This window comes from Artibeus jamaicensis, unplaced genomic scaffold, assembly GCF_021234435.1.
Source record: "Artibeus jamaicensis isolate MK-2021 breed Jamaican fruit bat unplaced genomic scaffold, CSHL_Jam_final scaffold_369, whole genome shotgun sequence".
NCBI lineage: Eukaryota > Metazoa > Chordata > Mammalia > Chiroptera > Phyllostomidae > Artibeus > Artibeus jamaicensis.
Genome location: NW_026522042.1, coordinates 44,693,514 through 44,837,692, shown reverse-complemented (window position 1 = coordinate 44,837,692; position 144,179 = coordinate 44,693,514). Strand labels below are relative to the sequence as shown.

At 45.9% G+C, this 144,179-nt stretch overlaps 1 protein-coding gene and 2 long non-coding RNA genes across 4 annotated transcripts; 2 read left to right on the top strand and 1 right to left on the bottom strand.

The window, feature by feature from the left end:
• Positions 1 to 57,694: 57,694 nt before the first annotated feature.
• LOC119058085 (uncharacterized) lies at positions 57,695 to 124,676 on the top strand. 2 transcript variants are annotated; one of them, XR_005084196.2, is made up of 4 exons: positions 57,695 to 57,923; positions 101,688 to 101,986; positions 107,253 to 107,379; positions 124,540 to 124,676. It is a non-coding gene; the product is annotated as an uncharacterized LOC119058085 (long non-coding RNA). The 2 variants fall into 2 exon arrangements; XR_005084195.2 differs by lacking the exon at positions 124,540 to 124,676 and having other exon boundaries at positions 107,253 to 108,030.
• Positions 124,677 to 130,915: 6,239 nt separating this feature from the next.
• Positions 130,916 to 133,619, top strand: LOC119058086 (uncharacterized). Its single transcript, XR_005084197.2, has 3 exons — positions 130,916 to 130,990; positions 131,105 to 131,332; positions 133,203 to 133,619. It is a non-coding gene; the product is annotated as an uncharacterized LOC119058086 (long non-coding RNA).
• TMEM174 (transmembrane protein 174) lies at positions 133,587 to 137,604 on the bottom strand. The gene is made up of 2 exons (XM_037157037.2): positions 136,911 to 137,604; positions 133,587 to 136,719 (listed from the first exon to the last, which is right to left on the bottom strand). The coding sequence occupies exons 1-2, from the start codon at positions 137,531 to 137,533 to the stop codon at positions 136,614 to 136,616; spliced, it is 729 nt and encodes a 242-aa protein (XP_037012932.2). The 5' UTR covers positions 137,534 to 137,604; the 3' UTR covers positions 133,587 to 136,613.
• Positions 137,605 to 144,179: the final 6,575 nt, after the last annotated feature.

Here is a 144,179-nt window from a genome sequence, read left to right as displayed (position 1 = left end):
CATGGCTTCAGGTGGAGGTACACAGGATCCAGGGATCCCAGTGGCAGATCCAAGGAGGCACAAATTATAGTCCCCAAATGGGCTGCATTTCTTGTCCTAAGTCATTCGTGCACATGTGTGTGTTTCACAAGTCTGCGAGTCAGCCAGGATCTGTCTCCAGGGTGTTTTCTTTCCCTTAGTAATGCTTTCTAGTGCTTATTTTCTTCTGCTTGGGAGCATTTCTGGGTGGATGCAGATCCTGTCCCTGAGGAATGGCAGGAATGAGGCTGGGGTGGGGGAGGTACAGTGGCCAGTGATGACTAAGTTAGGGCTTTTGCATGAGTTATATCATTTAATTTGCTTAGAAATTCCTTCACACAATTGCTCTTTTTTCCATTTTAAAAACCAGAAAATGAGGGTGATGGAGGCTAAGTAATTTACCCGAGGAATTCATCCAAGGCTAAATAATGAAAAGTCCAAGTCTCTTGGACTCTGAAGCAGTCTTCTCTCCTCTGAGTCAGTGGAGGGTCAGGTACATCAAGGGTAGGTAGACAGCTGCCAGCAACTTCCAAGGCACTCATGGTCTAGCACCTGTTCAGAGGTTCCAGGCAATTCTGACTGTGATGCTTCGAACATTAAACCCCTGCCCAGTCATGGTTGGCTGGGATCCGCACCTAGCCGGGGGCAGATCTGTTATTCCACAGGTGTTGGGCTCTGCCTCGACCATTACAAGCCAGAGCAAGAGAACCAGGAATAATCTGGTTCCTACTTAGGAGGAGCCTGGTTTGGAAAAATGGGCCACATGCAGATGCGACAGCTAAATACACACATGACACTTTTTATGTGAGCTACTTCTGGGAGGGAGTAGGGAATGGGGAGTGGCTGGGTTGGTTGGTGGGAATTCCAAGCCCCTTTCTGTACACTCCTGACTAACACCCAGCTCGGGATCCCACAGCTGGAACAAGATGGGGAAAATTGGAAAGGAGCCAAAAATAAATATGCAATATCAATTGCTCTGTGACACTCAAATGATAAGAAATGTCACCTTTATCTACTAAATCAAAGTAAATCTGGAAGACATATCTGCTCCCAGATGCGGAGAACCTCAAGACCCGTTGTTGGGGTTTGTATCCCCGCTTATAAGGACCCTGGGCTTGCAGGGCAGCAGGAGTGGTCCTCATCTGCCAGTTGCCGTGTGAGTCACCGCGTCCGTCCTTCTGAAGGAGGGTGGCTCCCCGGCATCACCTTCCCTCCACACCAGGCTTGGCCTCAGGAGCCACCATGGAGGGTCTCAGAGTCACAGGGGTCAGTGTCCATCTCCACCAGCACTGGGCATCCTGATTTTGCTACCTGGGTTGCAAGCTCGTGGTTGCCAGGTGGTGGCCTTCAGCAGATTCTTACAGGAAAGGGGAAAGAGGAGTCCTGGTTACTAAGCTTTTGCTCAAACTTGAGCAACGGAGAAAATATTCCGGAGGTGGATATTGACTGGATGTGTTTTTGTTCTCACGGGTGAGAGAAAACAGCAGTACTGAGAGGTCATGTGACTCACAGGAGCACAGGTTCCTAGGCAAGGAGGCGGGGCAGGGGCGGAGGTAGGCAGGGCTGCAGGAGAATACCTTGTGCAGGGCCTTAGGGGGCAGAGAGCCAGGTCTCCAGGACCCTGCGGGCTCACGTGCCTCTTCTGCAGCTTGGAGCCGGTGCCCGGGGGAGCAGAAATCGCCAGCTGGCATCCTAGGAATGTGGGCTGCTTTGGAAAGTTAATTCCTATTTGTCAGTGGTGGGGACCAACTGTGGCAGTGACAAAGGCGGAACTAAACGTGTAACAAAATGAACACAGGCTGTTAATTCATAAATTTTTTAACAGGTCACTTTCGTTTCATGGGGTTGGAAGCTATTGGAAAGGACAGTAGCTTCATGAAGTAAAGAGAGGAAATATTGAGACAATTGCTGATGGGCAAGCATTCTGTTAAGGAGGGAGTTTTGGAAGCAGGGAGATTTTCTAATTGGTGTTTTGGCACATGAGGCAAAGGCTGCAAGGGGCCAGTGAGCAGTGTGGGGACATTTCAAATGAAGATCTTGCTTCATGTTAGGGCTGGAGGGTTTTTTTAGGCTACCCACTTCCTGAAACAAGTTAGAGGATCGATGGGGTGCTTTTTGTGGTCCGACTGTTATCATGGCCCCTACGGGGCAGTAGCGGCTGCCCTTAAGGTTGTTTCTCAGCAGAGATCCAGATCAGAAAACCCCTGGCCAGGGAGCCAGGATTCTTGGCCTGCTACATGGATGGTCTACCTGGGTCTATTTATCAACTGGACATCGAAGGGGCGGGATCATACAAAGAATGTCAAATCACTGACCCTTGGGCCAAATCCAACCTGCAATTGTGTTTTCTTTTGCCTAAAAATTATTATTAGGATTTGTATTTAGTGTGCCAGGAGGAGGGATGTGCTTCCTCCAGCGTATAGCCCCCTGCTCCATGCTGTGCAGTGCCTGCCAAGTTCCTGCCTCTCGGTGACCTGCTGTGTCCCTGTAGGTGTCTGGGTCTGCAGCCACCAAACTGGGTGACTTCTAGTGCCTTCCTGGTGCTGGTCTTCATTGTTCTTCAATTTTCAATGCCATCTTTTCACTTCCACTGCCTCCCGCAGTCACCGTATACCACCCTCCACAAATATTTCAGGCTCCCACTTCTTGAGTCAATTATTTCTTTCAGAAAAGTGGAGAGAGAAATGATATAATTAACCACTTGAAAGAAAATGAACAGAACAACCTATACATGCCAAGATCCTCAATGGAGGCTGAACCAGGGGCCCCACTTGACCTGACCCAGCTAAGAGTGGTCTGACGCCTCCCTGGTTGGAAAGGACCAGTCAGGCCAAAACATTCGGTGCTTAGAGCCCTGTATAGGGTCACACAGCAGGGCAAGAAGCAGCCTCGGCCGGCCCCCAGCCCTCCCAGCCAGCGTCCCCAGAAACGACACCCTCCTCCACCGAGTAGCCAGGATCAGAGTTGACACTCCAGGAGAGTTGATCCTCTGCACACTCACTGTGCCTGGGAATCAGATGCTCTGTGCCTACCTGGGGGCCCGGACACTGTTGTGTCGCCGACTCTTCCACCCCATCCTCAAACCACAGACCAGATAAATCAAGTTGAACTTCAAAGCAAACCCTTAGCAGAACCATCTGTAATTCATTCTCTTTTCTAGTTATGTAACCAGAGAGATCCAGACAGAAAGACACAGATTGGAGGAATTTTTTTTAAACCCCAAATCTTTACAGTATTGGGATAATTATGGCTTTCATACTGTTGATTACTTTAAGCTGTCAGTAATCTGAGTCTTTTTCAGAGCCAGTGACCAACTTTTTGTAATTACATCCTATCTCCCTGCTTCCATGTCTAAGTAAAGGGCACGGAACCCTGAGTTCCCAGGGCTCCCTTCAGAGCACCTCACCCCGGCACTTTGTAGTCGCATCTCGAACGCTACAGCAGACACAGCTCCTTCCTGATGCCTACTTCCCGATCCACAGTCTGCTTAAAGAATGTCCAGTGGTCCCCTGTACCCGAACGGAGTATGAAGCTTATGTGGTCAGGGTGTCAGCCAGTCACGAATCACCCAAAATAGTGTGTCCATGGTTAAGGGGCGATACAAATGCTGGATACTTTAAGAAATAATATTTCCCACACATTTGTAATTTTTAAACATTTTGTTTTCTGATTATAAAACTAATACCTATCAAGGTAAATATTGAGAAATATAAAGAATATAATTATCCCAAATCCTTGCCTGGGAGAATTATTCAAACAATAAGTGCTGCTAGTATTTTAGCACATTTCTCCCCAGTCTTTGATTCATATATGCTTATATTTCTAGAGTTAAAATTATACTGCATTTAGAATTTTGTATCTTGCATTTCTATTTAATCATTTGCCCACCTGATAAAAAACTTTATAGCCTTAGCTTTCAACACAATTCCAAGTAAAACAGATATACCACAATTTCTTTCAAAACAAGTCCCCTATTATAAGACAAAGGCTGTGTCCAGTGTTTTGCTACTATAAATATAAATGCTACGCTGAACATCTTTAGCTGTACGTTTCTGTATTTGTGATTGCTTTCATGGGAGCTTTTCCTAGAAGTGTAATCAACTCTGCATCAAAGAGTGAAAAAAATGTAATGTTCTTAATGCATTTCAGAAACACTGAGCTATCACTAAATACAAATATTTTTAAAACCTGATTCGTTTTTTAGTGGCTCGAAGAAGACAAATTTATTTTGTTAGTTCTTTTTAAAGACCTGACTGTTTTGATAAGTAAAAAGGTAGAATGTCATGTTTGCATTTACTCATCTTTAGTTGCCAATTGAACTAGTTATTTTTTCAAATCTTTATTAGCAATTTGCATTTTATCCTTTCTTAAAGTATACACTGCCCAAGGCCATGGACTGAGGTTAAAAAACTATCGTGAGATTCCTGGGGCAAAGATGCTGCCGCCTCAATGCTGGCCGCCCTAGGGCAGGAGCAGCTTGGGTCTGCAAAGATTAGTGAAGCTGGGACACCCAGAGGAAGAACTTTAAGTGGGGTGATCCCCTCCCTGCTTATGTTACTTTTCTATGGCTGTGTAACAAATTTCCCTCAAAATTTAGTGGCTTAAAATAATGACGTTATTTCTCTAGGTCAGAAATTGGAGATCATTCTCTAGGTGTGGGGGCTCCGTGGTAAATAAATCAGGCAAGATTCTCTGATCTCACAGAGCTTCATCCTACAGGTACCGGACCTCTGAGTCTGGCCCAGGAATGGTAAGCTGTACCCTGTTACTGGGGCATCTGTTAAAACCAAGGGACAAACTCCCTTGGAGAGCGTGCTGCTGTTGGCTGTGGGTCTTGGAGTGTTACGGAGTAACATCACAGAAAATGGTGAGAAGTAGCAAGGAGATAACTAGGCATGTGTGGTAGGTTGCATAATGACCCCCTAAAGCTGCCCATGCCCTAAACCCCAGAACCTGTGACGATGTTACCTTATGTGGCAAAAAGAACTTTGCAGGTATGATTAAGGACTCGAGATGGCGATGTTATCCTACAGTATCTGGGGGCTGTATGTAATCACAATGTTCCCCATAAAAAGGAGGCCAGCTCTAAGGCCATTGAAGGAGAAGGGATGATGGAAGCAGCAGTTGGAGGATGCACTTAGAGTGGGAAAAAGGGGCCACGAGGTGGGGAAGGCATGAACTAGAAAGGACAGGGAATAGATTCCCTTCTGGAGCTCTCAGAGAGAACACAGGCCGGCTGACCCCTTTCTTTTAGCCCCATAAGATTATTTGGGACTTCTGATCTCTAGTTCTGTAAGAGAATAAGTTAGTGTCTTTTAAGCCACTGTGTTTGTGGTTGTTTATTCCAGCAGCAATAGGAAACAATTACAACAAGCAAATAGGTTGGCTTGCCACGACTCCACAGGTCCTACAAGTAGACAGGGAGACTCAAGTCAGCTGTTATTCGTAGCAGCCAACATCCAGGAGCATCCACACAGAGCTGTCTTTATGGGGTGGATCCCCGCCCCTAAGTCCCATGGAGAGTTGGGATGGGCCCCATGATAGCCGCTCTGCACTCAGGAGGTTGTGCTGCAGCTAAGGGACCCAGGCTAGTGGGTCGAAGCTTGTCATCTTTTACATCAAGTGGTAAACAAGCCACTCCCCTCCACCAGTGAGCAATTGGACAGCAGAGTAGTCAGGCTATGGTCACCTTGACCTGCTCATTGTCTCCATGACTAGTTAGAGCTACAGAAACAGCTCAGGGTCAGTGGACTAGCCTTGCAGTTCGGCATGCTCAGCAAGGACATGCAGGGATACATGGGCCCATGCTGGGCTGCCTCTTCTAACTTGGAGTCCCCTCCCTGTCCCCACAGGCTGCTTCCCCGACCTCAGCCCAGCCCTAGAAGAACTGAGAAATCGGCCTCAGACACCTAGGAGGCAGGCATTCATTTACAGGCCCCAGCAAATGCCTCTCTGTTCTCTAGGCATTCATTTCAGCTGCTAGGGCTCAGAAAATTCTTGTCCAAGGTTGAGAATTGGGCAGAGGTGTTCCCAGGAGGGCCCACACAAATGCCCGCACAGTCTACAGAGGGCCAAGCAAGGTCAATGGGCAGTTATAAATGTCACCTTGGCAAGATCAGCAAGCTAGCCAGAACTGAGCCTCAATTGGACCTCTGTGTAGGGCAACTGGCTGATCCTGGGTGCCCGAGAGACACCTGGAGGACGGGTGAACCCCCAGGGAGGAACAGTCTCGGCCTCTTTTCATCACCAATCAGGGGCGTGGGAGAGGGAGAGCATTAAGAAATGGCCTCTCAGATATTTTCCACACCACAGGGTTTGCCTCTCCCCCTGAGAGGCAGCTATAGAGGCCTGGGGCAGTGAATAACTGTGCTGAGTCCAGGGTCCCAGAGGTTCGACTCTTGACAATCAAGGGTTGAAGTGCATGTGCACATGTGTGCACACGGGCACACGAGCTACTATCCCTAGTCACGGAAACACATGGAACAAGAACATATTTTTTTTAAAGATTTTATTTATCTTTAGAGAGAAAGGGAAGGAGAGAGGGAGAGAAATATCAATGTATGGTTGCCTCTCCTGTGTCCTGTACTGGGAACTGGCCTACAACCCAGGCATGGTTCTGACTGGGAATTAAACCATGATTCTCTGGTTCACAGGCCCCTGCTTTACCAGCCAGAGCTTGGAACAAGAAAATCTTGAAGGCACTTGTCCTTTTTCTCTAAAACTTTATGCTTAAATATTCCCATTCCAGAACAGAATCTAAGCCACCACAGCAGAGTCCTTGCAGGGTATGAGGACAGGCTTGCTTCCTCCCAAGGAGTATTTTTCCTTGTGGCTGTTGGTGTGATTTAGGCATGACTTGGTGGTACAAGGGAGATTCTTACCACCCCCCCACTAGACATGCTAGACTAATTAGAGAACTGCAACTTTAGAGAACATCTTATTACGTGCCAGGGTCCCCAAACGTAACAACGGGAAACAAAATATATTCTAGTCTGACCTCAAAGATAAAAATATTTTTTGGTTGCAGTGAAATGTACATAATAAAGTCCTATTAACTAACGTATTTAGTTTAATTAAAATTTGTAATTTATTGCATGCTACCCCCATGAAAGGTTTGCAATCAGATGATTCTTCTACTCTTACAGTATGTGTTCCCAAAGTTTCGAGAGGTAGGTGACATTCACAGGGAGATGCTGAGTACCAACCCAGGGGGTCAGCCACAGGGCAGGGACCCCTTGCCGTGTGCCCCATGCCCAGAGCAGTGCCAGACACAGCGTGAAGGCTTGGGAAATGTTTGTTGAGTGGATTCGTGAATGGGTGAAAGAGATTGCTTTATTTGAAGGCTGGTATGGAACCTGGTCTATCACAGGAGCCTAAGAAAAAAGCAAACTGAAAAGCAGTGTATATAACATGATACATTTTTTTTTTTGCTTCAAAAATTTTAAACACCTCTATGCATTTAAAAGAACATAGAAAAAACTACTGACAGATTACACCCTCACCTGCTGATGATGGTTACCTCTGAGGACTGAGGCTGATTTTCAGGGAGAGGACGACCATATTTGGCATAGTTTATGCATTTCTGCATTTAACTTAGTGAGGCAAGTTTGTATTGCTTTTTTTGGTTAAAAAATAATAATTTTATAGACCTCAAAATGTTCAGAGCACTCTGATATGTGATTTAATAGGGAAAAAGGCTCATTTTAAAACTGAGGTTTCATCATGTCTAAATATCATGATAATTTCCTAACATTTTTTTAAAATATATTTTACTGATTATGCTATTACAGTTGTTCTATTTCCCCCTTCATTCCCCTCCACCCTGCACACCCCTCCCCCACCATTCCCCTCCTTTAGTTTATGACCACGTGTCTCAAGTTCTTTAGGTTCTATATTTCCCATACTATTCTTGCCCTCCCCCATCTATTTTCTATCTACTGTCTATGCTACTTATTTTCTGTACCTTCTCCCCCCTTCTTCTCCCACTCCCCTGTTGCTAACCCTCCATGTGATCTTCATTTCTATGGTTCTGCTACTGATCTAGCTGTCCTCTTAGTTTGCTTTTGTTTTAGGTGTGGTTGTTAATAACTGTGAGTTTGCTGTCCTTTCACTGTTCATCTTTTTTATCTTCTTTTTCTTAGATAAGTCCCTTTAAGATTTCATATGATAAGGGCTTGGTGATGATCAACTCCTTGAATTTGATCTTATCTGAGAAGCCCTTTATCTGCCCTTCCACTCTAAATGAAAGCTTTGCTGGATAGAGCAAATCTTGGATGTAGGTCTTTGGATTTCATGACTTGGAATACTTCTTTCCAGCCCCTTCTTGCCTGTAAGGTCTCTTTTGAGAAATCAGCTGACAGTCTGATGGGAACTCCTTTGTAGGTGACTGTTCCCTCATCTCTTGCTGCTTCTAGGATTCTCTCCTTCATTTTAATCGTGTCTAATGTAATGATGATGTGCCTTGGTGTGTTCCTTCTTGGGTCCAACTTCTTTGGGACTCTCTGAGCTTCCTGGATTTCCTGGAAGTCTATTTCCTTCGCCAGATTGGGGAAGTTCTCCTTTATTATTTGTTCAAATAAGTTTTCCACTTGTGGCTATTCCTCTTCTCCTTCTGATACCCCTATAATTCCGATATTGGAACGTTTAAAGATGTCCTGAAGGTTCCTAAGCCTCTCCTCATATTTTTGAATTCTTGTTTCTTCATCCTTTTCTGTTTGGTCATTTTCCCTGTTTCTGGTCCATGCCTTTGATTTGAGTCCTAGTTTCCTTTCCATTACTATTGGTTTCCTGTGCATTTCCATTCATTTTAATTAGTTTAGCCTTCATATGTTCCTCTAATTTGTGACTAAAATTAACCAGTTCTGTGAGCATCCTGATCACCAGTGTTTTGAACTGTGCATCTGAAAGTTTGGCTATTTCTTCATCGCTTAGATTTATTGGCTCTGGGGCTTTGAGTTGTTCTTGAGCCATGTTTTGATCTGTTCATGCCTGTTATGTATGAGGAGCAGAGCCTTAGTTATTCACCAGGGCGGGGCCACCAGGGCGAGGTTGCTGGTTTATGACACTGTATGTGGGGGCGGGGTCAGAGAGGGACAAATGCAATCCCCTCTGCCCCTTCCCGCCACTGGGGTCTGCATGGTCTGTCTCACTGCTCACTCCTTCACCGGTTTATCTGTGCACAAATGTGTGACCGTGGTCAGCCCTCAGTGAGACCCAGCTGCCTCAGTGGGTCTGCCCTCTATTCCACACCTGGGATCTGTCCACGGCTACCGGCTGGCCTGGGTTGCACGCCTGGGTTGGTCTGGTGGATCTTTCCTGCCCGACCCTGCTCTGCTGCTGGCTCTGCCCCTCTTCCCAGTTTGACTGAAGGGTTTGTTGTTGTCAGACTTCCGTGTAGTTCAATTTTCTGTGGTTTGGCTGCATTTTTGTTGGTAAAACTTTGTTGTTTTTAAACTTGGTTGTGCGGGAAGGCACAGTGCTTCCAGCTACGCCTCCATCTTGGCAGAAGTCCCCATTTATTCTTAATTTCCTAACTTTTTATCAGATGATCTCTAACCACCAAGCCTGTGGTAAGTTTTTTTTTTAAGAGTGCTATAAAAATGTTAGTAGAACATTAAGAACTACAGTAGGTTCGGTATTTATTATTCAACAGGTATTTATTCAACATGTGTGGTAAGCTGTGCTTACTCTACAAGCTTGTAGGTACAATAGGAAGTAATATGATATGATAAGGTATACCATGAAGGTAAGAGAGTGGAAAGAAGTTAGGGTTGTAGGTAGGTTTTGTAAAGTCACCTCAAGTTTCTGCCAGAATTGGAATCTCAGACTGTGGGATTCCAATCAAGGTTGGTTATTACAGTCTATTCTTCATCTTAATGCCTCATTTCTATTCCTTATCATGTGTAGATTGCCCATTTAACATGATGTGGTCATGTGATGTTTTTCCTGTAAATTTATCATAATTGCAATTGTAGATATATAACAATCTCTACACTCAAAGAAAATAAACCTTCTAATGAGGACTCAAGCTAACCACCTTAGGGAATTGTTCTTCTTGATTATATTTTAGGGCCATTAAAATATTTGTTTAGTGATTTATGCATCCTGTAGACAGATGTAGGGATCGGTCTATTTTTCACATTATAGTGGAGTTTTCTTTTTAAATATTCTCCTTGGCTTTGTGGTGAAATGTACATTACGATACTTCCTCATAGTGACACATGCAAAAGCATTATTCATCAAACGGTATTTTCAAGCATACTTCTCATTATTCTTTCAAGTATATAAACATAGGGGAGCCCTATACTCTTTCCACAATATAAAAAGAATTAAAGATGTGGTACAGTTCTTGACCTGTGTGGATTTGGAGTTTAAGGACGGGGTCACCATATTTCACATAAAATTCTCTCTTGTTCTTTTCCCTTCTCCTTTCTCCCCCACACCAAATACATAACTGTACTTGGTCTGATGCTAAATCAAGGTAAATGAGACGTGACCTATTAAAAAGGAAATGAATAATTTGAAAGAGGGGAAAATTGCATTCCTGGCTAGAGGCATGGATGTCATGGTTCGAATGTGTAGGTTTATTCTACCACTTCACTAGATGGTTTGCCTTTTAGGTGGCATGTCTTCCATCATCCAAATTACCTCACGAAGTCAGCAGAGTAACTCAAACCATGTTGCGGTGCTATCTACTTTATTATTTTTTTCAAGGTGCTTTTTAATGGGTTCTTTTAAATTAATAGATGTATATATAGCAGAGCCATGTTTGAGGGGTCCCTGGAAGTAATTCTTATTAAATTCCCTAAAACTTGATCTAAATCAGGAATTAAATGATCTGTGTAAGCAGGCACACAGGTCAGTGTTTCATGGGCAGAACTATTAGTAGGGTCCCTCAAGTCTTCTAAGTGCCAGTGGAGTCGGCCTGTGCCTCCTTGTGGCCTCTGGAGGAGGAGGCAAGTCTGGGGAGCCATGCCCAGGAAGTCACCCCAGGCAGTTCCTTCAGGTCCTTGGGGCCGGCCTGAGTGGCAAAGGGCTCAGCCAAGGAGGCCAGGTGTCTGCAAGGAGAGCAGAGTCAGAGAACAGAGATACTTTGGCTGCCAGACCAATAGAACATTGTCTATGGTACAGTCTATTGAATGTCAGTGACCAACATGGCTGTGATCAGGCAACTCATATAGAAACTGAAGAGAATTTACTAGCTTACTGAGACAGACAGTTCCTCGGTCTCTGTGTCCTTTGTCACTGTCTTGCAAATTGCTACATCCTAGTCATTGCACAGCTTTTTGCTTCATTTTCTCTCTTTTCACTTATGAAGAGTCTGATGCATTATAATCATCAATATTGTCTCCATACGGAATGAATAGTTCCTATTCTTTCTAGCCAATCAAGAGTGGTGTTGAGAGTAGTTATGAGTACATCTTCTTTACTATGATGGAAGCAAGCATTAGAAAGCAGGCTTTGACCATGGAATTTGACCAATGCTGCTGCTTGCAGGCGTCACACAGAGGGGATCCATGAGTGCAGCGATGTGGTGAGCACGCTTTTCAATAAAGGAGTCCTAAGGGTTCCTACTTCTATGTTACTTAAAGAGTTAATGTATGAAATCTGGAAAGAAAATGTATTTTCAGGCATCTTACAAAACTTGCAGTTGAGAAGCAGGTATTGAGTTGCCTGTGATAGGCGAAAGCAAGGAACAAGGGAGCCTCTGACTCTGCCATTTCTCAACTCTAGACCATTGTGGTATAAAGGTTGGTAGAAGCCAATTCTCTTAGAAAAAGGACGTAATTAGTAAAGTATTGTGAAACAGCGATACTTTATCCTTGATATATAGATGTCCCTAAATTTTCCGGAAGTTGAGAAAGAACTTATTAAGAGCCTGGCATTGACAGAATTTCTAAATAGTACAAATCACTGCCAGTGATCACATCTAAAATCATGTTGCAAATGGGAAGTGTAATATGAGCATTTAATGTTAACGATTCCCATCATTACAACCATGATTAAAATGGCTCATCTGTACTTTTGCTCAGAGAGAGATGTTTGCCTTGGAAAAATGCCTGCTGATTACTAAGTTTTTAAATATATAGGCCCGAGCTAGATGGGAATGTGTTCTCTCTCTCCCTCTTTTCATGATTAAAAACAACAATAGAACAGCTTTGGGGGCCATTTGTAATAGTTCAAAACTGGAAACTACTCAAATGTCCAGCAGCAGATGAGTGGATGAGGAAATCATGATCCAGGCATGTAATGAGATCTTACTCAGCAACAGAAAAGGACAGACTGCTGATACACAGGAACATGAACGAGTCTCAAAAACATTCTACTGCAAAAAGACAAAGAAAAAAGAAATAGACACCAGAGAATATGTGAAGTTGTAGAAAAGGCTAACCTAATCTGGAATGAGAGAGGGCAGATCTGTGGGGGCCTGGCACTGGGGTGGGAAATTGCCGGCAAAGGAGCACAGGGGAGCTCACTGGTGACGGAAAGCGTCGTCACTGCGATCGTGGTTATGAAGAGGTGTGTATTCAACATCAACAGGATGTATCAAACCATACATTTAAAACGAGTGTGTTTTTTATTGTCTGCAAATTTCTCTTAGTAATGTTTTAAAATAAGAGCTGAACACAACACCAAAAACAAAAACTCAGCCCTGGAGTACTTGTCTGGGCCATCGAAGGAGTCTGTGGTCTGATATGACCTTCACCAAAGGTTGGTCATGGTCAGTTCCAGGAGCACGATCTGGGGGAAAGGGATGAGGGTGATGTACTTTTTTTGTTTTGTTTTGTTAACTTTGTATCCTTCCTATAAATAGGTATTACTTTTGTACTAATGAGAAGAAAAAAGGGGAAATAAAGATAAACTCCTAGATAAAATAATGGTACACTGAGAGGAACCGCCTCTTATTCTTAATGTGCTTGCTCTTACGGTCTGGGCGTAGCTATGTGTGTGGCTGCAGTGCGGTCAAATTAACACCAGCCTGCGAGCTGGCAAGGGGGCAAGCTTCTCTAAGACCCCGCTGTGTGAAGGCCGGAGTCTCATCATCTGAGTTGGGGGGGTTTATGGGGTAGGGCTTCCCCAAGTGGGACATAAAGTGGGGACAGGAATGGCTGGGGGGAGGGTGTGTCAGCCCTGCAGGGACAGGGCCCTAGAGGCCTTGGACTTCCTACAGAGCTTTACCGGTTCAACAGACATTCTGTGTTTCCAGCCTCTGCTCCCCAGGGGTTTTAGTGCTTCTTTCTTAAAAAGTGCTACCCCATCCCAGTGGGGTTAAAAGGAACCAAAAAATAATAATAAAGAAACCCACTTTTTCTGTTGTTTTGTTTTTTCATCAAGTTCAGAGAAAAGGAGATCTGGGTGTCCCGGACGGCCAGATGTTGTGGTGACTGAACTTATGAAAATGGGGAGCAAAGAGCCACGGCTGCTGAGACACCTCACCCCAACCCCTGGCACATTCTTTTTCCAGGATTTTCTGTGAAAATGTTGCGGTGGGGGGGGGGGCTGTGCTTGGTTATGATAACATATACCAAATAGAAAACAATAATTTAAAGATTAGCTTGCATTGCAGTGTGCCTCTCCACAGGGCAAGAAGCGAGTTCGGTTGGCCAGCATTCGCTGGGGTGATTTACAGAGGCCTTTGAGCAGCAGTGCTTGTGGTCCAGCAGGGGCCTGTGACTAACTGACCTGTCTGTGTGCAGTCCACTTCGGAAACAGAAACTTCCCTGGTGGCATGGGAAAGAAAACACTGGCCTAATCCTGAAAGGGTAACTTTAAACCAAAGCCCAACCAAGACAGCGAGTGGGAGAGAGACTGCCAGCTGAGCCAGGCCAGAAATAAAAGTCCCATTGTCCTAGCTGAGGCTGGCTCACAGGCACCCGCTCCCGCCTCTCCTGGCTTGCCCTGCACACTGACACCTCAAGCACCCGAGAGAGCACATTCCAGAGGCAGGCCGTCTTCACCCGAGATGTAGCTGGAGAAGACATCGCACGGGAAGCATGGGGGTGCTGGCCCATGGGGTGGGGGGTGTAACATGGAAAATCATTAAACACAAATGGAGCCAACCTCAAACCTGCCAGAACACAGGAATGACACATCTGGGAGTTCTGGGTCCGTGGGAGGAGAGTAAGGGGTAGACTAAGAATAAGGAAGCAGAGCAGGCGGAGCTGTCCCAGCTCAGCTAGAGCTGAGGACAGAGAGTATGCCTCCGGGAGTCAGCTCGGGTCCGAGAAGATTTTAGTGGCCTTCAGGGCTTGCTGGGACAGCTGTCCACTAGCCGAGCATTAGCAGCAGCTCACCCTTGAGGGCAGGGGTTACGGCGGCTTGGGCATAAGGGGCCCTTGCTTCAGAAAGATACATTGGGAAAAGCTCCGAGATAAAGATTTTAAAGTGAGAGAGTGGAGAGGCCATTGACAGAAGGGCAAAATGGGAAGAGGCTGGGATGGAAATAAGGAGCCATGACTTTTAGCCTGTCGGCAAGTCGCCTGCCAGCTTCGGGTTGAACATCAGGGAGAGTGAAGCCACTGGCCCTGCACGTGCCATTTGCACTTGGTCTGGAATTCTGGGTTCGCTGAGCATGTGCCTTCAGAGTCCAAAGAAGGTTTTTGTTTGAAAAAAGTTTTTATTTTTCAATTACAGTTGTCCCCATTCCCCCCCCCCCATTACTCTCCCCTGCCCTACCCACCCCCACCCCTCATGCAGTCCTTCTCCCCACCCCCTGCATTGTCTTTGTCCTTGGGTCCTTTATACATGTACCTTGACTTGACCCTTCTCCTTCTTTCCCCAGTTATCCTTTCCCCCTTCCCTTCTTGTCACTGTCAGTTTGGTCTTTATTTCCATGTCTCTGGTTCTATTTTGCTCACTTGTTTTGTTGATTAGGTTTCACTTATAGGTGATATCATACGGTATTTGTCTTTAACCACCTGGCTTATTTCACTTAGCATAATTCTCCTTCCCTTTTCTCAACCCATTCTCGGGACCACCCTCTACAGATCTCCAAGGACCCCCAAGTCCCCTAGCTGGGAAATCACTCTATTCTATTCATGTTAAATGAGTGTTTGCTTTATGAATGTACATCTCCAAGTAATCACATTTTCCTACAAAAAAATAACACATTTAATAAAGGTGGATGAATGTATATCTAGCTATGTAAAAATGCCATGGATTAGTAGAATTTGGAACAACAAAAACCCCTTGACCACTATCTAGTCCAGTCCTCTCATTTAACAGATTAGAAAACTGAGTCTCAAAGAGGCTAAGTTATCTGAGGTCACGAAGCTAATCTGTGCCAGAACCTAGCTCCTCTAACATCTAGGTGAAGGGAATTTTTCCACTAACCCACCCTGCCTTGAGAATCAGGAAGCATAAATAAAGCACCTTCGCTGTTTACTCACTGCTTATATATAGTCTTCCTAACCCTTCATTATGGAGGAAAACTCAACTGTTTTAATTGCCACCTGCAAAAGAACTTCACAGTCCACTACAGTTGTTTTTTGGCAAGCCCCTATGAAAGACAAATTGAGATCTAAGGCCAAATGGGAAGGAAGGAAGAGCTAATAAAAGCCCGTTATTTGTAGATTGGAATTAAGTGTTCTGTGCCCAAGCTGTTGGCTTTCTCCTGACTTTGGTGTTGTCCCCGTAACACTTCAGTGAGCAGAAAATTGGAGAGTAGGAGCGCCAGTCGCTCGGTCCTGCCACGTGACACCCCCTCAAACCCAAAGGAAAGGTAACATTTTGCTTGCTCAGAACAACTCCAAAACTACCTCAGTTCCATTCACACCATGGGTTTTGAGAAGAGTGTGACAGTTATTTTGTGTCACCAAAGCGTTTACTCCTTTGCGTGATTCCTTACAGGTGAATTTCTGAAAAGGAGCACCCTGGGCACAGGTGGCCAGTCAGATGGCCCCCTAGTCCCCCAAGAGCAAACAGCTGGGCAGAACTGACATCAGATCTCTGCTTTCAGGGAGGGCGGAGAAGTGACCAGACAGCATTAAGGCTTAGCCAGAAATTAGTGAGGTGCAAATTGCATGGTGGTGGCTGTGGGGCAAGAGGAAAATTGCAGGCCACTGCCTGGAGAGAGAGAGAGAAATAGCAGAGTGGTATTTTGGGGCCTGGAGACAGTGAGCCACTGAGCATGCTCATCCTTGCCTGAAACCACATACACACAACAACAACAACAATAATAACAACAACTTTGTATGAAAGGACAATATACAAACGGAAAAGTGTACAAATCGTAAAGCTCAATGAACTTTCATAACCCTAATCACTAACCTGCAACCAGATCAGAAAGCAAACACACCCTCAAGTCCTCTTCCAGGCACCCCTGCCCCCAGGGGAACTGCTATTCTTATTTGGCCTCGTCTTTTAAAAGTAAGCCAAGTGGCAACTGAGGAGGAGACAGCGTGGTGGACTTTGTCCAGATTCTTCCCACAACTCCATAGCTGCAGACCCAGCCTGGCAGCCTGCTGGGCCCTCGCAAGCCCAGCAGCACCTTTGGATCACAGCAGGGTCAGATCAGGAGAGGAGGATGGGCCGGGCATCCAGGAAAGGGGGCCTGAACACAAGAACCCAAAGGTGACAAGACCAGAGCCCCGCCTGAGGCCCCTCCTGCCCAGCTGAAGGGCTGGTCTCTGCCCTGCCCGAGGGGGGCGAAGGTGAGACTCCAGTCTCCTCTCAGCATGAGGTTCTTGGTCATACTTGACAGCGTTGGGCTGTTCACATAGGGCCTCTCCTGTTTCTTTTTTGGTGTTTTTGTGGGTTTTCTCTCATTGTAGGCTCTCCGACTTGCCTTATAGTGGTCAACCATTCTGGGAGAGGAGGACAGGCTGCTTTGCTCTGCCGGCTTCCTGTCAGACAGCAAAGTCAGGCCTCCGCGGCTTGGCAGCTTCCACACTAATTCTTGTGGCCTGGAGTCACGGCTGGTTTTGCTTAGTTTGCCACCTGGCTCCAGTAGACTATTCTGCCTCAAGCTGGACACTGTTTCTGAGGAGAATCAAGCATGTTTTAAATAGGTTTTATGGTCTGGTTCCGCGTTCTGGCTTGGCTTCCTTCTGGCATACAACACTCTGAGTGCTTGAGTTCACGTTTGTGCCTGTGAGGGAGAGCCCATTTCGACCTGGGCATCAGAAATAGCAGCCAGATTTTTTCTATACTTTCAGTGGAGTGGTGAAGAGAGGCTTCCATTCTCAGGGGAGGATATCTGTCCCAATCGTAATTGCATCCTTGGCTTGGGGAAAGAAGTGTCCTTGTCTCTCTTGGCCCACTTCAACTCACTGCCCTTCAGCTGCCTCAGCCTCACCATGTTTCTCTTCTTGCTGAGTCCACCCAAGATCTCTCAGATGTCAAGTCCAATGAAGACTTTTTAGTCCTAATCTTAAATTAGCCTGTGGCAGCAGTGGCAGGGTTGACCTCTCTGTCCACAATGACATTTTCTTCCTCCTCGGCTGCCAGGAAGCCATGCCTTCGTGTTACTCTCCTGTATCTCAAGTTCCTCCAGTTCGGTTCCTCCTTCTCCCACTTCTCTTAGTGTGTGCTTTCCTAAGGTTCTGTCCCTGGCTCTCTCAGACTCTGCACCCTTCTCCTGAGTAACCACGTGCCTCCACGTGGCTTCTACCTGAGATCTAGATCTGTTTCCTCACAGTGCCAGGCAGACCACTGTAGAGTCTACGGCAACTGCTCGCGACTCTAGCTGCACACAAGAATCATGGCCACTTTAAAAAGGAAAACATCCATGTCTGGGCTTGACCACCTGAGCTACTGACTTATTTATATGGATTTCATTGATCAGAATGAGTCCTAAACATAACTATTTTTCATTGTCTCCAGGAATTTCTAATAAGCAGCATCAGGAACTAGGACACTGAGGTACAAGGCTCGTGTATGTTGAGAGCTGAAGTGCTTTTGAGAGGACTCCCTTTGCATCTTCATCCTAGGCCCTCCTCCAGGAGAATAAAATCACAGGGCTGACCCTCAGACTTTCAAACCCATATTTAGGCATTAACTGAGGAATCTGTAGCCCCACTGGAGATCAGACGGGATCCTTGGGCTAGAGACAAAAAACAGGCTGAGAGAAAAGGCGTTGAGAAGATCAGTTCTCCGCCCCTCCACCCCTCCCCAAACAAAAAAACCCTGACCCTGCCTGAAATTTGGAGCTGCCGTTAGGGTGTTTTTTAAGACCTTGAGCTCTGTTTTGCATTCTTTTTTTTTTTTAATATTAAATTTTATTTAGTTACTTTTCAAGTACATTTTTTTTAATCTATTTCTCCCATCCCACCCCCCCCCGTCTCCCCCGCCCGGTCCCATCCCCCCCCCTCCCCTCCCCCCCCTCCCCCCAGTCCTCATCTCTGTGTCTTTCATACTTGTTCCTCAAAATCCCTCCCCCTTTTTCCCCTTAAGTTCCCTTCCCTCTCCCCTCTGGTCGCTGCCCACTTGTTCTCTATTTCAGTGTCTTTGTTTTTATTCTGTTTGCTTGTTTGTTTTATTCTTTAGCTTCCTGTCAAAGGTGAGATCATATGGTATTTGTCCTTCAGTGCCTGGCCTATTTCACTCAGCATAATGCTTTCCAGTTCCATCCATGTTGTTGCAAAAGGTAGTAGCTCCTTCTTTCTCTCTGCTGCATAGAATTCCATTGTGTATATGTACCACAATTTTTTGATCCATTCGTTTACTGATGGGCACCTAGGTTGCTTCCAACTCTTGGCTATTGTAAATTGTGCTGCTATGAACATTGTGGTGCATAGGTTCTTTGAAATTGATGTTTTAGGATTCTTGGGGTATAATCCTCTGTTTTGCATTCTGTCAAGTGCTTCTGACTTCTCTCAATGCCCTGAGATTCTCCAGCTGTAGAGTGACCAACAAGCCATGAGCAGAGGGGCTAACGGGAGATGTGTTTCTAAGTGTCCCACCAGAAACTACTAGAGGAGTCAGAATAACCCTGAGCCTCACTCAGTTTCCCTAACTCTCAAAACAGGGGCAGCAATTCCTATTTTTAGAGAAGGCATGAAAAGCAAGTGAAAGATCATGAAAATGATAAACTATTGTTATTTGTGTTCTAATTTAATCCAGAATTGAGTTTATTCACACAGGAGTCTTAAATAACCATAAAATTTGTGCGTAGGAAGCAAATTAAGAGAGAATCCTGTCCAACCACTTTGTTTTACAAGAAGGAGGAGCAAGGCCTGGAGGCTGAGAGCCTTTGCCTGAGATAACACTGCCAGCCAGGTGTCAGGTTTCCTAGTTTAGAGCTCATTTCACTCCACACTTCCCCAGGGTCCATACCACACACCCTTGCAGCTGGGCTGGACCCTCCTGCATCACCTTTCCAAACAGGGCCCAGTGTCTTTTGGTGTCCTGTCTTTTCCAAAGGAAATCAAAGCTGTTCTTGTCCCCTTCTCCCCTTTCTGCTTCCTTCTCTACCCTATAGGTGGTCTGAGGTCCTCCGCCTGTGGCTGCCAAACGTCCATGGCCTTCCTACCTCTGCCTGCTATCACCTTAGGGGGTCTCTCCAGTGGGATAAAATTTGGGGAGTATGGGGAGAAGTATTAAAGTTAGAAGGGACTCGACCCGGAGAAGCCAGATACTTGTTCTCTGGCACCAGAGAACCCTATTTCTGTCACTGGGATAACCTTGAACTAAATATAGATCCTTTTTAAGCCTCAGCTTTCTTGCCTGGGAAATGGGCATCATAATGGTACCTACCTTGTGTGGTTGTTGAGAATTAAATGAGAAATGTCTCTAAACAGTGGTTCTCAAGCATGATTGCACATCAGAATGACCTGGGGAGCTTAAACACACACATACACACATACTTATGGCTGGGTCCTACCCCTGGAAATTGTGACTTAATTGCCCAAGTTATCTGGATTTTAAAAATTCCCCCAAGCAAGAAAGGGAAGAAACGCCCACCCCCTCCTACAGGCTCCCGGGCACCACCCTCAGTGGGAGACGGCTTGGGTCAGTCCTGCCAACTCCCTGATATTTTGCCCTGCTGGGCTAAGTTCTATGGGGGAAAGGGAAGGTGGCTCAGAGCTGGGCCATTCAGAGTATGAGTCCCCTGAAGGCTATTGTCCAGGACCTGGACAAAGTACTTATTACCCCAAAGTGTGGGCTGGGTAGCATTAGCCCCAATGGGAGACTCTTTTGCTCTGTCTCCCTGAGCCTAGGGCAGCTGAGCTTGCTCCTAGACAGGGGATGGGTGGCAGCACCCAACCTGAACCCTCAGCGAGCCCCTCTAAGGGGAACTAGAGTTGCAGACTCTGGCAGAGACTCAGTGGTTTGGCTCTAAAGTAGGGGCCACTTCCCCCCCATTGAGTTCTTTTTTTTTTTAAAGATTTTTATTTATTTATTTATTTTTAGAGAGAAGGATCAATGTGTGGCTGACTCTCATGTGCCCCCCACTGGGGATCTGGCCTGCAAGTGCCCAGGCATGTGCCCTGATTGGGAATTGAACCGGTGACCCTTTGGTTCCCAGCCCACGCTCAATCAACTGAGTCACACTAGCCAGGCACCCCCTCCCCCCCTGCCTTGAGTTCTTGACTGCATGATCCCCAAGTAGGGGATCTGCTTGCACTGTCCTCGTGGCCCATGTTGCCATGCCCTACCCATGGAAGGGGCTGTGGTTTATGGCCAGCTTGGGCCCACTCTACAGTCTTTCTTCAGAAGGCTTTGAAGAAAGACAGGGCAACATCAGGAGGTGGTAGAGTAGCTGACAGGTGGAGGTGGACCTCAGGAAGCCTCTGTGCTTTTATGCTCATCATTGTACCACCAAAATGCCTCTGTCCTTTTATAGATCTGCCATCAGCTCTAACCTGGAGGAAGCCAACCCCTATACACAGATTGACCCCTCCCATGCATACCTAGGTCCAGCAGCCACAAACAGTGAACAGTGTTGTAGCTCCAGAAAGGTAGCCCTAGGCCAGTTATACACACTGACTAGTACCTGAACCCCACCTAAGAGGAACCAGAGCCAACAAAACCAATAGTGGGCTTTAGGCCACACGAGAGCTCAACCCAACTAGACACACAAGCAGTACACCCAAAGGAGGATTCCAGCAGACACCAGACCCTGCTGGAAATAACTGTGTCTTGGAGGCAGCCCCTGCATAGCATCCCATACATGGTGATTGAGGTTTACCCTTATAGTCAACTAGTCTGAAGGATTAACCCCACCTACCAAGGACCAACAGCATTCAAGACTCAACTAAAATAGGAGGGTGCACATAACCCATAAGAAACATTCCATGAGCAAGGAGGTCAGGTGACCTGGAAGACTGTGTTACTGAGCCCAACAAGATACCTACATCATAAAGCCACCGTAACAAGCTTGGGAGTCATATCAGATCTACCTAATACACAGAAACAAAATGGGGAGACAAAGAAATATGCCCCAAATGAAAGAACAAGGGAAATTGTAGAAAAAGAGTTAAATGAAATGGAAGCAACCAAAATACCAGATGCAGAGTTTAAAACAATGGTGATAAGGATGTTTAGGGACCTTAGGGAAAGAATGTATGATCTCAGTAAGAATGTAAACAAAGACATGGTAAGCATTAAAAAAAAACATAGAAACAATAAAAAAGAACCAGTCAGAAATGAAGAATACAATATCTGAAATGAAGAATACACTAGAAGGAATCTGTAACATCAGGTTAGATGAAGCAGAGGATCAAATCAGCAATTTAGAAAACAAGATATCATAAGCACTCATGCAGGGCATCAAAAAGAAAAGAGAATTTTAAAAATGAGGAAAGTTTGAGGGACCTCTGGGACAACATAAAGTGTAACAACATCAGAATCATAGTGGTACCAGAAGCAGAAGAGAATGAGCTGGGGATAGAGAACCTATTTGAAGAAATAATGGCTGAAAACTTTCCTAACCTGTGAAAGAAAAAGTCACAGAAGTTCAGGAAGCACAGAGAGTCCCAATCAAGATGAACCCAAAGAGACATACACTAAGATACATCATAATTAAAATGACAAAGGCTAAAGACAAAGAGAGAAACTTAAAGGCAGCAAAGGAGAGGCTGTTAGTTACCTACAAGGGAATTCCCATAAGGCTTTTAGCTGATTTCTCAACAGAAACACTTCAGGCCAGAAGGAATTGGAATGAAATATTCAAAATGATGAAAAGCAAGTACCTGTAACCAAGACTACTCTATCTGGAAAAACTACCACATATAATTGAAGGTGAAATAAAAAACTTCCCAGGCCAAAAAAAAAAAAAAAAGGCTGAAAGACTTAATTACCCCTGAACCAGTATTGCAAAAAATGTTAAAGGATCTACTTTAGGAAGAAGAAGAAATGGGGAGGAGAACATAGGTATAAAGTAAAAAATGGCAATAAATAAATACCTAGCAATAATAACCTTAAATGTAAATGGATTAAATGCTCCAATTAAAAGACATAGGGTAGCTGACCTGATAAGAAGTCATGACCCATATTTGTGCTGTCTACTGGAGACCTACCTCAGAACAAAAGATACACACAGACTGATAGTGAAGTGATGGAAAAAAATATTCCATGCAAATGGAAAAAAAACCAAAAACCCAAGCTGGGGTAGCAGTACTTATATTCAACAAATAGACTTCAAAACAAAGGCCATAACAAGAGACAAAGATGATTGCTACATAATACTAAAGGGATTGATGCAACAAGAGGTTATAAGCCTTATAAACATACATGCACCCGAAATAGGAGCACCTAAATATGTAAAACAAATCTTGGTGGACATTAAGTGAGAGACCAACAGCAATACAGGCATAGTAGGGGATTTTGACACCACTATTATCAGTGGATATATCTTCCAGATAAAGAATCAACAAGGCAACAGTGACCTTGAATGACACACTGATTGGATGGATTTAATTGGTATTTACAGAACATTTCATCCCAAAGCAGCAGAATATACATTCTTCTTAAGTGCACATGGAACATTCTTAAAGATAGACCACATCTTAGGACACAAAATAAGTCTTAACAAATTCAAGAAGATTGAAATCATATCAAGTATCTTCTCTAAATATAATGGTATGAAACTAGAAATCAACTACAATAAAAAAAAGCTGAAAAAATTCAAATACATGGAGGCTAAATCACATGTTATTAAACAATGAATGGATTAACAGTGAGATCATGGAAGAAATCAACAATTACCTGGAAACAAATGAAAACGAACACACGGCAATCCAAAAATCTATGGGACACAGTGAAATCAGTCCTGAGAGAGAAATTCATAGTATTACAGAGCCTACCTTAAGCAACAAGAATAATTTCAAATAAACAATCTAAGACTACACCTTAAAGAACTAGGAAACAAAAGCAAGCAAAGCCCAGAGTACATAGAAGGAAGGAAATAAAAAAATCACAGTGAAAAATAAATGACATAGAGACAGAAAAAAAAAAGCCCCACAAAAGATCAGTGAAGCCAAGAGCTGGTTCTTTGAAATGATAAACAAGATTGACAAGCCTTTAACCAGACTCATCAAGAAAAAAAGAGAGAGGAGTTCTAGCCAAGATGGAGGTGTAGGTAGAAATCCTTCACTTCCTCGCACAACCAAAAGGATAACAACCAATCTAAAGTCAATAAACAACAAAAAGTGCCAGAAAATCAAACTGCATGGAACTCTGACAACCAAGGAATTAAAGAAAAAATCAACCAGAACAACCAGACTGGTAAGGCAGACCACATGGGCCAACTCAGAAAAACCGAGGTGAGTCGGTTGAGGGACGGGGTTGACTGCCAAGCTCGGCAGAGCTGTGTGAGAGGGACTGACTTAAGGGGAAAACAGACTCAGAGCTGACTGTGGGCTAAGACCGGGGTTGCTGCGGTGGGAGATGCTTCCAGTCTGACACAAGAGTCTTTTGGAAAGTGCGCTAGAGACAAGCAGGCAAGCTGCATTGTTCCCTCTCTGGTGCCTCCCCCATAGGCAGCACAGCAAAGAGGGTTGCCCTGCCCGGGTGATTACCTAAGGCCCCACTCCTTACAACTTATCAGGTGTGCCAAGACAAAGAAATATGGCCCAAATGAAAGAACACAGCAAAACCTCAGAACTAAGCAATGAGGAGCTTGCCAACCTATCTGATGGAGAATTTAAAGCCCTGGTAATCAAAATGCTCACAGAGCTGATTGAGCTTGGTCGAAAAATGAAAGAACAAATGAAAGATACCCAAAATGAAATACAGCAAAATATTTAGGGAACCAATAGGATCAAGAAGGAAACCAAGATTCAAAGCAACAATTTGGAAGAAAAGGAAGTGATAAACATCCAACCGGATCAGAATGAAGAAACAAGAATCGAAAAAAATGAAGAGAGGCTGAGGGTTCTCTGGGACAACCTGAAACATTCCAATATCTGAATTAGAGGGATGCCAGAAGGAGAAGAACAACAGCAAGAAATTGAAAACTTATTTGAACAAATAATGAAGGAAAACTTCTCCAATCTGGCAAAGGAAATAGACTCCCAGGATGTCCAGGACACTGGAGAGTCCCAAAGAAGTTGAACCCAATGAGGAACACACCAAGGCATATAATCATTAAGTTGCCCAAGATTAAAGACAAAGAGAAAATCCTAAAAGCAGCAAGAGAAAAGGAGACAGTTACCTACAAAGGAGTTCCCATAAGACTGTTAGCTGATTTCTCAAAAGAAACCTTGCAGGCAAGAAGGGGCTGGAAAAAAGTATTCTGAGTCATGAAAGGCAAGGACCTACATCCAAGATGACTATCCAGCAAAGCTATTATTTAGAATGGAAGGGCAGATAAAGTGCTTCCCAGATAAGGTCAAGTTAAAGGAGTTCATCATCCCCAAGCCCTTATTATATGAAATGTTAAAGGGATTTATCTAAGAAAAAGATGATAAAAAATATAAGCAATAAAATGACAACAACATCACAACCATAAACAAAGGAACCTAAAAGAAAAAATAACAACAAAAACAAAAATTAAGCAAACAACTAGAATAGGAACAGTATCAGAGAAATGGACATCACACAGAGAGAGTTCAGTGGGGAGGGGGAAAGGAGGAATAGGGGGAAAGGTACAGGGAAGAAAAAGCATAATTAGTAGGCATAAAATAGATGGGGAAAGATAAAAATGGTATAGGAAACAGAGGACTCAAAGAACTTATACGTACAATCCATGGACATGAACTAAGGGGAGTGGAATACTGGAGGGTTGGAGGGGCAAGGTAGAGGGGCAAGGTGGAGGGGGGATAAAGGGAAAAAAATTGGAAAAACTGTAATAGCATAATTAATAAAAAATTAATTATGCTATTAGAGAGAGAGAGAACCCAAATAAATCAGAAATGAGAGAGGAAAAGTAACGACTGATATCACAGGAACACAAAGGGTTGTAAGAAAATGCTATGAACAACTATATACCAACAAATTGGAAAATCTGGGTGAAATGAATAAATTCCTAGAAACATATAATCTCCTAAAACTGAATCAGGAAGAATCAGAAAACTAGACTAGACCAATTACAACTAATACAATTTAAGTAGTAAAAACAAAACAAAACCTACCAGCAAAAAAAAATCCTGGATCAGAGGGCTTCACAGGCAATTTTATCAAATATTCAAATAACTAACACCTATCTTTCTCAAACTATATCAAAAAAAAATTCAAAAGAAGGAAAGACTTCCAAACTCTCTTTATGAAGCTACCATTATTCTAATTTTAAAATCAGATAAAGACACTACAAAGAAAGAAAATTATAGGTCAATAACTTTGATGAACAAAAATTCTCAACAAAATATTAGCAAATCAGATCCAGCAATGCATTAAACAGGTCATACACCATGATCAAGTGGGATTTATTCCTGGGTGTGCAAGTTTGATATGCAAATCAATAAATGTGATACATCAAATAAACAAAATGAAGGATAAAAATCATAATAATATCAATAGATGCAGAAAAAGTCTTTGATAAAGTCCAGCACCCATTTATGATAAAAAATTCAGCAAAGTTGGAATAGAGGGATTATGTCTCAACATATTAAAGGCCACATGTGACAAACCTGCAGCCAACATCATACTCAATAGGCAAAAAATAAAAGTGTTTTCTTTAAGATCAGGAACAAGACAGGGATGTCCACTTTCACTACTTGTCTTCAGCATACTACTGGAAGTCCTAGCCACAGCAATTAGACAAGAAGAAGAAATAAAAGGCATCCAAATTGGAAAGGAGAAGCTAAAACTTAGTATTCACAGGTGACATGATATTGTACATAGAGAACTCTAAAAACTCCACCAAAAAACTAGACCTAATAAGTGAATTTGGTAAAGTAGCAGGATACAAAGTTAATATTCAGAAATTGGTGGCATTTTTATGTACCAATAATGAACTATGAAAAAGAGAAATTAAGAAAACAATTGCAATTTACTGTTGCAACAAAAATGACAAAAAGGTACATAGAAATAAATTAAACCAAGCAAGTAAATGACTTACACTTGAAACACTACTGTAGGACATGAAGAAAAAAAATGAGGAAGATACAAGTAAGTGGAACCATATACCAAGTTCACAGATCGGAAGAATTAAATGTCCATACTACCCAAAGCAGTCTATGGATTTGACACAAATTTCTATTAAAATATCAATGACATATTTTACAGATCTAGAATAAATATTCCAAAAATGTATATAGAACCAAAAAAGACCCTGAATAGCCTCAGCAATTTTGAGAAAGAGAAAAAAACTTGGAGATATCACAATACCTGATGTCAAACTATACTACAAGCCCATTGTAATCAGAACAGCCCACACTGGCTGGTGTGGCTTAGTCAGTTGGGTGTCATCCTGCAAACTGAAAGGTCACTGGTTCAGTTCCTGGTCCTGGCACATGCCTGAGGTGTGAGTTCAGCCCCCGGTTGGGGCACATGCAAGACACAACTGATCAAAGTTTCTCCCTCACACATCCATGTTCCTGTCCCTCTTTCTCTCCCTTCCTCTTACTCTGGAATCAATTTATAAAAATAAAAAAAATTAAACAGCCTGGTACTGGCAATAGAGCAGAAGAGATAACCCAGAAATAAACCCATGCCTTTATGATCAATTAATATTTGATGAAGGAGGTAAGAGCATACAATAGAGTAAAGGCAATCTCTTCAATAAATGGGGTTGGGAAAATTGGACAGGTTCATGCAAAAAAATAAAACTAAACCACTACATTACATCGTACACAAGAGTAAACTCACAATGGATAAAAGACTTAAACGTAAATTGCAAAACAATAAAAACCCTAGAGGAAAACAGTAAAATATGAGACATCTCCTGTAGCAATATTTTTGCCAATATACCTCCTAGGGCAAGGAAAACAAAAAAATAAACAAATGGGACATTAAAAATCTTTTTGTGCAGCAAAAGAAACCATCAACAAAATGAAAAAGGGACCCACTGCACAGGAGAACATATCTGCCAATGATATATCTGTTAAGATCTTAATCTCCAAAATATATAAAGAATTTACACAACTCAACACCAGGAAGACAAAGAAAACAATCCAATTAAAAAATGGGCAGGCAACTTCCGCCAAGATGGAGGCGTAGGTGGAAGCACTGTGCCTTCTCGCACAACTAAGTTTAAAAACAACAAAGTTTTAGCAACAAAAACGCAGCCAAACCACAGAAAATTGAACTACACGGAAGTCTGACAACAATAAACCCTTCAGCCAAACTGGTAAGAGGGGCAGAGCCAGCAGCAGAGCGGGGTTGGACAGGAAAGATCCACCGGACCAACCCGGGTGGGTGACCCAGGTGCACCAGCAGCCGTGGGCTGATCCCAGGTGTGGAGTAGCAGCGGGCGGACCCACTGAGGGCTGATCGCAGTCACACGTTCGTGCGCAGATAAACCAGGGAAGGAGCTAGCAGTGACACGGACCGCGCAGGCCCTAGCGGCAGGAAGCAGCAGAGGGAACCGCCATTGTCCCTCTCTGACCCCACCCCCACATACAGTGTCACAAACCAGTGACCTGGGTGGCCCCACCCTGGTGAATAACTAAGGCTCTGCTCCTCGTACATAACAGGCACAAACAGATCAAAACATGGCTCAAGAACAACTCAGAGCCCCAGAGCCAATAAATCTAAGCAATGAAGAAATAGCCAAACTTTCAGATGCACAGTTCAAAACACTGGTGATCGGGATGCTCACAGAACTAGTTGATTTTAGCCACAAATTAGAGGAACATATGAAGGCTAAACTAATTGCAGTGAATGGAAATGCACAGAAAACCAATAGTAATCAAAAGGAAACTGGGACTCAAATCAAAGGAGTGGACCAGAAGGAGGAAAAAAATGATCAAACAAAAGAATAAAGAAACAAGAATTCAAAAATATGAGGAGAGGCTTAGGAACCTCCAGGACATCTTTAAATGTTCCAATATCCGAATTATAGGGGTATCAGAAAGAGAAGAGGAACACCCATGAGTGGAAAACTTATTTGAACAAATAATAAAGGAGAACTTCCCCAGTCTGGAAAAGGAAATAGACTTCCAGGAAGTCCAGGAAGCTCAGAGAGTCCCAAAGAAGTTGGTCCCAAGAAGGAACACACCAAGGCACATCATCATTACATTATCCACGATTAAAATGAAGGAGAGAATCCTAGAAGCAGCAAGAGATGAGGGAACAGTCACCTACAAAGGAGTTCCTATCAGTCTGTCAGCTGATTTCTCAAAAGAGACCTTACAGTCAAGAAGGGGCTGGAAAGAAGTATTCCAAGTCATGAAATCCAAAGACCTACATCCAAGATTGCTCTATCCAGCAAAGCTTTCATTTAGAGTGGAAGGGCAGATAAAGGGCTTCTCAGATAAGATCAAATTCAAGGAGTTGATCATCACCAAGCCCTTATCATATGAAATCTTAAAGGGACTTACTTACCTAAGAAAAAGAAGATAAAAAAAGATGAACAGTGAAAGGACAGCAAACTCACAGTTATTAGCAACCACACCTAAAACAAAAGCAAACTAAGAGGACAGCTAGATCAGGAGCAGAACCATAGAAATGAAGATCACATGGAGGGTTAGCAACAGGGGAGTGGGAGAAGGAGAAGGGGGGAGAAGGTACAGAAAATAAGTAGCATAGATGGTAGGTAGAAAATAGATAGGGGGAGGGCAAGAATAGTATGGGAAATATAGAATCTGAAGAACTTGAGACACAGTCATAAACTAAAAGGGGGAATGGTAGGGGAGGGGTGCGCAGGGTGGAGGGAGGAAATAGAACAACTGTAATGGCATAATTAATAAAATATATTTTTTAAAAATGGGCAAAGGACCTGAATATACCCTTCTCTAAGGAGGACATACAAATGGCCCATAGACATATAGGAAAATGGCTTGACATGACTAATCATCAGAGAAATGCAAATTAAAACCACAATGAGGTATCACCTCACACCTGTCAGAATGGCCATCATCAATAAATCAGCAAACAGCAAGTGCTGGTGAGGATGTGCAGAAAGGAGGGAACCCTTTTGCACTGTTGCTGGTAATGCAGACTGGTGTAGCCACTATGGGAAATAGTATGAAGTTTCCTCAAAAAATTAAAAATGGAACTGCCTTTTGACCCAGTGATCACACTTCTGGGAATATATCCTAAGAATTCTGAAAAACTAATTCAAAAAAATATATGCACCCCTGTGTTCACTGTAGCATTATTCACAATTGCCAAGATCTGGAAAAAAGCTCAAGTGTCCATCAGTAGTAGTGATAGGTTTATACAACGGAATACTACTCAGATGTTAAATAGAAGGGAATCTTACCTTTTGTGACAGCATGGATGGACCTGGAGAGTATTATGCTAAATGAAACAAGCCAATCAGAGAAAGACGAATACTATATGAGTTCACTTATGTGTAGAATCTAATGAACAAGATAAAATGACAAAACAGAGTCATGGACACATGGGACAGACTGACAGCTGTCAGGGTGGGAAAGGGGGAACTGGATGACAGAACCTGAAGGGATTAGCCAAAAAACACAGATAAATCACCCACAGACATGGACAGCAGTGTGGTGATGGCCAGAGGGAAGGGGGTGGGGGTAGGTAGAGGCGGGCAGAGGGGAGAAAGTTGGGACAGAAAGAGACACTGGGCCCATGACGCAGTGTGCAGACGATGTTTCATTGAGTTGCACACTTGAAACCTGCATGGTTTTGTGAACAATGTCACACCAATAAATTCAATTTAATTTTTTTAAATAAATAAATATAAAAATTTCCCCAAGCGATCTCAACTGCACAGCCAAGATGAAAAACGCAGCCATGAAAGGGTTCAGCACAGCACCAGGCAAGCGATCAGCACCAAAGCAACGCTTTAGCTTCTCACAGGCGTGGAAAAGCGATGATGATTCCAAGCTTCCTTGCTCGCTAGAAGCTCACAGCTCTACTGGGGGTCCTTCTTTGTTTTGGATTTTCTGTCAAGGATCTTTCTCCCTATCCCCAGTTCTGCTCAGAAATTTTATCCCGAGTTTTTCTGAAACAGTGGGCTGGTGACTTCCTGCTCTGAGAGGTCAGCTGGAGGTGAAGATGTCCTGACATCAGACAACTGTCCACAGATCTGCCCCAGGCATCTCCTGCCTGTCTATCTAACAAGAAAGGTTGTTCAATCTCTCAGCACCTACCTCCTAAAAATGGGAGGGAATTGACATATATTTTGCCCCCGGAGGGACTGGGCATTGTGCTAAGCAGTAGGTACAGAGAGCCTTCTCTGAGTGGGATGAAAGCTTCTGCCTTGAAAGTTATTAGCTGCCAGAAGGAGAAGACGAAGCCCGCGAGCTCTTTAGCCTGGAGACAGGCGAGGCCGCAGGCTGGCCCATAAATGGAGGGAGTGGTTCCTCGTCTACACTGTTCAGATCTGCAGGTCCCTGCTGATAACGCTACAGAGATGCCGAGAGCTCGGGAAGGCAGAGGTGACTCCGTTAGCTGGTTTTACCAACCTGCCGCAGACACAATCTCTAAACTGCCCCCTCCTGGCCAATTTCTGAGTCCTTTCTCCACTCCGGCCCACCTCTCAGTTGCGCTCTGACTTGAGTTCGAATCCACAGCACGGGGATGGGGACATCAGTGAGTGTTACAGGCGCTGAGGAGCATGGGATGCTATGCACTTCCCTGGGTGTGTGCAGCATGTCCCCAAAAGGCTCACTCCGGAGTCAGCCAGGTTGCGTTCTGTGGGCTGAACGAGGCCCTGGTCGGGAGGGAAGGGCCCGCTGAGCCCCTCAAATGCAGAGCGCGCCCGACCAGCCTCCTAGCCAGGCCCCCGGCACCCGGCACCCTTCTCTCAGTCTGCCTGGATCTCCGAGCCCCCACGCGTCTAGTTATCTGGAGCGTTGCGCCAGGATTCCAAGCAGACTGCCCCTCCTTCAGGTGCCTCGGGGGCGCCTCAGAAAACAAAATGCTGCGCTGACCGCGGCGGATCAGCAGAGGAAATGGTTCCAGGTGGGTCACACCACCCTCGCCCCGGCTCCCGCTGCAACTCCTGGTGCACACCTACGGCTCTTTGCCGCAGGCCGTGCGGTGGGCCCCCAAGGCAATTCACCGCCCTGGATGCATCTCTGGTGGCTCCCTGGATGGGGCGACATGCCACAGTCCTGGCTGTCTATGACCTGGCTTCCATTCTCGGCTTCTAGGTGTCTTCGCTGGAACCTCAGATAAACCTCAGTTTCTCTCGGCGGGATAGTGCCCAGGCCGAGTTCTGACAATCTGGCCGTCGATGGCCCTGTGACCCGGGACAGATGACGGGATCTCAGCGTGCCTCAATTCCTCATCTGTAAAATGAGGGTGATAATATTTCTACTCCCATGGGGTTGTTGAGAGGAATAAATTAATGTACAACACTATAGTGCTGGGCACATAATAAACACTATTTAAGTATTTGATATCATTAATAAAGGAGGGATTATACTATTCACCCTGTAGCGCTGCCATATTAAATGAGATAAGGTAAGTAAATTGCTTGTATTAAATAAGCAGCAGGTAAATAATATTTATTAGTGTTTCTGTTACTCCCCGGGAATCGGATTTTTCTTTTTTAATCTTGGCTTCCCCACGTGTTCATCTGGGGAAAGAACTGTGGGAATTGGCGCCGCAGGCTCCACGTAAAACGGCCCCCGAATTCATGCCAGGTGGTAATATCCTCCAGGGTTTTCAAAGCGGCTCTTCCACGTTGCCAGGCAAGTGCTGCGCTTTTGTTTGCAGGAGGGCAGTGAGTGAATTATGTCCTGGGTAGAGCAGAGCAAGAAATAAACACGTTCGCTGTAGGACTCTTCGAGTGAACTATTTTATTTCTCTTTTGCTTTTGTTCTTGGTCGTTGATGGTCCGCTGCAGACTAATGTGATACTGATGTATCTTCCTATTAATGGTTCGTAGCTGAAGACAGCGGCTCTCCTCACTCCTCACGCTGTCCTGAGAGGGATGGACACCGCCGTGAGGCCCACGCTTGGGCACTGAAAGATTCTTTGTCACTTTCTCCCCTTCCCGTCCAGTACTAATGTCTGACTTCCGGGAAAACATCTTCTGGATTGAGAGTGAATTTAAACATCGCTGCTTATTGGATCATAATTTTCTGCTTGAGCAAAAATCAGGAGTGCCCTCCTGCGCCAGGGTGCCCCTCTCTGCCACGGTTGGGAGCACTTAACCCTTTATACGTGAGAACTGGCTGAACCAGCACCCGCATTCCAAGCTGCCCTAACCCAGGGCACCTGCTGTAAAGTATTAAAGACAGCATGGGCTGTCCTTGGCCTCAAAGTTGGTGATGCCAGTCTCATTTAAAAAAAAAATTCCTTGGTGGCTGCTGAGGTTCAGATTAGAGGCTGCACTTCTCCCCCCATGGCTGCTGGCCTGGTAGGTGCCACTGAAAAACGACAATCTCCAGCCTCTACCTGTGCAGCTCAGTCTGGCATTTCCTTCCCCAGGGTGCTTCCAAATGCATTCAAGACGATGTGCCTAGGCCTAGAACTCCCCCTCCGCCCCCCACCCCGAGGTCCAGTGCAGCAGCCCACACCAGGATAGGAGGAGGAGAAGGACCAGCGTGCAGGGCTGAGTCCCTGCGCCCTGGGTTGTGTAGTTCTGGAGACCAGGGAAGCCGAGCAGAGGGCGATGCACAGGGATGGGATCTGGACGGAGCCAAGGTTCTGCCTTATAGAGAATGAAATGTGCCCTTGCCTTCAGCCTCACGGGAAGACAAACGCAAAAAGAAAATTAAGCGGCCGGGCAGCTCTCAGGAAAGGGGGAGCCCAGACGAGAAAGCGGGTGCAAGGTCGAGTGTGCGCCCCGGGAAGCAGGCGTGCTGGACTGCCGGTGCCACAGACGCACTGTTGTTTATAAACTCCTTGCATCGGGGCAGCAGGGCCACGCGGTTCGTGCTGGACGCCTTTCATCCTGGAGGGGAAGGGCACGTAAACCAATCTTTGGCAACGCTCAACCTCCCGGTGGCTTTCCGAAGCGTGATCGTTTTCAATGTACATAAACGTATTTCGAAAACGCCAAAACAAGGACTCTGTTTATTTGTTTTGGTGTAGGGAGGTTAGCAAAACCTTCCTTGCTTCTCTTTGATTGTGTCTCAGATTTACTGGTTTCTACTCGGCTGCACCGCCCGGGCCACCCGCCTGCGCTCCCGGCAACCCCAGGTCCGGTCTCCGCCGCAGCTCAGAGGACGGCGAAGGCGGGACTCATCAACCCCTCCCCAGGACCTCGGGTTTCATCTCTTTCTTTTTCCCCTGTATGTTCAGTTTGTTTTCTCAAGACCTAAGCAATTTTTAATGTACTCTATACTTCCCGCTTAATCCTCATCGTTTATTGTATAATTATAGTTTCAAAGTGATTATGTAATTAAAATCATGTTTCGTTGCAGCAGGACTTCAAAAGGGCGGCAGACCCCCGCTCTGGCATTATTTTCTGGTGATGTAATAATTTCCCTGTGATATTTAAAATAAACACATTAGTGCAAGAATTCTAAACATGTCTGAAAGTATATAGTAGGCTTGATTGGCACGAGGCTGGGTTGTAAAGAAATGGTAAAACCTATCACTAGTTTAATATATTTCTATGCTCCCATGCAGGGTAAATTATAGGATAATGGGGCGCAGGCGATGGTAAGCTCTGTTTATATAATCCATTTCTTCACACGAGTTCCCATTGCTTTCCCTTCCCTTTGCTGTGTGTGGTGGTTCTCTGATCCCCTGACCTCGGCCATGTGTTTTCACTTTTTCTTCTGATCTCAATTCCATGACCAGCGGGGAATAAAATACAAATTGAATAGTAACCATTCACAGGCCGCTCTTTTCAAACTGTTGTTAAAACCTCTTTGTCTTGTCTAGCGGTTGATAGATAAATGTGTTGTATTTCTTCTGACTTTTTTTTTCTTCTTTCTCGTTTTTCTCCTCCTGGTCAAGGGAAAAATAATAACCCTCCTCAGCCCAATTACGCTCTTTAAAAATTAAAACCCACACCTCTGTTCAGACCTCTCGGGCGCTGCGTCCCGTTCTCCCGGGTTGGCCCATTGGCTGGGCGGCCGCAGAAAGCGCGGAGGATTCACCACGTGGGATGAAGAAGTGGCGGGAGCCGAACTCCGCTGGGGGAGGGGGCAGCGCCTCGGGTGTGGGGTCCACGCCATTGTCCTGCGGCCTGAAGGTTCATTTAGCTTCGAACCTGTGTCGCCTTAGATCTCCTAGCAGAACGCGCCGAAATGGGCTCCGAGGGCTGGGAGCCGCCCATCCTAGAATCCGGGCGGGGCAGAGGGTGACGGACCCTGGAAGAGAGAAGTTAGAGTGGACTGAAAAGTAAACCTCCTCCTTCGCCCGCCTTTTTCTTTTCATGGTCAGACCTGCTTTGGGCGCGAGGTGGACAACGGGCCAAGCTATCTTACGGCCTTTCCCACAAATGAGAAATACACTGGTTTCTGATTGCTGGGTCTTGCCTTTCCCAGATCTCTCTCCCCTTTACCCCTTGGTTTCTCTTCGGGAACGTAAAGGCAAAAGAAAATAATTGTAGAAATTTCTATCCTGCGGCCTGCCCTCCTTTTCATCAGCGTTTCTTCGGGGTCAACGCTCGACAGCGTCTTTGTTACTGCATTGCCAGCACCCGGCAGCCGGCGGGCGGGGTGAGGGGGGGAGGCTGTGGGGCGAGAGACCCACTCACTAGCTCCGAGTCTCCAAATTGCAAAGTGCTCCCCACCTGGGGCTGTTTTGAAGCACCCTACAGCTGCCCTTCCCCGGAGGCAAGAGCGCTCCCGCAGCCCGGCTCGCCGCGCCCTGCCGAGGCGCACGGCTGCAGCGGCCTGTGCGCTCCCAGCGCGCCCGGCCCGCGGGGGCGCCTAGCGGCGGAGTGGGGAGCTCGCAGCCACCCGCGCCCGCGCCGCCGGGCCTCTCGCGGCGCCCCGCTGGGGTTTCCAGGGAGGCGCAAACCCGTCGGAAATCCTGGAGGCCGCTCCACAGCGCTCTTCGCCGCCAGCCCGCGTACCTGTAAGCTGAGCCCCGCTCACATGCTTCACATTAAACCTCCGTGCCCGATGCCTTTTCTCTTTTTTTCCTCCGAAAGGGTTCTTATAAACTTCCCTTCGTTTATTTAGCCTGGTTTTCATTGCTCCAGTTTTGCATGGGTTGTCTTTGTTTAGTTTATTAACCCACGGGGTTACTTTAACTAAACATTTGGGCTGAATACTTCAGGGTTGAATTTCAACGTTTTCTAACGAAATTACCGAGTTTTTTGAAGCCGCACAGAGAATGCTGTGTTGAGTTTATTAGTCAATTTAACAGAGTATAGGGGAGGGGGAAAGAATTTAGGACAGTCCGGGTTCGTACCCGTTGGGGGCAGGCAGCTCGCGAACCCTCGGGGTTGGGGCTCCAATAGTTCGAAGGGCGCGCGGGGACGGTCGTGGATGCTCCTGTAAAGCGCGTGCCCGGAGCCCCGGTCCTACTGCGCCGCCAGGTTCGGCTCCCCCTAAAGTGCGCCAGTGTCCGCTGCATCGGGCCTCGCTCAGGGCTCTGCGGGAGCCACCGGTGCGTGCGGAACTGGGGCACCTGAGAAGACGTGGGCCCCGAGACCGAGTGTGCGTCCCCGCGGGACCTCTGGGCGCTTTCCCCTGGTTCTCACCCGCCAGTTCCTGCAGCTCAAGAGCTCTGCGCCACACCCCCACCCCACCCCCGCCCCCTGACGGAACTGTCAAGGAAAATGGGGTTGTGAGGAAATCTGTCAAAAAGATTGGGGATGAGTTGGTAACCGTCCGCGGTGGGCGAGGCGCAAGACAGCAGCTTCATCCCAGGGCTGGGGTGCGCTCCCAGCCCACCTGGATACCCTGGGACTTTGTCCCAAGCCCAGGGAAGGCCCAGGGGAACCCAAGGAGTTGGACACCCTGGGAGGTGCGACCCATTCTCTGTGAAGCGGCTACTGGGACGAAACTGTGCTGCCCCACCGCCAGCATGGCTTTAAGGAGGAAGCAGGAATGACGAGGAGGATCCTAAAGCTGCCTCCCGGGTCCCCTCGAACCCTGAGTAAGGGCCGGGCGGGGGGCTCTCCCCGCAGCTTCTTTTCCCAACCTGTCACGCCCTCTCTCATCCTGCGCCAGATTTTGGCACAGTGACGCCCAGCTTAGAGGTAGCCTAACTAAAACGCCCTTGACTCCTAGACTACTCAGAGGAAACTGAGAACTTTGTTATGTTTCTTGGGTGGAGGTAATGAAATGGAAGCCCCCAAGCTGAAAAGACTTTCACTCTCTCGGGGAGGCGAGATGAGGGGTGGAAGGGGTTGAAACACTGAGCTTCCCTCACGCTTCCCAGGCTGGGGACGCGTCGGTGAGAAACAGCTGGCCCTTCCCGGTGCTGTGGATCCCAGTATTTGCAAATTTAATTCTGATAGAGAGTGCGTACAAAAAATTCAACATTCAAAAGATACAAATGGGTGTAATAGGAAACGTCATCTCTCTCAGCCTCCCAATTCACCTCCTTAGAGGCAACCACTGTTAGCAGATTCTCTCAAATTGTTCTGGAAAAAAATTACAAGCTTTTGCCAAAGGCCTGCCCACTCCTTCCTTGCCCTGCTTCCGTCATCTGGCAGTCCTGCGCAATTGCCGACTGTCCCAGGTCTCTAGGAGAGCCCCCCCCCAGAAGTTCTTACTTGTCACATCCCTTATCCCTAGTCCTGCCCAGCATGTCCATCCACCTTGCCTTCTGCTAGCCTGTCAAACTCAGGGCTTACTTGTCCTCCTTCCTTCACACCAAGAACCCCAGTCCCCTCTCTCCCTGTTCCCCAAGTCCATCCTTTTCCTCTCCCACAGAATGACTTTCACCTGTTCTTTCCCTTTCCTCTGCGGCCACTCCAGGTCAGCCCCATCATCCTCCTCACTTGCACCACTGGGACAGCATGCCAGACGGCCTAGTCCTCCCATTCCTTGCCTCCAGCCCACCCAGCACTGCCACCACATCAGTCATCTAAGGCCGACTTCGACCCAGGGCCTCCATGGCTTTCCGCAGCCACTGAGTCACACGGCAGCAGATTGCTGCTGGAGCAAGAGCCCAGCAGACCCACTGGAGGGCCGTGTCTCAGCCTGGCTGGCGAGACTTCTTTGGGATGACCTCAGCCCCCCTCCCTGCCCTCCTGCCAGCCCTCTCCTGTGAGCACTTGTCTGACCTTCTTCTCTAGAACCCTAATTCCTTCAGCTCTCCTGTCTTCAGACCTTTTTGTCAAATCTTCTAAATATTTGGCAGACCCTTGTCCCATCTCCACTGGTCAGAATCCTTCAAGGCCTTGCTCAAACCCGACTCACTCTCCAGTGGTTTGAAATTATTCCTTTCTCTGTCTCTCACAGTAATTTGTTTTCCTGCCACACAGATATGTTACATAGATATGTTTAATAGTCACTGGAGTGTTTGTCCTAGTTTCTCTTCTAGATTATAGACTGTTAATTCTTAGCATATACACAGCAAGCAATAATTTTCCCAGTTAATAATACTCTCTCACTACTCCCCTTTTCCCTCCCTTCTCCCTCAAAGAAGAAGAAAGAAAACTCCAATAAATAGTAAAATACCTTTTGCTTTCCTTATATTACCTGTTAGCTTATTGAAGTAAATCTCACTGAAGTCTAAGTGATTTACAGGACTAACCCTTCTAGAATACTATGCATCTACTGCAGAGGACTAGTGAATGTCCCCTTCAGGCCCGGAGGAGGGTTGGGCACTCGGGGCCATTCTTTGCAGCAGCAGAGCAGTGAATGGGAACTTAGGTTTCTGAAAGGTTTTTGGAAGCCCAGTGAAGATGCTCTCACTTAAGAATGTGTAAATATTATAACTGAATTTCTAGAGTAGGATGACCGGCCAGATTAAATTTCACAGATGTTCCTCCTCATGCTCTCTGCTCTGAAGGGGCAGAAATGCACACTCCTGGGAGCAGAAGGAACATCTCTTCCAAGTCCCCTGATTCTTTTTGGTCACTTGAACCCAGATTCCTGTTAAAACGGGTTCATACCTCATGTCTGGCCTGAGCCAGTTGAGGTGCCAGAAAGTGGGGTAAGAAGTTTGAGCCCCCCTTTTCTCCTCCCCCTTAGACTTCATGAGGAACCCTAAAATAAAATGCAATAGAAGTAAAACTGCATTGGCTCTGCCCAAACATCCTTAAGCCCAACACCTTCCTTTGTCAGCCGGATTGCTGTTCTTAAGCCCCTTCTACATCCATCGCTGCTATGACCGGTTTTAGTTCCTGATGGTCCTGTCTCCTATACGGGTTCTATAATGAAGTATGCCCTTCCTCCACCCCACCCCCAACACCGTAGGGGCATGGCAAAGGGTAATTCAATATTCAAAAAAGTGTTTGCACCATACGTTACCATGCCAGCCATGCCCATGCTGGGACTACAATGGTAAACAAGACAAAGACCCTGCTCTGGGGCTTACCTTTTCTATTAGATGGACGACAGCCCATGTATTTGGGACTGAGCCCCATGCTACCCAGCCTCAGCTGGTGGAGAGAAGGCTGAGCTGGATCTCACACTTGGGCTCTCGAGTCCATCTGTGCTCCTTATGTCTCTAGAGTGATTTGCTCATCCTCATGGATCAGTTTCTCACCTCCAGACTTGGAAGGTTTTGTCAGACTGGCCAAATCAATGGGCATTCAAATCCTCTAAATGTGAAATATTCATATGATTGGGTCTGGAAGTTTAATTGTGATTATAAAAGGAAATCTGATCAGTTCTGTGTAATAGCAAAAACAGACACACTTCTCTCTCCTGTTCTCCACCCCCAAGGAAAAAAAAACAAACACCCTGGAAAGAATCTGAAGTTAAAATAAAAAGCAGCTGGCAATAGGCCCATCATGTGTGATGATAATTAGACAAATGTTTTCCAAGTATGGGAAGATCTTGTGAAGACAATGGTTGTAGCGGGGGCAGGGGGGTGCAGTGTGTGGGAGGGAGAAATTTGGGAAAGGGAATTTAGTAAAGCAGTGGTTCCTGCCTGCCTGCAAAGGGTTTAGGTGGCACATGATGTCACGCAGTCTCCACTTTGGTACCTTTTCTTATTTTTCGTGCATCCTGGGAAACAGATCTTCAGCTGAGAAGGTAAAGAAAAACTTGAGGCTTTGATTTACAAAAATTAAAACCATGACCAGGCTTTGGATCAAGGTTGTGTCCGGGGCCTGGAAAGCCTCATCCTTCATTGTCTCAAATCTTTCCTGCCCCGAGGAAAAAGAGTTAAGAGTATTAAGCTAAAGCAGCTCCTCTGCCATCTGGGGTTCTGACTTGGTTGACCCTCTCCCAAATTATTGTAATCTGGAGTCTGGAATGGATGCAGCTCTGGTCAGGGTGATGGTGGCTGCCTTCTGCTTCTGGGTGGCTTGGGATCTTCTAAGCAGGCCTGGGTGGAGGCCTGGGGGCTGCAGTGGAGGGAGCGAAGTTACTATTGGTAACCTGGCCAGCTCTGTGCAGGACTGGGGCTTCACTTTCCCCATCCCCATCCCCCAAGCAAATTTTACTCCTTAGAAATTATATTAGACATTCACACCCTAGTGAGAATATTAAGGCTAGGTGTTAATTCACCCAAGGTTATTTACATTTTAAGCTTGGACTTTGATTGTAGAAGAAAGTAATTTATCCCCGTGTAAAGAATCTCCAGTATGTGAACTTGTGGAGAAGGGTCTTGATGGCAGAGAGTTGAGAGAGAAATAGGAAACTCTGTGCTAAAGTAGAGAGTGCAGGGCTGGGGAGAAAACTGGTGGAATGCCCTGGGCCTGAGCGAGAGAGAAGTAGCGCCGTGGAAAGCAGGTGAGGTAGAGGCAGAAGGGAGATTAATGGTGGAGAGATTACTTTCCTTTAACCAATGGACTCATTTATTTACCATGAACTCTCAGATACTCTGTCCTCTCCCCTTCATCACCCTCATGTTTTACCACAAGTGCATGCTGGCCACTGACCTGAAGGACGGTGACCAGTCTGTTCAGAGTTGGCCTTGGAAGCACTTAAGAACTGAGACGACTGCAAAGTGTGTTAGATGCACACCGAGTGCATGATATCCCTGGGATTTACTGGTTCCCATCTAAAGAAAATAGAAAGGAGGTTTTTATTTTCTTTTTAATCCAGAAGTTTTTTCAAAATAAAAAACATTTTCTGAGTATAAAATGATACATTTGCTGTGTGAAAATGCAAAAACAATTACAGAAAAGTATAAAGAAGAAAATAATTAAAAAAAACAACCCTCAAATCTGACCCAAAGGTAAGCATTGTCAACACTTATGAGAACCATTTCTTTGGATAGATTTCGATGCATTTAAGTTTGATACCTACAACTCAACGTAAATGGAGTAAATCTCTGTGACAGGACCTGCCCATCTTTCTACGTCCTGTGTCAATAAATGCAGATCTGCATCATTTTTCCTTTTTTTTTTTTTTTTGGTGTAAACATACACACAGAAGTGCACAAATTATACACGTTCAGTGTCACAAATTCTCAGGAAGTGAACACACCTATGTAACCAGTAGTCGGATTGAGAAACAGACTTTGTGAGCATCCCAGAAGCTTCTCTGCCTCTGTTTCAGTCACCGCCCCTTTCCAAGGTGCAGAGCACCTTGTTCTGACTTCTACCAGCCTGGATTTAGCTTTTCCTGCTTTTGAACTTCATATAAGTGGAATCATATGGTACAATTTCTTTATTTCCTCTTTCCTTCAACATTCTGTTTGTGAGATGCATCTGTATACTTCTGAGTATTGTTTACCCACCCCCATGGCTATGTGGCATTCTATTGCAGACTGTAACCGCATTGTCCTTATCCGGTCTACTAAGGACAGACATTTGGGTAGTTTTCAGTTTGGGACTGCTGTGAACACTGTTTTGCATGTTTTTGGTGGGTGTACATACACATTCCTGTTGGGCATATACACAGGAGTGGTATTGCTGCGTCTTAGGGTAAGGGTGTGTTTAGCTTTAGCAGATACTGCCAGGTGTATAGTCATTTCTAATGGCTAGGCCACGTGGGGTTCCAGTGTACTCATGCCCCACATTTGCTTCTTTCTTTAACCAGACTCCTACTGATGGTCGTTTACCTTGTTTCCAAAGATTTCTGTTAGAAACAACAAAGGGACTAAATCGGTGGGAGGCTGTCTCCCTGCTTAAATTAGGCTCAGGCCCTACCCAAGTTGTGTAGTTTAGGTGACTTTCACCGGTTGTGTCATTCATGCAAGGAAGAATAATCAGCCTTCATCATTATCAGTGCAGCATTTTCTCTGATTACAAAGAAGAAAACCAAGTCAAGATCCACCTCTGGAACTGGAGACATCAGCTCAGTCTCCAGTTCTGTTCATCTGTGAAGACGTGAATACAGCGTGCCCTCTCTCATGCGTACGCTTTATCCCAAGACTCTGACGCAGCCTTCCCAGACTGAATCTTCAGCATCACCTGCCCCAAACCTTGGCGAGGTCATCATTGAGCCACAAGTCCCCAATTACTATCAACTGTACTCAAGGATCATTGGTTTTTAATACCTAATTTCTTTACAATAGTTAATACAGGCACGTGGTTCGAGAATCGGATGGAACGAAAAGGTCTGCGTGTAGACGTCTCACTCCCATCCCTGCCCACCTACCCTGTTCCCCTGCCCTGGTGTATGGCTACTTTTACTGGCATGTCCCGTATCCCTTCAGGGTTCACACAATTGTATTTCCTTTGTTCCATCCTTTCCAGTCAGAAGGTAGCAAGCAGTGTGCACTGCTCTGCACCTGCCCTTCTGCTGTCATTCTGTGTCCTGCAGCCTCTCCGCATCAGCGCACAGGCAGCAACAGGGATGTGACGGTTCCGTGAGTGACAGAGAACTCAGAGGCACTCGAGCACACCCTCTGCTTTTCCGTCTTCCCCTGCGTCAGTGTTATTCCAGGTCCACGTATGTACACAGTCTCACCGGAAACAACGGGATCTGGGCCAGCCTTTCTCAAAGAAAGGAACATGGATTGATTGGGGTGTTTCCTTCGTTTCGATCTCAAAAAAATGCTTTTAGGGGAACATTTTCTTATACTGGCTTGAGTTATTATCCAAAATTGGCCATAAAAAGAGGGCTTGTGCCTGTTTTTGGCTTCAGCAGCCGTACTCTAAGCTCTCTTCTTCAACCGCCCTCTTCCCTGAGCTGAAGGCCTACATTTTCCACTGCAGCCCGGTTACCACCCGAGGTTTCCCCGCAAGGGTTTTCTCTGTGCCCGATGCTGATTGGGGCTTTTCAAATACAGCGTAGTCAAGTAGATGAAGGAAGTTTCTACTCTCCTGGGATTCACACTGTAGCAGAGGATCACAAGCAAAGAAGCAGGAAAACTTCCGGTAGTGCTGAGTGCTGTGATGAAAAGAAGTATGAGGAGGAGCAGGAAACTAGATGGCTGCTTCAGACGGGGTGATCAGGGGTCTCTCTGAAGAGATCACATTGAAAGTAAGCCCACCGTGGGGACATCTGGAAGAAGACCATTCTTTCATTCAAATAGACAAGATGAAGGTGATGTGGTTTAGAAGCAAACTAAAGGCATGGCTGAAGCATATGGAGCATGTAGGAGAGTGAAATTCATCACCTTTCCTCCAGCTGAACTGGACCCTCCCATGTCTCTGACCCTCTCAGTGGAGATATGAGTCTCCTGGAAGCCCCATCAAGAACCCTTGCAGCCCCCTGTGTCTTCTCCCTTCCTTTCAGCCCCACATGCAGCTAACCCAAAAATCTCCACCATCCATCCTTTCCTATTCCTCTGTCACTCCTGGACGCCAGCCTGCACGGCTTCCTACTCCTGTAGGTTGTGCCGCACTGGAGAAAGGAATAAGCCATCAAAGCAATTGGAGCGAACGACAATTTGACAGTAATTAGGCCCCAAAGTCTTAGTTTTGTTTTCATTACTTTTACATGGCTATGACCTAGACCAAAAAAAATCTAAATAATATCAAGTAATCATTTCGGGACTTTGTATTCTGTTTGAAACTGATTGTTTTAATAGGGGGAGGATTGAAGGGCAGGGAATACGTGGCCCTCAGCCCTCCCAAGTCAGAAAGGACAGATTTGGTACCAAGCTGGGCACCTGGGCTTGCGTCATATTTTTCTTTTCAAATGATCCTTTATGAGTATTTTGTAATGAGTGACGTCAAGCAAATTGGAGTGTTTTTTACATTGTTTTTCTCACAGTAATTGTCTTTAGCAATTCTTTGCACTTGGTGGGCACTCAACAGAGGCTTGTTGATTAGACTTTATTTGTTCACTCAGCAAGGGTTTTACTGGGCACCAGCTGTGAGCCAGGCACCGTCCACGGGGTTGGAGGTACACCAGTAAACAAAATATAACAGACGAAGACCCTGTGTCAGGAGCTCCCTCTGTAGTGGAGCACACGTTTGTTAGGAACAGTGGGAATGGTAATAGTTCATTCCCTTCATAAGGGAGTGATCCTAGGAAAGTATTTTCTTTACTACAGTTTTCTCGTATCTGTGAGAAAGTTTGACTAAAGCCTTTGAAACCACTGATCGGACTCCAGACTCAGCCTCTATCGGCCACATGTCCCTGTTTCTCTTTCTGAGCATAGGTTTTATCATCTGAGAAACAGACATGAGAATACCTCACTAGAGGTATTGTGAGTATTAAGTGGGTAACATATATAAAGTGCTGTGTCTGATATGCAGTAAGTGCTTAATAAATGGCCACCATTGTTATCATCACATGCTTTTTGAACATAATGAAAATGTGTAAGGTATGGTTTCTGTCCCACTGGTGTTCAATATCTGCTCAGAAGGCCAGACTAAAATGCAAGAAATAATCACCGAGCAGTACCCAAGAGGATATAATTAAGTGGTTTTGTAAATTGTAGGGTGTTAACTATAAATGCCATAGGAATTCAGAGGAGGAAAAGATGGATTTGAGCTGGTGGAGGGTTGGACTGGTGCCTGGCTTTGTAGAAGAGATATGAACGAGGATTCAGAGCTCTGCCCCCCCCCACCACCACACACACACCGCCCCCAGGCCCTGGGGATAGGGAGAAGGCAGGAGAGAGAAGCTGGCTGGTTGCAAAGGTAGCATCCAGTCATAACAGGCGTGGAAAGCCAGGCAATGGAATTTAGACTTGGTATGGAGAGAGAGAATAGGCACCAGCTTTAAAACTCCCACTCAAGTCAGTCTAGGTCAAGGGAGGAGAGAATAGGCCTCTCCTTTATTCTGGGTCCTCCCAGTGAGGAGGGAAAGGCTGGGAGTAGCTGGTAATGGGAGGCTCTTAATTAGGGCTGGTGCCGGAAGATGTAAAGACTCTGACAGCTCCCCACCACACTAATCAGGGATTGAGTTGGCTGGCTTGTGAAAAGCACTTCAAAAATAAGCAGTTTGGTTTTTAATGTTAATTTCAGGGTCTAATGTAACCTACAAGTTTTAGCCCATGGAGATGGCATGTTCTATTTGGTTTGCCACTTTGGTACAGGATGTTATAGGAGTATTTGGCAGGGGCACAGAGAGAATTGATGTGAGCTTTTTGTGCATCGTTCCCACCTCTCCGCCACCTTTCTCACGGAGCTGATGGTGGTGACAGGGCTCAGGACCTCGATGCTGCTTCTGCACTTCAGGGCCAACTTCACAGTTTGGCCAGAGGCTTCTATGATCTCTGCTTTCTGCTCTGCGCTTTGTATGCGAATAACCATCACAAACAGCCTTCATACAGAAAACATACAATCAGGCTTGCCCGATATAATCAAAAGGATTCTGCTTACTTAATGTTATTTAAATCTAGGAGACTCGAAGCATTTTTACAAACACTAACTTAACTCGTTAGCCTTCTTCAAACCGGGGGAAGGGGAAGGACACAAAATAAGGGTAGGCAATCCCAGAGGGCTGATTTTATCCTAGTGGCTGGAAACCTGGGTGGGCATCAAGATGTAATAACCCAGTTAAGATATCAGAGTTGGGAAATCGTGCTCCTACTTTTCAGATTATAAAGTGAAAGCAGAGAGCAGTTAGATCATCTAGGTTTGCAATCAGAGAAGCAGACTGTCGAAATCCTTCAACACTACCCTACTGCACTCTGAGCAGTCATGGGTGGGATGATAACATTGATCTAGTCAAGTGGTGAACAAGAAACTTACCTTTGTAGCCATTTTTAGGGGTCCAGTTCAGCACATTATGTACATTCACCTTGTGCATGCAATCTCCAAAATTATTTTGATCTTGTAAAACTGAAACTCTGTACCCATTAAACGCTAACTCCCCATTTCCCTTCCCCTAACTGCTGGTAACCACCATTCTACTTTCTGTCTCTATGAATTTGGCTACCATAGGCACCTCATATAAGTGGACTCACACAGAATTTGTCTTTCTGTGTCTGGCTTATTTCACTTAGCATAATCTCATTAAGTTTCATCCATATTGAAGAACGTGTCAGAATTTCACTCCTTTTTAAGACAATAATCCCACTGTATGTTTATACCACATTTTGTTTATCTTTTTTATTCATCAAAAGACAACAAATGTTCATTTGTTTTTAAGGTAACTATTTTTTAAAATTATTTTGTTGTTCCATTACAGTTGTCTGCATTTCCCCCTCCACCATTCCCCCCCAATCCCAGCCATCCCCACTTCCCTCCCTTGCTTCCACCCCCACCCCTTGGTTTTGTCCATGTGTCCTTTATAGTTGTTCCTGAAAACCCTTCCCCCCAAAATCCCCTCCCCCCTCCCCTCTGGTTACTGTCAGATTGTTCTTAATTTCAATGTCTCTGGTTATATTTTGCTTGCTTATTTGTTTTATTTATTAGGTTCCAGTTAAAGGTGAGATCATAGGGTGTTTGTCCCTCACTGCCTGGCTTGTTTCACTTAGCATAATGCTCTCCAGTTTCATCCATGCTGTTGTGAAGGGTAGGAGCTCCTTCTTTCTTTCTGCTGCATAGAATTCCATTGTATAAAAATGTACCATAGTTTTTTGATCCACTCATTTACTGATGGGCACCTAGGTTGCTTCCAGCACTTGGCTATTGTAAATTGTGCTGCTGTGAACATTGGGGGGCATAGGTTCTTTTGGATTGGTGTTTCGGGGTTCTTAGGGTATAATCACAGCAGTGGAATTGTAAGGCAAGTATTTTTTAATTTAATGTTGTGTATAGGCTACGTTACTCGTGTGGTTCAAAATTCAAATTGCATAAAATAAATAAGTAAATGCTGAGTTTCTCCCTCTGCTTTTGTCTCCCAGCTACCTAGTTCTTTTCTCCAAAAGCCACTAGTGTGATTCATTTCTTGCAGATCCTTCCAGAGCTGTTTATATGTGAATGTGCAAATGCACATTGTTCTGCAACTTGCTTTTTTGACATTTCTTATAGATGTTTACATGCATAGACAGTACACACATGTTCATGTGCACACGTCTATATATTTACACAGGATTCTACTCCAGAGTTTATTTGTTAAGTCCTCTATTGGTAGACATTTAGGTTGTTTAAAATCTTTTAATAATTTTGCAATCAACAAGTAACATTAAATTGGTCATTTGTACAAATGTCTGAATGGTAAATCCTTGGAGTGGAATTGCTTCATCTAATGTTTGTTGGTCAGAATGTGAGGTTGTGACCACCATTGCCAAACTGCCTCTCACAGGGTGGCGTCCTCTTCTACTCCCAGCCTTGGCTTCTGTGTTGAATTGCTCCGTGTCATTATTTTTTAATCTAAGTAGCTCAGACTTTAGAAATGTTCCAAGCTATGTCGTAAGCCCAGTGAAAAAAACATTCTTGTTCTCTTTCTCTCCTCTTCGATTTGGGCAACATTTAGGCTCAATGTCTCTGGCTTGGCTGGTCTAAGTTCAGTAATGGGGAACGTGGATGGCTTGGGGTGGTACTGGGGTCGGGAGCCTTTCACTTGAGTGAATGTTCTTGTCCAATGGCTGTTCCATTGGACGTGACTCAGTGGTCTGCCTATAGCCTCTGCAGAGTGGGAGTCCACATCAAAAAGCCCTCTCCACAATCAGTTCTAATTGGCCTTTTCAACTCCACCACCCACAGGCCCTTCCTCCAGGCCGGGGACCAGTCCCTCCTCACAATAGGACCCTCTGGGACAGTCTACAGAGTGGCAGCCCTCTGGGCTCTTGCTGGGAGAAAGATCAACACCTAGTCTTTGACAAACACTGGCTTTTAAAAAAAACCATGTCAGAGAGAGGTGTTTTGAGTTCCCTGATCTGCTCTGACAGCAAAGGACCTAAGTGCCATTCACTATTGTTGTAAACACAGAAGGCAGAATGACAGAGTGGGGCTGGTGCCCTGACAATCCCTTTCGGCCTTGCACACAGTAGGTGCTTAGTAGGTACTCCTCATGTGTCTCACTCAATCCTCATAACCACTCTACCAAGTGTTCTGTCCATTTTGTCGTCAAAACTCACGAGAGCAAAGCATCTTAATCCAGATGACAGAGCTAACTGACAGGAGGGCCCCAACTTTAAAGTTGGTGCTGAGAGAGCAAGTAGCTTTACTGAGCTAGAATTGACAAATAAAATTGTAAGATTTTTTTTAAGTTGGTGCTGTACCCACAACTCCACATGCCTTCCTGTTGCAATCTTTGCTTATGCTGTGTCTCCTGCCCCAAGTGCCTCTGTCCTCCCTCTGACCCCACCCGCTCTGGAGCTGGTGGGGGCCTGTGACCAGCTCAGCCGAGATGCTGGTCAGCTCAGGACAACTCCAGGCCCTCTGCTTCTGTCTCATGCAAATTGCAAATCCAGGTAACATTTGGAGCAGCTGCAGGAAGACAAAAGGAAACAAGTGAGACAAAAGGAAAATTGTACCCAGTGTTCACAGAGAGTGTTGGGTGTCCGAACTGAATGCCAAGCACTTCCTTCTGTCTGCCTGCCGTTCCCCCAGCCCCTCCATCTCAGCCCCCCGCCCCGGCCCCTCCCAGTCTCTCTTGAAGGGCAGCAGGCCTCTCTGCACTCTGGGCTGTGCCCTCCTCCTCTGTGCAGCCACCCTCACCATGGCTTAGAAAACTCTCTCCTTGTCTGTCAAAAGACTGGGGAGCATCTTGAGGCTATATCTGATATTGTTTGATGCTCACTTTTATAGCCCCTGCTCCTCACTCAGGCGAGGTGTGTCCTCAAGTTTGTTGACCTGAACTAAAATTGTTCACCTGATCCGACAGCATGTGGACGAGCACAGGAATCAAAGATGAAGCCAAAAGAGAAGGGGCTGGTGAACAGCAGAGTCGGGGCGGCCACGGCTTCTACCCTTCCAGAGGCCTGGTTGCCCCGTATTCATGGGAGGGTAGTCCGGCTAAGAGGAGTCGGGCCAGAGTAGACCATCCCTCAAGGTCCTGACCCAGGCCCCACCTCCCCTGAGGTGTCCACCCTGCCTACTTCAACCCCACAGATGTCCTGCTTTCCTCTGATTCCAAAGTCCTTGTACATGGCCTCATTCTCCCAGGGTATGACCCTTGAGGTGCCTTATCTCTCCAGTGACAATAGCTAACCCTCATAGAGCACGATTATTTAACCCTCATAGAGAGCCTACAAGGAAGGTACTATTTGTACACCTTTTCTAAGGCACGGAAAGGTTAAATAAGTTGCCTAGAGTCACATAGTAAGTGGTAGGTCTCGGAGTCAAATGCAGGCAGTCTGGTTTCACAGTCTATACTCAGTCATCCTAAGTGGAATGGAAGTCCCTTAAAGCCCCCATTTCCACCCCTCTCCATGAACCTGTGGACCCCAGCACAGTAAGGATTTCAGAAACTTCCCCTAAAAATAGTAAGTTGTCTCAGATCCCTGTCTAAGAACTGCCACTAACCTGGCTGTGTTAGAGTTTAGGTGAGGGGCTGCCTGGGCTTCAGAAAAGTGTTAGCTCTGATTATATCACCTCATGGGTTTCATGACCAAGGCCACTTCTGGGTGTAGACCACCACTTCCTTCTCCTCTCTGTCTCCCCCTCCCTGCAGCTCTGGGCACATCTATCCCCCACCATGAAGGAAGACACCCAGCCGGCTTTTTCCTAAGAGTGTTAGCGTGTGCGCTTGTTCTTCGTAATGGCACATTCAAAGCCGTACCAGCTGGAAGTTTACTAACCCAGAAAGCCCCAGAATCAGGCTTTTCCCATATCACCTTCAGTCTAGCCAGCGGACACCAGAAACTGAGGCTGACAGAGCGGGCAGGTTTTAGGGGCTGGGGTGTCTGTCCTGGGGTTGCTGAGGAAGTGGGAGCTACTGATGTCACTGACTTAGCTGCAGGAAACAGATCTTTAGCTTAACAAACAAATGGGAATTTACACAGTAAATTACTGCCCTTCCATTCACTTACAGTTCTTAGGAGGAAGAGGGAGACAGAGAGAGATGGACCTCCTGGGGCCACATGAATTAAGTCATGGGGAACAGGAATTGCTGCCCCTCATGGTCCCCAAGGTGTAGCACAGCTGAGCTTTTCCTCTCAGGGCCAGGCCTTTGGGGTTCGATTTGCATTAAGAGCAGAATTAGTGCTGGGAGTGTTTTGATTCTCATCTGGAAGTGGGTCGTGGCATTCTACTGTCACGCAGGCAAAACCCAGCCCAAACACCACCCAGAGACACACCAAGGTTCTCAACCAGCCATTTACTACTGGCCTTGGTCTGTCACTTCTGCGCACCCCACCCCCTCCGAAATTGAATCAGAGTGATTTATGCCAGGTTAGAAGGAAGGAGGCTGCTTTTAGTTATTTCACTCCATGTGCCTCCTGCAGGGTGACCAGCTGGTGAAACACCCGTGTGGGCTGCTCAGGTTTTCTCATTGATTTGCACAGGCTCCCACTGATGCAAATGTCATAGCTGGGCTGGTATTCAGAGTTTAAATTCCTTGACACGGGTCAACTATTTCATGCAAACCGAACCTGATGACAGTCTGCACAGAATGAGTAAGTATGAACTCTGATTCTGAGATGACATGACAGATCTTCAAACAAAGAAATCCGAACTTGCTATTTGCAGCGGTCACCTGTGAGCTGGACACTGATAGTTTTCTTGCTCAGAAGAGTTTTGAAATCTCTGGAACTCTAGAACTTACAGTGCATTCTTTTGCACACCCAAGGAATAGCAACGATTTAGGGTTGTTTGTTTTCTATCCTCACCCAAGAATATTCTTAGAAAGAGAAAGAGAAAGAGTAAAGAGAAACATCCATGTGAGAGGTAAACATTGATCTGTCGCTTCCTGTGTGGGCACTGCATGGAGATTGAACCAGCAACCCAGACATGTGCCCTGACCAGGAAGCGAACCCACAACCTTTCAGTATACAGGACAATGCTCTAACCAACAGAGCCACCTGGCTGGGGCAAGATTTAGGTTTTTGAAAGTGGATTTAACTTTTGGAAACTGTCCAGAATAATTCGAAGCCAAGTCTGGCGAATCTGGCCAGTAATCAGCTTGGAGGATGCCATTTGGGACTTGAAACCAAAAAGTGTGATTATCAAGTGAGGTACCTAATATTCCTCCTGGGCTAGCCCGCAGGCCTCAGGAAAAAAATAGCGCTCTTTCAGGCAGTTGGAGCTTCTTAAGGTATTGCCATCAACTTTGAGGGCCCGTATTTACTTGGCTAAATGGGTTGTGAATTGCTCAGTGTTGTTTTTTTTTAATCAGGCTTGTTACTTAAAATATATGTATGTAAACACTCCTCCTTTTAAACAACCATGTGATTTTGTTGGCGTAAAAGCTTATTAACTAGCACTGTATTTCTGTATTTATCATAGACCATTAATTTATTTCAATAGACCTACCATTGCTCCTGAGTTTTCCTTGGCAGCAGTCCAGTTCCTGAATGTACTGTTGAGCAAGGAGCAAGTAGTTTATCATAACAACGGGCTGGGATTTTTGCTGAGAAAAGCGGAGGGAGGTCGCGTCTGCCCTGCCCTGCCCTGCCAGGCTAGCCGGGTCCCAGACAAGGGGCAGAATTTGCTTTGGGCTCCTTTTCCATCAGATGCAGCCCTTCGGGTGAGGTCATCCCATGCCGCTCAGCTCCTTCACTGTGATTTCCTGAGCCCTAAACCTGAACCTGGCATTGGGCTTGGCACTTGAGAAGGTGCCAAGGGACCACCTTTTCTTTATGAAGAGAATGCCACCCTTGAGTGAGAGAGAAGACACAGCCAGTACTACAAAAGTACTGGGAAAGCCCCAACGGCAGGGACAGAAAAGGGGACCCCGGAGGAGATGGCATCTGAGAAGCAGCCTGCAGAGGGTGGCGTTGGCAGGGTGGCCAGAGCCCCGGTCTGCAGCCACCCGCCCTTCCTCAGAGAGCCGAGTTTCCAGCCAAGCCCTGACAGCTGGCCCTGTTTCACGTATGGGATTACAGCATTAGGTGAGAAGTTAATCACAAACATGAATCAGCCTTGTTTTTTCCTTCTCGGCCCAGCTCCCTGAGCTCTGCAGGGGAGTGGGCAGGGCCCCTCGCTGAATGTACAGGAAATCATACTGGGGGGAAACATGAAGCCAGCTATTTCTCACCGGGGCCAAGCTGTTACCTGTGTTTTGACATTACAGGGGAATTTACTACGTTACATGGGAAGAGAATCCCCTCAGTGTGGCAGGCAGGAAGAACAACCAGTGCATGGGCCAACTGGCTTTCTGAGTCCTACCCAGGCTGTAACCACTGGGTGATTCTTCATTGCTGGGAGCCCCATCCCCACCCCAACTGTGCAGCTGCCTGGGACTGAGCTGCATCTAGGTCAGAACCCCTTCTTTGCTAAGGTTTCTGTTCTCTCTCCTTTCTCCCAGCCCAGATGGCCAGCTTATTTAGAAAACCAACTTCTCATCCAAACCAACAGAACTGAGTTAGGACCAGAGGTTCTGCCAAAACCCTTCCCTCCCTAACCCACTTCTGGAATGTCTGACACCTTCAGCTACCTTTATGTTCCCTCACAGTCTTGCTACTTCAGCTCCAGAGCATCCTGCTTACCACCTACTATCTGCAGTGTGGCTGTCACTTGCGCGGACAGGAGACAATGTCGGTCTCCTCTGCTCTGAAAGCCCCTCACCCTCTGCTTTCAGATTTGGTAACTGCCACCCCTCTGTCCGGAAGCCGACCCGATGGGACAGTCAGTCACTGAATGCTGTGCTTGGCTCCGAGTCGTGCCCTCATGGAATCGTTCCCTCCCTTCTGAATTCTGGCTGCAAAGTCCTCAGTTGCCAGCAGTTTCTTATGAAGAGAAGGCCTCAGTGTCCTCAGAGGAAAGAAAGTAACTCATCAGAATCTTAGTAAATCTCAGTAGGTAGCCAGGATTACAAACTATTTCATTTCTTTGTTTCTAACATTTTCTTTAACCATTAAAATCACTGCATGCAAGTCATTAATTAGAAAACTCTGGTGACTTTGACTTCATAGGTCATTACACAAGCCCACAGACATTTAAGAAATCCCATTTAGCTCTGGGTTTGAATGTCACGTCTATATATATAGTCAAAGAAGTCTGATTCTTTTTTTCTTCTGCCCCAAGAAAGATTCATCTGGGAAACAGGCAGTAGGAGAGCTGGAACCGACTGACTTTCTCACTGTTAAAGCTTCAAGCAGTCCTGACTGGTGTGTCTCAGTGGGTTGGAGCACCATCCCATAAACCAGAAGGTCATGAGTTCAGTTCTCGGTCAAGACACATGCCTAGGCGGGTGCACACAGAAGCAACCGGTCGATGTATCGTATCTCTCTCACGTCGATGTTTCTCTCCCTGTCTCTCTCCTTCCCTTTCTCTTTCTCTAAAAAAATCAATAAGCATGTTCTTGGATGATGATTTTTAAAAAATTAAAGCAAGTCAACCCAGACACTGGAGTTGAAACACAAGGGGATTTTGGCAGTTTGACCCAGAAGGGAGAACTGGCAAAGGGAGTGGTTGGTCCAGAGCTCAGTGACCGGGAGAGTGCAGGGGAGAGGCTTGGAAACACCCAAGGAGCCTTCTCTCTTCCTACAGAAGAGGGCTGCCTCGGGAAAGGGCCAGGATGGCTCGTGCGACCAGACATCGGTGTGTGTCCTTTAGCCTGGACAGATGCACACCAGAGGTTGTGCACACACGATACCCTCAAAGGCAAAATCACTTGTTACCGATGAAGCCCATACTCACATCTGGGCAAAGGCAGAGAGATCGCACACAGACACACATGCACACGTTCACCCGAGGCACAGATAGGCAAGCACGCCGTCCGAAGCTGTCACCTTCGTCTGTAACAGGCTGCAGGGTCTTCTCTCTGGCCTCTCCTGGCGTCTTTCAAAGCTAATTGTCTGCTCAGACCTCTGTTCTCACTTTCAGCACAGCTGAACACAGGAGTAGACCAGCTCAGGCAGGATTTGCTGGGACTGAGGTTGGCATTCTTCAGAGGGAAGAGGGGGGCGGTGCCCAGGAGACCAGGTTCAGTGGGGAGGGGAGGGGCCTGCGGGCCTGGGGAAAGATGGGGGTGAGCACTAGCACTTTGCAAATCTCTGTGCCCCAACAAATGTAGGGCCAACCTCAGGAAACAGAATCACAGAACATCCCGTGGAAGCTGGCAGCCTCGTGCTGGGGCTGCCTCAGCCTCGGACATGATGGCACACTGGACGATGCGGGGACAAGAGCAATGTGTCACATGGGCGGAGGCGAGGCCTTTCAGGAGAAGCCAGAGCGCTTAGCCACCAAGGGAGAAGCTGCTGCCAGTAACCCAAGGGAGATCTCTGAATCGAAAAGAAAAGTGTTGCCAAATGTTCACTGCTAAAGCAACCCACTAATGGCCTACAACCCCCAGAAGGCCCAGCACCTTTTTAGATGCACGAGTTGCAGCCTGAACAGCATGGAGTTCCATCCTCATCCAAAATTTATAACACGATCAATCCATTCAGTGTGTATCCCCAGTTGGAAGAGACTCTTAGTGTGTTTAAATGCTGATGAGACAGAACTGGTATAGAGAAAAAGAAGTTGAAGATAGTGGAAAGAAAGAGGATGATCAGCGGAGAGAAAATTCCTGGAGGCAAGAAACTAGAATCCAGAGCACAATCCCAGGATGTCATAAATGGGGGGTGGGAGGGGCGGGGTGGAAAAGAGCTTCTCTTACTGTCTCAGGAGGGGAGGTAGAGAGCACAGGCCCAGCTGCAATTGGGTTTGTAGGCCTGGTGCTGGAAGTATAGGGGTTTGAGCCTGCTCACCAGCACACCCAGTTCTGCAAGTTAGATGAGAGTTGTCCTATATCACCTGAGTATTTTTATAAGTGCAAAGCTTTATGGAATTGGAGCCGGACAAGAGGGAATGGGAATAACGGTCAGAAGTCAGGGTTCTGCCCTGGCTGGTGTAGCTCAGTGGATTGAGCACGGGCCTGTGAACCAGAGGATCGCGGTTCAATTCCCAGTCAGGGCACATGCCTGGGTTGCAGGCAGGTTCCCTGCAGGCCAGTTCCCTGCAGGGGATGCACTAGAGGCAACCATACATTGATATTTCTCTCCCTCTCTCCTTCCCTTCCCCTCTAAAGATAAATAAATAACTCTTTAAAAAAAAAAAAAAAGAAGTCAGGGTTCTGAGAGAGGCAAAGTTGTACAACAGAATTCTCTACATGTGTATGGTGTAGTTTCCCCCCACTCCACCTCCAGCCCACTAAACTTTTTGCTTTGGAGTTCTTAGAGTTCATCAGAAAAGCAGGCAAACATCCTGCGATGCCATCTCAGAGAGCACACAGAGAAGGCAGGCCCCGCCCACAGGTTCTGGGGGCTGAGCCCACAGTCCAGGACAGTCTCGAGAGGCCATGAGGAGCAATTAGCCTGGGCCTGGGAGGGATGCCTGGTGCTCAGCCAAGAAAGATGCCAGGGGGAGCTGCTGTGTAACAGATACTGTGTGAAATCCCTTCGATGTGACCCGTCAAAGGATGCACTTTCTCTATCAATTTAAAAATGAAATAGTACATCCCCAGCTGGTTTCAAATGAGAGTTCCTTGCACTTGGGCTTTGTTTTTACAATGCTCCTGGCACAGAGTAGTTGCACAATAAAGACTCACTGAATGAATAAACACATAAGTATCTATAGGACCAGAAATTGCCTATGGATGAGAAATTGCCTAAATGAGAAAATAAGAAATCAGTGGAAATCCATTGAAACCATTTCTATATCCTCTCGGCCCTTAGGGATTAAAACGTTAGTTTTACATTTGAATTAAGGATTTTAAATCCTACACCCTCCCCCCCCACAGTTAACATCTTTATATAGCCTTTCAGATGTTTTTTCTATGCATATTCTTTTCTTCCTCCGACTTTACAGAAATGGAACAAAGCACATCTTACCCTTTGAGCTGCTTTCTTTCTCTTAGCAGTTCCTGATAGACATCTTTTTCCAATGTCAGTAGATGACATTTTAGTCCAATTTGGGACAGTGACAGTGGCTGCCATGGGTAGGCATAAGATTGTCATGCAAGGGAGGGTGGGATGCTACGAGGAGACGAGACCCTGGGGGACATCTGCATTTAAGGGACGAGCAGAAGAAGAGGGACCAGGAGAGACTAGAAAGCAGGCCAGAATGATGAGGGGCAGGCAGGAGAAGTCACATCACAGAAGAAAGGAAGGAGAAGATTTCAAGGAGGAAGGAGCGCATGGCCCCAACTCCCAGGAGGTTCAGGAAGTTGAGGGCTGAGAAGTAAAATTTGGTTCAGCAAAAGGGAAGTGACTGCCCTTTATACGTTCACACTGCCCCAGTCATATTATGAAATGAGAAAAGGGAGTCTTGTTCTAGGTACTGGCTGGACTGACAATTCCTAGGCCTAAAGTAATGGTATAAAGTTTGTGTTTTGAAAGGGAGTTGGTTAGAATTGCACTTAGCTGAATTTAACAGAACCCCAAATAAAAAGTGTTAACTAATGGGTTTTACTTTGCTCAGCTGAGAAAAAGGTTTGCGGTGTGAAGTCAAGGGCTGTTACCACTGTTCAAGGGAGTTATCAAGGATCCACCCTGCTTTTAGGGGGTTATTATTCTTCATGTGAGAATGTTATCCTCATGGTTGCAAGGTGACTGCCCTGTCTCCAGCAATCATGCTTGCATTCCAACCAAGAATAAGACAGAAAAAGGGCCCTGCAAATTCCCATATTGTCTGAATCTATACAATTTCATCAGAGCCCCACCCTGTAGACTTTACTTACATGTCATGGACAGACTGGGTGGTGTGGCTGTTCCCATGTGTAGGAAAGCCTGAGAATGTGAGAATTCTTACCTGAGCACATTGCCAACCATTTCTTCTCACAGGGAATAAGAGAACAGACACTGGGGAAGCAACCAGCAGTATCTTTTGTGGGGTGATTATGTGAGAAAGCTAGGCCTGAACATAACAGCTTGCAGCCTACTTAGATTTATTACTTTTTTTTGGTGAGAGACAAACATTAAAGCAGTCCATTTGATTCTAATTCTAACAGAAAGTGAAAAATAAATCACAGTCCTGGGCCTGTTTTCCCCACGAAGTGGGGCAATTAGAAGGATCAGTGTCAGCTAAACCTCTGTGTTCCAGCTCTTTTGGTTTTCCTGACAAGGCTGTCATAATTTTTTTTTAACAACTAAGCTCCACCGTGCAAAAATAGATGGAAAAAAATCCAAGCACAGCAAGTTGCTAGGAGACCTGAGGGGCTTTGCTGGGTGAGATGTTTGGGTGTGTGTGACTGAATTTCTCTCCCGCGATGACAGACCCGCCGGAAACCTGTTTCATCTCCAGCGTTGCAGAGGTGGGCAGGGTTTCAGCTCCATCGGAGGGATAGCTACCCCAACACCCGGTTCCGCGGGAAGGGCTGCTGCCAGTTCTCCAAGGTAAAAAGAGACTCCAGGCTGCTGAGGCAGAAGAGAGGTTTTGCGACCCTTCTTCATCAAGCAGTCACCCTGCCAGAGCAGTTCCATTTTCTCCGAGAACCTTCTGCCCTCACCCTGTTAAGGCTTCCTCCCCAGGGTGCTAGTCCCAAAGCAGCGCACTGCTAGGAGAAAGGATGAGAGGCAGCCTGCGGTGTTTGAGGCGATCTGCACATGCCTGGATAGATTTCCTCTCCTCCAAGTCCCTGCTCCATTTCTCTGCCTGTCTCCCTGCCCCCGACATTGCCAGGATAATATCTTTGTTAGCTAAACGGAGCCCATGCCAGATGCAGGTCATCTAAGTGAGCAAGTGCTTTCTGGGACCAGGCCTGTGAAAGGAAAGCTGAGCGGAGCTCGGGGAACATGCCAACCCCTGGCTGCTGAAAGGAAAACCGTCTTATTTTAAGAGGACTGTGTGTGCCAGCCTGTGGTCAGACACCAGGAAGAAGCAGAATCGCTCGGCCAATCTTCACTCCCGCCCGGCTCTCCCTGGCCGGCACCCTCCAGCTGAAGATGAGACATAGCTCTGGGGAAATTCCACTCTAATTCATTTAAGCAGAATAAACAGAGCTCCCGCTCTGAAAGATTCAGCCCTGAGCAAAAGACACTTGGAGTCTGTGCTGGGACACAGATGTCCAGTGAAACATAGAAGAAAATCTCCAAGTCAAGCGACACGAGAGGCAGCCACTCTGACACCGAGAAGCCACGGAACCTGAGTAAGTGACTTCACTTTTTCGTCTTGGCCTCTCATCTCTAAAGTGGCTGCCGTGCTCCACAGAGCCCCGAGGGCTGCAAAAGTTTTGAGACTTTCCACATATTTCAGATATTTGGTTTAAATTGCATTAAAATGTTTTTTCAATTGTATAAAAAAAGAGAAGACAATAAAATATTACATATTTGTAATATGTATCAAATATAAATATATCATATTGTAACACATTGAAGACAGCTGACGTATTTAATCTTGGATACAGTATATCTCCAAGTTACAGGAAAAGTTATCTTAAACACATACTGTTACATGTGCAGCTACTTATCCAAATGAGGATTTTTTTCCTTAATATTTTGCAACCAACCGTTTCAGAAGTAAACCGGACACAGAGACAGACCTGATTGCTTTTATTCATCTAACTTCAATTTGGGGCATCGAAATAGATTTATTACACTCACTGCTTAACCTATAATTTAACTTCATTTTAACTTCAAAGTGCATTTTTCACACTAGTAGAATAATTCTTTGTCTCATTTTCTGTGTAGGTGTTCTAATACGGTTATCTTACTGAATAGTTTGAAAATAATTAGGGCAGAGATTGCTAAGGGGCCTCAGCTCTTGCTCTGGAAGTTCTGGTGACTGAGTGCCCCACCGTGGGCCAGGCAGTCACCGAAACAGGCTTCCTCGGGGAATGGGCAACAGTGGGCGGAGGGGGGGCTGGTGGAGGGGGCCCGCTTCATGGAACCTTGCACCTATCGAGGGCTTCATAAATATTTGTTGAGTGTCAGAGCCGAGCCCTGGAAGGGAGTATGGGTCGGTTCTAGATTGCTGGAGATTCAGGAACCCACAAGTGGGCAAAGACGAGGTTGTGGCATTGCCAGATAAGCGGCGCTTTAGACTGGTTGCTGCAAAGTGGTTATGGGGCAGGGGGCCAGTGAAAGAAAAGAACAGAAGCTCTGGGGCTTTCCAGAGAAATCTCCCAGCTGGTCAGGCTTGGTCCCTAATCCTTGCTGATGGTTTCAGAAAATCATCTGTTTAGAACCATGGCAGAGATGCTGCCTGTTGGGCCAGGAGAGGCTTGTCACCTGCTGCCCTTCCCCTGGGAACTGGAAGGGCCGGGAATAATCTCCCATTACTACCCCTTCATTCACACAGCTGTCAGTTGGAATGATGATTGTCACCCTGTGCAGGAATCACCTGGAGCCCTTAGCAACACAGAGTCCTGGGCCCCTGGTTTAGTAGGTTTAGTGTGAGGCCTGAGAACGTTCATTGCTCACAAGCTTTCAAGTGAGACCAAGGCTGCTGGTCTCCTTGATGAAGCACTGACTTAAATGTCGATGAGACGCTTAATATATCCGCAGCACCACGCAGGGAGCCGCAGAAGACAAGAAGCGAAACTCCTTGGTAGAATAAATGGAACAGAACACCTTCTTTCATGACCAGTGGGTGGCAGAGGCTGAGGGGAAATCTCTGATTAGGGTCCACTGGACGGAGGTGGGAAATCCCAGGACACAGAGACATAGGGCGCAGGCCCCAGCCCCTGACCTACATTTTACATGATTGTCCATGCCCGAGACAAACTGAAGATGAAAAGCAAGGTCAGGCCAAGAGCAAGCCCTGGTGACATGAGCAAAAGTGAGGGAAAAACAACAAGTGCCCAGACAGCATTCCCCAAGGTGGGGCCAACAGGACGTGATTATCTGAGCAGTGTGATGGGGCGCCTTCTGGAAAGTTCTGTTGAGAGGAGGAGTGTTCATGCCAAGAGCGAACCCTAACCAACAGCTGTAGGCAGAGCCAGAACGATCTGTCTGTTCACTGACCACTTACTCTCCATCTTCTTCACACGTTCCCACAGTGAACACCTTTCTTTGGCTAGAGAGATGCCATGATGTCCTCTTGTCCCCACCCCTGGTTTAAAAAGGTGTGCTGCAACTCACCAGGCTCTCGTAAAGAGCTGCCATCCTTTGATGGAGTGGCCAAGGAGGTAAGTTTCGCCAGCGTGGTGGTGAGTGTGGCTCTGTCACTTCCAAGTTTGCGGTTGTGACCCTGGACTAAACCTTCTGAAAGAGACAGACAGATGTCCCACAGTGCGAGGTGTTGTGTGTTATGGCTTCATTTGGGGAAATTCTGTGATTCACTTATAGAAATGTATTGCAATATTTTTCTTTCATAATTTAGCTGCAGGCACTAACTAAAGTGTCAAAGAGTGTATTTTGACCTATAAAATCTTTATAACGTGCCAAAGCAAAAGGAAAAACTTTTGAGCATTTGGAGCTTCAAAAATGCATTTTTTTAAATTACCATATTAAAATAAAACATTTTTCCTTAGGAAAGTTAGATTCCAAAAAGGAAAACAAAAACTAAGACATAAACCAAGTTGCTGTTGAGAATTATCCTGTGGCAAGACTATTTATTTTACTTGGAAGGAGAACCAATCTAGAATGTATTTCTGTTGCGTGATCCATATTTACATGTGGTAGAGATAGTCTTCAGTATAAAAAAGAGTATTACAAAGCTTATTTTAAAGTCAATGTTAAGAGCTAAGAATATGTTTTCTCATAGAAAATACTCATTATACCTGGTGGAAAGAGTGCCAGGACGGATGCGCCCGGAGCACAGCCCCTGATTCGGCTGAACCATTGGGTAGAGGGGGGCTCGCCTGAGTAATGGAGCCTGGTCTCTCACAGAGACTATGGGGAAAGGGTTCGCCAGACGGGGGAAGCACACACCCCCTTTCCTGGCCGCCTGAGTGTTGGAAATGAGCTGTCTTATTTTTTCAAATGGACGTTTTTATTGAACATTTTATGTGCCAGACATTCTGCTGAGCCAAGAGATATAAAAACCAAGACTGAAAGATGCCTGCCTGCCCTCAGGGAGCGAATATTATACTGGGAAGGACAGAAGATTTAATGAAGATTTACAAGTGAGTGGGAGCTTCCAAAACCATAGGAATACCTGACTCACACTTGAGGTTTTAAGGAAGTCTTCCCAGAAGAAGCGACATCTAACCTGAGACCTGGAGGTTGAACAGCAGCCAGATGAAGGGGTCAGAGGGTCACGGGGAAGAGGAGCACTCTGCAGGCAGAGGACTCTGCACAGAAGAAAGCCCCCAGGACACGAGACATCAGGCTGGTGGGGTGGGGAGACTGTGATGGGTTCTATTTTGAAAATGTTGATTGACATGTCTATGGGACATAATTTGTGCCACAGACAGTTGGGTGTGGGACATGCAGCTCAGAGAGGTGCTGTGAACATGGGAGTTGTCAGCTTGTGCCTAGTGAGAGGGGACCAAGTCACCCAGGAAGATAAGACCAAAGAAGCCAAGGAAAAGAGTCAAGACAGCAGAAAGAGGTCACCAGAGTCAAGGGCTTTAGGGAGGTCATGTAAGCCAAGAACTGAAGTGTCTGCTGCATTTTGTCCCGGTGTCGCTGGTAATTGGGGCAAGAGCAGTTTCACAGGGAGGGGGTGGGCAGAAGACAAAGGAAGTGTTGAGGAGAGAGTGGAAGACAAGGACACAGGAAGTAAGCGGTGCAGGCAGCTCTTCCAGGAAGTCCGCTGAGAGAGCAGAAATCTGGAGTGGGGTGTGGGCTTAGGAAGACGATTTTTTTTGTTTGTTTAGATGGCAAAACATTAAAGAAGGGAGGGGTGAGGTTGAAGACGCTGGAGACAGAGAGGGAGGAAGCTAAAATGAGGTTGCTGGGAAGTTGCCAGGATCCCCAGGTAGCCCCCACTGCCCCCGGGGGTAGGGCAGTGGAGGATGGATGGGGGGTGGATGGCTGGCAGAACTGGTGAAGCCGGTGGAGGGAAGCAAATAGGAGGGAGGAAGGAGGACTAGCACTTGAGGAGAATGGAGGGCTGCTGCCCTGTGTGGCTCCTCAGGTACTTTTGTGTATCTCTGTCCTCAGCCCCCCCAGGGCTACAGTGACACCTGCTGCTTAATCATCACGCTGCACCCTTCCACCCCTGCCACTTAGATCATCAAATTGTCCCTTTCTCATTCTAGCTGACTGCGTGTTAGAAAGGAAGCAATCGAGCAACTGGGTTTATGCTCAGGTCTGAAGGATTGATGGCTCAAAACCTATTTGAGGCATTTGCATTTCTGTGGAAAGGATTTTACTCTCCTATAACCTCAGCTTCAAGGATTTTCAGGTAGAGGAACAGATGGGACTGAACAGCCTTAGTCATCCTGTGGGCCAGGATGACTGTCTGGGGTCTGCCTTCAAGGGTACCCTTTACCCACAAAGTGATCCAAAGGGCAAGTGCCAAGGAAACAGAAAACTCTACAGAGGAGACATCGTGCAGCCAACTTCGACTTCATAGTGTGGATGGAACCAGACGCCCCAGCAGACTTCCGTAGGGTCTCTCAGCTCTAGGTCTTCCAGGCACCGGAAGGGACCAGAATCCAGAGACCACGTCTCCTGAAACAATCTGTAGAATTCAGGTTGGCAGCCAGGGTGAGCTTGACCTGCACATGCACACAACCCTCCTGTGTGAAGCTCACAGGAGGTAGCGCACATAAGCTACAAAGCAAACACCACTGACCACTGCACTCACCTTGCAGACCGTGTCCACTGCTGGTAATGGTAACAACTTGCAATAGGTCAGCACTAAAGAACACTTTACTCTGTCATCCGTTATTGCAGCCTGGGCATTGGAACTGTTAAAATGTGTTTAGGTTGGAAAAGTCATTAACCCCATTTGTGCGCAGTATACAAAGTGTGCGGGAGTGCATGGCTGCTCCAGGGCCTCTGGGCGATGCTGCTCCAGCTCACACAGAAACCCTGCCTTTCACAACCCTAAGGTCTACCAGCTCAGGTGCTCAGGCTGGAAGTTAAAGGTCATTGCATTTTGAATCAGAAAAACATTTTTAAGTATTTTATTGATTTTTTTATGTTAAAGAAAAACAGGCTCATTGTTAGGAGTTTAGAAGACACAAAAGGCCCCAAAACAGAACAAAAGTTACCTGTAATCCGAGATCCCTGGAATAATCACTGGAGTCTATTTTGACCCATTTCGTTTTAGTCTTTGACTCTGTCTGTCTGTCTGTCTGTCTCTCTCATATCCTGGGATCATATCCTGACATAATTGTGTATCCAGCCTTTTTCATGAACTAAATCAGGAAATGTCAATGCAGACCCAGAACCTTTTTATTTCCACATTTTCTCTTTTATTTCTGTTTGCATCTTTCCCTCTTCCTTTGCCAATATGTCTTTACTTTGGAGTACTTCCATTTTTATCAAAGTTCCATTCAAGATGTAAAACAGTTTATGCTTTTTGAGTTGTATTTCCTCCCCACACTTGTTAAAATAGGCCAGTAAAAAGAAAAGCTTTCCGGATTATGATAGATCCACCTCCAACTATATAACTGGTTCAATTTAGAGTCTTTGGATAATGATCTGCCGCCATATGTGGGTTATAACTTGAGGTTTGCATAAAAATGTGTCTTGGATTAACTGACTGTGCCATGGGGCCAGGTAGCTGGTTTGTTTCTAGAAAGTTAAAGGCCTGACTTTTGTGGTGCAGTCAGGAGAGCTTTCTGATGAAGGCAAATAAAACAGACAACGAGGGGTGTGGCTTGAGGTGCGGCCTCCTCCCGATAGCCGTGCGCTCTGTGTTCAAGATTTCCTACAAGCACGGAACAATGCCTTGGAAGCAATTATCTTATTTAAGCCTGCACTTGTCTGGGGAGCTGAGGTCAGCCACAAAGCCATCGGAAAAAAGGCGCCGTCTGCCATAAAAAGCAGTTTCTTCGGTGGTGTGTGTGGGGGCTCATTTTGAATAACTTTGCTTTTGAATTGAGGGACCTCCTGAGACCAGAGACAGTGTAGATTAAACACAGAGAACCTCGGGGACTCAGCTGGCCCTCTCCCGGCACATCACTCCCATTTCAAAACAAAAACAAAAACAGAAATACTTTAAACTTTGCTTTTCAAAGCCAATGCCTGCCCCCAAAACTGTCTGTTACCGCTTCTGCTTGGATTATTTTCATTTGGGTTGTGTTTTTCTGACCGAAGGCCAGACCCTTGTCTTTGTGTATTTGTAAAGTGCCATGTCTACTTACTAGTCTTAAGAAATTACAGACAAAAACAGAAATGCAAGGGAAGCTGGCAGCTAAAACCTTGCAGATTTTCTAAACCAATGCTCTGTCCGAGAACCAGAATGGAATATTTTTGTAAGGCAATGCTGAAACATTCTAATCCCAAGAAACTAAATTAAGTCTACATTAGCCGAATATAAAATAGTGGCCAAAGTTGGCAGGGTGTGTGCCGCTCACGTGGCTCGTCATGATGCCACGCAAACGAGCCGCCGTTGCTCTGCGGTCAGTATAAAAGGGGGCGGATCCCTTTCAATGAGTGAGCCTCATGACAACTTCATGACAGCGATGTTTGAGTTTAGACTTCAAGCCGCCCTTGGTTCGTTTCTGTGCCAGCCTCCTGGAGATCCAGAAGTTCCTTAGGCACAATGGTTTTCATCTTATGACGTGTATCTGGCCGCGCTCAACTTGCAGAATTTAGGAACCATGGGGAGGAGAGCCCATCTGGAGACACATACAAATGTGAATGTTTGGAGTCAGCTGAGAGGAGCTATGAGGCCAGGTCAGCCCAAGAGGAAACGAAATGGAGGCAAAGCGGTCGAAGCACAAATTCTCCCTCCCTCTCCTCCTCTTCCCTTCTCTTTCCTCCCTCCCTCCCTCCCTCCCTCCCTCCCTCCCTCCCTCCCTCCCTCCCTCCCTCCCTCCCTCCCTCCTTCCCTCCTTCCTTCCTTCCTTCCTTCCTTCCTTCCTTCCTTCTTCTCTCTCCCCACTCCCTTCGTTTGTGCTGGGTATAAAACACAGGGTCTGTAAAATCTTCCTTTCTTAGAAATTTATTTTCTAGTTTTATAGGAATAGGTATATTAGATGTTGCCTATCATTTAATAATATACTTATGGACTAAAGGGCGTTTGCTATATAAAATCAGCCACTTATGTTAAAGTAACTTCTCTGCCTTCACTGTTTGTCATTAGCTTGAATAGAAAGGCCTTTCAAATTGATTTTGTAGAAAGTATTGGGATGCTTTTGTCTGTTCTCGTATGTATTCAATACAGTATTCAGTTAGTGTGTGTGTAGGCAGGGGTGTGTTCCTCCTTCTCCTTTCTTTCTCCTTCCCTCTCTCCCCTCCTTCCTTTCAACTGTATTTTGTCGTCAATTGTCTCCTCCTCACTTTGACTATAGACATCACTTCAAAAAGACAGAAATAACTCAAAAAATGACATTTGAGATTTTAATGCCATGAACTCTCCTGCTCAACCAACTCTAGGAAGTAATTCATATGCAAGATATGGGCTGGGCCACAGAACAGATCTCAGAAGGGTTTGTAGCTAAGTGTCCTTAGAGTCCACGGGGAAGCAGAGCAGCCTAGCAAAACTCCTTGCAGCTGAACTGCCCCAAAGTGAGCTGGCAGCCCCTGGGCAGCTTCTGTCACCAGGGTGCTAGACCCGGCCAGTTAAGGCACGACTTTTAGCTGGAAGCATGATATTGAATTCAGTGACCCAGGTAGCAGCAGAGGTCATTGTAGCAGAACCCAAACAAAATCATATGACATGGAGCACTGGGCCCTTTTCTTAGAGCGGGTCTGGGAAACCATGGGCGGAGCCAGTCAGAACGTAAACTCCTAAATTCTACTTTTCACTGTAGGATCACTAACCGAAATATTTAACACATGCAAACCTCCCCGAAATAAGGTTTGGAAACTTACGGTTAAGCTTTCATCACAGATTTTGTTCCAAATGTACATTGTCAACGAGGAAAAGCAGTGAAAATACATGTTTTAGAACAATTGTGGCTATTACTAGAGGGTTTTTTATGAGAAACATTGTTCAATGTAGTCTCATTTCATTTCTAAAAATAGACAACAGAATGATTCACAGATGTTGATTTATGAGGAAAATAGTGAACTATACAAACCGAAATGTGAAGGAAGGGTAGAGGCCCTCACTAGAAACCACTCCATGAAAAGTGCCTTCTTCTTCCTCACTTCCCGGGAAATCCCAAGTCCTGCTGAACCCACTGCACGTGGGCTGCTGTGCACCAGGACAGCAACGGACGGCCTGGGTGTCCAGGGTGACACTCCCTGACAGAAATGAGCCGGGGTAGGTGTGGATTCTCTAAAGTGGCAATTCTCAATAGTTAGTTCACATCACAATCACCTGGAGTGCTGGTAAAATGCAGGTTCCCAGACCCTGCCTCTAAAGACTCAGACATTGATACTATACCTAGGATGGAGCCCAGACATTTGCATGTTAAACCTGCATCACAGGTCATTCTGCTACAAGTGGAACACAAACCACACTGTGAAAAACAACGCCTCTGAGGGATCCCATCCAAGTCATTCTCCAGCTGTCACATCCTGCCTGCAATTGGGGTTCATGTGGTCCATGCAGTGGTTTTATTGATACTTGAGGGAGTCTTTAATACCCACATTTCGGGAAGCACAAAAAGAGTAATTAGAAAAGACCAAGCCCACATTATACGTTGAGACTGTAAACTATTTGCGGTACTATACAATTAACTTAAGCATAATTATGTAGGTCAGACTGCTGTTAATAGAGTGTGGTTCTGGAAATCCACCTAATCCCTGCTGCACTATATTGTTGTCAAAAGATTCACTGCCCCCGCTGACTGGCCCCACCAAGTCGTCACTGGGAGATTGAGCTCCCTGAACTATTGCAGGTTGACTTGGCCATGTGACTTGTTCTGGCCAATGAAATGTGGTGGGAAGGGGTGGTGCCACAGGGAGCAGAAGCTTTAAATGCCAGGTTCAAAGGGGCGTGGTTACCCCTCCATAGGAAGACCCCTGTGGGCGAGGCAGGCATACAGCCCAGCAGAGCCGGCAGCAGCCAGGTTCAGGACTGAGAATTACACCTTGGCTGTTGGAAGTCCTGGGCCTGGCGAACTGTTTGATGCTGTCGCAGAACTTAGCAAACCCAGACGCTAATAGGGCTCATAGGGCTCCTCTTTAGTATTGGTGAAATCGTAAGCTGGCCGTGATTAAGGGAAATGTCTTGGTCCTGAGTCTATCTGGAGCTTTTTTTCTTGTCATCTGAATTCTTTGTTTTTCACACCAGTGTGGCTTCCTCTTAAGGGCATATTTAATATTAACTGCAGAAAATTGAGTTGTCTTGTATTAGAATAAATGCTCAAAGTTCAGAGTTGAAATACCCAAACTTCATCAGCTATAGCTCTATGATTTAATTCTTAATTGCACAGAATTTAGGAAATTCTTTCCACTTCTGATAAACTCAGCAGAGTGGCTGGCCACCAATCACTGAGTAGCAGGACCCCAATCTCTACATGTGGAATCATAGTTGTCCAACTTTCTGCTCCAAGCATATGAGTTTAGTGTCTCCACGGAGCTACGGTGCTGAGAAATGGTGTTTATTTGCCTCTATTTTGCGGTGAGAGAAAATTTTTCCACTTGAGACCAAGCTTTTAATGCGTGAATATGGGCTCTGTAATATTTCCTGTAGAACATCATCAAATATCTCTTGTGAGAGCTGGAGTTTAATTGTTTAACCATTTCATGCTCTCTACTGTGTTAAGCCAGTGTTCTTATGTCACTTGTCACTGTCAGAAGACACTGGCGAGTTCAGACAGGCGGGAGAAAGGGGGTGGCGTTACCCCGCTGAGACTCTCCCAGACCTCACAACCCATTTAGCTCCAGAGCCCCTGGTAACACATGTTCATCACACCTAGATTTTTGCCATGTCAACTTCCAAGTATTTTATATTGTTTTGGGCTAAGACCCTGGAACTAGCTGAAGCGTACACAAAGGGATTTATTCAAAGACAGTGATTTGCGGCTTGGCCTAGAAAAGGCCTGAGAGAAGGAGGCAGAGAGTCAGTGGGTGCCGGCCCGATCCTCACCTCCAGATCTCTCTCCATGTCTCATCTTCACCACCCTGGGGGCCTCAGTCTCCATGATGGGGCGAAGCTGACCACAACCTCCACGAGCTCAAGCTCCAGCCTCAAGCCTAGGAGGGATCCCTCTACTAGTCTCTCTATCCCAGGGTCATCAGCTCAACAAGTATTTCTTGAACACTTCCTGTGTTCCAGGCACTGTTGTAGGTGCTTGGGATACACGAGGAAATAAAGAAGATCCCTGTGAGGTGGTGATGCGGACCCGGCCCGCAGTGTCCGCATCATTATGGATGAAATGAGACATTCACATCCATTTCCTACTGAGTCCTGTGGAGGAAAAGGGACAGCATTGCTTTTCTCTCAAGAGGAGGAAAAGCCAAGGTCCTTGCTGTGAACGCCTTTATTGGGTTTCTCCGCATATTACACAATGGTCCTCATTTACTATGCACAGGTTGCTTTAGGTGATTACCTTTTACAGAAAATAAAGGAGCCAATGCTGCTAATCACATCACAGAAGAGGGATATTTGCAAATGAAAAGGCAAAAGTGGTTGAAATGGTTACACTCATCCTTGGAAGGTTTAGCATGAATTTTAGGAAGTTACTTTGCAGTAAATGTTTGTCACAAATCCAGGTGAGGGAGTTTTTAAGCAAAGAGCAAGACTCAAAGCAGCCTAGGTACACTGCAGGCCTGACTTTCCACAAGAGAACCTATCTGTGGGTGTGGGTCCTGTGCATCTCTGAGTGGGACCTGGGCCCACGCCATGCAGAATGGTCTCCTACAAGGTGGGAAATCAGAATTTTATCGCATGAATATGGTTGCCAAGGGGCCTACCCTTATAAAGCTCACCAAGATCCTCAGTAAAATAGTCATTGTTGTCTGAGCAGACACAGCAGAAGGTGATACTCACAACTGAAAGGAAAATGCCAAATGGACAAAATCCTGCTTCTTTAGTTCACCCACGTGGACGTGGTCTCACACAGCATTTTTCATTTGCGTTTAGTCAGTGCATCCCAAGCATAATGTTATCGTTCCTCATTAATTCTCTTCACTCAGAGCCAGTTTGGTGACTCATGCCATTAACTTCATTTCACAGAGGAACCAAAACAGCAAAAAAAACACCAAAAAACAAAAAAAAACCCAGGGACAAGAAAAGAAAGGAGTTAGATGAAGTCAGTGCTGCTTGGGTACCATTCCTAAGAATTCTTTCGAAACTAATGATTTTGAAAACACAGTCAAATGACCACGAGTGTTCACTTCTGGAAGGAACTGGAAGTTTCCTCACAGCATTTCTCCAAGCCGTCTTATCCAAAGCTAACCTATTCCTGCAACGTATTCTGTTTGATACAGGGTGCAGCCAGGGGGGGCCCCCAAAAAAGATTTGGAAGGGTGTCCAGAATTCAACGTGTATAGGAATATTGGAGAGACATATAAGATGTCCTCACCCCTCCCCCCAGGGGGAAGAAACGAATGGAGCCAGGCCATTGAGAGCTGTTTTGCCTAGCAACAGTTTTGCAGCTAACCTCTGGAATGATTATTTAACATATCTATAACCTTTAACTGGTTTCATAGATATGTTAAATAGCTGTGGCCAAGTTTGGAGCCAGAGGGAAGGGAGTAGCAGGGGACGCAATATGAGACTAGGAGCTGCACTCCTGAGTGAGAAGGGAGTAGCAGGGGACTCAGGATGTAACTAGAGGCTGTACTCCTGAGTGGGAAGAGTTTGGACTCAGGATGTAATGAGGGGCTGCGCCCCTGAGGGAGGGTGCCGCTGTGTGGGAGCTTGGAAAAGACTGGCTCCGAGACATGAAGGGTCCCCGCTTGGCCAGATGGAGAGAGAGCCACGCGGTTTCAGCAGAGTGAGGACCCCCTCTTGGTGAGGTGAAAGAGGGAGCCACGTGGTTTTGGCAGGGTGTGGACCCCCTCTTTCCCAGGTGAAAGGGAAAAACCACGCAGCTTTGCCAGAATGGAGATCCCTGCAGCCAGGTGAAGAAGAAAGCCACATGCTTTTGGTGGAGTGCAAACCCCTGCAGCTTTGGTAAAAGAGGCCCACGCGGCTTTGGTAAAAGAGGCCCACGCGGCTTTGGGGTGCCCCCTTTGGCCGCGGGGGCCTGAAAAGCAAGAGAGACTTTGATTGAAACTGGGTACAAAGGACTCTTGCCAGTGGACCATGAGAGGGTACCACAGTACTTTGGATTAACTCGAGATCCTGCACAGTGACACAGCTGATGGTGCCAGCAGCCTGCAACACAGACGTGTGCTCTTTTCCTGATTTACGGTACCCGGAGTTGGGACAGTGGGAGAAGGGAGCGCTGTGTGGGTGTAGGTGTATACCCTAAAGGACTTTGATATTTTAGTGGTGGCATTAGGCCTGAATAGCATTAAATAAACATTTTGTTTCCTTTTCACAAATCTCTGGCATTAAGAGATGTCTTTCCAATTGGTGGCGGACAGAAGGGTCCAGTAGATTTTAGTATTTTGTTTTTGGGAGGGGCCCCTGTTGTATAGCAGTTTTGGGCATCCCTAGGTGGGCCAAATATTGTATTGCCCCTCCCTCGGACCTCTTGTTCGGTAACATGTTCAACTCTGGGAAGAGAGGTGGAGGTACATGGCATTTCTCAAGTAGGAACCGGGCCACCATTCTGAACCTTTCTGCTGCACCTTCCAGGCACGCTGTAGGAATCCAGTCAGAGGTTTATAGGCTATAGGGTGAAGGGCTATTTCATTAAGTCAAAATATGCATTGATTTTGACATTGGTACCGTGAAAACCACCAGACACAGAACCTGCATGGAGCTGCGCCTGCTCTGCTGAGGACACAGCACACCTGAGAGGCAAACTAGAACCAGGAGTGAGAATAGAGATTAAATATGCACCTGACTCTGCTACAGAAGTAGCGAAGGAAATCCTGGAGACTTATTTTACTGGAATGGGCTCTGACTTCATTCCATAAAGGGAAGTGGTAAACATTAGTTCAAGAACAAGTAAGGATTGCTGGCCCTGTGTGCCCATAGACAAACATTAACCCAGCAACACTCTGAATGCTGGGCCTTAGAAGGTACTTCACAGGACATATGGTGAATGATTTATAGAGAAGGGAGGGGGAAATTCTGACAAAGTGATGACCCAAGCAAAGATCTAGAGAGAAGAATTCACACAGATTGTGTGAGGGGCTGCGAGTATCTCTGGCTCACGTTGTGAGGCAGGGAATGTGAGGAATGAAGTTGGCAGAGGTGGACAATATTAGTTTAAGAAACTCGACCTTCTTCTGTAGGTCTTAGGAGCCTTTGGACGGCCTGATTTGGATTTTGGCTGTTGTTGGGAGAAAATTCCTCATGAGTTTCTCACTTTTCTGCATGTTTTGTGAACGAGGTACTAACTGCCCCCCTTGGCTCTGGGTTATTCTTTCAAGGATGTTTGCATAATAAGCATCTTTGGAATATGGAGATAGTGGCACCCTTTGGAGCAAAGGGAAGGCAGCTTTGCTTGCAGCCCATTATAAAAGATTCAGTTCCCCATTCCTCAGTCTCCTGGCGTCTCTTCTTCCCCCCGTCTCCACTGTTGAGTTTCCCAGAGTCCTGTACTTGCCTCCATGTAATTCTTATAAAACTGCATTCAGTCATACTCATGGCCTCAAAATGCATCTAAACATCCATGACTCTCGAACCTGTCTTTAGTCCAAACAACAATTCTGAGTCCCAGACTCGTGCAAACAAATGCTGGACAAACCTCAGAAACCTGTCTCAGGTTTCCCACCTGTCCCGGACTGACCAAACTCTTGATTTTCCCTTATATATCTGCTTCTCCTCTTGAAATTCACTTCCTCTGTGCATTTCTGCCCCACTCCTGAGTCCCCTAAATCAAATGTCTGGGGCCCATATTATACTTTTTCTGCCCCATGCCTGAGCCATATCAACACTGCCTCCCAGCGATCTCCTGGATCCGGGCCCGCTGCATCAGCTGTTGCCTGGTTTGGACCCTCGTCGTCTCTCATCAGATCACGGCCTCCAGACTCAGCAGTCTCTCTAGTCCCCACTCTCTGCCCCTTGCTTGGTCTTCTACTCTGCCACCAGAATCTCTTCTGTAACTGATGCCATCTAGTCTTGTCACTGTCGTGCTTAAAACCTCTCCATAGTTCCTCTTGGCTTTCAGGATACAATCCAGAATTTCAACTCTGGCCAACAAGGCCATCACTGGATCCCAGCCCTGGCTGCCCTCTGAGTCCTACTTTACATGCATCTCTTGTCCCTCCTACCATGTAACCTAATCTCTAACCAACAGAACGACTTATTTCAAATGTACTGAACTTTCTTATGCTTTGAATCTTGTCTTCTCTCCCCCTTTCCCAACCTGGTGAAGTCGCCATGAAAATACATAGCTCAGACCTCCCACTGCAGGATACAGGACTGACCAGAGCCCCGGCTGGTATGCTGTGAAACCCCGCGCTGCGTTGGCACTAAGGCCCTGCTTCCCACAGGATGCTTGGTGCTACTGAAAGAGCCCGGCAGGAAATTAGGGCAGGTCCTTTTCTAGGAGCCTTCTGACAGCCAGCTTTGGTCTGAAGACTCCCTGACAGCCTTGCCGAACTTTCCTAGACTGAACCCAACCCTCCCTCCTCTCTTCTTCACCCCAGGTCCGGTTATACAGCTCCTCCCGCTCTCCTCACACAGAGATTTTCTCTAATAAACATGTTTAATTCCATCTCAGTGTCTGTTTCTCAGAGGATGCAGCCTCGCATGCCCAGCTTATGTGTCCCAAAGCTTTGCGTTTAAGGAAACTACATAAGAACCGCAATTTAAGCCTCAAGCAAAGAGAAAGGAAAAAATAATAAAAATTAAAGAAGATACACAGTAAGTTAAATCTGAAATAAAAACAATAGAGAAAATCAACAAAGCCAAAGGCTAGTTTTTTGTGGGGGGAATCAGTAATATTGATAAACCTGTAGCCAAACTAACCAAGAAGAGACTAGCGTAGACAAAAAATATTAAGAATGAAAGAGGCATCATTGTGGCTGAACCCAAGAACATTTAAAGAATAATCAAGGAATACTGCAAACAATTCTGTGCCCACAAATTTGATAAATGAAATGGACATATTCCTTGAAAAGTACAAACTACCAAAACTTACACAAGAAGAAACAGATAATCTAAGTACACCTGTATCTATTAAAGAAATTGGCTAAATAATAACATTCCAGAAAAGACAGCACTAGGCTCAGAGCTTTCAGTGGTGAATTCTACCAAGTATTTAAGGAAGAAATGAGGACTGATTCTCTACAATCTATTCCAGAAAATAGAAACAGAAAAAAATACTTCTTAATTCATTCTATGAGGTGAGCATTATTCTAACACCACAACCAGACAAAGACATAACAGGAAAGGAAAACAACAGCCTGACATCTGTCATGAACATAGCTGCAAAAAATCCTCAGCAAAATATTGAGTCAAATCCAAAAAAAATATAGACCACAATCAAGTGGAATTTACTCCAAGTATGCCAGGCTTATTCAACGTAGATCAGTCGACATATTTCACCACATCTACAGGCTAAAGAAGAAAAATCACATGGTCATATCAACAGATGAAAAAATTGGGGGGGACAGTATCTAACATTCATTAGTGATAAAATCTTTCAGCAAACTTGGAATGGAGGGAACATTTCTAAACTTGACTCTTAAAAGTCTGCTAAAAAACCTAGACCTAGTAGCATCCTTTATAATGGTAAGAAACCCAAAGTTTTACTGCTAAGGTCAGGAGCAAGGCAAGGGTGTCCCCTCTCACCACCCCTTTTCAGCGTTGAACTGGGAGTCCCGGTGAAGGGAAAAGATGGGAAAGAGAAAGACAAGGTACACAGATTGGGAAGGAAGTGGTGCTGTCTTTGTTTGCAGAAGACACATCATCTGTGTAGCAAACCCCAAAGAAGTGATCAAATATTCCTAAAACTGTCGAGTGAGTATAGCAGGGTTGTAGCACAGAAGGTTAATATACAGAAGCCTCCTTTGATTCTTCCCTGGTCTCGCTCAGGTAGTCTCAGGTAACTCCTCCTTGACCCTCCAATGTATTTGTACAGACCTCTGCTTCAGGATTTTCCACCCTGTGGGGTCATGACCCGCTGACTTGACTTGTCTGTCATCTCTCTCTCTCCCCTTTCTCTCTCTCTCTCCCTCTCTCTTTCTCTCTCATGTGCCAGGTCCATGAGCGCTAAAGAAATGGAGAAATGCATATGATAGTCTCACTTGAGTCACTTCCCTTTTGAGAAACATTCTTTTACATCAATATTAGGAAACATCCAAACTCTGTGCTAGGACAGTGCTTTCTCATGTTGTGTCTATCTTAGGGACAGCAGGCAAACAAACCATCAGCAACCAGCCACCAATTTTATATATGAAAAATAGATGACATAGTATCACATCTGGATCCTAATGGTGTCTCAGTCCTTATGTCAACAAAATGTTTTTTGATATGATTTCATGCTGTATGGCCCTTTGCTGCCAAGCGCTGTACCGAATGAGCCCCCAAAAGGCCCGAAGCAGAGCACCGTGCTGATGGTGCAGATGACGGAAATAATGAGCATGCGGGTACGTGGAGGGAGCCTCTCAAGGGGCGTGTGAAAGGTACAGCAGTGAAGTTGTGGGAGCAGGTGGGAGAGGAGAATGGAAGTGTAGGGACGTGAAGTAACCGCTTCCTGCCCTGACCCTAGTCCTGGCAGGGCCTCTGAGTAGGCGAACCTGCTGGTCATACTCACTTGCTGGTTTACCTGTGAAATTCAAGGCTGCTCAGGTGGAGAGGGGAGAGACTGCCTGCAAGGGGATCAGTTCTGTGAGAATCAGCTACTTCCTAAGGGCTTCACGGCTCCCTCACTTCCTCTCCCTGGTACTTCAGGTCGAAAGCAGAACAGGGTTGCCTCCTTTCCTCCTTGCTAACTCAATCTCGTTCTTGTTCTTTAGAAAACCTAAATCACTTTTTTTCAATACCTCTGTGCAATGTTTATCAGGCATACAAGAAAATGAGTTTACCGCCAGATGAATGGGTAATTTTTGGGTGCCATAGCCTGGAACGTGTTACTGTAAGACATCATACCTCGCCCCATGTCGCCCACTACCTGAGGTGAGCACAGTGTGCCCTGTGAGGAAGGTAAGCCTGGCTTATTCTCTCTAGGAACCAAGTTACCTGGCACAGAACAAGTGTTTCTGAAACTTTTGAATGAATGAATTGTATCCTCTTTTGCCTTATCTGCGACAAATTTAAAAATCAAGACTCATTTTTCATCTGGCAACTAGACCACATCAGAGAAACTTCCCTATGAACACCCAGAGGGTAGAAATTAAATTTTTAACACTTTGTGAAATACAAAGACAATAAACCTGCTGAGCAAAATATGAGTACTCTTCCCACCAAGATATAAATTTTCACCTTAATCTGTCCCTCTCATCCAACATGGATAGCTCTTCCATTTCCTTTGGCTGGTTGTCAGGAGCATGCTGCTGGCCTTGTTGGTCTGTGTCCTTGAGAGCTGACAAAGCCCTTCCTTTGTAGGTTTAGACATAGGTCTGATTCTAGACGTTGGAAGGTTTGGCCCAATTTAAAAACTGGCTGTAATGAAATAAATGAATTTTTGGACAGCCTACTATCTCTTAAAACCCTGATTCGCCACTTTAAAATATGAAAAGGACCGCACGTCATGCAGTCACGGAGGCCCCGTAGAGCCCCATGTAAACTTTCATTAGCATCAGTGAGGACAGCCTGTTCGTGTGTCTACACAACACTGTATTTAGAGAGCGTCATGTGTTTGCGAGCTGCCTCGGCATGGAACTGTGCTAAACATAGAGATACAGGCTCCCTGCCCACGGGGCTCCCATGAAAGGGAAAAAAAGACGCAATAGGGCTTTACCTCAGTGGGGTGAGGCTTGATAGGTTCCAGATGGTGACACCACAAATGAGTTCAATAGAAATATCTTTAGAAAAAGATGTTCGGATATTAAATAAGCAATGAGTGAACATCAAGCTCTGATCTGCTGCATCTCTCTACATCTGGGCTGGGAGTGTTTCTCGTCCCTGGGTGCAGATGGGGTGGTCTCCTCTGTCAGTGGGAGGCCCCATTAGATTTCCCATTAGGAAGATTATTCTGGCAGGGCAAATTCTAGAACTGGAACATTTGTCTACAAATAGATTCAGGACTTTTCTTGGGGGAAAAGAGAAGAAAGCAACAAAGGAGAGATTTTTCCTGGTTATAGGAGTCAAACTAGATGCAATGCATGTGAAAGACGAGGCATTTTCCTCTGAATCTTGGGAAAGTTCAGTTAAGTGCAACCATTAGAAAAGATAAAATGAAACCGGTCAAAACGATGATGATGAAATAGCTCAGAAATGAGTTGGCCAAGACCCCAGAAACTCAGTGATAAGGCAAGAGACTATCAAAAGGGAACAGAGTGAGTTCTTTCTGAGGGGAAAGGGGCAGACACAGGCCCAATGGCTGCCTTACATCAGGTGTTTTATAAGTCTACATCTAAAGAAGGCAGTGACGAGAGTCTCACTATATTATCTGCTCTGTCACTCCATGTTCTGCCGAAATATCGATTTTTGATGTTAGGCACATTCAGTGGACAGATTTGGAGATGTGTACTTGTGGGATCCAGTCAGCAACACCTGCCCAGTTCCCCACAAAAATGGTGCATATGAAGTCTCGAGTCTCATCCGCATGGTGACAGAGCCAAAAAGCTTCCACATGGTCTTTATATCATCATTGGTGGGTCAGTGTTTAAAGGCCGATTGAAGTATCTTCGAAACCCTAGCCTTGAGATGAGAATTACCTGGGATGCACCTTCAACCACTAATTGCTGGGCTTCCACCGTAATCTACTGACACAGACGTTTCTGGAAGATAGGCAGGGTGATCTCGATATTTAATAAATGCCTCAGGTGAAATTTATGATCAGGATTCTCCGTCCCGAGGGAATTTGAAAAATGCCCAGGCCCAAGTTCAGTGCTCCAGGGGCCCAGACAGTAGCGTTCCCTTGGGGAATGCTAATAAGCTGTCAACTGCTACTCTGCTGGGACCCAGGAGGCGCAATGGTTCTCCTGGCCAGCTGTGGGGTCAGGCTGCCTGGGTTCACTTCTGGGCTCTTCTGTAGCTCGCCACCTTGGCAATGCCCAGCAGTTCACTGAGCTTCTGTGAGGCCGGGCCCTCAACTCTCAAAAAGGAAACACAGTATGATCTAACTCCTATGGTTATTTTGAGGATTAAAGAGCTCATTATGTAAAATGCCTGGCACATTGTGAGCACCTAGATTTAAGTTTCCATTATTAATTTCATACATGACTCCATGTTAAGAACCAGGGACACAGAGATAAATATGATGCAATCCATGTGCCCTCAGGGAGTGCGGCATCCCTTGGAGGAGACAGACGTATGCAAGCCATTGAGTATCCATGGGAGGGCCCATAGGAGCAATACGAATAATGCATGTTAAGCTCAGAAGGGATGATGTCTAGCTGGAGAAGGTAATATCAGGGACAAGTAAGGATGGTGACATTTGGGGTATGGTTTGAAGACTGAGAAGGTGGCCAGTGGGCAAATCCCAGTAGGGAGAGCAAAGCTTGAGCAAAGGGAGTGCATGGTGTCTCAGGAGATGGTGTTTCAGAGTGAATGGGCTTAGTGTTCGGAGATGAGCCTAAAAGGCAGATTGGGATCAAATTCCCAATACATGTGAAGGTGATTTTGAGGGTTTGGTCTTTTGGCAATGAGGACCAGTCACCTAAGCCTTTTTTGTTTGATAAGTGATATAAACGGATCTCTGTTTTAGAGCAATAATCCTGACAGGAGCATGCAAGATAGGGATACAGATGGCAGGTTGAAGATGGGAGTGGGAATTTCACTTCATGCATTCATTCATTCACTCATTCATTCGGCAAATATCTTTTGAGTGCCTTGTGATGTCAAACATTAGATGCTGAGCCACAGCAGTGAACAGAACAGAGTTGGACCCCCACAGTTAGAAGGTGTTGCAGTTGTCCACGTGTGTGACTGGGAGGCCTGACAGGACCAGCAGCTGTGGGACAGGAGAGGAGGGGTGGAATGAAAAAGAGGTGATGGAGGTCCAACCAGTAGACTTGGGCACAAATAATGCAGATAAGACTAATACTTCAGAAAAAGAGGACGATTCTATGGGACGGTGTAGCACCAAGAGGATACATATGAGAGAGACCGCAAATTTGTGGTTCCCATATAAGGTTCCCACTGGTAAAAAAAAACGATATATTTCAGGTTCTTTTTAAAAGCTGAATATAAATTATGCATTTAGTCATTCATGTTAGGAGGAATGCAGATGCAAACCATTCTGTTTGTTGCCATGTAACAAACTACCCCAAACTGGAGACAACAACTATTGACTTCAACAAGCAGTTTTACTGTATCTCCCGTTGCATGGAATTTAAGCAGGGATTGGGAGGCTATTCTTTAACTCAACAGTGGCATTAACTGGGGTCCTGGGGCAATTCAGCTGGCGATCAGGCTGGTGTGGAGGCTCCATGATGGCTTCATTCATGTGCCTGGCACCTTGATGGGGACAGCTAGAGGCTGGGCTCCACTGGGCCCCTCCCTTTCTTCATGTAGTTTTCAAAGCCTCTCCATGTGGTCTCGATAGAAGAGTAATTAAACTTCTCCTAAGGAAGCTTGTGCGAGCTCCCAGCAGAAGCTTCCAGTTCTCTTCAAGTTTCAGCCTAGTACTTGGATCACATCACTCATGCTGCCTTCTATTGGCCAGAGTGATTGCAGGCCAGGGCAAATTCAAAGGGAGGGGAAATAGGAAGATTATTAAAGAATTTACAGCCATTTTTAATCCAGCCCATCAGTTGAAACATGTTGTTTCTTTCCCTTTAAAAGCTGGAGTTATACTACCTAAACTGTAGTCTAAATTATATACCCTAAAGTTTATAAGCATAGGAAATAATTAGCAGTGATGTCTGATTAATTAGGATGGACAAAAAATTATCAAGACATGAGGCCCTTGAAAAATATAATAAAATAGCCCTGGCTGGTGTAGCTCAGTGGATCGAGTGTGGGCTGCTAACCAAAGGGTCACCAGTTCGATTCCCAGTCAGGTCACATGCCTGGGTTACAGGCCAGGTCCCCAGTGGGGGCCACGTGAGAGGCAACCACACATTGATGTTTCTCTCTTTCTCCTTCCCTTCCCCTCTCTCTAAAAATAAATAAAATCTTTTTTAAAAAGAAAGAAAAATATAATAAAATATAATGAAAGGGTAATTTTTATTATGCTATGATAAACAGATGAACAAGTACTGAATCTAAAATACAAATGCCCCCCCATCATCATGGCCTGTGAAATCTGGCTCCTGCCTACCTCATCATAAGTTGGCTCTGTTCTCTCACCTCTCTCCATGGAGCAGCTTCTACTGCTTCCTGTGGTTGACCACCTCATGACTTCAGCTGGCACATGACTGACTCCAGCTCTCTGATTCTATGAACTTGGGTCCATCACCATTCATCAACAGGCCCACTCAAACTCTGTCTCCGAATGTAAGTGCTCTTGGGAGGATTGACTCATCTGGTCTATAAATTGATTCCCCATTGGGTCAGGTGTCTGTCCCTTGTCCAGTCATCTCAGGCCCAATCTGAGTAAAAGAGGCATCTGGGACTGGGCAGGAACCAGGGCAGAGAGGGAAATGGGCAAAATAAAACAAAGTTCTTTTGAGTGTAACCCTTGCCCATCCCACCAGTAATTGTACTGTTAGAATTGGTCTCAATGATGTCAGAAGAAGAAAGTAAAAATAGTAGTATCATAATTTAAGAAGAGTTCCTAAATATAGCTCAGATTTAATAAGTCCAAAGAAGTCTTAGTTTAAAATAGTAACTTAAATTTAGTAAAGTAATATAATATTCTTTATGATTCAAGCCGGATCCCTATCTTCTTTGAGGTCCCTTCAGGTCCCTTTTTTTCTCTCTTTTTTTTAATTTAATTATTTTGCAACTACAGTATTCTGTCTTTTACTCCCATCCCAGCCTACCCTCCCCCCCGCCCCCCGCCGTGCCTTCAGGTCCCTTTTAAAGCTTCTTTGATATTATTTACCCCAAAATATCTTTAAACCCCCTGAATAACTCAAATAGAAACAGGTCAAGTAACATTCCATTTGCCTTAAATATGACATGAACTCTAAGTGATTTTTATGTCTAAATTTTTAATGGAATATCTTGCATTTTATATGCATTTGTTCAGGATGCATATAGATTATAATTTTGTAGAGATAACCAAAACTCTAACGATTAATTCTAGTGCTGAGTTTTTTTCATTGTTAAATTTATTAGGGTGACATTGGTTAATAGGATAATATATCACATTTTTCAGACCATAAGATGCATCTAGGTTTTAGAGGAGAAAAATAGGAAAAAATTTTTTGAAGCAAAAAAATGTGGTAAAATACTTAATAACATAAATAACATAATATTTCACCAATATAAATGTAAACAGAACTCAACAGCAGCATTAACAACCATTATTCCTTCCAAATTTTGGAGGAATGTGTCTTATAGTCCAAAAAATACGGTAGGTTTCAAGTATACATTTTTATGATGTGTCATCTATACATTGCATTGTATTCCCACCATTGAAAGTGAAATCATCTTCTCACCATGTATTTGGTGACCTTTACCCTTTACCACCCCGACCCTCTTTCCTCTGGTAACCACCATACTGTTGTCTGTGTCTATGAATATCCATTTTATATTCTGCATATGAATGAAATCATACGGTTCTTGGCTTGTTCTGACTGATTTATTTCATTTAGCATAATATTTTCAAGGTCCATCTGTGTCGTCACAAATGGCAGTAATTATAGTACAAATGCACCACATTTTCTGTATCCAATCCCCTACTGAAGGGCACTTTGGTTGTCTCCATATGTTGGCCATTATGAATAATGCTGCATTGAATGTAGGGGTGTATATATATCTTTGCAAATAAATGTTTTTAAATTTTTCAGGCAGGTACACAGAAGAGGGATTGCTGGGTGATACTGTTTTCCAAAGTGGCTGTACCAATTTATATTTCCGCCAGCAGTGAGTGAGGGTTCCATTTTCTGTATAACTTCTCCAACACTTGTTATTATCTATCTTGTTAATAATTGCCATTCCAATAGGTGTGAGGTGGTATCTCATAGTTTTGAATTGCATTTCCCTAATAGCTAGTGAAGTTGAGCATCTTTTCATATACGTCTTGGCTATTTCTGTGTCTTCTTGGGAGAGGTGTCTGTTCATGTCCTCTCCCCATTTTTCAATTGGATTGTTTGGTGTTGAGTTGTATGAGTTCTTTATATATTTTGGATATTAACCCCTTGTTGAAGCTGCTGTTTGCAAATAATCATCTCCCATTCAGTTGGTTGCCTTTTTGTTTTGTTGTCATATATGGCAAACCCTCAGCCAATGTCATACTCAATGTTGGAAAACTGAAAGCTTTTCCTCTAAAGTCAGGAACAAGACAAGGATGCCCACTCTTACTACTCTTATTCAATCTAGTTCTAGAAGTCCTAGCCAGAGCAACCAGACAAGAGAAAGACATAAAAAGGCACCCATATTGGGAAGGAAGAAGTACAAGTGTCACTTTTTGCAGGTGACATGATTCTATATATAGAATACCCTAAAGACTCCACCCAAAAACTGTTAGAAACAATAAACAGATACAATAAGGTTGCAGGATACAAAATCAATGCACAAAAATCCATTGTTCTCTTACATACTAACAATGAAACTTCAGAAAAAGAAATGAAAAAATAACAATTCCTTTTGCAATTTTAAACAAAAGAATAAAATGCCTAGGAATAAACTTAACAAAGGATGTGAAGGATGTATATACTGAAAACTGCAAAGCATTATTAAAATAGATTGAAAAAGACACAACGAAATGGAAAAATATTGTGTGTTAATGGATTGGAAGAATCAATATAATTAAAATGGCATATTACTCAAAGCAATTTACAGATTTAATGCAATCCCCATCAAAATCCCCATGGCATTTTAAAGAAATAGAATAAAAATCATTAGATTGGTATGGAACCACAAAAAACCTCAGATAGCCAAAGCAATCCTGAGAAAAAAGAATGAAGCTGGAGGAACCACACTATCTGACTTCAGATTATACTACGGAGCCATGATAATAAAAAAAACATGGTATTCACAGAAAACCAGACACACAGGCCAGTAAAACAGAATTGAGAGTCCACAAATAACACCACATCTATATGGGCAAATAATTTTTGACAAAAGAACCAAAAACACAATAGAGAAAAGAAATCTTATTCAAAAAAATCATGCTGAGAAAAACTGGAAAAAGCCTAATGCCAAACAAAGAAAGTGGTTACATGTCCCCATATATAAAAATTAATTCAAAATGGATTAAAAACCTAAATATAAGACCTAAATATAAAGACCTAAATTAAAGACCTAAATATAAAGACCTAATTTATTGTGAAACAATAAATTTCATAGAAGAAAACAGAGGCACTAAACTAATGGACCTTAGCCATAGAGAATATTTTATGAATTTGTCCCCAAATATAAGGGCAGTGAAGGCAAAAAATAAATGAATAGGACTATATCAAACTAAAAGGCTTCTGCCCTGGTTGGCATGGCTCAGTGGATTGACTGCCTGTGAACCAAAGGGTCGCAGGTTCCATTCCCAGGTCAGGGCACATGCCTGGGTTGAGGGCCAGGTCCCCAGTAGAGGGTGGATGAGAGGCAACCACACATTGATGTTTCTCTCCCTCTCTTTCCCCCTCCCTTCCCCTCTCTCTAAAAATAAATAAATAAAATCATTTTTAAAGCATCTGCACAGCAAAAGAAATTAACAACAAAACAAAATAGTGCTGAGGGTTTAAAAGAATAAGTTTATTAAAAATTGCCTTCAAAAAGAATGAAGTCAAGCATCAAGTTAAACCAGAAAGACAGCACAGACTCAGAGTTCAGTGGAAACACAGAGGGGAGGAAATCTAATCTCTGCTTCCTTAATGATACAGTCACAGGAAAAATCAGAATTATTAAGAAGGAAGATTTTGGTATTGAAGACCAGACAGTAAAATGTCAGTGTACTTCACCTGACTCAAAGTGAAACCCTGAGAATCTCCAGCAGGGCTCCTGTCCCAGCCAGAGCCCCCTCGTTTCCACGAGCAAGAAGCTGGAGAGAGTGTCCAGAACAGGGAATGGCAGCACGCTCATCACTAATCAACTTCTTAACATGCACCATCAGTCACCTTACCACCCTCTTGAAACAGATCTGGTGAGTAAGCCAACACTGGCGGGGGGGGAAGGAGGGGCAAAACAGAAGAGGCGGGCTGGTGGAAACATGCTCTGGAGATACACAGGAGGTTTACAACCGGTTTTGGCTGGTTGTACTTTTGGATGTCACTTAACCGTTAAGTTTCCTTATCTGTAAATGAAGTTGACAATACCCACCTTGTAAATTTGTAAGAACTGAATTATGTATGTGTGTATATCACCTTATACACCGGAGGTGCTCAATAAATGGTATTAACACTACTATGAAAAGGAAACACAAAAGTAGGTCCATCAGGCTCTAGTCTTGCTTATACTAAAATCCTTTGGATAATAGCTCCCGTCAGGTTCCCCGCTGGTTGCATGCCTGCGCCAAGCTTCTGTAGTCCCAACACATGTCTTCCAAGCACAGTACCCCTTCCTGCCTCTGCCTCTTCTTTACTTCCACCTAATGAGCCCCTTCATTCAAATGCCTTTCCACCTGCCCACCCATCGTCTCCTGAGACTCAACCCAAGCCACACATCCAGTGGTGTTTTGGTAGCCCAGCTCTCCAAAAAGAGCCCAGATTTATAGTTTGCTGATTTCCATGGTGTAAATACTCCCACCTTGCCTGATTTCAAGCTACCAAAGGTTTAATAACTGGCTGACAAAATTAATGTGGGCTGTGCACAATGACTTCCTTCCAAAGAGTGCAGTGTGGTGCTCACTTTGGCAGCTATACACGAACAGTGCGGTGTGGAAAGGGGAGGGCGGCAGTACTTTTATGTTGGGGAAAATGGACAAACACTATCTCAGCCAGGTGATCAAGGTCAACAATGACAGTGATAAGCCATGTTGAGTGCATGTACCCTTGATATGATGGGATGAAAATAGTACTGTAAGTCTGTGCCCTTCTTCCCCAAACTGTAAAACCCCAGTCTAATTATGAGAAAAATATTATATAAACACCAATCGAGGGATAGTCTACAAAATACCTGACCAGTACTCTTCAGAATTTTCAAGATCATCAAAACCAAGTAAAGTCTGAGACACTGTCATAGCCAAGAGCGGCCTAAAGAGAAAGGACAACTAAATATAACATGGTATCCTGGGTGGGATGCTGGAGTAGAACAAGGACGTTAGGCAAACACAAACAAGATCTGAATGCAGCATGAACTTCGGTTAATACTAATAGATCAGTACTGGTTCATTAATCGTAACAAGGTACCACACTAACATGGGCTGGGGGACAGTGATGGGGGACACTCGATACAGAGTGTGTGGGACTTGGTGCATTATCTTTGTAAGTTTTCTTTACACTTAAAAACTGTTCTAAAATGAAAAAGTTTATTTCAAAAAGTATCCCTACATATTTAACAGTTGGAACTCACAGGCTGGTACTCCACCATATCCCCAGTGTTCAGCCGCGGTCTCCATCCCACCAGAATGTGAGCTCCACTCGGCTGTGTGGCCCCAAACAGAGCTCCTCACAGCTGACAGCACAGACTAGGCGCCCTATGTGTTGAATCCTTACCCTAAACTTAGAGACACCTGGGAAATGAGTCACAAAAAACATTCAACCTAACTCTCTTTCCCCCTCTTCCCGTCTGGTTTTGGTCAAGTATCTGGCACTGCAGCACCGGGCCGATAACGTGGCTTGTAGCTGGGATGCCTGGGAAAGCCGGGCTTCGCTGCTCCCTGGGTGTGTTGTCTTGAGCAAGTTATATCATTTCTCTGAACCTTGGTCTCTTTGTCTACAAAATAGGAGTGAGGATAATATCATCATCATAGCTGTATAGGAAGACTAAATGAATGAAGCCATGTAAAGTGCTTAGAATGGTATTTCACACAGGGTACAGCCTCTAGGACAGTTAGCTCTTACTGTTTCATTGCTGCCATCTTTGCCTTTACCTGGGAGGGAAAGTTTTCATCTAAGAAAATCACCTGCTTTGCACCCTTAGCTCAGCTTCAGGTCACCTTAGGTTCAGCTAACTCCTTTGTTACTAAGCCTGGTTACCCCGACTCCTCCCCTTCAAAATCAATCTGTAGGGTCTGGGCATTCTCTTTTAGACATCTACAAACTGCCAGCTTCACCTTCTATTTTAGTCTGAAATCACTATGACACATGAATCGGTGAGAACTGTCACACAAACTTGTCTCCGTTTACTCATGAACTCAAATATTTAGATTCCAAAGGAAGTGTAACTTTTTCTTTGCTGTCTCTCTTTCTAGCCGCCTTGGAGAAGTGGGAGGGTGAAGAAACTCAGAGAAGAGTGGAATCTCAAAGAAATAGCTTTAGGAGCCGAGGCCAAGCCAGAAATTCAATATATTTAGGGCTCCCTTGTGAAAACACAAAAACAAAAATAAAAACGCCTCTGGCTGCTTCAATATCTCTATTCCACTGGTGCCCCCACCTGTTTTCTATAAAAAACAACTGGAAAAAGCCAAGTGTTGATGATAGTCATAGGGGGGTGTGGAGAGGGGCGGTTAGAGTAGGTCCCAGTATAGAAGAGGCATGCTTTTCACAAAAGACGAGCTCCGTCTTGACTGACAAGTCCTTAAAAACAAAAAACCCACAAGTAAACGCAGAGGGTGGGGTGGCTGTGTGCGTGCATGCTCAGGAGTAGGTGGGCGGGGTCTACACAAGAGTCTGGGTTTGATTTGCAGGGTTATGAATCGTCCTGAATGTTTTAAGAAAAGTTTGAGGATTTAGTGGATATTTAACGGTTAGAAGTTTTGCTTGAGGGACCTTTAAAGATTAAGAGTTGGTTATTTAGCAAGCATTTAGGGGAGATTCTGTCCTTAGCCAATTTCGTGAGTCTTCTTTGTTTCTAGGATGTTTGAAGTTCTTTAAAAGAGACATTTTTTTCCTGAGATTCAGAAGTGATGATGAGTATAGTTTTAACTGTAAATAAAAGAAAAAGACAAGAACAATCTCACACATTCCTGTAAGTTCTTGCACTAGGCGGCCATACCTCCCAACCCAAAAGTGTAAGATTCTATGTGCTATACAGGTATTTTAAAACACCATACTAACTTTTGGACTGTGTGAGACAGTGTTTTTTCTTTAAAAAATTTTAAAAGTAATTTAGTAAATATGATCGGCATCTCATTTTAGTCTTCTTTAATAACTAAGGTGGGTGTACATATATCTTTTAATGTGTGTATTTCCTTCTATTGTTCATGGTGTTTTTCACATACATGTTTTAGAGTTTTAAGGTTTTCTTCCTTGTCAGTTCCTAAGTCCTCTTTTTATTATTGAACAAAGAAGAAATACGGAAAGTTAGATCTCCTTCACACACTTCCCGTGTCCCATTTCCCACCCTCCTCCAGAGGTAGTCACCCACAGTTGCTGTGTGCCTCTCCCTTCCACACTCACTGTTTTCAGTCTTTGACCAGCACATGCACATGCACATACACAGAGCACTGATTTGTGAGTTTTGAAATATAATGAACTTAGCACTCTGCAACTCGTTCTTTTTAAATTCAACATTCTGTTGCTGAGATTTATCTATTTTGACAAACTGTAAGATGCACTTCATTCATTTTAATGGCTAGATGGAATTCCACTATATGATTATACCATAAGTTATTTTTTCTGAGGGAACTCTTTAAATAATTATATGTATTAACCCTCTTTCTGGTTGAGGAGTGTGTGTATGTGTGTGTGTTACAAATGCATTTCCCCATGTCCTCTTATTTTGACCATTTTTGTGTACACAAAAGTGTACACTTTTTATAGTGTTAAGTCTGTTGATTGTTTTCTCTATGATTTCTTCCATTGCTTCAAAAGCATATAACATGCTCACCACTCCAAAGAACTAAAAAGTACTATTTCATATTTTCTTAAAGTTTTCTATGATTTTTCTTTCATTTTTTGTTTAATTCTTTAGTTACACTTAAAACTGGGGAGAGGAGTATGGTATGAACACACACATAATTCTCCTATATAGTAATCAGTTGTCCCAATGGGGTTTATTAAATCTACTTTTACCTGGTTGTAATTTCTTTTTCACATGTAACATTCTTATGTACAGTAAGATTTGTCTCAGGGCTTTCTATTCTATTTAACTGCAATCTCTGTTTACTGTGACTTCAGTACTGGGATCCTATTCATTGTTGTTATTTTAAAATATATTTTCAGAGCTGACAGCTCCCACTACTCCTCTTTCTCAAAATATTCTTTGCTATTTCTACTCATTTGTATTTCTTCTATCGGCTTTATTAAAATTGCTTAGAGGGTCGAGGACTTGAGGGAATTAATGTTTCTCTCCACTTTTCTCCTTCTTCCTCTGAAAATAAATATATATTTTATTGTAGTTTGAAAGATTGTGTTGGACTTTGTAACTGGGATTGGGTTAAAACTGCACATTAATATTGAGAGAATTGACATTTTCCTCCACTTATGCTTCGCTCCAAGGCAGTTTCCAGTTAATTCCCTTTTCTCTTCTTTTCACACAGTCATCTATCAAAAATGGCATTTTGACCAATTACTTGAAATATTTGTTCATCTCAGTTTAATTCACCTTGTATTATCCAAAATGATAATAATGCTAATTACTGAGGCCAACTTGGTTCTGCACTTTCAAATGAACATGTCAAATGTGTCTTTGCACAGTTGTGGACACTGCGTCCTTCTTTGCTGTTGCCCTTTAATGTTTTTATGTGGATCGCTATTAAAATTATCACATTTTCTCTTAGTGGATCATGAATATACATTTATATCACTATAATGTATTGCTTTAAATTGCAACATCTTTGAATTTTTGGATAAATATTATATTTATATATTGTTCTTTGAATTCAACATATAATGTTGAATTCTGTTTTCAAATTTTTTGTACTTTCAAAAATATCTATAGTTTTTGTTTGTATTTATTTGGTATCAGAATTGTGTTTGCCTCATCAAACAGTTTAGCTTTGTGTGCACATGGAGGGACATCAGTCACTGGGACAGTGTGGCCCCTTGTGCTGGAGTGACTCGTCTTAGTGGTGAGTCTGGGGTAGAGCAGGCCCCTGCCTCCTGCCCTCCTCTGGGGAGTGCACCTGCCCACTGAGAACCCGCCTTCTGGGTTCAGTCTCAGCCGCACATTCTGCAGGGCGAGCTGCAGTTCTGCCTGCGGCACAGGGTGTGGATCATTCTAATTTTAGAGTTTAGTTCTGAAAGATCTATGATTGCCAAACACCCACGCCACGTCCTCCAATACAGCACTCATTAGCAATAAAGCTGTTATTTTGATTTCCATCTATGTAATTTCCTTGCTTATCTCTCCATTCTGTCATTCCAACACACACTTAAATGACCCTTCCAATAGTCTCAGTGTATGGTTCCCTGAGCTCCTCCCCCCTAGTAATCTTGTCCTCTACCCACTCATCCCCGTAACTGGGACCCTTCACAATCTCAGTTTTTCATAACCCCTCTTTAACCACCGCCTCCTGCATCTTTCCGGCACATTCTTTTTAGTACTCTGAATTCAGTAAACCCTTTGACCTACCAAGACCTCCATTTCACTGATTCTGCCACATTTTCCGTTGCCTCTCATGCCCTAGTATTGCCCTCCCTTCCCACTTTACCCAACCAGAATTCCTTAATGCCGTTGCCCCCTTTTCCTGAGGCTTACTCAGTTGCCAAAACCATGATACTAGTTAGAGCCAAATTTCCACCTACTGTGAGCCTGCCAAAGGAAAACACACAGCCATCTGATTGGCTCATTTTAAATTCAGGATCATGAACTTCGAGTGAACCCTTAATACTTCCTGATAGACACACATTTCCTAATCCATTTATCTCCTGCTCTCATGCTTGACTATTGTGTACCTTTCTTTGTTTTGATATTTTCAACACCTCTTCCCATCAGAAGAAGGCTTGCACAGGTTTCTACTATTACCTTGGCCTTCTGTCCAGCCTACGGGCCCACATATTCTGTCTTCCTACAGGTTACTATAAATGAACTATCCACACTCCTATCTGAAGTCCATCTCTCCATTTTGAAACTGGGTATTATTCCCTCCTAACTACCTAAGGACTAGGAAAGGACATCTGTCCAGCAACTGCTCTCTCTCTCCTGGATCATTAGCACATAAACATGGTTATTTCTTTCATCTCGAAAGAAACTTCCTCTTGACCCCGCTTTCCCCACCAGCTCCCTCCAGTTTCTCTGCTCATTTTATGGCAAAATCCCTTGAAAGTGTTGTCTACACTCACCCCACTTCCTTTCTCCGGATTTTCTTTGAAATGGAAATTTCCACCAGGTTTTCACCCTCACTACTCCAGTGAAAATGCCCTTTTCAAGTCCTCCAAATGATCATTTCAATGGACTTGTACTTGATCTCTTAGTAGCATTTAAAGACAGTGGATCACACTCCCTTGGCTTTCAGGATTCTGTTTCCTCCTGTGTCACTGTTCACTCCTCAGTCTCTTTAGCTTCCTCTTAATTTAACTTCTCAACATTGGAGTTCCACCAGCACTCAGCCCTGCATCCTCTTCTCCTCTCCATCTATGGTCATGCCCTAACTAGTCTTAGTCACATAGTTTTACATGCCATCGGTGGGCAACAATTGCCAAATTTCTATTTCCAGACCACACCTCCCGGCATGCCCCAGACTCATACATCCAACTGCCTAACAGACACCTCCACTTGAATACATAATACACACTTCAAATTTTACATGGCCAACACTGAAATTTCGACCTTCTTTCTCCCACCGGCTGATCCCATGCCAGTCTCCTTCATCCAGTTGTTAGCAACGCCATCTTTCTAGTAACTCAACCCTAAAACCTTGTAGTCGAAGACTCTTTTCATCTTATTTTTCACATCCAACCCATCAGGAAATTCTGTTGGCTGTGCCCCAAAATATATCTAAAATATGACACTTATCACTACCTCTACTGCGAGCGCCAGCTCTGAGCTTCTCTCTCTCACCTGGACTTTTCTGTAATAGCTTCCTGACTGGTTCTCCTTGCATCATCCTTACCCTCCTGCAGTTCAGAAATCCTTTAAAAATTAAGTCATATCATGTGCTTCCTCTACAGAATCCACAGCCCCAAAGGCAGAAAAGGCTTATGGCACCCACACACCCTTCCCTACACCTCACCTCCCATGCATCTCTGACATCATCTTCAACCCTCCTCCTCCTCCATTCCAGCCACACCAGCCTACCCACTGTTCCTCAGACAGCCAGGCTTCCACCTTACAGCTTCTGCTACAGCTGTTTCCTCTGCCTATAATGCCCTTCTCCAGATATCCACATGGGTAACGCCCTCACTTCACATTTTTGCCCACATGTCATCTTCTCAAACAGGTCTTCTTTATTAAAAATTGCAAGCAATGCCCCCCACCACTGATGCCACACTCCTAATTACCATAGCCGGCTTTACTGTTTTGTGAGCTTTACTGAGATATAATCCATACCATGCAATTTACTCATTTAAGGTATACAATTCAATTATGTTTAGTGTATTCACAGAGTTGTGCAACCATCACTGCAATCAACTTTAGAACATTTTCATCACCCCCTAAAAGAAACCCATGCCCTGACAGTCATTCCCCATTTCCTCCAAATTCCCATCCCCCAGCCCCGGCCAGCCGTGAATCTACTTTTTGTCTCTATGGATATGCCTGTTCTGGACATGTTACATATAAACAGAGTCATACACTAGGACATCCTTGTGCCTGGCTTCTTTCACTCAGCATTCACTTTTCAGGTTCATCCATGTTGTAGGCTGTGTGACTACTTCATTTTTTTATGGTGGAATAATATTCCTTGGTATGGATATACCTCATTTTGTTTATCCTTCCATCAGTTGGTAGATTTTGGGCTGTTCCCATGTTTTAGCTATTATGAGTAATGATGCCATGAACAATCATGTACAGGCTTTTGTATGGTCATGTGTTTTCATTTTTCTTGGGAGTAGAATTGCTGGGTCATGTGGTAACTCCATGTTTAACCTTCTGCCAGACCATTCTCCAAAGTGGCTACACCGTTTTACATTGACATCCACAATGCCTCCATGTCACCTCCGGCACACTTTATTGTCTGTCTTTTTAGTATTTGCTTCATTTTTACAACAACATTTATCACTTTCCATGGTACTATATCATTTATTTTTTTAAGTTTTTTAGTGTCTGTGTCTCTTCTACATTGTAAACTCCATGAAGGCAGCGATCTTTTCTGTTTTTTTTTTTTATCCGTTTGATTCACTGTTCAGGGTGTTTAGAATATAGGAAGTACTCAATACATATTTGTGGATTGGAATAGAATGAGTTTAGTATAACAGACTTGAAAAACCAGGCAACAGTATATGAGAAAAAGAAATATAAGTGGGTCTCAGTAACCAATGCAGAATTAAAAAATTAAATGAAATAGCCCAGCCAGTGTGGCTCAGTTAGTTGGAGCATTGTCCCATGTACCAAAAGGTCATGGGTTCGATTCCCAATTAGGGCACATACCTAGGCTGCGGGGGTTTGGTCCCTGGTTGGGCAAGTGTTTCTGTCTGTCTGTCTTCCCCCCTCCCTTCTTAAATCAATAAAGTAAAAAAATTAATGCAACTGATTTCTAAATATTTATTTCTAAAAATTTAAATAAAATATTACCAATGAAGCCCTAGCTGATATGGCTCAGTGGACTGAGCGTGGGCCTGTGAAGCAAAGGGTCGCTGGTTCGATTCCCAGTCAGGGTCCCCAGTAGGAGACATGAGAGGCAACCACATATTGATGTTTCCCACTCTTCTTCCCTTCCCCTCTTTAAAATAAATAAATAAAATATTTAAAAATATTACCAATGAAATAGATTAAGATTACAAAAACCACGTGTACCTTAGATAGACAACATCAGCTAAAAAAGACATAACTGAGTACGTATTAGCCAGTTACTGGGAGACACAGAGCCTAAGAATTCACAGAAATGTAAAATGAAAAGTCATAACTGAAATTCGCATCCTACGAGGCCCATAGCTCATTAACTGTGAAAGAGGCAGAAAAACAAATCAAGGAACCAGATTATCCTTCAGGAAGCCAGCAGACAAAATAGATGCCAATGTGGCACCAAGTTTTGTGTTAACTTTGGGCGGGCTCAGGGGCAGGCTTCTGCACAAGCCCGCTGGGTCTCAGAGCAAAGCCAGAGTGGGAAGGAAAAGGTAAACAGGAAGGGGAAATGGGATCGGGAACCAACAGCCCAGAGGCTGGACACGCTGCAGAACTCCGGTGCACACAGGCAGCAGCTGGTATGCCACGGGGGCCAACCCAGTGTGGGGTGTGCATACTGAGTGGGACAGTCAGCTTTCCTGATAATCAGTTCATTCCCAGCAGGACCCCAAACACCGGCCAAGGCACCAAGAGAAAGATCCTGCTCCACCCACCCCAGGGGTTCCTGGCATGGATTCAGGCAGGGTGTCAGAGCAGCCAGGGAGGTGGAGGGCGGAGTTCCAGTCCAGGAGATGGGGTCAGGTAAGCTGGGTGGGGTGATCGGCCAAGAAGTCTAGCTGTGGGGACCGACCAGTGTCCTGTGGGATGTGCGGCATAGGGGTGGGGGAAGAAGAGGATGACAGTGAACAGTTTCACACATTGGGCACTTTTTTTTCCCAAGGAAAGACGTCTGTCTAGTGGCTGTAGGACCTTTTCAGCCCCCATTTCACCCTAGCAGGGTTCGGCGGGTACCCACCCAGTAAGCCGTTGTCGTTGCTAAATTGGACCCATTCCCTGAATAAAGGAACTTGCCTCAGTGCAGAATCTACATCCGTACAGTTCTCCCAACACTTGCTTTCTTCCTTTGAGAGGCCCCTATGGCCCCCAGGGCGGGACCGTGAGATTCACGGGACATCTGAACCCCGTCCACTGCACTGTTTAACCCCAGGGCTACCCCTCTGACTGCGCTGACCTTTGGGGGGGGCGGGGAAGCAAAAGGCTTCCTTTACTCCTCGTTATCCCACCCTGTCACCTCCGTTTTCTACAAAACACATGTACGTTGGGGTGGGGGAGTTTTCCATCTGGGCTGTGTTTTCTTTGCCAGAGCAAGTGTGTGTGCGAGGAGAGAAGGGAGGGAGAGAGGGCGGGAAAGGGGGTACCGACGTGCCCAGCAGCGGGAGCACCCACACAAACAGTCTTCACGTGGTGAGGCCTCGAGGAAAAACCCGAATGAGGAAAGAGACTCGCGACTCCGGGAAGGCCGGGCGGCCGCCCTGGACAGTCCGGGTGGGCGGGGGGGGGGGGGGGGGGGCCGAGGGACGCGGGGAAGGGGGTGGCGAGGGGGGAAGGGCAGGAGGAGGGGGCAGGGGCGGTCCCGAGCAATTCAATGGCGCTTTGATTTAACAACTCCAAGCCCTTTGAAAACATTTTGTCAAGAAAAGCTTGCCATCAACACGTATAATCTCTTATCAGAGGCCCCTGAAAGCCCGGGCTCTGGGGTTAATTCCCCCATCGCATTGAGTTTGAATCAGTTCTAAACCCTCAGTGACATGAAAGCGCCCGAGCCTCCGGCCGCACAGAACCCACTGCGATCCGCCGACCGGGGAGGATTACGGGGCCTGCTCCGCGGCTAGCTCGCCGGCGGGACGGGCAGGCTCAAAAGAAAAAGAATAATTAGGGATAATTGCTTGTGTCCAAACACAGGCATTAAGGTCCCCCGTTCCCCTTTGGGACTTTGTGAGCCAGAATGAAAGAGACACCCCCTGTTTTAACAGCTGGACCAGCGGTCTGGGTCCGTAACCGAGGGAGGAAGCGCTCGGGGCTGCTGGGAATGCGGCCCTGGTGGGCCGTGGGTGGGCGGGGGCCGCAGGGCCAAGCGTGGACCGCGTCCACGCGCGCAGCCCCGCTGGTGTGTTCAGCCATCCTGGAGCTTGGAAAAGAGCGAATTGTCTCCCAACCCAGCGCCTGCCGCCTCAGAAGCCTGCTGCAGCTTCGGGGCCAGCGGCGGTGCTGGGGGAGCCCTCGTGGCGGGGGTTGGCTGAAGGTGGCGCGGGGACTGGTCCTCTGGCTGCCTGAGACGTCGGGTGCAGCAGAGCGCTGGTCGTCACACACTCAAGTTTGCACCCCGAGCCCCAAGGGGCCTATTCGGCCCCACCAAAGCTCCCAAACGGGAGTCTCTGTCTGATACCAGCTAGCTCGGTGTGAGGCGGCCTGAGCTACATTTGCAGACTCCGTAGTCCCAAGGCGGCCCCAGCCACATCCAGCTGCGCCCTGGAAGCTGAGGCCAGGTTAGGAGGCCTCCCTTTGTGGCTTAGAAGTTGCAGGCGATTTAAACGCAACTACAGAAACGTGTTTAAAGTTCACCCGCTGCATCAGGACTCGCCAACACGGCCCGCAGCCCTGAATATAGGCTGACATTGCGGTTTGGGACTAGGGCTTTCTGGAGAAGAGACTCCACAGGCCTCGTCCAACAACGGCCAGCAACCTTCGGAGGCCGCACTTTCTGGGAGGTTGGCTGGTTTGCCCTGCGTAGCCCAGGAAGCCACGGTGCCCGAGAAGGCCACGGCAGGCCTGGAGGGATCCTTGAAGCAGTGGGGTGCGGTTGGGAGCAGAAGGGGGCTGTGCCAGCGGGATGCCATGTCCTAGGGCGACGGGAGGGAGGGAGGAAGGACGGTGGAGAAGGGAGAGAACCTGACGGGAATTTGTACCGCCTTCGAGACCGCCGGAAACGGCCCGCCCCGAACACCCGGGCCACCCAAGTTGAGGCCTGGAACTGCGAAGTGTGGAGGCCTGAATAACCAACTGACTAGACAGTCCGGGAGGGGGAAGTGGGTCTTCCAGGAGGCGGATTTTACCGAGTATCACCAAGTGGGTTCTCTCCATGGTGGCTGGCTGCCCAGCGGCTGGCGGGGACCACTCCCGAGCAACTCCCAGATGCTCGTCCTGCGCCCTCAGTTCCGAATACGGATCGTATGTGGGGCTGGAGGAAGAGTGGGGAGGCAGCGCGGCGGACACGCGGACCTGAGTGATTAATTAAAAGGAAACCACATCCGACAAGAAACGAGTTTTCTGAAAGAACTGGAGTCCGAGAGAGGAGCCCTCGACCCTACAGCTGTGGCCCAGACGGATCCGCCAGCTGCGGAGCCCGCCCCAGCAGCAGAGGACACGCGCTGGGGCCTGCTGCCCTAGCACAGGGACTGGCTTGCGAAAACTCTGTGCTTTAAATAAAACTCAAGGTTAAAAGTGTCCAGGTTGGCCTGAGACTGGGAGACGTGGGGGACGGGGGCGGGGAGGGATGGGAGGGTGGGGACAATTTCTGGGCCAGCTGCCGCCACCTGGACGCTCCACAGTGGTGATAGATAACAGCACCCACCCTGCGAGGGTCGCCTAAAACTCACCCGGGGTTCTGAGTCTACACAGCAAACACCCCGGTTAGTAGGCCAAGCGGTGTCAGCGTGGGTTCACTAGACAAGACTGCGGTGGAGACAAAGCTTTAAGATAGAAAGTGTCAGATTCTGGCAAAATGCACACTTGCCCACATTTTTCTCTCCTTTGCTCCACACCCTTGGTTTGGGGAAAACCCAATGAGAGTAACAAATAGAGGAAGAAACACATAGAGCATTTGCTGAATCTCTTTTCATTTTCCTTGTAATGGCAGCATTTATTAAAACACCCTCGGTGTTAAATACAAAACAAAGTGTATAACTATAGATTGATTTTTAATGTTTGTGATTGCAGACCGCTGATTTTTTTTTCTTGGCCCGAGCATGTTTGGGAATATTCTAAGTGAGGAAAGGCATTATGTTGCACTAGGGTATCAGGACGACCTGTTCCACCTCCCTCTGTGAGCATAAAAGTCAGGAAATTTAAAAGCCTGGATTCGCAAAGTACCGAACAGTCAGTCGCCTTGTGTAGAAATGGGTGATGCTCTCTGAATTTGCTGCATCACACTTTTCAGGTTAGGCCTCAACTTCAGAGGCGATCAGCGCTTTATTTATTTGTTCTAGAAGGGGGGTGGTTCTGATGACAGCGCAGGAGACCTTTCTGCCCCTTTCTCGGGATTCCGAGATCCTTCCTCTTCTCTCTCCAGCTGCTTAATCAGCCCGCGTCAAAGAGGAGGCTTTCGTATGGGGTTTCGTTTCGTTTTGTTTTTGAGATTTAATACTCATCTGTTTCATCACGCCACACTGGTTTCAACAACATATAAAAGCCATGAAATTTAATGTTCAATTCCAGAACCTTGGCCAAGAGATGAAGTTCTTATACCAAGAAAAAAAAATGCTTAGTAAAGTGAGAAATTCCATCGAATCTATACTTCCTTGCAATTGGCAACACTTTTGCTTAAGCTGCTGTGTGGACCTGTTCCCTTCGCAGTTTCAAACATAGACGAAACTATCCGCAAAGGACGGACGTGTGAAAACGACGTAAGAAAGCCTGACTCTGTGTCCAGGAAAGGCCAATCTGGCGTTCCAGAGTCACCCCGAGGTTCTGCCTGCCGGCCGCGCCCCAAACAGACGCACAACCAGGGCGTCCGGGGGTGGCGGCGGCGGGACCGGGCCTGAGCGCAGTGGGCAACGGGTGGTTTTAAAAATGAACACAGCTCGGAATCCAGAACTGGTAGTACCCCTCCAAGGATTTGAAATGGATAGTGCAAGCGAAGGCCCCGAAAGCTTAAGCTTCGTGAGGTTTACAATAAATTCGCTTTGGGGTTTAAAAATGTTTAAAAATACGTGTTGCACCGCAAGTCTCCGCTAGGGCGGCCACCGAACCTCTCCTGCCTGCGCGGATCTGGCTCGTTCCACCAGGCCTTGGGCCCGCGTGGACGCGACACTTAGGCTGTGAGGATATTCCGCGGGTAATTTACTAATGCCCCGAGGAGTTTAGGACTTTAGGAGGAACTATCCCCAACCGCCCCCACCAGGTCTGAGCGGGAGGACCCGGGCGTCCAGCAAGGAGCCCCTCCAGCGAGGAGCCCTTCCAGCGAGGGGCCCCAGGGCTTCCACCGGCCCCTTCCCGTTCTGCACCCGCCGGCTGTTCAGAGGGTGTGGGAGGCTGCGCCCCGCAGTCCAGTCTCCTGCTCCAGGTCGGGACTCGAGGCAGCTGCTCCTGTGACCCGAGAGTCCCAGCCAGAGGGACGCAACGTCAAGACCACACTTCCCGCAAGCCAGCGAGCGAAGGCCTGCTCCTGCTTCCCGCCGGAGAGGCGCCGGGCGCAGCGGGCTCACGGCCCCAGCCCAGGGCGCGCGCCTCCGGTTCCAGCCGCACGGGGGGGGGGGGGCCGGCCTGGGGGGAGAGGGCAGCAAACAGGATCTTTCCTGGGATGGGAAGCGCCTCCACCCCCTTCCCGCTGAACTAGGCGGGGTAAACAGGCCGCTCAAGCCTTCTCGGGAACTGGACGCCTAGGGAGTTTGCCAGAAACCGCCTGTCCCAACCAAATGGAAGGAGTTCCAGTTTTTAAAGCAAATCCCTAACTTCGCAGTTTAGCGAATGGACTCCGCTTCTACTTTTAAGAAGCAAATCGAAGTTGGTATGGAAAAGGCTAAAAGATGTTATTCACCTTTGAGTCTCCCTCTCTCCAAAGAGCTGCATACTCCCACCCTCATAACTGCCTGTTCTACAGCAACGAAACATGTGTTTTGTGGGATGTTAGAATAAATGACAATAAAAGCTATGCTTTTTTAAAAATACAGATTTTTACCAGTGTCTCTATGCATATTATGTACGAGAGTGTGTGTGTCTATGTAGATATAGATACGTACATATTCGCTCGAGTATATTCTGTGGACTTAAATTTGCATTCTAAAACTGTGCAGAACTCGTCGCGTATCCCTACCACACAGGTCAAGCTTGAGTATTTAATTTATTTCATTGGTCTTCACAAAGGCCAGTTAAAATATTATTTTCTTGTAATTTTTATTTAGAGCCTCCAAAACAGGAACACACTGAACTTTTAGAACGGAGTCACCTACATGTGAAAGAATGACATGTAAATTGTATTTACAATGGAATGTTTAAAATTCATTTCTTTCTCAGCCTTCTGGGCACGGGGGTTTCTCTTCTTGGAGGAGCCTTTAGGCAGAGTCAGTTCTTGGCTCCCAGAACAGTGTCTGATGCCGTAAAACACTAAATCTGGACAGATTTACACAGAACAGAAGCTTTCATTTCACCCTTCAAATTCCAGCCAAACAGCTTTGGGGATTTTTCTATGTTCCAGACCGACTGAATGTTTTTCCAGGTTTCATGGCTGAGCCGCAGTGTATGGCAGCTCAACCAAAATCGTGACAGTACTCGACCCAGCAGTGAGGTGTGTCCTGTTTGTTCATTGTGTCCAAGCTGTGGAACAAAGGCGCCTTGTGTTAGAGATGTAACTACTGTAAACTCGATGCAAATTTGGAGATGGGTTTTACATGTAAAAAAGATGTATTTTATTTGTACTGTTTTTCTTGAAACTGTCTTCACACAGTTCTTTTATTTTTTTTAAAAAAACAAGTATTTTTATAAAGACAAAAATAGAGTACTCAAGACCTTTTTTTTCTAACACTATCTGAACGAAAGTAACTTCTTCCCATTGAGACAGGCATGGATTTTCCTCTAACTTTAAAATAAAGGACTACTATTTACATCGGTAGAAAGATGGCTCAGGAAGCTGCCTGCCTTTACTGCCAATAAAAAGTAGATCGCATTTCCCCCAGGTGAAACCCAGAGTTCTTTAACGGAACTGCCGGGTGTAGCACCATTAATAAATAACATTTAAAATAAATAGCTATTTTGGAAGAGAGGAAGCTTCTCTGGCAGGCCCTGGCAAAAAAGTTATACTCACAGGATTTTTATAACTGACCATGAATAAAATTCAGGACATTTATTGTGAGAAAGATGCAAGTCAAGTTCATGTATACTTTCTACAAAAGGGAAGAAGTTTGCATTCTCAGAGTTAGGACAGAGAATAGACTAAAAATAATTCTCTCTGATACGAAACCCATTCATAGCTGGTGAGATCATTAAGGACATTCTTTGTCCATATACATTTAGTCATGTATATTTGAAGGTGGGTGCAAGCCCGACGTGCACTGGCGTTTCTGCAGGGCCCCTCCAAGGCACCCAAGAAGCCTGAAATAGTTAAGGTGCCCCCTACAACTCCCTTCCCCTCCATACAGACTCTGTTTGTGGAGAATAGTGGAAAGTACAATGTACTGAGTTAAACAAATATTTAACTTGCTCCATGTCCAAGGCAAATCAGATTTCAGGCCAACATATGGATTCCAGCTTAGGGCTGGAGACACAGCCTCAGGTTGGGGAGTGAATCATGTGTGTGGTCACTGTCAGAGGCTCTGGCCCGGCCAGGCTCAGGGTTACCGACTCTCCCAGGGACTCTGGAGAGACTGAGCTCTGCTTTATTCCAGAACTCATCACAGGTTAGAGCTCTCTGAGGTGGACCCAAAGTGGTAGTTCTGGATTCAGAATTTAACCACTTATTTGTCTGAGCTCCTTTAGGGTAGGCCCTATGATCTATTGATTTGGGGTTCCCCGCAGTTAGCACAGTGCCTGGTACATAGTAAGCACTTGCTACAGGTCTGATAAATCCCTTGAATCATTTAAACACCTAGCAAAAAAGATGCCTTGTGTTAGGGTCTTTGGATCTTCCTGTGACTGCAGAAGGTGCAGACGTGTGCTGTACCACAGTGGCCACTAGCCACGTGTGGCTACAAATGCTTGAAATGTGGCTGGTCCAGACCGGTGTGTACTGTGAGTATGAAATGCATACCGGAGTTTGAAAACTTAGTATAAAAAAAGAAAGTAAAATATCTCATTAATATTTTTATAGTAATTGTATGTTAAATAGTAATTTAGATGTATTAGGGTGATTAAAATATATTTGTGGTTATATATTTGGGGATTTTTCTATGTTCCAGACCGACTGAATGTTTTTCCAGGTTTCATGGTTGAGCCGCAGTGTATGGCAACTCAACCAAAATCGTGACAGTACTCAACCCAGCAGTGAGGTGTGTCCTGTTTTTTCATTGTGTCCATGCTGTGGAACAAAGGCGCCTTGTGTTAGAGATGTAACTACTGTAAACTTGATGCAAACCTCTAAAATGACCCCAGTGACTTCAAACTCATGTCTATAAGTAATTCTCTCCCCTAGAATGTAGGCAAGACTTAGTGGCTCAATTCTAAGGAACAGAATCTGGTAGAAGTGATAGTGTAACCGAGCAAACTGGGGCTCGGCCACATGTCGCCTTGCTGCATGACCCGATCACTAGTATTGAAGGAAATAGTCTTTTATTTGCAGGACTCCAACTTCACAGGGCAGTTGGGGGCACTCCTGTTTGGAGCCCTGTTCTCCCATAAGGCTCAGCACCTCCCCTGCTCCCCTAAAGGGTATAAGCCAAAACCATGCCTCCAAGTTCCCCATATCCTTACCTGTTCTTAAGCCGGCTATGCAAGCAGATCTCCATCCCCTCTGAAAAGTACCTTTTTGGATTTCATAGTCGCCACCCTCTGGCAGCAGCTGTCTCCTTCAGGATCTGGGGTACATTGTCCTCAGACCCCGTGCAGTGGTCCAGAAAACATGGCTGTGTTACCCTGGGTCATGGTGGGGTCCAGGGACGCACACTTCCGGAGAGAGTAGCCTCTCTATACATCCTTCAGAGAACTAGAAGTCAGCACTCCCTGGTCACAGTTCAGCATTCTAGGCATCTCTCACAAATACGTGCTTGGTTCAGCAGGTTCCTGCACAGCTCCAGTAGCTCTCTCCTTACACCCTTTCCTCAGCCCACACAGCTGCCTTCCTCACTACCCTAGGCCACATGGTGGAATCCTGACTCCCGGCCGGCATGGTTTCTTTCACACACCAGCCCTCACGCTGGACTGCTTCACTACAAACTGCATAGCTGCTTGCTGCTTCCTCTCTCAGACCTCATGGCTAAGTCCCCCTACTTCATGGCTCCTTCCTCATGGCTGCCTCTCTTCTCCCTCGCCCACCCTCATTTTAAACGCTTGGCCTGGAGCTTCCCACATGTCCTCATATCCAGCCCCTCCTATGAAGTGCTACTTTTGCCAGTTCCCCCATATCTTTTACCTTCTTTCAGTTGCATCTTTAGTCAGGGCGAGAGCACCCGTGACACAGGAGCCTCTGGCTCCTACCTCTCACATGGGTGCTGTATAAGCTACCCCTCAGCTACATCATGAGTCACTGTACAGTCTGGAAATCATGTAGATCTTTTACCCAGGTGGCATCACAGCTATCAACTAGCTGTCAACTTGACATTGTTGTGAAAAGTATCTTAACTAATGTATCATCCCCTCCCCCCATCCACCAACCATGGACTGTGGGGGATATTTTTGAGGACCCCCACTTTGCACCCTGTTTCAATAGGATATAACTTGCAAGATCAGATTATTAAAAGACTGCAACTTCATTTTTTAAAAGATATTTATTTATTTATTCATTTATTTATTTAAGAGGCGAGAAGGGAGGGAAAAAGAGAGGGAGGGAAACATCAATGTGTGGTTGCCCCTCATGTGCCCCCTACTGGGGACGTGGCCTGCAACCCAAGCATGTGCCCTGACTGGGAATGGAACCAGCGACCCTTTGGTTCACAGACTGGCACTCAATCCACTGAGCCACACCAGCCAGGGCAAAAGACTACAACTTCTATTTTGAGTGCTCCTCTCCCTCCTAAGCTTGCTTCCTCTGTGTCTCTGTCTCAAGTCCCAATCACCAGAACAGAACAGACTCTCACGCTAAAGATGCCAAATGGAGAAGAGAAGCCCTGGAGGACAGAGGTCACGAGGAGAAGAACTGAGGCCTTTCAGCGAACAGCCAGCACCAATGACCAGCCACATGAGTAAGACGTTTGGAAGCAGATCCTCATGCCCCAGTCAGTGCTTCAGATGGTGCAGCCAGGCCGATGACTGCAAACTCAGGGGAAACCCCGAGTCTGTCCAGATCTGTGGCTTGTACATACTGCCCCACAGCAACCGTGAAATCATAGGAGTGTGTGTTTTAAGGTAAGCTTTGGGATAAATTGTCACAGAACAATAAAGAACTAATGTACTATTATTAAAATGAATTTCTTTAGTTGCTTTTTACTTTTCAAAATGTGGCTACAAAAAATTTTAAATTACATGTGTGGTTCACATTATATTTCTATTGGATAGCACTGGTCCCTATGGCTTAGATAGGATAAAGGTGTTCCAGGTTTAACTTGGGACTCCAGGGTGCTGGACCCAAATTTTGGTATAGAAAACTATGAAATAGGACTAAATCTAACAAAATATGTTCTCACCTATAATGCCTTGCCTAAACCAATTTCAACTACTCACATATTAAACAGCTGTAGATTGAGAGTCAAGAGTTATTATTTTCCCAGTTTAGCCTTAAGTTACTTGAAAGCTATACCCAGAGAGACCCTCTTACTGTCTTTTTTCAGCTCTAACACATTATGATTCCATAATTGCTCATTTTAGCATTTTCTTGCTACCAACGAGTAATGGCTACATGGGAGATTGCTAGTTCAGTTTTTCTTGTAATAATGAACCCAGCATTAGCAGCTCCACTTGTCCAAAATGATCTTTTAGCAAAAAGTAGTAAGTTGCGGCGTGGAGTGGACAACGGGAGACAAAGGAGCATTCTTCAGCATACCCCTAACCGCTCCCACAATCCTCTGTGGCCCTCCACAGCCTTGCTTAGAATTCTCGCATCTCTGTTCCTCACCCTGACATCTAGAATACCAGAAAACTGTTTGCATTTAATTTTGTAGCTAAGCTTTAAGTTGGGAAGAAATGAAGGACTTATGTTTCTGTTCAAGAGCCACAGATACCTAAGGTAATAATTAGAAAAATACTTAGAATATAATACTTTCTATTGGATTTTATTTTACTGGTACAATGACAAGTTCTCATAAGTTTTCAGTGGAGAAAGATGTCAGTGTCTTTTCATCTTTAAGGCAGAAGGACGCTGGTTTGCTCTGGCTATTTACAGATAATCATGGAATAGGACCATGTTATAAGAATGAACAGTCTTCTGTGTTTTTTTCTAAATTTAATTAAGAAATTCTCTTCCTTGTGTCTTAAATGCATTTTATGTTGGCAACATGATAGCAGCTATAATAATATATGGTGCTTCAGAGGAGTTGATTTTTCTGTAGTAAAATTTTGAGCAAAGCTAGATAGTCTATTACAAGGCTATCATTGATTGTTTCAATCCCTTAAAATTGACCCTTGATGAATGTTGCTGAAATATTTCACCCTTGAACTTATGGGGTGAGTAATTAAAGGTCTGGCACTGCTACACAGGCCATCATTCCATAAATGTTTGTGAGGAGTGGTTGCTCTGAAATTTTGCATAAAAAAAAACTAGACAGGTTGTTGATATAAGTTAGCATTACTTTGGCAGATGGCATTTACTGTTCCATTATATTTATTTCTACTAGGGTTTAGTTTTCAGGATTTTTATAACAATATTTTAGTAGATTTTAGTTTTTTTAGAGATGAGTTTTAGAAAGCTCTTGTTAAACTGGAAAGTTAATACTATGAGCAAATGATAAACGATATCACATATTGAGACAATTACAAATCAAAGCCTTATGTTAAGTGATGATTTTAATTCTAGATTTTCACTTTCAATTTTCTAAAACTACATATTTTTTCCTACATAAATCATTAGTATTTGTCTAGGTACACAAAATAAGAAAATCAGCCATTTCAGATGATACCAAAGCTTTTCCAAGTTTTTAGAATACTGGGATTTAAGCTGCATGTGCCGGGCTGTCTCCAGACACTGCTTTAGAACTAAGCAATTCGGTTTTCAAAGTGTTCTCAGCATATGCTCCTGATAACTTTCCGAAACAAGTAATGAATGGCACAGTATGTTAGAACACACTTTAATAAATCAATGTCCTAAAACTGATGGTTCTTAGTTTCCTATTTTCATTTTCATTTTCAAACCAGTTTTCTTTGCTTTAGCCTTCACTATGAAGCACTATTCACTCAAATCTTAGCTTTTTCTTTTTTAATTTGTAGGCACGACACAATTTTTTTAAATAAAGAAAGCCATTATTTGACTACTGAAATTTTATCACTTATTTTCAGGAAATGACAATTTATAGTATAAAGGTTTAGAACATGGAATTTTTGTATCTTCAGCCCTTGGAATGCAATGAATTGGCCTAGAGCCCTCACCGCCTCTTTAATCCCCTGCCTCCTTCCTCTTTCTTCCTCCTCATCTACCTGCATGACCAACTCATACCCTTTCCTGCCACACACGGTCTCATTATTCTTTAGTCCCTAAAACTCTCTCTCTCTCTCTGAGGTGGACCCCCTACCTACGGTGCTCCCACAACACCGGCAGACCCACGCTGGTTCCCGAGCCTTAGACCAATCCAACCTTTGGTGACTAGTTCTATGTCTTCCTCCAGCCCCCTTCCCCGCCCACATGGCTCTGCTCTCAGCAGCCACATCGCATGCTCTTTCTTTTTTTTCCTGGCTGACACCAAAGAGGACTCCCTAAGTGGCTTGTCAAATAAACCCAGATACAGCAAAGGGAATTGCTCACAGCGTAAACCGAGAAAGAGGAGGAACTTTCATTAACATCATAGACAAGGAAAGGAGTTGACAGGCAGCAGTAAGTTTATGGAGCATGCTTCCAGTTGTCTTTGAAAAGTCCTGCCTTCCACTCCTGCAATGCCCACCCCTCAGGCATTCCTACATCATTTGCTGTTACCAGCCATGCATATATTTTTCTAATTCCTACTTCAAACTCCACCTCACCAACAGGTGCCTTTTTGTGAAATCAGGATCAAATACACATGTGGCTGTTATTCAGCTGCTTTGAGAGTGTGGTGAAGGGCACAAGGGACCCTCCGGCCAGGCCGTCCCCGGCGATTCTCAGTGAGGCTCTGTGTGCATCCAGACCCTCCCTTTGTTTGAGATCCAGCACGTGACTCCTGCGGATGACTGACAAGGGCAGACTTGTAACTGTGTTATTTCAGGAGGATAATAACCAGCCATCATAAATTCCTTTTTTAATAGTTTATTGCAGGTTGTAGGTTATTGACAATGACTTTATTTTACAGCACGAAGGAAAACAGTTCCTTGTGGCTGCTAGCTTCTAAAACCACTTTAAGCCTTTTTAGTGCCCTCAGAGAAAAGCTAGTCTTTCATGAAATGAATCATAAATAGCTGAGGGAAGGCAACCACTGTTAAATAGGAAGAGAGAGGAAGGGCAGAGAAAAAGAAATATCTGTTTGAGATACAAAAGAAATGTTCTAGGAGCCACTCCCATGAAAATAAAAATTGCAATCCAACTTTAAGGGCCATCCTTCTACATCTTACTTTCTTTTTTAATTTTTTTTAATTTTAATTGTTGTTCAAGTAAGTTTTCTGTCTTTTGTTCCCATCCCAGCCCAGCCACCCAGCCCTCCCCCTCCCTCCCATTTCCACCCCCCTAGTTTTTGTCCATGTGTCCTTTATACTTGTTCCTGTAAACCCTTCCCCTTTTCCCCTGAAATTCCCTCTACATCTTACTTTCTTGAGGTGACAAATGAAATTGAACAAAGAACTATCTAAAAGCCTTAACCATAACTATGTAGAGGAATAAAAATGAATTAGGAAGAGGCTTATTCCACGATCAGAAAAAGGAACTCCGGGTTTCATTTCACTTCTTGTTCTGTTGGAGGCACACCACTTCAATACTAATTCCTTGCATCAAAAATCTCATATTTTGTTAGGATTTCTACATCTTGACTGCAAATGATGCTGCAAGAGATCTTCATCACTGTCAGTTCCTCTGCTCTCAGACCACACACCAGTGCCCATGCCAAAAATGGCCACGATGAAATAGAGAAGAATGTTATGGATATTTAGTTAGAGGACAGAGTTTATAAGCACCTATGCATCTATTTTTATTTTCCTTTAAAAATGGGAAAAAAAGTTTAGTGAACAAATATTTAAGCCCTAAAATATCTTTTTAAAAAGTAATTCTTATAAAGCACGCAGAAAGTTGAAACCCTGCAAGTCAGGTAGATAGGTGACTAATCGTATTTTTGATATATCTCTCTGCCTGGTCATTAACTTTAAATGTCATATAAGAATTTGTAATCCACAGTAAATTATTTCATAGAAATAATTTAAGAGAGCAGCTGACTAATGTGAAACATTCTACTTTCCACCAGCGGTTGGCTGCCAAACATTGTTAAAAAAAAGGGAGAGAGAAAAGGAAAGAGAAAGGTTCCAGATATAAGTTGACATAAATTATAGAGACTATAAATTTCTAATGATCAAGTGGTGGTTAGAGATTATTATGTTTAGAAGGTACGGAAAAAACATATTAAACACCATGAAGTCTCTCCAAGTTCCATTTTATACATTAGCAAACTGGATTTTAAAAAATCCCCTCAAAGCCTTTTAACTTCTTTGTTTAATGCCCTAGACTCAATGTCGTACATTTCACTGTAATAAAGTTCATTGAGTGTAAAGGGGGGGATCATATTTTAATGGTCAGAAAGGCTGCCTGTGCTCTGTTTTTAAATTGTAAATTAGAAAATTTAGCTGTTAAACTAAAACTTTTAACTCTTTTCAAATGTTTCTCTCAGGGTATCCGTGTTTACAGCAAAAATCAGAATAACTCAAAGTGATAATTCTCCAAATAAAAGTTATAATGCGTCCCTCCCCACCTTTCTGCAAAGCTGAAACCCTCTGAGTGGGAATAGTGTCCGGGTTGTAAAAGGCAGCAGCACGTGAGTGAGACTGGGCAGAATCGGCCTGACGGGGAGTCGGAGGCCAGGCGCAGGGATGCGCAGCCGCCCAAACGGCAGCACCGTTCACGTAGAGATCCATAGTTCGGGGAATTACTTTTCGTTTAGAGGATTTACTGCAAAGCGTGGGGCGGGGATAGTAAGTCTGGTTGAGAACATTAATTTTCTCCTTTAAAGATTCATTTCAAATCTTTACTCTTTCCTTCAAGGTGTGACTCCAAAGAAAGACATTTATGTCAAAGAAGGTTAGGGCCCTAATTCTGTGCACTGCCTTTTAAGCGCATTCTAGAGGCCTACGAGACATCATATAAACTGTAGACTGCAGCATCCTACCACCCCAGTACTTAACATCTGTGCACCAGCTTCTTGGGAGCAGAAGTGGAGACATGTGCATTTTAACATATTCCAAGAATATAGTCACAGGGGAAAATCTACCTTTCACCATATATGGCCATCGTGCAATTCTATCCAAGAACTCAACGCAGATATTTATGTAGTCTCCTCACCCGCTCTCTCCCCAGGTTGGCGGAGGTTTAAAGGAATACTTTGGGGAGGCCCCTGCAAAGTCTGTCTTCTCGGATATGAATGGCGCTGATGGAAAAAGCGGAAATGCTTTTCTGAGCGTGAACTGGACTGTCACTGTGTGGGGTATGTCAGAGGGCTTTTTATCAATCTTTCAAAAAGTGCCTATAGCGAGAAATATTTGCAGTTATCCTAGATACTAAACTTTTTGTTTGTGCCAGGGTTTTTTGGGGGGGGATTTAAACAAATTTTTTGTAAGTTGAGATCTTGACCCATTCCTTTGGGGACTATCTCCACATGCACTAGGATTCTAGTGATGAAAAAGAAGATCAGTGGGATAAAGTGATACTTTTTAAGGGAATTTAAGTGGCCTGGGGAAACTGTCCAACACGGCTGTATTAAACCCTGCTGATCACTATGGAGGGGGAACACAACTGACAGGCAGAATTGCGGGGTAAGGCAGGGGAAGGGGGGTGGGAAAATGGAGACAACTGTATTCGAATGTCAGTAAAAAGCATGCTGTTTATATTTTAGCATCTTTGTGATTGTACACTGAATAAGATGTCTATTGAGGGTTTGGGGTGTACAAAAAGACCACGGTCAAATATCTAAGGTATTCAGGAACCCCAGTTTGGGAACCACCATGTCCATTAGATCCTTTGTTCTCTTAATTTCTCCTTCTTTCCATCTTTCACTGCAAAAAACCTGCAATATTTATTTTTGAGTAATCTAGTTACCAAAACAGTATTTTAGTTCTCTGACCAGGGGATAATATATTTGATATTAAGATTGTCCTAGAAATTCTAAGACACATGATCTTGTTCACCGATCTCATGATCTCATGACCATATCAAGATTTGTAGAATCTTAACTGTAAATCTTATAATCAATGTATTAATTAAAAAAACAATAATTATTGCTAGTAAAAAAAAGACACTTAAAAATTTTTTATAAATATAATGTACACAATTCATGTCAAACTAGCATGCCTGTTGTAGCAGTCGCTTGAAGGACACGTGGCCAGCGTGCTCGAGCAGTCTGGTAAGAAACGACCGTGATGCCTGGTCACGGTCGGAGATGGAACGGCACAAGGAGCAGGGGTCCGGAGGCCTGGGTGCCGGCTCCGCTCTGCTCTTACCAGCTCTCTGACTGTGTCTGTCCCTTGTCAGAAAGACGTGGGGACGATCATATCCATCCTTCTTACCTCACTGTTGTTCTGACGACTCAGTAAGAGAACATATAATAGTGTTCCGAGAGCTGCAGACGCCACAGACCCACAAGGTACTATTATTATCAGATTTTTAATCATCCTGCAATAGTTGGGTGCCGTGTTCATGTCAGTGCTAATGCAGGGCTCTCACGGGCAAGAGAATAATGAAAAGGATGCCACTGCCTCACTCCAGCTCTCTGGAAGGAGCCCTCCAGACCCTCAGACCCCGCGCCCCCTCTCTCAGCATTGCCCACCGTGTCCGCGGCCCTCACCAGGAGGAGGGTCAGCACACATGTGCTCACGGGGGGGGGTGCGACTCCATGGACCACCCTCTACCTGCGGGTCTCCCACACATGCTGATAATACCAGCTCCTCTAACACCTCTGGGATCCGAACACACCTTTGGAGAACGGAAGTTTCAAGTGGCGGGCTCTGTCTGGCCTGTTCTCCGGCAATGCAACAGTGGTGCATTAACTGCTTTTCTACTCAGGTCACCCTTCCTGCAAAACATGTTTAAAACGCGTTCAGTACATTGTTACATTGGAGTGGTTTTAGACACCCTGGGGAGGGGGGTCAGGGGAAGGCCTTAAAAATGTTAATTAACTGGAGTGTAGAGCTTAACATTCTGGATTCCAAGATGGTATTTAAGCCTATTTAGATTTTCTCCAAATTCTCTAAGGCTAATGTAACTTCTAAATGTTCCTAGTAATCTCTAATTATTTGTGGAAATGGTAGATGTGAGAAGACCAGATTAAACCCACAGATAATCCCCAAATCCCATTTTAGCCAACAGCACAGCTCTTTTCCCACCACCCTGAGCCCCGGAAGGACTAAGACGAGCAAGGCCTACTGGAGTCCCCAGCTCCCTGTTCTCTTGCCCCCTCTCTGGTGGAGATGTTATGAAGGGGCCGAAGTGCCAGAAACAAAGCCCTAAAGGAAGGTGGAAAGTCGGGGGCCTGGGCCACTGCCAAGCTGGAAGAGCAGACACCCAGAACCGAAGCCACTGGAGTCCTAGCATAGAGGAGTGGCCCGCATGTGCGTGCCTCGGGGCCCTGGGCCACGCGTTCAGCAGCAGCCGCACCCTCAGATCCCTGCGGGCTGCCCAGCCGTGTGTTCATCCGAGATGGGCAAGGCCACGCGGTCAGCTGCGGCCGCCTCTCCCAGCTCACGACTCCAAGGACCCGGCCGGGACGATCCAAGCACTCTCCTCAGTCACACACGGTGTCCTTCACAGGACGAGGACAGGAAGAGGGAGACCAGGACTTTATGTGGAGGCCTGCGTGACCAGTCCCCAGGTCGTTTTCCCCTGGGGAAAGGGGAAAACGTGTTGTATTGTATTGTTTCCCCGTCTTGGTGCTTTTCGGTTTTTCTGACTTGACGGTTTATTTACATCCGAACAGAAATGGTTCCCAGTTCTTTTGAACCCAATCTAGTTTTAATGACCCTAAAATTTTTACATGCTCCATAAGGCTTTTGAAATTTCAAAATAAATATTATCAGGGAAACAAGTTGATGCGAACCATTTTATAATACAGTTTTTCAACAGATGAAAATGTTTTATTAGACGATTTCCTATCTACTCTTGGTAGAACACCCACGGAGAAGCAGTTTGGGTTTCGGTGGGCTGATCGCTTCTCTCCGCCCGCTTCCCCCCTACTCCGTTCCTGGGCCATCCATGTTAGAGCTCCCTGGACTAGAATTGATAACCAACTTTGTTCAAATGCGTAAGGAATTAAACATGGAAGTAGAAGGAGAAGGAGAAACGGAGATGACCTGATGAAGGGGACTCCGCACAACTTCTTGAGGAGGAAGGATGGAAATGTGCGCCAGTCTGTCCTGAGAGAGACTTGGTGTGGAGGGGCCGCGGTGGGAGAAAACCGAAAAGGAACGGCGTCCAGCCAGTTAGATTAAAAAGCTGCCTCCTTCAGAATGTAAAGGTTCTGAGTCAGAGAGCTCGGGCTTAACATACTCCACTTACGTTCTAAACTTAGGTCCTTTAGGCTCACAACCCCTTCAGGCCTCGGTATCTGCAAGCACTAGGTCTCCAGATGCTGGGGCGGGGTTCGGACCTGAGGAAAAGGAGGGACGCAGGAGCAGCAGCCCCGGTTCTTCCTAGAGCGGCCTTCCCCGGAGGCCGCAGTGACTGTCCCCAGGTTCTCGGGGCCGCGGAGCTGCTCGACTGGCACACCCCCCTCGCTCAGGAGTCCTCGCGGGCACGGGACGCAGCGGCGGGGTTTGGTCACTTTCAGGACTCCGGTCCTCCAGTCACAGGGGACGTCAGAGCCGGGAGCCCAGAAAGGTGTCTTGGGCCAACCTGCGTGGATCCCGACGACCCCCCCCCCCCCGCCCTCCTCCCATCCAGGACCCCGGCCCTAGGCCGCCCTCCGGGTGCACCAGGCTCCAGAGCCTTCGGTCCTTGCCAGAGCCTTCAGTCCTTCTCTCCTGCCCTCCTGCGGCCACTGGGGAGAAAACAGCACCGCTGCTCGTCTATCCCGGCTACCCAGGGCCACTGCTGCTGCCACCAAGATCGTGGGCACTTGGGCTGCACGTGGGTGCACAGCGCTTGGGCAGGATCGGAAAGGCTTGGCTCGGTGGGGAACGGTGGTGATTCTCTGCGGCACCGAGGCCCCCTGGGATCTTCGAGAACTTTCAAGCAAGTGTGCACCATCCCCTCTACCCGCCCATCTAAGGCTGTTTACCCAGAGCAGTGAAAACATTTTGGGAAACCCTTTCCAACGCCGGTGCTAGCGGCTGTATGGACAATAACCTGGTGATCTACTAAGGGAGGGCCTTGGATCTGCAGTCTGGAGGTAGGAGGTGGGGGCCTGGGGTCGCAGCCTGCGGTCTAAGGTGGCATGAATGGCAGCGTAGTCACTACCTTTGCAAAGCGGTGCTGAAATGTTTATTTCATTTTAATCCCCTTCCCACCCCCCTGCACTGCCTCTACTAGCCCAGGGGCAGTTACAAATGACTTCCACATCCTGGTAGTACGTGGGGGCCTGGCCTTTCCCTCAGCCAACCCAGCCAGCAAGGTTTCTGCTGCCAGAAAATGTGTTTCCCATCCAACTCTTCTTGCACAAGGACAAAATGTAATGTGTCTAAAAATGGCGAACTTCCTGTAGGCTTCCCTCACCCAACCCAGTTGCCCACTTAGGAATAAGACTAGTGTGACAGGGATCAGCTGGAAACCTGTTTTCCTTTGTACATCCCAGATTTCTGCTGTTTCAGTGTCCCATGTCAGGTGAAATTATTCATGAGGCTCTGAAGACAGTTGATAAGTCTTACTCCTTCCCCTTAGAAATTCCAAGTGTATTTAAATCACTCCCCGGTTGCTGCAGAGGGTCTGTGTTTTATGGGATTTCTCCAGTGGGCTTTGATTATTCTCTTACCAAATCTGTTTCTCAGCTTCAGGCTCCTGAATAAATTACGCGCCCCTTCTCTCAGCTGCCACTCCTCCACCCTGCTCCAGTGTGAGCAGCGGAGATGCCCCTGGACAACAGCTTGGAATGGAAGCTCTGGGACACATCTGTCACCAGTCCTGGGACGCCCATATGCCACTTGCTTGACTGAGAGATTATGAATGTCTAAGGCAATAGCCAGGGAATTGGGGTGCCTGGACCTTACTCTGTGTACAGATTTATCCCTTGCTTGCAGGATTGCAGGATCACTTAACTAATGTCACCATATCCTTTCTGGAGCTTGGTTGCCTTGTCAGGAAAAGGTCTGTTAGAATACTCACTTAGAGAACACCTTAACAACCCCCCCCCCCCCCAGGAAATCATCTTGGAGCTTCTTTGAAGATTGCCACTTGCCAGAGGTTGGAGTTAATTGATGCCAGGCAGGTCTGTGGTGATGACTGTAGACTTGTATTTATTTTGGTGTTTGCTTGAGGGCTGGGGAGGCTAATGGGAAAACGGCAGCAAAAGCCCCTGAGTGAGCCAGGAGGCATTTGCATTGCCTGCCAAGCTACTTTAAAAAAATCATTGTCATCCAGCCTTCTCGGGGAGCAGGATGGGGCAAGGCTAAGTTGTCCATTCGGATGTCTGCTCTTCCTATGGCCTCACCTAGCAGGCCGCTAAAGTCACTGTTTCCCTCATTCACAGGATGTGTGAAGAGGTGCTCTCCCTGGGAGTTTCGAGAGCAGCCACTTCTGGGGCTGAGATTGGTTGTGTTTCTATGATTCATGTCACCAGGGGCCTCGGCTGCGCAAGGATTCCTGGATGCTCCAGCTGGGCCTTCCCAGGCAAGGACAAGGACCCTGTTATCCTTTTCTTATTTTGAGTTTTACTAAAACAACACCACCAATAACAACAAAAAGTAAAACAAACAAAAAAATCAAAATATACAAAGGCATAGACATCTGGCATGTTTACCAAGCACAGATTTCTTAGCCTAGAATAATTAAAGCCTGTCAGACTTGGCTGATTCCCGCCTCTGGCTGGGCTCGTGGCTTCAGATTCCTTGTCACCCACATCAATGTTGGTCATCAGATGAAGTTAGTTCTCCACACTCTGCTGCCTTGTCTTCTCCAGGGGGGGCCTCCAGCTTGGCTGGACCCCCACTTTTGTGCACCCTCTTCTCCCACCCATGGCCTCTGAGCCTGAGAAAAGCATTTTCCAGGCCAGTGTTAAGGCTCCTTCCTGTGTCTCTGGGCAATCCCAGGGTGTCCCCGAGTGGCATGCAGGGAGGCACAGAGTCCTCACTGGTCACACTCTCCTCTGGGGCAACCAGCCCAGGCCCTGCCCTTCCAGGAGCCTGCCTACTTTGTATTCACTCCTCCCCTCCCCACCCCTTCCCTAGCCAGCCAGCAACCACTGGCTGAAAACCACCTGTTTTGTGTTTTGAAAGCCTGGAAGCACCCCCACCCTCCACCCTCGCAGACCTCCCACTGAGTTCCAGTTTCCTGTGGGCTCCAGATCTGAGTTCTCCACTCCTGTGAAGAACATGGGAGCTTGCTGCATATTCAAGCCTTTTTTTTTTCCTTTCTTTCTTTCTTTTTTTTTTTTTTTTTTTTTAACTGGCTCAGAATGCCAATGATCCTTCTCTCCAGGGAGAAGTGGTCTGGTAACATTCTAAGCCTGATAGCCTTCAGGGGCTGTCCTCAGACTTGTAAGAGGTTAGAGTGCCTGCAAAGTCACAGTCATCTCTGCAGGGCACCATGTCACCGGTTAGTCCCCTCCAATGTGCTAGGAACAGTTTTAAAAGCAAAAAACATGACCCTGCTCAGTCATGTCCTATAAAATCACAATCACAAATAAACAAGTTCACGCACACAGAGAAAGGACTCTACCCAATTGCCTGAGCGGCAGTTTCGGGACATTCTGTCAATGCTAATTTGCTCAACAAATTTTCCAGCCTTCTGCCAGCGTTTGCTACCAGGCCAGCAGGAGCAGGTGGCAAAGGTTGGAGAAAAACTTTGGGGAGATTAAAAAGTTTAAAACTGACAAACAGCTCCCCATGTCACAGGCAGATAATGGCCTTCCAAACACATCCACTCTCGAAACCCCAGAACCTTTGAAATCGTTACCTTAGATAGCAAAATTGGCTTTGAGGGTGGGATTAAGTCAAGGATTCTGAGATGGGGAGGTTGTCCTGGATTGTCTAGGTGGGCCCCATGGAACCACAGGGGCCTTTATAAAACAAGGGTCCTTTTCCTAATGAAAGAGGGTGGCGAGGCAGTCAGAGAAAGATGTGAAGAGATAACTGAGGGCTTTGAAGGTGGAGGAAGAGGCCGAGAGCCGCAGAATGCTGGAAGCCTCGGGCAGATGGACGGGCAAGTGGGCGGACCCTCCCTAGAGCCTCCGGAAGGGACAGAGCCCTGCTGACACCTGGATTTTAGCCCAGTGCCCCGTTTCAGATTGGGGACCTGCAGAACTGGAAGTTTAAAGTTTTGCATTCTTCAAGCCACTAAATTTGTGGTATTTTGTTGCAATGGCAACAGGAAATCAGTGCTCTCCATTAACTTAACTGTTTATGTGCCTTGAGATTTGATGGGAACGCCCTGAAACGACATGAAGAAGAAGAGCTCATCCCCATTCATTTTTTGGATCTCTCATTGGTCAAATTCTGTCCTTTACCTGAGACATGTAGAAGCTTGCTGCCACTGTGGGTACTGGTCTGGATGTGCCAGCTCCAGTGGTCAGTAACCATGATGGGTGCACCAGTGCTCCGCTCAGAACAGCACGGAGAAACCTTGTTCACAGGACACTGTGGGGCTGAGAAGGTACATCAAGCCTCTCCTTGTGGAAGTGTGTATTAGGGTGACCAGCCATCGTAGTTTGCTGAAGACTTTGGGGAAAGGGGGGCTCCTGGATGTGAGAGTTTTAGGGCTGACGTCAGGCACTTGGACAGGCCCCTGGGAGTCTGAGGTCCACAGAGTGAACTCTCATGGTTGGGCGGTAGCACTCTGGCCTCAGAGGAGGGGTGCATTGCAGGTGCGTGTGCATGAGCATGTGCAGGGATGTGCGAGAGTTCTGTGCATGAGTATGTGAGAGTGTGAGTGTGTGTGATCGTGTGGGTGTTCTGGGGAAAGCCCATCTCTCCAGCCCAGAATGGCCCCACTGCCCCGGCCTCTGAACCATCTGAGAGCTGGCCTGCATCTTGCCGGAGAGCCGCCCAGAGGAAAATCTACCCTGAATGGCTTAGTGAGCTCAGGGTTTGAACTGGCACATTTATTTTGCTCTATGACAGTGTAATTAGCCTTTTCTCTTGTGAGGAATGAAAGGGCAGTGTGCTTTCTGACAGCTGGGGGAGCTGCCTTCCTGCCCGGGTAAATCTCGTCTCCCCGCCCGCTGATACCGTTACACCTGTTCAAACAAGGACCAGAATAGGTATTTATTTGAAGTTCAAGAGGGCATGTGAGCCACGGCCTAAATATAGGCCTGGATATAATTATAAAGATACTCAATTCTTTGTTCTGAAAGATTTTTGTGGTCCGCTGTTCCTACAGAGGCTTGGGCAGTTTCCTTAACCAGGCAGACCTGGAGAATGAGTGCAGGCAGGGGTGAGAACACCCCGAGGGTTGCGAGGGGCGGAGCAGGAGGCTGGGAGCACTGAGCCATGCTCGGGGCAATGACTCCCGGGACCGACGGGGGAGAGGCTGGATAAAGATGCAGACCTCCAGGCCCCCTCCTGGAGATTGTTACTCTTTGGTCTTAGAATGGAAACCAGAAACCGGTATTCTTAAAGCTCCCCAGGTCATTTTGATGATTACCCCTGACCTAAGGTGTGGGGGTGGGAGACTTTCCTTTGAGGCATTTCGGGACCAGGGCAGGGATACTACCGATGGCCGAGGGGAGCACCGCTCCCACGCGGCTGCCCGTTGTCATTGTTCTCATTTTCCAGAGGAGGCAGCAGAGACCTTCCGCCCATTTCTCTGCTGTCTCCTGAAGCACGCCAGGGCAAGCGTTCACCGTGCTCTGGAGACCACAGGCCCTTTTGAGACTCTGACAAGATCTATAAACCCTCTCACCATAAAACTGCACCTGCGCGTAAGATCTTGCGTGATTTCAGAGGCTTCATGGAGCACCCCGAAGCACTCCCAAGGATCTCTGGTGAAGAATGTTCTGAAGGACATTCCCTAAGGGGAGCCCACAGATAGGCATCTTAAAGCAGGATCCTCAGCAGCCTGTGGAAGGGCTTCCGGGGCCCTCGCTGTGAGGTTTCCAGGCCTTCAAGTCACACTGGGGATGCTGTGGGTACCAGAAGTGAGGATGAGACACAGGCTCTGCTTCTAGGTTAGTGGAAGAGACACGCATGCATGGGCAGAAAGAGAATACAAAGTTCAAGGCAGTTGAGGGCAAGCCCAAACAAGGGCAGACACTGTGCTGCAGCTCGGTGAGGCGCAGGGGCTGCGGCAGGGCTGAGAGGTTGGCCAGTGAGGCTGAGCCATGGAGGAGCCTGGGCCGTGCTCAGCAGGAAGGAGCGGACTCTGGGCAGGGGGAACCTGGTGGTGCTTCTGGGGAGGAGAAGAGAAAGCCACACCCAGAGCAGAGACAAGGAAAGCCCTGACTCAGGCTATTAAAAAAAAAAGAATTTTGTGTGCTAGGAAATGAATAACCCCCCACTACAAAAAAGTGGGGGGGGGGTAAGGATAAGAGAAAGAAATGCTCAAGAAAGTGACAATCTTTGTGGTCGTTTGAAAATACATTTACATTGGTTTACACTAAACAATGAAATAATTTTGACACAAAACATAATGTTACAGAGTTTTACTGTTCACAGAAATTGCAGAATTTATTAAAAATGGACTTAAGTTCCCCACAGACAGTGTGGCCCAGCAAGAGGTCCTAAGATAAAGTTGCCTGGGAAGCCGACAGTTTATCCCTGGGACTGACTGCATCACCCCATTTGCAAATTTTGTCAGAAGTCTAAATTTGGGTTCTTGGTGAAAATGGGGGTTGAAGCCGAATGGCCCTCCTGCCCACCCTCCCACCTTTCCTCTCCTCCACCCAGTGCTACACACTGTGGCAATGTGGCTGAATGTATGCAGGGGAAAGGGGCGGGGGCTGGGAATAGTTGTATTACCTGTAGTTTGGATGGACCAGGGAAGGCTCTCGGGCCCCACTGAGTTTCCTGCTTTGTCCTGTAGGGGGAGCCGCTGCAATTTTGAGGGAAGTACTGGAGTCCCAGCAGGGGAGATGGGGAGTGGACAGAGGACTCTGGGGTGTGGAAGAAACTGGAGGCTGGAAGACTGGCCCCAAAACAGTTGCAGGGCTCGGGGGTGGGTGTCAGAGGCGAGGAAAGCCTGGACAAGGGCCGGGGAAGAGCAGATTCCAAGCCGGGAGGATTATCCCTACAGGCCCAGGGGAGAGAGAGGAGACTAAGAGGAACCCTGGTTTTGCCTGAGGGCGACTAGGCCATGGAAGGCTCCACGGACAGAACCAGGATTTGCAGGGTCTGAAAGGTGAAGTTCTGCCTTCATCCTACCTCTGGTGGGCAGCAGGCAGGCTCGGCACATGGCACGTAGGGCATCTCAATTGGGCTTCCTCCCAGTAGTCCTGGCAGTTCCTTAAAACACAAACGCTGAAGGCAGGACCTTCTGCTCGCCTGACACTGTGTTCCCTGGGGGATGTTCCAATTCTGGGGCCTCCTGCTTTTTCCAGCTGTGCCCAGGACATGGCACCATAGTGTAAGACTTGGGTTCTTTAAATAGACAGGGGACCTCAGCAACTCCCGGGCAGGGAGGGTGCCTTGCAGATATATGCAGAATGTTTCATAACACTTAGACATATGAAAATGGGTAATAAAAACAAAGCCAAGAGTGACCCTGTGCCATTAGGTGGAGGAAGAAACAGGGAAATGTGTTGGCGGGGATGAAACGTTACTCTTTAGGGACAGCGGTGGAGCCCATGTGGAAGCGGAAGGCAGTGTGGAGTGGGACGCCTGTCCCCGCAGGGGCCCATTCGCTGTGCGTTCCAGAAATGCACATTGCTACTGTCTGGGATTTAGGCAAATAAAGTAGTTTCCTGCTTCTGAATGTAATTTCTTTGCATAACAATGAGCTTATTAAACAGACCCAGAAAGTATTACAAGATCACTTAACCCATTAAAAAAAAACAATTAAGAACATGCTGCAAACCTGATTCCGAATGTTCAGACAAAGCCACAGATGACTCCTTTGAAAGAATAGTAATGACATAAACATGCATTTAGTTCTCTTCTCATTTAAAAGGACTCCTTGTAGTTGGACAGGAATATGTTACTGGTTCTAGCTAAAAAAATGCAAGTAGAAATGTCCCCATCACTTCTGGGCTGAGGCAGTGAGTTCCCTGTGTGATCCTCCAGTTTCCCTCTTTGCCAGTGACAGGGGTGGGGGTGGGGGGTGGGGGTGGGAGGGTGGGGGGTGTTGGGGAGCCTTGCACTGAGACTGACTGTGGGGACACAGAATGAACACAGTCCATCTGCATTGCTACTTGGAGCACGGCCGTCTGATGGTCACCTGGCTGTGTGCTGGACTTCCCATGAGTGAAAAATTCATGTTTGTTGTGTTAAGCCCTTGAAACTCAAGGGTTGTTTGTTCTTGCAGTAAAACCTGGACTACCCTAACATACTCTTAATTTTCTGACCTTGTACAGGCAATTTACTAAATCCTCACATTCTTCAACAGAGAGGATAAATGGTGCTTTAAAAAAGCCTTTCCCCACAGTCTCTGTGTGAGCTCTTTCTTCTGCAGCCCAGAGGTTGCGTGATGACATGGGGCCATGCATTTGTGTTCATCAGAACTGGTCTTCTATTCCCTATCCCTCCTCCCCACTTCTTCTTTTAGAGAAAAATTTAAAACACAAAGCAAGACAAAAATAAAAAACACCCCAGTTCCCACCACCCAGAATTCAGTCATTAAAATTCTGTCACATTTGGTTTAGATCTTTTTTATGGAGGAAATAAAGCAATGCAGTCACAGCTGGAACGGGAGCCCCGCTCCCAGCATGCTCTTTGTCCCTGCGCCACACACGGCCCCGCCTTCGGGCCCCGGGGTTGCGGCTGATGTGGATGTGGGGAGCTTCTGCTGAGTCCTCCTTACGTTTTTACTATATATATATAGTAAAATATATATATATAGTAAAATTAGCCCATTCAGGAGGGCTCCGCCTTCGTGACCTAATGTCCTCCCAAAGTCCCCACCTCCTGACACCACAGCCTTGGGGATGAGAGGCAAACAGACGAGTTTGGTGCAGACAGAATCGTTCAGACCAGGCACGTGTCGACAGAAAATCGGATACTACCAGGTGGTATATTCACAAAATAAACTATGAACAGCGACACTAAAATGTCTCACTGTCAAATCTCAAAATACAATTCTGAATCAAAAAATCAAGTTCAGATGTGTCTATTAAAATGCAACACATGAAATTGGAATATATATAAATAATATCAAAACACAAAAAGGACTCAGCGGAAGCACCCTGCATTTTGTATCGCAGTCCCCCAGGGCAGGAAGCCGGATCCTGTAAGAGGGTCCTGACTTCTCCCAGACCTCAGGAGGGCAAGTGAGGGCCCGGGAACAAGGGAGGCAGAGATTTCTGGCTGGGCGGCTGCCAAGTCTGTGGTCGGTGGGAAGGAGAGCTGTGGGGCCCTCTCGGAACTCTCCGGAGCGCCCAAAAGACAGGTGCCGAGGACCAGCGCTGGCTGTAGCTTTGCGCAGCAGCCGAAGCAGCAGCAGCAAAGAGGAAAAGCAGCAGGCCCGAGGCCTGGGCCTCCCCTCCTGCCCCTGCCTCATTGTTTAGTACCCGTAAGCCCAGCTTTCCTGTAGGCTCCCAGGATGAGGGAGGGAGCACTCTAGTGTTTTTTACATTTAATTTTGAAGAACTAAGGGAATGTGACGTCCCTGGAATTGGATCCGTGGCCTGAAACGCACCATTGACTACATAGGTACGTGACCTGTGCTGTCTGCCACACAGAGACTTCCACTCGAAGAGCCCTGCGCTCGGTGTAACACTTCTCTCACCGCCTCGAAACACTTACTAACTTTTAGACAAGATGCCCCGCTTTTCGTTTTGCACTTATATGCAAATTATGTAGCCGGTCTGCAAAAATGCATGTGTGCTGCTTCCCCGTGTGGCAGAAGTTTCAGGCATCTTATGTCTTCAGGGGGAACACTCACCCGACAGCCGGAATTGTCCATGAGGACGCCCGCGCCTAGGCCAACCCGCCACACCGCTTCCTGCGCGGAGGCCGACGCAGGGCTGTTCCTGCTGATAGGGCGTCTCAACGCTCGTTTGCTGCCAGGACTGGTCACCCACCTCTGCTCCACGACAATAGAGCTAAAAATAAACTTAACATGTATCATTATGAAACGAAATATGAAAACCATGACGGTACATAGAAGGGGTAGCTGGGATGAAAGGGAAGCTGCTGGGGGCCCATTTGGGGGTGGACTTCAATGGGGGAGCTCGCAAGTGCGAGGGAGCCCGGGAAACAGTAACATGTGTGCTTCAGCCTGCTCTCAGTCCCGGACCCTCGCCCAGTGCTGACAGTCTGGAGCGTTTCTCCCTGCAGAGCCCCCTCTCCTTCCTGGGACTTCTATTTGTACAGCTCTTCAGAAGTTACAGATCAGTCTGGAGTTTCTGTGTATGCGTGAACTGCATACTCTGCTATTGAAGCCGTCAGATCCTGGCGTTTGTGATGCGTCTGCTGTTTGTTACCAGGCTCCTGGAGCTTAAAATGACCTATGGAGTAAGGACACTTTTTTCTCTAAGTCCCGAAATTCGTGGTGTTTCAGGCAGAGGCTTCAGGAGGCTCCCTGCAGGTACCCGAATGCATGTGGGTCTTTTTTATGGAAATACACCAGGGAAGAGGGCTTTGGTGTGATGGGTGTGGCCAGGAGCAAGGAGACTGGGGCACAGCCTCCCCCTGCCGCCACCCCCGCAGGCTTCTGCTCAGCCGTCCTCCCTCACTGGAGTCCTCTTTCTCTACAATTAATGCAGAAACCACACCCTGTATCTCTTACAGGTGCTGTTAGTCAACCACCATGCATCTATTTAGACACAGACCTAAGTACTGAGAAGAAAGGTGTATGTGGTCAGTGCCTGCAAGCACATTTCATTAAGAGCTTTCTGTGTTCCGGGCACTGTTCTGGGTGAGTGTGTTTAACCCTGAAAACTACCCAGTGAAGCAGGCACTGTTATTATCTTCTTTTAACATTTGAGAAAAACGAGACACTGAGAAGCCAAAGAAGTCGGCACCAGCCCACAAGTGCTGGAGCCAGAATTCCAGGACAGGCTGAGCCTGCCAGTGTGACCCCACAGGTGCCACTCACCGAGCTGGTGGAAAGAGGAGACTCATTTACAACAAAGTCCTGAGAACAAGGGCACAAGCCGATACCACTGAGAAATGGGATGTCTGTGTAGGCGTGAGGCCGGGAGGCTGCAGCCTGTTGGGGGAAATGGTCAGGTGGACAGGGAAGCCATGGGACCCTGAGCCTCCCAGACAGTGACCAGGTGAGGATGGGACCTCAGGCTCCTCATGTGTAACGCAATGGTTATGAGTGTGCACTGGGTAGGTTTGATTGTATCTCCACAACATGCTAGCTAGCTCGTGAATAATGATAGTGCCGACCTCCTGTATGAGCCCAGTAAATGTCAGCTTTTATTGTTAGTTCTCCTTACCCTCCCCCGCCCCCTTTCTCTCTTTTTCCCTCCTTCCCTTTCCCTCTCCTCCCTCTTCTCTCCCACTCCCAGTCTCTCTCTGTCCCCAGAATCTTATTTGAATACTGTTCTCAACCATCCACTGAAGGTGGTATGGACTGATCAGAGCTCCTCAAACTTTAATATGTATGTGAATGACCTGGGGGCTTATTAAAATGCAGGTTCTGATCAGAAGGTCTTGGCTGGAGCCTGAGATTCTGCATTTCTAACATGTTCCCAGTGATGTCACGATGCTGGTCGGTGGACCATACTTTAGCACCTGAGGGTGAGGATTAGTCAATATCCTTTTAGGACTTCCTGGAGCAAAATGCCCTCAAATGTATTCAGGCAATACCTGCCATGTGGATTCCCTTCTCTCTTGGACAGTATTATGTCATCCTATTCATCAGTAAACATAAACACCTACCTCCGTGTGGATTCTGGGAACTCAGGTCTCTGTTACAAAACAGGACCCCCGCCCTGAAGGAGTTTGTATTCAGCACCTAACCATAGTAACCTAGACAAAACCTATCCTGGATGCTAGATGAGAGCTACAGATGGTGAATGAGAGGGCAAGCCTGCAGGGCATATTTTAAATTCCAAAGAGAACTGACTTCTATATACTTACTTTGAAATGTTGAGGATTAACACATGCTCCAGACGCAGGATTGCAAGAGTAAGTCTTTTAATACGAGAGTCATGCCTCTCTCTACAGAGATATGTTCCCATAGGATGTGGGAGGCTGTGCTGAACTGTTTTCACAGTTGCCAGTGAATCTTCTGCATTCCTCCGTGGGTTGCGGAGGAACCACGCGCTGAAACGTGGAAGGCACCTGGGGCAGGAATTCACAGGCTTGCCGTCACACCATACCACTGTGACCATCACTTCAAGTGAGACATGTTGGTCTTATTTGGTTGCATTTTGTGGGGCTTTTAGCTTCTGCTCCATTCCACTTGAAGATTATTTTTCCTTAGGGAAACAGTGATGTCGGATTGACATGGGTGGGGCTCTGGGCCATGAATAAACATGAGACATTCATCACATAGTGTGTGAATTATTGTTAGGTTAGGAGCTACCAGTTTGTGCAGGCCACCTCTCCCAAGCCCTGCGTTTTGAGTGGAGAGGTCTGGCAGGCTGTGGGTGGCACAGATGGGGAAAGTGTCCATTTAAATAGCTCAAGGGTCTTGGAATACATGTATGGGCCTTGCTGAAACAGGACAGGGTGTGCCCACTGAAGCAGGGGAAAGAAGGAAGAGGAGACTTAACAGGGCACATGGAGACAGGCGATTGAATGTTGGAATGTGTTCTTCAGTGGTTATTGCCCCAGGAAGCAAGAACTTTTTTAAGTGATAAGAAAGTGGGGCCTGAATTGTTCACTCCACTTACAGCTTGTTGGTGTGAGGCCTAATTTCTAGATTTGCCTTTGAGTTATTTTCTTCATGAAAGGCACATCCCTCTCCCTACTGTCCTCTGTTACTTCTTTGCTTCTGCATCCCCACCCAGAGCTGTGACATATGTTTGTGCCGAGTGTCCCCTGGTGCAGCTGCAGGGGAAGCTATTCACATCAAAGTCTATGCGAGTCAGACCGTTAGTTCTTAAACTTGGAATTGGTTCTGTAGATTGGAATCCCTTGGGGGAATTTAAAAATATTTGATGTCTTCATCCCTCCTCTAGAGAGCCTGATTTAATTGTCTGGGCATTAGGCTTTTTCAAGTGGCCCAAGTAATTCTAAAAGAAGACATGTTTGAGAACCACTGAATTAGACTATGCTGTGAATGGTGTCCACTGAGGATGCGTGGCACACAACCTGCCAGCCCCTCACATCAGCCCTGCTCACCCCCACACATGACCTTTAGCGACCTGAAATTGTTAGGAGAGATCGCAGATTAAGTACACACTTCTCTGCCTTTTGAGTCATTTTTTTCTTTAGGGTTGAGCTCGAGGTTGACGAGAATGTAGTTACTGACTCCTGAGCCTTTGAAGGCTCTCTTACACTTCCTGTGTCCTTTTGAGGGATGAGGGAGAGGCAAGGGTCTAATCTTGTTGAAAATTTGGGACTTTTTCAAGCCTTGTTTTGGAGGCTGCCCAACTCTGGTGCTCTGCCCAGAGTGAGCACGCTGTCTTGATCCCCTGGACAAGGGAATGATTTAGACCTTCAGAAGGATCTGGCTCATTTCCCCTGGTGCCTAGGTCATTCCTTGATTATAAATCAGCCACCATTAAGCAGCTGCATTTGACTCTCTCGGGCCGCAAGGGAACTGTGCAGTTTTTACTGAATTAGCAACTTAATTGCATTAAATACAGCTCCAATGCTCCAAAGAAGTTATGGCAACTCCCAAAGGTGTCTGGCTTCCCACACTCCCCCCCACACACACTCCTCTGCCCCAAACTCAGGGAGCAATTTAAAGTCCGGACAATTCAAGCTTATTAAATCACAGCTTCTGGATTAACTTACTTTGTTTTGCACATGTCAGTATCATCAATCCTTCCATATGAATTTAATGTCACTGTTTCTCTAACAACTAATGTCCTTCAAATGGGAAGATGGGGGAGACCAAAAACCCCACCAAACTGAGAGAAATGAGACAAATGTGTGACAAATGCAAGTCTGTGGTGTCGTGGCTCAGTCAAAAGGTTGCCTGTTTTACAACTTAGATGCTCTGTAACTCATTGGTGAGCCCCTGCTGATGAATGCATCTGTCATTCTAAAATTACAAGTTTAGCTTCTTTGGCTGAAAACTCGCATCTAGCATGTATGTTTATACTTGGCATTTCAAAGTTAATATTTTTGGTTCAGCAGAGGAATTCAAAACATACATCTGAAAAGTTCCAAATTCTTGAGTAGATATTTGAATCTAAACCAAAGTGAGGCAGAGAAAGAGAGAACTAATCATGGAAGAGGCTGCTGGTTGCTTAGCCAATGTCTGTTCTACTCTTTTCCCTTTGTAATAGGACAACAGAACCAAAAACAACTACATTTCCCAGGCTTCTTTGCAGCGTGGCACAGCCACAGGACCAAATTCTGCTCAATGAAGTGGAAGTGGAAGCATCACCTGCGACTTCCAGAAAGGTTGTCTTTACAAAATTTGAATCAGGTATGAGGTGTGCCCCTTTTTCCTTGTCTTTTTCTTTTTCCTTCTGCCTTCCAAAATGTAATGAAGTGTCATCAGCCATCTTGGACCATGAGATGGCTTTGAAGAGGAAAGCCAGGTGCCAAATGAAGAGACCAGAAGACAGGGGTCTGGGCCCCTGACGGCAGAGGGAGTGGCCCTGTACTACATTTTTTATATGTGAGAGAAATAAATTTGTCTAAGTTAAAGTTATTTGGGACTTTTAGTTGTATGAAAACAAATCTAATTCTAAATGATATTAATATTAGTAGAAAAGTCATCTCTCAAACTACGCCAGTACATTTTTGCCCATGTTAGTCCATCTGCTAGATGTAGGGGCGTCAAACTCATTTTCACTGCGGGCCACATCAACCTCGTGGTTGCCTTCCAAGGGCCGAATGTAATTTCAACTCCTTAACAATTAAGGAGCAGTTACATTTATAGAGTCTTAAAGTTATTTCAGCCCTTGGATGGCAACTATGAGGCTGATGTGGCCCCCGGTGAATATGAGTTTGAAACCCCTGTGCTAGAGCGAACAGCATAATTTGGAAAAAAAATGTACATAACTATTTCTTGTGTTCAGCAAGGTTAAGGAACTTGCTAAAGTCACCCAGCTAATACGTGACAGAGCCGGCACGCTAATTCAGCCGATACTTTTACTTGATCTTGTTTTCCCAAGAAGGGGAGCATGAGTTAATGGCTACAGCACTGTGGCATTTGCAGTATTTAATCAGCAATATATTTTTTTTTTAATCCTCACCTGAAGGTATATTTTTAATTGATTTTAGAGAGAGGAAATGAGAGAGAGAAACACTGATCGGCTGCCTCCTGTATGTACCCCGACTGAGGATCAAACCCACAACCTAGGAATGTGCCCTGACTGGGGATAGAACCTGCAACTTTTTGATTGTGGGTGTCACTCCAAGCAACTGAGCCACCCAGCCCGGGATCTTCAGCAATATTTTATGTTTCATTCCCAGCAGGCTCCGCAGCGGTCAGGTCTGGCCTGAATCCGTCCCAAACCCAAGGAGCCTGGGAGAGATTTACTTACTCCAAAGATAAATTCCCTTGTGGGATTTGCTGGCCTTTGTGAATAAGGCTTCTGTGTATCTCTCTCTCACCCAGCCCCCCACCGATGCTGCCCCCAATAAATAGTAATAGACTCTGTAACAGGAGGGAAGGAACAGCTCAAGTTTCCGCAGAAAGTTACCATTGCTTAGAGGATTTTAGTCCCAGGTGGTTCCAGGGACAAGATTTGCAGGCCTCCTCCAACTATACTTTCAAAGCAGCCAGTTACCGTATTGACAGTGTAGCATGAGACAGCGCCCAATCACCGGCATGGATAATCAGGGAAACCAGCTATGTCAACCCATCAAAACTAAGGAGAAGGGAGAGGGAAGCCTTTTTGTTTATTTAGGCCATTCTGGTTCATTGAGTGTGAGTGGGTGACAATAAAATTTACTCAGGAGAATTTTAATTCCTGCCCTGGAAATACCAATTAAGTGACAAGCTGCTTCTCTCTACCCACCAAGCACAGTCTGTTATTCCAGTGTGGGGCCCGCAGCAGAGCCGCAAGGACAATGTGAGGCCTGGGGCGAGGCGACTCCCTCCCTGGCCCACAAGAGCTCCCAGGGCACATGCGTCCAGTGCTGGCGCCCTGCCTGACAACACGACTGGCTTCCTGAGGGTTTGTTGCTCAAAGAGTTCAGCAAGTTTCTGAGTGCCTATAATACTACCCCGAATAATGTTTTCTCAGCATTACACCGTAACACAGTGGTTGACATAAGAATAAAACCCAGTCTTAGAAATACATATTAAATAATTGTATAGTCCACATAAAGCTTAGTCCTTTGTGGTTTGTCTTAGCATTATCACACTTAAATGAAGAAAAATTGGGTTCTGCTATATGTAACAGAAAAAGAAAACAAAATAATTATGGCTTATACAATATTTAAAAGTTTATTTCTGTCTCATTTAAAAGAAGTGTAGAGTCAGACAACATCACAGTCATTGGGGACCCAGCCTTTATCTCTGCCCCATCTTTGTAACAAGTAGCCTCAATCCTCAAGGTCACCTTAGGGTTCAAAGTGGCTCCTGGGGCTTCTGCAATCCCATACAAGTCATCATGTTGTAGAATATGAGAAAAAGCAGAAAGGGGTTCGCTGCCATCCATTTCTTTTCCACATAGTCTGTCAGGAAGCCCCGTTTGAAAACTCCTAGGACTTCTGATCACGTGGCACAGGCAGACATGGCTCGACTCTTTGCACAATGGCATCAAAATTACAACTAAAATATGGGACAGCCATCACTCAGAACTCTCAGAAATTGAGTTAATGGAAGTCTGACAACTGTGGAATTAAAGGAAGCACATCCATCCAGATTGGTAGGAGGGGCACAGAGACAGAAAGGGCTTATCCCACATCCATGTGTGGTGGATAAAAATTTGGAAGGATAGCTTGGGAGTGAGGAGTCCTAGCCCCACACCAGGTCCCCCCAGACCAGGCTTCCAGTGCCAGGAAGATAAGTTCCCACAACTACTGGCTGCAAAAACCAGTGGGGGTTGTGTTGGTGGAAGAAACTTCTGGAGCCCCAAGCAGTTCCTCTTAAAGAACCTATACATGGACCCCCCTCCCTACTCAGACTCACTTCCTCTGAGCTCCAGCACTAAGGTAGCAGCTTGAAAGGCACCAGTGATATACAGAGAGGAACTGCAATGTCTGGTTCCAGGGCCAGCCAAGGCCATTTCCCTTTTCTCTAAACCCTCCCCTGACAGAGCCAGCAAACTGGAGCCATATCCGAGACTCCATCAAACTGGTTAACACAGTTTGACCTACCTTGGAGATCCCCAGAGACTCCGCCCCACCCAACTTATAGACCCACCCAAGCTGCTTTTCCATATGAATGTCTGGTCGTGGCTATGCCTCACAACTTCCTAAATTTCCTCAAACAAGCAGCAGCTGACCTCCATGAGCCCTAGGCCTGGCGCTAGTAGCAGCCAGATTAGAATCACAGTTTGGCTTCACTTGGGAATCTCCAAGCCCAGCACAATTAGCAACCATCTCAGATTGTTTTGTAGCTCAGGCAGAGGGGTCCTGGGCATAACACCCATGGAGGCTGACCATCTGGGAAACCCCAGGGCCAGCACACCCAGGGAACAGCTACAGATTACACTGGAGCCCCTCCATCCTGTCCCTGCAGCTGACCATCCACGGAGGGCAGAGGTTGGTGGTAAGTGATCATAGCCAGTCCTTGCAGCTGACTAGCTTGGGTAAATCCCTCCCATTGACCTACCAACAGCAACCAAGGCTCAACTACAAGAGGAGAGGGTACCCAGCCCTGACAAAGGGCACACCTCGAGTCTCAGTCTGGGTGATGGGGGAGGCTGTACCACTGAACTCTATAGGACACTTACTATAATTGGCGACACTACCAAGACATGGAGTCAAAGCAGTTCTACCTAATACATAGAAACAAACACAGGGAAACTGCCAAAATGAGGAGACAGAGAAACATGGCAGAAATGAAAAAAAAAAAAAAAAAAAAAAAAAACCAGATCAAAACTCCAGAAAAAGAGCTAAGCGAAATGGAGATAAGCAATCTACCAGATCCAAAGTTCAAAACACTGGTTACAAGGATGCTCAAAGAACTTAGTGAGGACTTCAGCAACATAAAAAAGATCTAGTTAGAAATGAAGGATACACTAACTGAAATAAAGAGTAATCTACAGGGAAACAACAGTACAGTGGATGAAGCCAAGAATCAAATCAATGATATGGAACATAAGGAAGCAAAAACAACCAATCAGAACAATAAGAAGAAAAAAGAACCCTGCCAAAATGAGGATAGTATAAGCAGCCTCTGGGACAACTTTAAGAGGTCCAACATTTGCATCATAAGGGTGCTAGCAGGAGAAGAGAAAGAGTAAGATATTAGAAATCTATTTGAAAAAATAATGGTAGAAAGCTTCCCTAATTTGATGAAGGAAATAGACATGCAAGTCCAGGAAGCACAGAGTCCCAAACAAGATGACTGCAGAGGCCCACTCCAAGACACATCATAATTAAAATGCAGAAGTTAAGGATAAAGAGAGGATCTTAAAAGCAGCAAGAGAAAAGAAGTTAGTTACCTCCGGGGAGGTTACCATAAGACTGTCAGCTGACCTCTTTAAAGAAACTTTGCAGGCTAAAAGGGACTGGCAAGAAATATTTAAAGTCATAAAAAGTAAGGACCTATAACCAAGATTGCTTTACCCAGAAAAGATAGTTAGATAAAGAGCTTCCCAAACAAGGAAAAACTAAAGGAGTTCATCATCACCAAATCATTATTACATGAAATGTTAAAGGGACTTATTTAAGAAAAAGAAGAAGATCAAAACTATGAATAATAAAATGACAAAAAATACAACTCTATCAACAATTGAATCTTAAAAACAAAGTAAGCAAACAAGAACAGAGACAGAATCATGGATACAGAGAGCGTTTTGATGTTTGCCAGATGGCAAGGGGCTCTGGGGGATGGGTGAAGAGGTGAGGGGATTAAGAAGTGGTAGTAACAGAATAGCCATGGGGGTGTAAAGTACAGTACAGGAAATGGAGCAGCCAAAGAACTTACATGCGTGACCCTGGACATGAACAATGGTGGGGGGACTGCCTGGGGGAGTGCATGGAGAGAGGCAAAGGGGGAAAAAAGGCGACTGTTGTAGCATAATCAATAAAATATAATTAAAAAAATAAAAAGGAACCTCTTGCTAATATTCAATGAGCCAGAATTTAATCCCATGGCCAAACTTAGCTGCAAAAGAGGCCTGGAAATACAGTCTTTTAACTGGGCACATTTCCATCCCTCTTCTTCTCAATGATATAGGCCAGCAGTTCTCAACCTTCTTGGTCTTAGGAAACTTTTATAACCTTACAATTTATTAAGGATCCCAAAGAGCCTATTGTTTATGTGGGTAATGTCTATTAGTACTTACCATATTAGGAAATAGAACCAAATAAAATAGGCACTCATTGCACTTTAATTTTGTCAACTATACCTCAATAAAACTGGAAAAAAATGCTCCAAGATCTCAAAAAACTTTAAAAATAAAATTATAACTAAAAAAAAAATTTATGTTATATAACATATATTTTCCAATGCAAAAAATAAAAAAGTGAAAAGTGTCATACATTTTTGCGAAATTCCTTAATATTTGACTTAACAGAATACAGCCAGATTCCCATATTTTCTTCTGCATTTACTCTGTGGCAATATGTTGTTTTGGTTGAATTAGGGAAAGAGGATCTAGCCTCACACACATATGTAATTGGAAGATATAGAACAATTTTAAAAGCTTTTCAGGTAGTCGTGGAAATATTCTTTGATGTTATACCAAAAATCATATGATAGTTTCTTAAGGGCTAGTTGCAGTGTGATATCTGAAATCATATCCATGAATACTTTGTACTCTCTTACATTAAAATCCATTAGTTTATCTTACATGATGAATAGATTTTTTACCTGAGTATAATTTTGTAATATTACATAGTGGTCATGTGGAAAATATTTGTTCACCAAGTTATGCAGACCTTTCAAATGTTGACATGTTTAATTATGAAAAATTTTTAAAATCATATCTTTTACTATCACGATTGATCTCAAAAGAAAAGTCCGTTTTGGAAGATGTTGTCAAGCTTATGATGACAAATAGAAGTTCTCACGCATTTTAATTTTCACTTCAAGGGTCGAATGTTATCATTGGCAACAAATACGGTTGGTTATTTCCCTGGGAGTGACAGGCTGATTTTGTTCAGTTTTGAGAAAACGTCTGTCCAACATGTAAGCCTCACTCACCACCGTGTGGCCTGCCTCGGGCCTTCGGGGACCGCAGAGTAAGCTGGGAAGTCAGGGACCAGAAAGGTGACCCCCAGAGTCCCAGGGGCACAAACGCGGTGCAGACACACTCTAAATCTGCCATCCATTTTGAGCTTTGTAGACAGAGCTTTCTGTTTTCCCTTTGCGATCTTTTTTTCTTCTGGAAAATTCCAAGCATGTTTTCGCGGCTCCTGTTCTGGCCGGTGAGGGATCAGACCAGCCCCAGCGGCCCAGGAGGAGGAGGAGCCCCAGGCCGACAGCACGAGGAGCCAGAAGGAGGTGGACAAAGCCAAGGGGTGGGGGCAGGTGGGCTGGGGGAAAGTGGCGGTGGGAAAATGAAGACAACTGTACTCGATTGTTAATGTTTAAAAATGATTTAAGAAAAAAAAAAGGAGGCCTGATTCCCTTTCACACCGACCTGGAGCGGGAAGTATGCAAAGGTAGCTCCCCTGACGAGGAATCAGTTTTCTTAGCTTCTCTCGGTTTCACCTCTGAAGATTCAAAGTGGTGACTTTTGGAAAGTGAATCGCTATTTGCTGTGAACTCTTTTCCAGGTGTGGAGGTGGAGCCTAGGCTGAGAAAAAATATCAAAAGAAAGAACTGCGTGGAATCTGGCTCGTGACTCTGCTGCGTGCTGCCCTTCCATTCACATCACTGATACCCGCCAGCGTCCGCCCAGCATCTGCGGTTAGCCAGCCCGCCGTCTCCCCAGGACCTCGCGTGCCTGTGTCCAGGAAGAGTGCTGGTCCTGTGGCGGTGCAGGTGTCTGCATGGACGCCTGGGTGTGTCTTACGTGCCTATCTGTTGCACATATAAGCAGCAAAGCAATGAAAATTGTTTGCTCTAGGATCAAGAAGGTGGTGTTAACAATGAAAATACATGGAGCAGGATCATTTCCTGCTTCCTCCATTCTAAAAATAATTTTATGAACTTATAATAATATAAACATGGTTAAAATTTTTCTTAGCATGGAGTAAAGTGAAAAATAAGTCTCCTAACCTCTGCCCTGGAAGTGGTTATTACCAGTTCTTATATGTTCTTTAAGAGAGATTCTGCATGTTACGAAAGAATACACACATACATCCCCCTTCTAAAAATGTGTTCTTTTAAGTGAATGAATGGGAGGGTGAAAGGGAGAATCTCTTTGTCCTTGAACCCCGTTTTCAGCCCCTGGTGTGTTCGTGCCAACTCCAGCACACAGGCGGGTGTCTGTGATTTACACATGCAGGTTTTATGCCGGAGGACAAGCTCTTTGTTATAAGCAAACTTCTGGAACCTAAGAAATGAATTTCCTTCCCAGTTCATCTGGTTGTTAATCTTCCTAAAAGCCCAAAACAAATAAAATCCCCATATCGGAGAGCTGTGTGGTGTCCCGGAGGCAGGTGAGAGTCATTTCTGTGTATTTGTCCTCTGATTTGTCATCAATTCTGAAGAGCAATCCAGCAAAGGTGTATTTAGTACAGCTCTCTGCTGACTTTATAACCAACTGCTGGCTGCTGGGGACATAAAACTCTTGATGATTTACAAGTAGTCCATGGGCAAGAAATCCGTAAATCACATTCTGTGCTAAGGGAGCGCAGGACAACACAGACACACACGTTCACCTTCAAAGGGCGAGTGGCAAGCACATGCAGAAAATACATTCATTTCTGATTTGAGGAGAATCGCGAACTCATTGGTGAGAGGCCCACAGTCAATGACCTCTGAAAGTTAAATTGTACCAGGTAATACAGAGCAAGAGGCTCTGCCCTTTAGTTCTTAAGGTGGAGACTCTAGTTCCCAATTTAGAAATCTTCAAAGGAGTTTTTGTGGTCTCTGAAGGAAAAAAACTGTTTTTTTCCTAAAACGTTTTAGCTGCCAAGCCAAAAATGTTAAAGGTTGTCAGCGTTTTCTGATACTTTTGAAACTAATCTGCAACAGATATTTCTCAACTGAACACTCACTTAAAGGTCTTTTATTTTTCATGTGTGATTTTTTTCTAGGCCTGTGTTTAGAAAAATCTCTAATAATATATTAAAAGTAGAAAAAAAAAAGTTTCCAATTCCAAAGCATACCAAGAGTTTCGGAGATTCAAAAGAGAAGTAGATATGGAGTGAAAAATCTTGAAAAACATTTTTGTTTGGAAAGTGAAACTTAATAAATATAAATCTGCTACCGTGAGTAGTATGCCAGTCACCTGCCTCCCCAAATACAGTGTACTGGAGCTAGGCGCTTGGGATGCATTTAGTAAAAAGCCAATCTCATTTGGATCCCAATTCAAACAAAACAGCAGTAAAAATGAAATACAAAATAGAGCACTGGGGAAAGTTTAACGGTGATTAGACATTTAATGACATGAAGAAATTGTACATTTTTAAGGTACAGCAATGATGGTATATATATTCTTAGCTGTTGTCTTTTAAAAGTACACCATGAAATATTTTAGTGTAAAATGACTTGATGATTTGGATTTGCCTTTTATAAACAAGGCTGGCCATGAATCGAGGTTTGGTGATGGCTACATAGGGTTTCATTTACTATTCTTTCTACTTCTGTATTTATTTGAAATTTTTCATCGTGTAGAAAATAATGAAACAGCTAAGTGGAGCTAGAGTGGTTATTAGCTGTTTGAAAAGTTCTTCATTGCTTCATTTCACGCCTGTTATTCAACAGGAACTGAGAGCGCAGGCTGTGTAAAGGACTCTCAGTGAGGCCTCCCGTGACTGCTTGAGTGGTAGGAGCTGCAGCCGGCGCCCTGGTTACCCCAGGACAGACGGGGACACTGCTGAGCAGGAGGCCACAGTTGCCTCCTCCAAGTGTGCAGGGACCTTTCTCCTCTCAGCTGGTAAGAAAGCATCTACCCCATGGTCAGTGTGAGGACTTTCTGTCTGGAGGAGAAACACTAGCTGCCCGGGGGTGTGGGGCTTCATGGCAACCCTACTCCCTTGATCTAACAGGAAACACGACCTTGGAGGAAGAGGAGGCCCAGAGGTCAGAAGCTGAAAACAGACACCACAGCCAGCTCTTCACAAACAAGAGGCTTTATTTTTATACTGTATTCCACCCCACAAAAAGTAGGGGGAGCATTTGAAGGCCTGGCTCCATAGCAGAGAGCCCCTAAGTGCACTTGAAATTCAGGGCCTGGCTCAGTGGACCAAAAGAGAAGGCGACCGCAGTCTCTAGAACTCTCCACCCCTGAGAGACACCACCCAGAGCTCTGCCCAAGGGAGCGAGTGCAGGTCCACCCTGCACAAGAGACAGGCCCCTTGGCCAGTGGGGGAGGGAGAAAGAAGTCCCAAAAGCTTTGTGAAAGCCTCTTCCCCCTGGTGTCTGGGCCTCACTTCCCAGGCCTGGATGAGCCTTCCCCGTCCCATCCAGGTTGTCAATTGTCTTCGGTCTTTCCAACCGAAAGGGGCCCTGAGGGGCTCACAGGAGACGTGTCCAGAGAGCCTCAGGTTCTTAAGAGACATCTCTGGGATTAACAAAATCTTCTAGCTTCATTTTGAATTCCACATTTGGAATGTCACTAAAACATGCCTGCCCGCACAGCCCTGTGACGACTAAGGTGGAAGACAGGGACGTCTCCTGGTTTTCTGCGCACTTAGATCTGAGCTTTGCCGGCAAGATCAGCATTACACCCTGTGTACCTCTGGCTCTCACCCTACCAGTGAGCGTTCAGAATCGGGTCACAGTGGTATTAAAACATCGTAGTGGCTCCCCAGTTGCTCTGCAAACACGTACCAAAGTGTCTGACGAGGCTGACGGCCCTGTGGGCTCTGGCCTGGACTCTGAGCCTTTGAGCACAGCAGCAAAGGCAGGCTCCCTCTGACACCACTTCTCTCGGGGTGGATAGTGCGGCTGGGCTGGACCAGCTCCAATTCATGATCCCAGGTCACAGTTCTCCATTCATCCCAATAAGGTGCTGAGAGGGTGTAACGGGGTAACTTGGCCAGTGTGTTTTAACAACATTAAAACCTGTGCCTGTTTGGAGGCAGGGAGATGGGTGTAACTGGCACCCACTGGCACTGCACTGTGGTGCAGTGTGGGAGGGGGGTGCTCACTGCACCTGCAAGAGCAGCTTGGGGGCAGCTTCTGCGTCACAGAGAATAATCCATTGGTATCTGTCGCCCACACTATACCAGAAGTTCTGCAAGGGCAGAGCCGTATCTGTTCTTCTGTTGCTTTGGTTTTTCACCTCTCCATCCCCATTTGATGCCCCAGTCCTGACACAGAGCAGATGCTCAATCAGTAAATATTGGCTGAATGAACAGATCTCCGTCTTCTGAGCCTGTGATTGTGGCAGGCTCGCCTCCCATCTTGAGCTCTGGAAGCTGTTAGCTCTGACTGTGCTGTCTTCAAAAGCATCATTTACCCCTATGGTTAGCACTTTTTCACTGTCTTAGAACCGGGGCAGTTAGTTGCCACTGCCTGGAGGTAAAAACTCCCAGGGCACTTCCTGGCCTGTGGGACCCCTGGCATCGTGCAGACAGATCAGCTCTCCCAGCTTCTACATGGAGACGCCCTTTCCTAAATCGTCTCCAACTTGAGCATCCCTTTATGCCAAACCCAAGCTCAGGGATGTAAAGCTGTAGGGTGGGTGAGGATGAGGAAGGAAAGGGGTGAGGGAGGCCAGCGTGCAGGGCTCCACCTGTCCTACTGGTGGCACACCCCTGGCCATGCTCAACCGTGTGCCTGTCACCCAACTTCCTGCCCAGAGCCAATGGCCCCCAGCTAGGGACCCAGCATTCCATGAATATGTTGAGGATGAAGCTAGTTTCTGTGAACTAATTCTGTTTTTCCATCTCACTACTTCCACTGTCAAACATGAAAATGAACTCTTGTATGAAAAGATTTTGTTCCTGAGGTATAATACAAATCACAGTAATACACCAAGTGTACATTAATCATATCCTTGGAAAACTAGATATTTGTGATAAAGATTAATAGAAGTCACTGCATATGTCAACATGGCACCAAACCTTTAAAGAATTGCTTAACCCTGTCTGGCTTTGGGTGAGCCTTCCTCAGTAGCCTTGTGTGACCTTGCCTTTGTAACCTACAAAAACTATTTTCCTTTAAAACCTGATGATTTTAACCAAGTCTGCAAGTCTGTTGTAGATGTGTGCTATATAGTCCAGATTCAGGGAAATAAAGGGCACCAAGGTTTTTTGTTTGTTTGTTTGTTTTTAATAAAGAGAGTGAGCTTGTCTTGGCCACAGAGACTGTTTCCATGATTTGTGGTTCCCAGGCGTTGACGTGGCAGGTCTGTTCTGTCTGATTTCACAGGACTCTTCTATGGGCACTTGGAGAAGCCCCAGGCTTGTGTGGGCTGCTGGGTCCAGGCAGTTCTTGCCCAGCCCAGACGTCAGTCTGGGGTGGACGCCTCAAGCTTCAGCCTTGCCAGCAAGAACATCAACAGTCAAGTCACTATGACCTAATGATAACTTAAAGGTTTGATGACATCATTATCCTATTATTATTTATTTTGTATGGTTTAGCCACCGAACATTCCAACAGGAGCTATTCTTGATTTTACTTTATTGCATTTATTTATTTGCTTGTTTGTTGGTCTGTTTATGTAGCCTTTAAGATACCTAGAATCCTCAGGGGCCACATGTCAGCAGCCGAGTTGTTTGGGATGTGCAAATCTACTTTGGGAACTGAGAACGGGCACTGGGGAAGCTGCAGCGGAACCTGTTTTCTCTTCCCTGCTTCCTCCCACCCCCACTCTCCGGACTATGGGAACTTCCAAAGTCATAGCAGTAGTGATTTTGCCCTTGGCTGCTGGAGTTAAAATTGAGACAGCAGTACCTTCCTAGAGGAAAGGAATGGGTGTTGGATAGATGGGTCACATTCCTGTTTCCGAACACAGCAGGGCATTTCTAACTGGATCAGAAGGTAATTTCTTCAGCTCAGTCTAATTTTTACCAGTTTGGGACATTTTACCTCCCACCTCCCCTTGAATGGCATCTCTCAGGCCTCCTGGGCTGCTGTGCTATCTCACTTCTGAAGGAGGTTGTAGCATAGAGCCCTTCAGGTGTCAGCAACAAGGACTTCCATGCCATTCCCTCAGCAGTGCAGTCTCTAGCGAGAGGGGGAGAATACTTCCTCATAGGGCGGAGGAGAGAAGCAGGCAGGGTCCCCATCTCCATGCTGTGTCTCTTCTAGCTGCTCAGTGTCAGGACTGGACCTGAAATGTGAGCAGAAAACACAGACGCGTTACAGCCCACAGCACTGTTCCCAGAACCAACGCCCCCCACCTGGCAGTCGGCTGCATAGAGGTTTGCATTCACCCACCACCTTCCTTGTAGACCAAACATAGCCACAGACACTATGACTGTGACAGTGGGGAGGGGAGGGTCCCCACCACACACACCCTACCTGTCATTTCCACCATCCACGAAGGAAGGGTAGTCCCGGTCGGCAACAAAGGCAGCGTTCTCTGCAGGGTAGATGGTATGGTACTGGGGAGGGCTTGGCGTGGCAGCAGCCACCACTCCAGATGGTGTGAGACAACAGGGGTTCACCACTGGCTGCAAGTAGGCGGTGTTCATCCCAATGGGCTCTTGAGAGCCATAAGGGGGAGGGATATACTGCACCACAGTAGCCCCGTGAAAGGTGATGGGTTGGTTGATACCAGTGAAAACAAACGATTGTCCGCCTGCTGTCAGCTCCGAGTCGACCCTTTCCTCACTTTCTTTGCACAACTGACAGGAAAGCATTTTGAACTTGCACACAGCAATCAGGATGAATGTCACCCCAACCGACAGCAGAATGGGCCCAAGGAGCTGGGTCCATTCAAAGTGGGAGACCCCTTGGTATTTGATCCAGCCCATGATGGTGAACGTGATCCCCACCAGTCCCAGGAAGATGCCTGAGAAGAGTAAGGTGGTCCCCGCCTTGTCGTCATCGGACACCTGGATGTCCGCGGTACTGGGTGTGTAAGGAGTGACCGAAAACATGTTGAGAGGGAAGTCCTCCAAGTAGCTCCTGCCCTGCTCCATCGTCCTCACGCAATCACCAGCTTCTTAGGAGGAGAAGAGATTATGAGAGCTCCCAAGAGCAGAGCAAAGCAATCACAGGCTCAGATTAGTTATGGAAGAACTTTGGGCTGCTGTGGTTAACAGAGTGGAACAGGCAGAGGCTTGAACTTTGTTTAGAAGAATAAAGGTCTGACAAATGAAGTCTAAAGCTTTCTCATGGGTTGTCCACAACTGAAGTTATCTTTTTCACAATTCAATGACAAACTCACTCTCTCATTCATATCCATTCATTCATCTGCTCATTCAAAATGATGTTGAGCTGCCTTATTTGCTAGCAGGTGCTTTTCTACAAACTTAAGGTGCTGTTCAAGGTCCTGTTTGCATCTTACCAAAACCAGGTGCATAGAAATGGCAGAGCAACCTCTAGGACCTCTGGCCGTTGGGGTCCTCTGGCTGCAGGGGTCCTTGATAAATCACCACCCGCTCATACACCTAACCCAATTTCCCTGCTGGGCGAGCTCATTAGAAGTAGGTAGGCTTGACCATGTGTGTATGTCTTCTCACTTCCCGTGTGCCTTTTGCTTTCAGCATTTGAAGAATAATTCCAGGTGCAGGAGAGGAGAGATACCACCAGAAACCTTCCTGTGCGCCACATCATTGGCAGAGGTTTGAGGATCAGACATGACTTAGTGTCTTGGGGACACATGCTTCAGACTCTCTCTCCGTGGTGGCAGCACAGTCCCTGGTCTCCAAGGTGAAGTAAACAGGTGCATTTTCAAGCCCACTGTGTTTTGCAGTCAAACCCAAGCTGATTTGGAGAAGGAAGCTCCATCTTTTTTTAAAAGATGTTATTTATTTATTTTTAGACAGAGGGAAGGGATGGAGAAAGAGAGGGAGAGATACATCAGTGTGTGGTTGCCCCTCATGCATTCCCTATTGGGGGCCTGGCCTGCAACCCAGGCGTGTGCCCTGACTGGGAATTGAATCTGCGACCCTTTGGTTCACAGGCCGGTGCTCAGTCCACTGAGCCACACCAGCCAGGGCAGAAAGCTCCATCTTCAATGACATTATTTGTTATTCATAACTACAGAACCTCTTCAAAGCAATCCCATGAATTTCCTCCTGCACAGAATAGTAGCTGTAGCCCTCTTCCTTTCTGACACAGATCTTATGCAAACAGATGTCTCTGGGTCAGTAGTTAAATATTGTATCAGCTCTTTTCATGCAACATTGAGCAGGAGGAAAAGAGCTGCCCTCTTGCCCTAAGCCAGGACTTGCCATACTTCCCTGATGATAAAAATCATCTGGGGCACTTTTTAAAAGCCAAAATCTGAGCTGCCAATTCAGGAAAGTAGAACCAAAAATTTTCAAGGGAGAATAAGTGTCCCAGGTGCCTCTTGTAACTGGGAATCTTTGGAAACCCTACTCCAAGTTCATCCCAGTGCTCCTGGGAGACCAGGGGATTTTTTTTCTCCACAAAAATGCCTCTTCCTGCTATAGGACAAAGCACATAACCTCCAACTTCACTGCCAACCAGATGGGAAACCAAGCAGAGGACCCACTCAGACATCTCCCCAGAGGTGTCCTTGACCACCGAGGATGGAGTGTGTTTCCATCAGAGTGGGCTATTCCATTTCAGTCTGCTGTTCAAGCAAGTCACTAAGCCCGCCCAGATACAAAAGGAAGGAAATTAGATTCCTCCCCTCTATGGGAAGAATGTCAAGGTCACTGTGCAGAAGGACATGTAGGATAGGAGATATTATTGCTGCTCTGTAGAAAATGCAATCTTCTGTGGAGGAATTTTGACTTGTCACTCTTTGGTCCATAATACTGCTTGAGTTTTTGTCCATTGGACAGCCAAAAGCACCCCAAGGTTTTAGATCAACCATGTTGTGTCCTCCTTCATTCGTGGCTGGTTGGAAAACTCATTCTCACTCACTAGCAAGTTCTTGATGGGACCGATAGGGGCAACATTCTGTCACAGTCATCAGTAATGTCAAGTTCAAATTTTCCCAAGTTTCTTGTATATTTTCACTGTTCTTCAGACTTACACACCAAACCTCCTGTTTTAAACCACCAATCCACATTCCCGGTTAAAAATTATAATTTTGAAATGATTACAGTTCAAAGAGATGAATGAAAAGTGACACTAAAACCACAAAAAAACAGTTTTCTGAGCTTATCAGAGAACTCAGGAAATGAAACTGGCGTGGTCATATATTTAACAAAACAGTTGACCGAATATGCCGTGGTGGGAAGTAAATTGCTTTCTGGATGTCGTGTGTGTGTGTGTGTGTGTGTGTGTGCGTGTGATCAAATGACTTTTAAAAAAAGTTTGGTAAAGTGACAAATTCATCTTTCAAAAATCTAGCTGCGCAGACCATGACCATGCAGGACAATCTGTTTCCACAGCAGTGTGGGCCGTTTCACTTGATTTGACCACAGATGAAATACCACCGGGTCTCTAGTAACAAAAAAAAGTAGCAAATATTTCAACCGCTCAAAGTGCATAAAAAAAATAAAACAAAGCCATGAACTTGGACAACATATAAAAACAGCCATCTGGTAATTTTGTTTTCAACTGTGTAGCTCAAAACCCTTCGAGATTTCCAAAATTAAAAAAGAATATCTTCCCATACATTTGGATGGAAATGACACTGGCTTCCCTTATCCTGAGCACACTGTGGGCGGAGGGCAGGCTCAGTCCAGGGGGTTGGGGAAAAAGAACAAAGAAGCAGGAAGGGGGCTGGATACTCTGCTGCACAGCAGAACCCTGGCACCGGCCGCCATCACTGAAAATCAACAGAAGCAGGAGTGGTCTGAAGGGAATGATCGGGGTGAGGAAACTGGTCCTTGGATTTGCCTCCGAACCCAGTTACTGTGAGAGGAAAACAGAGTCAGAGGGCACAGCTCCCAACTAGGCTTGGAGATCCAGGAGCTGGACCTCCCACGCTAGGCAGGTGCTTCCTCCGTGATGTGGCTGGTTCCTAGGGCTAAAACAGCAAAAGCAGGCAGCTGTCACGGAGAGAGGTGGCTAGGGTCCGAAGGCCATGCTCTGCCCAGCTGTGTCAGCAGAGGGCCAAGGTCAAAGACTTGCAGGGAACATGAGCAAGGCCACGTATGTTGCTACTCAGCCGCACCCCTGCAGATGTGTGGCAAGAGGATCAATGCATATAGTAAGGGCCCTGGACGGGACAGATGTGGAACCTCAACCCTGAGAGATGAACCTGAACTTCAAAGACTGTTGGATGCCTCCTGGTCAGTTGGAGATAGGTGTCTGGGGGAAATCTCAATAGTAGGGACTACGCACTGCTAACCTGTTCCATTTACTTGAATTGTGTACGATTATGGTGGCAGATGGTTCCGTTCACCTTTTCCAATAAAAAAACGTGATGGTTGAACCATAACTACACTATCGTAGCTATAGTACAGTCACGTGGAAAGCCCAAACTGTCTGTAGGCATTTTACTTTGGTACAAGAATCACAAGAATACGGGGGGGCGGGCGCAGGAGTCTTTGCTGTGATGACCCCACAGATCTGCCTCCGCCTCTTGTCTGAGCTTCCTGTACCCCGGTGCGGGCAGGGCCTCAGCTCCACAGATGATTAATCTCTGAAACAGGGAAGGATGTTATGTGACCGAGTAGCAGTGCAGGAGGACAATCTGTTTTGCTAAACTGTTTTTAAACCGCTCTTCCATGAAGGGCACACGCACGCAGCTGACAGGCGGTCTGTCTGTGTCTGAGCCAGCCTGTCTGCCCCAGCCTGGCCGCTGGGGCGGGAGTGCTCAAGGTGTTCTCTCAGACAACCTTTAGATTTCTTTCTTCCTTTCTTTTTTTTAAAATGAACTGAATGTTGCCTTGATGGAGTTGGAATTTAGGTCATACTCGCTGACATTTTCAACAAACAACAAGGTGAGCCTCCCAGGGGCCCAGCTGGTCATCTGAGGATCTTCAGGAGGGGGCGGGTCTGCCTGAGCGGTAGCCCCCTTACCAACTCAGGAGTTTATGTGCTGTGTGTTCGATTTCCATTGTGGTGTAACTAGGAACAGAGGCTATGATGAGCCTCATTCAGTAGCTCACACAGTTCTGTAGATCAGACGTCTGTCTTAGACAGAGGTTCCGGGGAAGACTCCGTTCCTAGGTTCATTCCGAAGGTTGGCAAATCCAGCCCTGTGCGCACCCAGGACAGAGAGCCCCTTTTCTTGGCAGAGGTCACTTCTGCTTCCAGCAGTCACCCACTTTCCTCCTCCTGTGGCCCTCCCCATTCTCAATAGGGCTGCGGCGCTTGCAGCTGTTCTCCAAATTGAGGTCACCTTGACTTCCCATTCTGGCTTCTCCTTTTGTCTTGTTTTTCTGCTGGAACAGCCACAGAAACAGCTCTGCTTTCAAGTGCCCGTATGACTGAAATATACCCACCCAGATAATCCCTTATTTAGATCAACTATGCCAAAAAACAACACAATCGCAGGAATGATATTCTTATCACATTCACAGGTTCTGGGGGAACAAGAAATGTGGGATCTTTTTTGGAGGAGCGCATTTTTAGAATCCTGCCCATCACCTTCTGTGTCTGTTGCTGGGAGCCAAGGAGAGAGTTATTTAAGAACAAGCGATTCAGACAAGAATGACCCTGCTGGGACTGCGTTTGTCCAGGCTCTACCGAGAATGTTTAAGTGACGGCACTCGTGGGTCTTGTGTCCAAGTCACTGCCACACAGTCGTTCTCATGGCGAGGTCCCAGGACTAACAGCAGCAGCATCCCCTGGGATCTCACCAGAAATGCAAATTTGGGGCCCCCTCCCTGACCTACTGAATCAGATGCTCTGTTGTGGATCCAGGGGTCTGTTTTAACTGGGTGATTCTGAAAGTTGCTCAGCTGAGAACTATTTCTCAAAGGCAAGTCTTCAGTTTTTGGTTTTACGAAATTGAAAGTGGGGAAGGGATCAGATAGGTCGTCTCCAGGGTGACTTCCATTCCCAACCATCTATGATTCTGTGAATTTTACAGAAATAGTTACATTGTCTAAACCAAAGTCTCCATGTAGGCACCTTTGAGTGGGCACTGCGTGTGTATGTGAGTGTGAGCCTGCACACCCGTAGTGGCCGAGAGCTGAGACTCTGGGATCTTTCCTGCCAACGGGTCCTGGCTCCACCAGTTATGAGCTGTGCGGCTGCGTCAGCAGTTTCAAGTCTCTGAGCCTCAGCTTCCTCGCGTACAAAAGAGGTGGATAATAGTACCCACTTCACAAAAGTATGAAGATCCAGCATGACGACCCGCACGGAGCACACAGCATGGTGAGCTCGGTGACTACCCCTCTAATTACTGCATTTTTCAGACTATAAGGTACACTTTCCTCCCCCACCCCCCTACCTCAAATTTGGGAGGAATAATGGTCGTTAATGCTGCTGTCGAGTTCTGATTACATTTACATTGGTAAAATATTATGTTATTTATGTTATTAAATATTTTTCCACATTTTTTGCTTCAAAAAATTTTTTAATTTCCTCCTCTAAAACCTAGGTGTGTCTTATGGTCTATTTTATTTAACAAAATAAACTATTATTTTATTTTCTGTGTTGTTTAAAGCTTTCTCCTTGGGTACTTGAGGAGCTGGGTCCCCGATAAGGCTGGAGCCACCAGGCCCTCACCAGGACGCCCCTGAAGCCATCGTCTGGCCACCAGGAGCTGTGCTACCAGGCCTGAAGGCCAAGGTGACCTTCCTCTGATTCTCGGGGTCAGCTTAAGTCCTGTGACTGCAAAGGAAGACATTTAGGGAACGTGTGTACGTAAACTCATCTCCTCCTCTGGACGACTCAGAACGCACCAGGTAGAAATCATAGGACTTCCCTGTGTGGAGCGGGTGTTTATTTGATAATTATTCTTTTTGAATTTTTTTCATTGTTCTTGTTTTGCATCTTCAAAGGAGCAAAAGTAGTAAAGGCCTGGAATAGAGTCAAGATGTGACTCTATGAAGTTTAGGTGAGAAAGTATGTCACCGAGGGGGGACCTAAAGCCCACCTCCCCCCACTCTGGGCCCCACCCATCCAGCCGACTCTGATTTCCATGGGCCTCACCAGTCAAGCTTCAAGGGTCTTACCCGAGCCTGCTGAGAGGATGGGATGGAGAGGAAGACCTTGCTGAGCCAGATACATGGGAGAGAGGAGAGGCCCTTCAGCAGGGCCTGTTTCCTCCAAGGGCCGCGACGCCCTTCGAAACCTTCTGCGTAGTTCTCAGTGACGCTGACGTGGGTGGGAAGGCGGAGGCCACCCAGTGCGAATCGCTGCTGCAGAGATGGAATCCATTCTGCCAGGCGTAGGCAGGCAGTGACATGAGGGGCCGATTCGCACAGCTGTTCCCCACCCACAGCCCGTTCCCAGACACCACATGGCTCCCTTTGCCTTGATGCCACCAAGAGAGTGTCTCAGCCTGCCACACACTGCTCTGCTCATAACACTAATAACCACAGGAATTCTCTGGGCGAGATGCTGGCCGGGTCCTCTCTGGCCTGGGGAAAAGGAGTCAGAGCTTGCAGATATGTGTACTGCTTGAGGTCTACCTCTGGCTGAGGTCTTAAGCAGCTGCCGCCGTACTTTTCTGCTCCTGGTGAGGTAAGAGCCAGAGCCAGGAAAAGCTTCTTCCCGCCTCCCCTAGAAAAGTGTCTACCAGCT

Coding starts and splice junctions, on each gene's coding strand:
- TMEM174 (XM_037157037.2), bottom strand. CDS start 137,533: ATGGAGCAGGGCAGGAGCTACTTGGAGGACTTCCCTCTCAACATGTTT. Junction 136,720..136,910: donor GTGGATGGTGGAAATGACAG/GTAGGGTGTGTG, acceptor CTCACATTTCAG/GTCCAGTCCTGACACTGAGC.